General features: G+C 35.4%; 6 protein-coding genes, 1 long non-coding RNA gene, 1 other non-coding gene and 3 pseudogenes across 11 annotated transcripts; 5 read left to right on the top strand and 6 right to left on the bottom strand.

The window, feature by feature from the left end:
- Nucleotides 1-12,559: 12,559 nt before the first annotated feature.
- Nucleotides 12,560-17,509, bottom strand: LOC143565569 (long chain acyl-CoA synthetase 8-like; annotated as a pseudogene). Its single transcript, XR_013141096.1, has 11 exons — nt 16,963-17,509; nt 16,253-16,333; nt 15,992-16,144; nt 15,748-15,879; nt 15,070-15,243; nt 14,757-14,986; nt 13,816-13,933; nt 13,608-13,739; nt 13,381-13,515; nt 12,815-13,021; nt 12,560-12,721 (listed from the first exon to the last, which is right to left on the bottom strand). The product of XR_013141096.1 is annotated as a long chain acyl-CoA synthetase 8-like (transcript).
- A 6,562-nt stretch (nt 17,510-24,071) lies between these two features.
- On the bottom strand, nt 24,072-26,947 carry LOC143565568 (heterogeneous nuclear ribonucleoprotein 1-like). Of its 2 annotated transcripts, XR_013141095.1 has the most exons (7): nt 26,797-26,947; nt 26,669-26,709; nt 26,414-26,577; nt 25,512-25,611; nt 25,253-25,422; nt 24,253-25,047; nt 24,072-24,221 (listed from the first exon to the last, which is right to left on the bottom strand). XR_013141095.1 is itself a non-coding variant. In XM_077052509.1 (6 exons), the coding sequence occupies exons 1-6, from the start codon at nt 26,838-26,840 to the stop codon at nt 24,463-24,465; spliced, it is 1,104 nt and encodes a 367-aa protein (XP_076908624.1). In that variant the 5' UTR covers nt 26,841-26,947; the 3' UTR covers nt 24,216-24,462. The 2 variants fall into 2 exon arrangements, 1 of the variants encoding a protein (XP_076908624.1); XM_077052509.1 differs by having other exon boundaries at nt 24,216-25,047.
- A 3,479-nt stretch (nt 26,948-30,426) lies between these two features.
- LOC143565577 (uncharacterized) lies at nt 30,427-39,930 on the top strand. The gene is made up of 11 exons (XM_077052514.1): nt 30,427-30,693; nt 33,018-33,061; nt 33,704-33,806; nt 33,893-34,004; nt 34,092-34,378; nt 34,468-34,593; nt 35,463-35,856; nt 36,837-37,137; nt 37,232-37,393; nt 38,305-38,799; nt 39,656-39,930. The coding sequence occupies exons 1-11, from the start codon at nt 30,534-30,536 to the stop codon at nt 39,896-39,898; spliced, it is 2,427 nt and encodes an 808-aa protein (XP_076908629.1). The 5' UTR covers nt 30,427-30,533; the 3' UTR covers nt 39,899-39,930.
- Nucleotides 39,931-43,105: 3,175 nt separating this feature from the next.
- Nucleotides 43,106-43,208, bottom strand: LOC143565580 (U6 spliceosomal RNA). The gene has a single exon (XR_013141099.1). It is a non-coding gene; the product is annotated as a U6 spliceosomal RNA (small nuclear RNA).
- A 127-nt stretch (nt 43,209-43,335) lies between these two features.
- Nucleotides 43,336-45,997, top strand: LOC143565576 (U-box domain-containing protein 45-like). The gene is made up of 2 exons (XM_077052513.1): nt 43,336-43,675; nt 44,862-45,997. The coding sequence occupies exons 1-2, from the start codon at nt 43,353-43,355 to the stop codon at nt 45,619-45,621; spliced, it is 1,083 nt and encodes a 360-aa protein (XP_076908628.1). The 5' UTR covers nt 43,336-43,352; the 3' UTR covers nt 45,622-45,997.
- Nucleotides 45,998-46,162: 165 nt separating this feature from the next.
- On the bottom strand, nt 46,163-50,332 carry LOC143565574 (zinc finger protein CONSTANS-LIKE 9-like). 2 transcript variants are annotated; one of them, XM_077052512.1, is made up of 5 exons: nt 50,233-50,332; nt 49,024-49,613; nt 48,670-48,843; nt 46,954-47,264; nt 46,163-46,469 (listed from the first exon to the last, which is right to left on the bottom strand). In XM_077052512.1, the coding sequence occupies exons 2-5, from the start codon at nt 49,534-49,536 to the stop codon at nt 46,340-46,342; spliced, it is 1,128 nt and encodes a 375-aa protein (XP_076908627.1). In that variant the 5' UTR covers nt 49,537-49,613; nt 50,233-50,332; the 3' UTR covers nt 46,163-46,339. The 2 variants fall into 2 exon arrangements, with proteins under 2 accessions (XP_076908627.1, XP_076908626.1); XM_077052511.1 differs by having other exon boundaries at nt 46,172-46,469; nt 48,670-48,873; nt 49,003-49,613; nt 50,233-50,330.
- Nucleotides 50,333-62,006: 11,674 nt separating this feature from the next.
- On the bottom strand, nt 62,007-64,964 carry LOC143565579 (uncharacterized). The gene is made up of 6 exons (XM_077052515.1): nt 64,940-64,964; nt 63,790-64,028; nt 63,682-63,718; nt 63,466-63,584; nt 62,198-62,428; nt 62,007-62,141 (listed from the first exon to the last, which is right to left on the bottom strand). The coding sequence occupies exons 1-6, from the start codon at nt 64,962-64,964 to the stop codon at nt 62,007-62,009; spliced, it is 786 nt and encodes a 261-aa protein (XP_076908630.1).
- Nucleotides 64,965-71,979: 7,015 nt separating this feature from the next.
- On the bottom strand, nt 71,980-73,191 carry LOC143565567 (uncharacterized). The gene is made up of 3 exons (XR_013141094.1): nt 73,091-73,191; nt 72,902-72,983; nt 71,980-72,400 (listed from the first exon to the last, which is right to left on the bottom strand). It is a non-coding gene; the product is annotated as an uncharacterized LOC143565567 (long non-coding RNA).
- Nucleotides 73,192-74,821: 1,630 nt separating this feature from the next.
- LOC143565573 (protein transport protein sft2-like) lies at nt 74,822-78,824 on the top strand. The gene is made up of 4 exons (XM_077052510.1): nt 74,822-75,107; nt 77,218-77,485; nt 78,473-78,577; nt 78,660-78,824. Exons 1-4 carry the CDS (start codon nt 74,905-74,907, stop codon nt 78,768-78,770), a joined length of 687 nt encoding a protein of 228 aa, XP_076908625.1. The 5' UTR covers nt 74,822-74,904; the 3' UTR covers nt 78,771-78,824.
- A 601-nt stretch (nt 78,825-79,425) lies between these two features.
- On the top strand, nt 79,426-80,830 carry LOC143565572 (malonyl-coenzyme A:anthocyanin 3-O-glucoside-6''-O-malonyltransferase pseudogene; annotated as a pseudogene).
- Nucleotides 80,831-113,019: 32,189 nt separating this feature from the next.
- LOC143565566 (receptor-like protein 7) lies at nt 113,020-115,959 on the top strand (annotated as a pseudogene).
- The last annotated feature ends 28,220 nt before the right edge of the window (nt 115,960-144,179 follow it).

The following is a 144,179-nucleotide window of genomic DNA, read 5'->3' as shown; positions in this document are numbered from 1 at the left end:
TATGACCATGCGCGCGATATCTTCTGCACCTGCGGATGTGGGTGTCCTCAAGAACCCAACTGGCGCCTGGGTAACTAAGTTGACCGCTGAACCATCCCCCGCCAAGAACATTTGTGAGGAGGCGCTGGTGGGGGTTGGTATGAGCAGGAGGTGGGCAGATAGCGCGACTGAGCCCGTTATCCAAGTTGACGGCTTGCGTAAGTTAAACTCATTGTATTACTTCTGCGCGAACATAATTTGTTTTTCTGATATCATTTGACTTGTTTTTTGCAGTCAGCAAGGAGTATGTCCATGCCGCTTATGATGAGCACATGGAGGGTGACTCCGTCGCGCTGGGCGCTGGGGAGGTTGGCTTCCCCGATCGCTTCGATGACATGTTCATCCCTGTTGATCTGGGATTTATCTTCGACAGCGATGCGCCTGGTAAGCCTTTGTACTTATGCATTTTCCTTTATAATACCAAATTTTGCTAACACTTCTGTTGCGTGTATTGTAGATGCGCTCGAAAACTACGAGCTGGAGCTCGCGGAAGAGGAGGAGGAGGAGGCGCCCCAACTAAAGCGTAAAGCTAAGGGGAAAACTGGCGCGGGGGCCAGTAAGAAACAGAAGAAAGATGTTGCCCCTGTTGTTCAGGATCCTCCTACTCAGGCGGGGGGATTTGGGAAAACCCAGGAGTTTACCACCAAGGTTTCCTTGTCTTCCCTGCCTCAAAAAGTGGGCAGACCTCCTGTCCACCTGAGGTATGGTGCCACTACCTCCTCCCTTCGCGCGGCGGAAAAGGGAAGCGGTGTTGCGCCTTCGACAGGTATACTTTGCTTATCCTTTGCTTATCTTTTATGGTTCTATGAGCGCGATTCTTATAGAATTACTAATGAATCTTGTCTTACTCAAATGTTTGTAGAGCCGGCGACAGCGCAACAAGATGCCGAGGCTGCGCCGGAGGTCGCTTCGAAGTCCCCTGTTTTACCCTCAAAGAAGGGTAGAATGGACTTCATGGCGATGTTTGCTTCGCGAACGGAGTTGCGCCAAGGTACGTATTGCGCTCTTATTTTCTGACTTTCTTTTAGATCAAGTCATGAACCATTTCTTTTTGTTGATTTTTTCATAGAAGCCGTAGCTGGCGTACAAGCTGCTGGCGGCACTCCTGGCGCCGGTGCCAGCGCCGTTGGCTCTGCTCCTGCTCCTGCAAGCGATGAATCTCCCCTCATCGGGATTACTAAGGAGCAGGAGGCCGTTTTGCGCGCCGACCTGGCGGCGTCGAGACCTCCCTCACCTCCTCCTGCGCACAGCCCTCCTCGCGAGACCGATTTTGGCTCTAGGTCGCAGGAGAAAAGGCCTGTTTCCGAGGAGGATGAGGAGTTTGAAGTTGAAGACTCCGACCGCGGTCGCGCCAATCCTGCAGCGCCACGAGGCTTCGTGGCTGAGCCTTCTCGTGGGGCTGGCGCTGACTTTTCTGCTTCATCCCCGCAGGTATAGTTTCTTTTTTGCTCCGCTGCGCGGACTTCCATCTTAATGTTTTGATGACTTAGATAATTACTTTGTTTTTGCAGGAAGCCGATCACATTTACCGCCCGAGATGGAATATTACTGAAGACAGCACATTTCAGTCCATGGGTGTGTGTGCGGAATTCTGGGCTCATGCTGTGCCTCCATCTGAAAGGAGGTTCCAGGAGGACCGCGCTCGCGACGACTTGCTCAACGATCATATGTTTGCTGGGTCGGCTTTCTTTGCTGCCTCCCAAGAGCTTCGCCATGATTACGTAAAAGTACGTGATGCTCTTGCGGAAGCCAAGCAAGAGGCTAAGGTGTCTGCTTGGCATCTTTCTGATGCTCGAGAGAGAGCTGAGAAGCTCCAAGCAGAGCTCAGTGAGAACAGAGCAAGTGCCAACAGCGCCTTCGTGAAGCGCGGGCATGAGCTTCAGGCTGCGCGGGAGAAGCTACAAGCGGTGGAGGCGGACGCGGCCAAGTACGCGCGCAGAGCGCGCGACTTGGAGCTGGAGGCGGAGGCGCGTGACCAAGCTCTTGTCCAGTCTATAACTGAAAAATCATCACTGGAGAGTGAGGTTGCGCGCCTGAAGAAGGAGCTGGCAGCCGCGCAGGCCGATAAAGATGAAGCCTTGGCGACGGCAGCGTCTAGCCAGGAAGCACTTGATGCTGCGCGGGCGGAAAAAGAAGAAACCTTGGCGGCAGCAGCGTCCGACAAAGAGGAGCTGAAAAAGACTAAGGAAACTGTTGAGTTATTAAACTCTCAGGTTCCTGCCCTCGAGACGTCTGTTGCTGGCCTCGCGCAGGATCGCCAATGGCTAATCTCACAGGGCATGACTCGTTGCGCTTTCGCGATGAAATACTCAGACGAGTTTCAGGCCCTTGTGATGGACTGCAACGCTGCCGCGCGCTTGGTGGGTCGAGCTGAAGGGTTTACGGATGGCTATGAATATGGCATGTTGAAGAAGAACCCATCCGAGTACCCTTATCAGAGCGACGTTGCCTGCGCGGACATGGCCGCGATGGGGGAGAAGTATATGAATACTCCCATTCCCATCCTTGCGCAGGTATTTTAACCTTAATGAGATTACCTTGACTTATTTTCTAAGTCTTTTTGTACTCATATTTTTGCTTATGATTTGCAGATATCCGCGCTTGCTGACCAGCCCGACCTCGGCGCGCTAAAGAAATTACTTGACGAGTGCGAAGGGGCTGGTGGCGGCGATGATGGCGCGGGGACTGCTGCTCCTGCAAGCGGCTCTGGCGTGGCCAAAGGATCCGCTCCTGACACTGTTGTGATAGAAGACTCCATTCAAGATGAACAACTTGACTATGGTCAGTTTGGAGATGACGAGGAGCAGGCTGCGCCAGATGCCGAGGGCGATGATGAGGATGATGAAGAGGCTGATGTCAACGTGGAGACTTGAGAAGCCCTTCATGTTTTTTATTTTTATTTGTAGTTTGTATCTCATCTTGTAAACTTGTAAATTTCAATGCTTTGGAATGAAAAGTTATTTTTCCCTTCTTCGCATCTTGCGCATTCCCCATTCATCTCTTTATATCGCATGTTTGCTTGTTGAATATAAGATATGCTTGCACGTTGGAATAAGAACAAGGTTGTAAGGAATTTATTATACTTAACCCTTGTCATATTGTAAGTGATTTTGCCATATCCTGATTATGTTGACACGTGTGTTGGCGTTTTCATTATTCCTCTTTTGCGCGACGTTATCGCGCATGGAATTATGAGTTTTTTAGCCTTTACGTGTCAATATGTGTTACTCAGATATCCATTACAATTTCATGCGCGACCTCGACCTGAGACCTTAACAACTATGTTTTGGCATTCGCTTTGCCTTAGTTATGCTTAGGTATTTTTATGGTCAGTCTGCGCAGCATGTAGAATGGATGTTGTAAGTGATTTGAGCTAAGGCTCACATTATTGGGCTAAAGCCCTGAGCTAAGGCTCATATTATTGGGCTAAGGCCCTGACGTTTTAGAGTTAAGACTCATTAACGCGTTTGAGCTTTGAAGCTCGCGCATGTATGTTTTACTTCGTTTTATTTCGTTTTGATGTCAATACAATGTTGTCATATTGCTCAAAATTAATAAAGGGAAGTGTGAAACATGTATGCAAAAGGTAATAGAATTGGGCTAAGGCCCTGACGTTGTAGAGTTAAGACTCGTTAACGCGTTTGAGCTTGAAGCTCGCGCATGTATGTTTTACTTCGTTTTTATTTCGTTTTGATGTCAATACAATGTTGTCATATTGCTCAAAATTAATAAAGGGAAGTGTGAAATGTGACATCTGCGCGGCTAGCTTCATTGTTTCGAAGGACAAAATCATTTTTCTTGAAGTGGCATTCTTTCACGCGCTGGTTGTAATATTTTTCCAGCTTTTTCTTGTACTTGGCTTCACTGATGATAGCCGCCTCTCTGCGCCCTTCAAGTAAGTTGAGATCCAACCTCCTTTCGCGCTCGTTATCAATCTTGTTCATCATGAGCACTCTATGGGATGGGCATCCAATTTCTGCTGGAATCATTGCCTCCGTTCCATAGGTTAGGCTGAACGGGGATTCGCCATTGCTGGTTTTGCTTAATGTCCTGTGTGCCCACAGGACATTAGGTAGCTCTTAGACCCAAGAATGGGATTCTCCCTCCAACCTTTTCTTCAGCCCATTTAACAAACTTTGATTCGCGCGCTCCACTTGGCCATTCCCCTGAGGGTGGTATACCGAAGTGAAGATTTGGTTGATGCGCAATTCCTTGAGCCAGTTTGATAACTTCTTGTCAGTGAATTGTTTGCCATTATCGCTCACAATTTCCATGGGCAAGCCAAAACGGCATATGATGTGGCTCTAAATAAACTGCTTCATCGCTTCGGCTGTGATTTTTGCTAGTGGCTTGGCTTCAACCCATTTTGTAAAATAGTCTACTGCCACTACCAAAAATTTTACTCGCCCTTGCGCTTGCGGTAGGGAACCCACAATGTCGATTGCCCATTTGTGGAAAGGCCATGCGGAGGTCACCGGAATCAAGTTGTTCTTTGGCCGCATGGTGTTTGGCGCATAGCTCTGACATGCTTTGCATTTTTGGATCTCTTTTAGAGCGTCCAAGTACATGCCAGGCCAATAGTAACCTGCGCTCATTGCCTTGACAACCACCATGCGCGGGCCAGCATGTATTCCACAGATTCCTTCATGTATCTCTCTAATCACATAGCTTGCTTCCTCAGCATCTAGGCATTTCATGAGCGGTCCAAGATAAGAGCGTCGATATAATGTACCATCAAGCAGTTCATAGTTCTGTGACTTGTGTCTTATCTTCCTCGCCTGTGCGCGATCATCCGGTAGCTTTCCCTCCTTCAAGAATTCCATTATTGGAGTTATCCATGATGAAGGGGTTGTATGAGTTACAAGGACAGACTTTGCTACCACCGACGGGTTGCTCATTACTTCTACCCTTACATCTTTGCCAAAGTGATCGAAACTGGTTGATGCCATCTTGCTCAGCGCGTCAGCAGATTTGTTTTCACTGCGCGGAATATGAATGATTCTGAAGCTGTCAAATTGCTCGATGAGCTTTTTCGCCTGCTCTAGATACAGAGGCATGGTGTTCTCCTTGGCATCATAAAGGCCATTGACCTGTGCTGCTACCAAGTATGAATCAACATGGGCCTCTAGCTTTTTAACTCCGAATTTGTGCGCGATGCGCAGGCCAGCCAGCAGGGCTTCATACTCAGCCTCATTGTTGGTGCTCTTGAAGTCCAACCTGATGGCGTAAGTATATTCATGATTCTCTGGATCCACCAGCTTGAGACCTGCGCCTGACCCTTCGTTGTTTGAAGCTCCGTCAGTGAACAATCTCCAAACATTTTCTTCATCATTGGCTCGCGGAGGGTCTACCTCGCGCTGAGCCTCTTCAACTATTCCTTCGGGGACTTCTGCGATGAAATCAGCCAAGACTTGTCCCTTTATTGCTGGACGGGGCTTATAGGCGATCGTGTGCTCACCTAATTCCAGCGCCCACTTTGTCAGCCTTCCTGAGAGCGCGGGACGCCGCAAGAGTTGCTGGATGTTGTGACCAGTCAGAACTTCAATGGGATGACCATTGAAATATCTATGAAGCTTGCGCGACGCGTGTGTTAGTGATAAAACTAACTTTTCCATGATGGAGTAGCGCGTCTCAGGATCTGTCAGCACCCGACTCACATAGTATATTGGCGTTTGGATTCCCTTGCGATCCACCAATAATACTGCGCCGATAGCGCGCTCTCCTGCTGATAGGTACAACGTCAAAGTTTCACCAGGAAGTGGAGCTGTGAGCGCGGGCAGATTTATCAAACATTCTTTTATCTCACTGAAAACTTGCTCGGCCTCAGGAGTCCATTTGAACTGGCTTTTCTTTAAGCAGTTTCTCAATGTATTGACAAATGGGGTAGATTTGCTTGCATGGTTCGCTAGGAACCTGTTGATTGATACCAATCTACCATTCAGCTTCTGAACTTCTTTCATGGTGGATGGCGAGGGCATGTCAAGGATGGCCTCCACCTTCTCAGGGTTCACCTTGAAACCATCCTTGGTGACCATTACACCTAGAAATTTTCCCTCTAGTACGCCGAAAGTGCATTTGCTCGGATTGAGCTTCATGTTAACTTCCTTTAGGCGCCCAAGGGTTTCTTCGATGTGTTTGAGCATTTGCTTTTCCTCCCTGCTCTTGATCACCAAATCATCCACATAGACTTCTAGGTTTCTTCCGATTTGCTCGCTGAAAACGGCATCCATAAGTCTTTGGTAGGTGGCGCCCGCATTCTTCAAACCAAAGGGCATTTTTGTGTAACAAAAAACACCCTTGTCGGTTCTGAAGGCGGTATTGTCCTCATCTTGTGGTGCCATTTGAATCTGGTGATAGCCTTTGTAGGCATCCAGGAAACATTTTAGCTTGAATGGCGCCACGGAGTCCACCTTTGCATCGATGTTTGGGAGGGGGTAACAATCCTTTGGGCATGCTTTGTTGAGGTCCTTGAAGTCAATGCACATCCTCCACGACCCGTTACTTTTCTTTACCATCACAGGATTGGCTACCCATGTCTGGTATCGTATCGGGCGGATGATGTTTGCGCGCAATAGATCCTCAACTTGTTCATTCATGGCCCTCGCCTTTTCATCCCCCATGACTCTCTTCTTTTGAGCAATTGGCTCTACAGACTTGAAGGTGTTGAGAGAATGCTGCGCCAGGTCTCGCGGAACCCCAGTCATATCAGAGTGCTGCCACGCGAAGACCGACATATATGCTGTGAGCAACCTTTTCATTCTCAACCTCGTGTCGTCTGATATCGTTGCGCCAATTGTGATCTTCTGCTCTGGGAATTTTGGGTTGAGAATCCATTCCTCTGGCGCATTGTCTGCCATTGGAAGTTTCATTCTCCCCTCCCGCGGAGTACTTGTCACTGCGCACAAATGATCTCTGTATACAAAAGTTACACCTGTTGGTGTTGGGAACCCCAACGCGCCGTGCGCTGGCGACGGTATGGCGTTGAATTGGGCAATCGTTTCCCTACCCAAGATCATATTGTGGCAAGAAGTGGTGGGCAAGACCAGGAAGTTGACAACTTCGGCTCGCTTATGTTTGTCATCCCCCATAGTTAGCTCAAATTGTATTTGACCTAGGGGATGAATGATTTCATTTGAAACACCAGAGATTGGTGCATTCACAATTTCAAGCCTTGCTTGGTCTGCCGGATCCAGTTTTCTGAAACATTGCTCATACATGATGTCTGATTCGCTGCCAGTGTCCACCAGGACTTTTGACACTTCGTAATGAGCAATGTGTGTAGTGATGACAAGAGGACTGCTGATAGAAGGACCTCCCCTGATTCTTGGGAAGATTACTTGTTGCTCGCGCCAATCTCCTTGGATTTGCGTGCTTCTCTTTCTTGATGTTTGCCCTTGCCTTCCTCCCTCGGCTACACAGATTCTTTTGTACTTTTTGCTGGCAGAGGCTCCTTCTGGTTGTTCATTTTCTGGTCTTGAGTTTTTTACCATGTGAGCCAGCTTGCCTGATTTCACATCCTTTTCAATTGCATCCTTCAAGTGGTGGCATGCATCAGTGTTGTGTCCTGTGGACTTGTGAAACTCACAGTACTTGCCACTGTCTGATGGTCCCTTGTAGTGTAGTGGCTTGGGGCTTTTGAACTGGACATTCTCAGTGCTTAACACCTGTGAAGGCGTTTTAGTGAGGGGAGTCCATATTCTTGGCAGAGGTCTGTTAGGATCTCTGCCGCCTTCCCTCTTGTCACCCTCCCCGCGATTACGAACATCTTTTTGGGGCTGGGGTGAGCTTGGTTGCGCCTGCTTTTCTGCGGAAGAAAAACTGGTTGGTTGCAACCTGGACCATACAGAGTTCTGTTTGCCCCTTTTTTCTTTGCTGCGCGGTGACTCAGCTTGATGCGCTCTTTCTCTTGCCCTATCTTGGGCAATTTGTTTTTCATTTCTCGCGAAGACTCGCGATGCTTCCATTAGTTTGGCCCAAGTGGTGGGCATGCCATCTCTGCTTACGAGAGCTCGGCGGAGTTGATCACTGCGCGCGCCTTGTATAAAGGCCACGCGCAGGAGTTGCTCAGTTATACCTCCGATTGCCAGAGACTCCTGATTGAAACGTGTTATGTAGTCTTCAATCGTTTCATCATTCCTGCGCACGCAGTGCATGATGTCATCAGGGTCGCGCGTGTGTCTGCGCTGCTGTACGAAATGGGCTTGGAACTTTTCCAATAGTTCCTCGAACCCATCGATTTGCCCAGTCGGCAAGCTCTCGAACCAGGCACGCGCCGCGCCCGTGAGGCAGCGAGCAAACATGTGACACCATGTTGGCATCGTCCAGCTCTCTAGGTTTCCCGTGTTGTAAAAACCTTGCAAGAAATCGTCTGGATCTGTTGTGCCGTCATATTTGCCCAAACCACTTGGCATCTTGGTTTTGTGCTGGATGGGAGCCTTCGCGATGCGCTCAGTGAACTTTGAATGTTTCACCAAGATGGCTGGTCTATACGGTGTGGTTACGTCCACTTGCCCTCTAACTGGTGGGCTGTACGGCATGTGCAGATCCAGATCGGCTCTGGCTCCAGGCGCCATGTTCACAGGCGCGCGGAGCTGTGAGCCTCCTGCATGAGTATCTCGCGTCTTCCTCATGCTGTGCACTTCTTCATCACTGAACTCAGTGTGTGCAGTGTGAACAGAATGTCCTTCTTCCGGCGCGCGCGCCCTTTTTGTTCCATGGACAGTTTGCTTATCAAACGCTTGCCTTTGTGTTAAGTCGGCTAACTTTTTCTGTTTGACCATCTCATTATACTTGTCCATTAGACGCCGCTGCTCGTTTATGAGCCATTCTTTAGGGTCATTTGTTTCATCTTCTGGACCCATTGGTCCTTTTTGTTTCGCGCCGGCAAGATTTTGTAACGTGAGATCGTCTGGAGGAGTTTCAGTCTGGCCATGAGGAGTTGTGATGAAGGGACGGTTACTGGTGGTGCGCGTAGAATCACGCGGCACCCTCAGAAACTGTTGTCCCTCATTAACATCCTCACGTTCAATATCCTCCAGAACTTGATCAACGTTACGAACGCCAGAAACCATGGTGAAAATTTTTTTTATAGATCTGATGAGATCTTGTTGCCGTTGTAACAGTGGATGGCGCCAATGAAGAAACGTGGATCGACTCACTGGTAGACGATCTACTTTCCTCGGGTGTGATTATGCTTCTTCACCGATGGATCTCTGGGATCTGTGTTCTTCCACCTACAAAATGAACAACACCGTCAACTTACCCCTCAGAAAGGGACAGAGGGGTCCTCTTTGGGGTAACCCTCCGGTGTGAGAATAAGTATTTGTAGGAGAAGATAATGTTATGAGAGTAAGGAAATCTGGAGAGTATTGCTTAACAGCTGAATACTCTGTACTTGGATGTGATTGGATGTGATTGAGTGTGTTTGAATATGATTGAATCTCTCCTTGTGGAGTTGATGCTGTATTTATAGTGCTAGGGTTTCCACTAATTGGGCTCAGCCTTGTTGGCCTCCTCCAATTGCTCTGCGCCACGTGTCCTCTGGGACACCTGGTGCTTTCTCATTGGTTATAATCACGTGGTAGCACATGGGTTATGCTGAGTTGTCCACCTTTCATTTGGCAGCTGTCAACATCAGCATATTCTTATTCCTTAAAAAGATACCTTCTGGAAGGTTGTCTGACGTGCACAATCAAGGTTGCCCTAATCCTGATTTGGATAAGGGCGAGGTTGATTATGTGCATGTATGATATGCGCCTATCCTGAGGATGCGCGAGGTCTTCTGTTTATTCTCACGCGCAGATGTTTCATGCGCAGATGTGATATGCACAAGCATGTGATATGCGCCACGCGCGGATGCGCCACGCGCAGATGTGATGTGCGTGAGCATATGTGATGCGTGAGCATATGTGATGCCTGAGCATGTGATGCATGAGCATATGTGATGCATGAGCATGTGATGCATGCGCCATGCGCATAGGTTTTGGCTTTGTGCCTTCATAAAGTCTTGATTTCAAGCCTCTTGTCTATATCTTGTGGGTTGACCCGCCTCGCTCGGTGTTGAGGCGGGTACATACCTCTTCAGTTCTGTTGAGGCCATCACTTGCTGCTGCATCAAAGCAGGAATAATGCATTGTTGTTGTTGTAATAAAAATGTTTTTAGTAGAGAAGGTGAATGTAGCATAAATGTAACGAGCTTAAGCCTTAAGCTGTTGTATTATATAGTTATTGAATTTTTATTTATAAGTTATAATCATTAGCTAAAAACATGATACCACCAAAACATTATCTCATGACATGTAACTAACATCTAATGTTGTAATGAAGCTAGTAAGTCAATTATTATTTATATAAATATATATAAGTTTTATTAAATGTGTAAAATATATATTTATGTAAGTCTGTTTTTTTGTCTTTGTGGTTTGACCTAGAGGTTCACAAATCGGGTCTTTTAAGATATGGGTCTGGTTTTGGTTAACAAAATCAAGAACCGGGTAGGGTCAGGTCTAGTTACAGGTAGTTTCGAGGATTTGGCCGGTTTTTCACTGGTTTTTGGCCGGTTCGGGTAGAGGGGGAACTAGTTCCGTTTAGGTTCCAGGTTCGGATATGGCTTCTCTGAGGAACTAGAACCGGTCTCTACCCAACGATTCGGGTTGGGTGGGTCCAATTCTAATTCGGGTACACCGGGTTAGGTCCGGAACCGGTTTTTTTTTTCATCTCTAGTTTGATCATTTTAATTTGTTTGATATTGTAATCAGTTCAGTATTTGGTCATATCAGCCACTATGGTACCATTCCTAACACCATTATTTAAAAAAAAACAAGTTATATTTATAAATGTATGCAGGTAATATATTAATAAATAGTAAGCAGGCTTAAACCTGAACTTTTGGCATTAATGTTTGAAACTAGACAAGATCGAGCTTTTGACATAAAGCGTGAAACAAGACGAACTCATTGGTTATAATCACGTGGTAGCACATGGGTTATGCTGAGTTGTCCACCTTTCATTTGGCAGCTGTCAACATCAGCATATTCTTATTCCTTAAAAAGATACCTTCTGGAAGGTTGTCTGACGTGCACAATCAAGGTTGCCCTAATCCTGATTTGGATAAGGGCGAGGTTGATTATGTGCATGTATGATATGCGCCTATCCTGAGGATGCGCGAGGTCTTCTCTTTATTCTCACGCGCAGATGTTTCATGCGCAGATGTGATATGCACAAGCATGTGATATGCGCCACGCGCGGATGCGCCACGCGCAGATGTGATGTGCGTGAGCATATGTGATGCGTGAGCATATGTGATGCCTGAGCATGTGATGCATGAGCATATGTGATGCATGAGCATGTGATGCATGCGCCATGCGCATAGGTTTTGGCTTTGTGCCTTCATAAAGTCTTGATTTCAAGCCTCTTGTCTATATCTTGTGGGTTGACCCGCCTCGCTCGGTGTTGAGGCGGGTACATACCTCTTCAGTTCTGTTGAGGCCATCACTTGCTGCTGCATCAAAGCAGGAATAATGCATTGTTGTTGTTGTAATAAAAATGTTTTTAGTAGAGAAGGTGAATGTAGCATAAATGTAACGAGCTTAAGCCTTAAGCTGTTGTATTATATAGTTATTGAATTTTTATTTATAAGTTATAATCATTAGCTAAAAACATGATACCACCAAAACATTATCTCATGACATGTAACTAACATCTAATGTTGTAATGAAGCTAGTAAGTCAATTATTATTTATATAAATATATATAAGTTTTATTAAATGTGTAAAATATATATTTATGTAAGTCTGTTTTTTTGTCTTTGTGGTTTGACCTAGAGGTTCACAAATCGGGTCTTTTAAGATATGGGTCTGGTTTTGGTTAACAAAATCAAGAACCGGGTAGGGTCAGGTCTAGTTACAGGTAGTTTCGAGGATTTGGCCGGTTTTTCACTGGTTTTTGGCCGGTTCGGGTAGAGGGGGAACTAGTTCCGTTTAGGTTCCAGGTTCGGATATGGCTTCTCTGAGGAACTAGAACCGGTCTCTACCCAACGATTCGGGTTGGGTGGGTCCAATTCTAATTCGGGTACACCGGGTTAGGTCCGGAACCGGTTTTTTTTTTCATCTCTAGTTTGATCATTTTAATTTGTTTGATATTGTAATCAGTTCAGTATTTGGTCATATCAGCCACTATGGTACCATTCCTAACACCATTATTTAAAAAAAAACAAGTTATATTTATAAATGTATGCAGGTAATATATTAATAAATAGTAAGCAGGCTTAAACCTGAACTTTTGGCATTAATGTTTGAAACTAGACAAGATCGAGCTTTTGACATAAAGCGTGAAACAAGACGAACTTCATAGTTACAAGATGTAACATTTTGAGCATAGTTTTTAAAAGAATGAACTACTGATTAGCGCGTATGTAGACAAAATTATTAAAAAATATATATAAAAAGCAACAACAAATCATGCTCCTAACTTCGCAAAACAAAAAAAAATACAAAAAAACAAAAATGCGCATATTACGGGTTTACCCATATAACTTTTCCAAATCATCCTTAAACTTGGCCTTCAGTTGTTCCCTCTTCAACTTAAGAGCAGCCATTACTAATCCCGATTCAGGACACGGGTCCGCCATCAGCTTTATCTTCGCAGGAAGTTCAAACTTATCCAACTTTGCTTCTTTCCCTACCTGCATTATCGAAACACATGTTTAACATAACGAGGGGGTGATTACGAACACGTCGAAAACTTCAAGGGTTGAAAATGTAAATATTTAACGAACCTTGTTAAGAGATTGTTGAACTTCAGAAACAGTTTCTTTTTTATCACACAAATCAGCAAAATCATTATAAGGAATACCCGCGCTCTGGGCCCACTGCTCGAGAACTCCATGTGCAGGGACTACTAATGCAACACAGTAACTGTGGAAGGGGTCTGCGTGTAACATTACGCTTTCTACATACTTGCTCGATACAAGTGCTGCCTCAACCTGTAATAAAATTAATTACACGGATGGTTCCTGTGTTATGCAGTAATATTGGTATGCAATAATATTTTTTTAGTTTTAATGATTAAATAAATATGTAAATTACGAAACTACCCTCTTGTGTCTTGCACATGACCAGATTTAATGAGAAAACTTAACGGGGTTAGTGCCAAAGGACGTAACATGATATGGTTTTTAAGCAAACATGATGCTTTATGTCATTAAGTTTGTTAAAGTCAACCATTGAAAAAGCGTATAAACATAAAAGACGACGTTTGCTATTGTGTCTATTATTAGTTACACGGATGGTTCATGTGGTATGCAGTAATATTGGTTTTGGTCCCGAAGTTTAAAAAAATTACCTTTCCTAAGGAAATGTACTCTCCGTGTTGGAGTTTTACGATATCTTTTTTACGGTCGATAATTTCAAGGCATCCGTCAGGGTGAAACCTACCAATGTCTCCGGTGTAGAACCAACGCATACCGCTTTCATCAACCTGCAGCCAAAAAGTCAATGCGTTAAAAAAGTTAGAATTTAAAGTCAACATGAGCAATGTGAATGTGATGATGATGATCATGAAATACGAACCTTGTAAACCTCGTTTGTTTTTTGTTCGTTGTTGAAGTAACCAGCGGTTACACTGTGTCCGCCAACGACAACTTCGCCGCGTGGCATTGGTTTGTCTGATGTTAAGTAGCCACCTTCATCCCATGAAACAAGCTGCAATACAAATGATAAAAAAAAACATGATTATATAAAAACATATATTTAACTTTTTAATTATGATTTTTCGTACCTTAATATAGACACAAGGAAGAGGCGGACCGACACGACCAACAGAAGTATCATCCGCCTCAGAGAAAGCAGCTCCAGCACATGTTTCTGTCAACCCGTATCCTTGACCAATTGGAGCCCTTGAAAAAAATACAAAAATATAAATTTTTACTATCCAAAATGACTATAAACTATATCTTTTGGTATAATGTTAGTTGTGGTTTTAATGAATCATTAGCTTTGATTATGTTTTATTTTACCTAAGTTTTCAAACAAACAAATTCTATAAAACAACTTATAAAGTAAAGATACAAATCAACTATATACTAAGTACATACTATTAAGGCTTGTAAATGAATCGAACATTCAGTGAACCGTTCGACAGGGAGTTCGCTTGGTTTCGTTTATTTAACAAACAAACGAACATGAACACAGTTGTTTGTTCATTCAGTAGACAAACGAACATGAACACGTGTCTCATTCGTTCATTTATGTTTGTGAACATTTATTCTTTTAAACTTGTCAATGTTCATTCGTTTACGTTCATTTATGTTCGTTAGTTTACGTTTTTTAAAATTTCGTTAATATATTAATTCATTTAAGCTTTTTAGGTACCACTACTATTTAGTCTAGTTTTATAAACATTTTAGGCCCCATACATTTACTTTTAACTGGCTTTAACTAAGTTATGTTCGTTCATCCATGTTCAGTTATGCTCGTACATTTACGTTCGTAAACTGTTCATTTATACAGTTTGTAAAAGAACATTAATGAACATGAACGCATTCATTTTTTAATGAACAAACCCCGTTCGTTTAATTGTCCGTGTTAGATTGCTCGTTCGTTTGAAGTTAAACAAACAAACATGAAAACCCTTGTTTGTGTAAGTTTGGTTTGTTTACAGGCCTAACAATTACTATAAACAATCTAAAAATTGTCATTTGGCTTGAAAATAATCTTTACCCCATGCAGACATTAATAAATCTTTGTGAATCAGCAGCTAAAGGAGCACCACCACATAACATAAACCGAATATGTCCACCGAGTACAGACCGCACTTTCTTGAAAACAATTGCATCCCACAAAATCTTTTCTAACCCCCATGAACCTAACCAACTTCCATCAACTGCTAACAACCGTCTTTGATACGCAATGCTAAAAAGTTTAGTGGTCAAACCACCCTTTTCCTCAACCTACAAAAATTGGAATTATATAAAGTATAAAATAATAAGTTAACTTTGAGATATAAGTTGTTTTTAGCAACTGGTATACAGACCTTTTTTACTACTCCATCTCGAACGCGGTCCAAAATAGCTGGAACAGATGCTAATAAAGTTGGCTTTAATACAGAAGCATCTCCCTTGGTTCCTTTTTTTATTTTATTTGACGTGTCGGTTAAAGTCAATGCTGACCCGTAACCTATTGAAATACCTGCAGTCATCATCACTGTCTGCACAGCATCATGCATAAAAAAAGTAAGAAACATTTTTTTAATGCCGGTAGGTTAAATAAAAAATGCACACAACAGAAACAAACTTTGCATTTTTTGTTCTCCTGATTTTAGCAAGTAGCAGCCAACTTTTACGTTATTACGGATTTTAGCGAACCATGTAACATTTTTTTACAGATTATGTTGCATCTATTTTTTTTTCCATTTTAGTTTATATGTACATGTCATAAGTTTAATAAATAGGTAACCTTTTCAAGCTTTAAAAATTAACATATATCTGTTTTTTGGCCTTTTTCCACATAAGCAATTTTTTGCATATGTGGCAGACTGGCATCTGGCCCATGGCTGGCATGGTAAAACCAGTGCCACATCAGCAAACTACGTGTAAAATGAGATTGGTTGCTAAAATAGTTAATAAAAAGTTTTTTGCAAAAACCGAGAAAAATGTAAAAATTATATCTATTTTATGCAGTTTACACTATTAGAATATATGCATTATGTAACCTCGGCAGCCAGTTCAAATGTATGAGCCAATGGTAAGTATGCCAAGTAGACATCATTGGTCCCGATTTTTGGCACAACTGTCAAAACCGCAGCAGCCGTTGCAACTACATTCCCATGGGTCATCATCACCCCCTAGAGAGTCAACACAACAATATTATTGAAAAATTGAAAAATGATTAGTTGACCCGCGTATAATAACACAATCAGAAGCATAGTCTATAAGAGAATAAGAGAAAAATCAAACCTTTGGTAAACCTGTGCTGCCACTTGTATACATGATGACCGCAACATCTTCCTTGCTAGGTAGTCTTGTGTTAACTTTAGGCTTTAGGCTTGAACTAACTGTAGCCACATTCTTCATTAGCTTGGAATCACAGATCAAGGTTGATACTTTTGTCTGTAAATAAGTTGCATGAATAACTTTTAACAGTTAAAATGTAACCAGAAAAAAAATAAAAAAATAAACAAAAAGTAAAACAAATAATACTTTTTTCTGCACACACACCTCATTAAGAGAGTGAATCAGGGCATCATCACCTAAAGATGCATATATGGTCACAACGGTAATATTCTGCCTAAAGCATCCCTGAAATCATTATAGACTTGTAATAAGTTTTCAATACATCTAGGCTTGTAATCGAACTGAACGGTCAGTGAACCATGCGAAACGAAGTTCGTTTATTTACTAAACGAACGAACATGAACAAAAATTTTTGCACGTTTATTAAACAAACGAATATGAACAAATGTCTCGTCTTATATTTATGTTTGTGAACGGTCATTCATTTTAAGTATTTTTATGTTCGTTCGTTTACGTTCATTTATATTGGTAAGTTTTCGGTTGTTTAAGTTAGTTCTTTACATTTGGATATGTATTTAAATATTTTTTATAGGCCTAGTCTAGTTTTAATAATCTTTTAGGCCCAACATATTGTTGTTTACATTTACTTTTAATTAGTTTAGATCAGTTATGTTCGTTCATCTTTGTTCAGTTATGTTTGTTCATCCATGCATGTGAACGCTGAACCGTTCGCTTATACTATTAACGAACAAACATAGAAAAAACACAAGCACGTTCATTTTCTTAACGAACTAAAACGAACAAGAAAATCCGTTCGCATAAAAGTTCGTGTTCAATAGTTTGCTTGGTTAGTTTACAAGCCTAAATATCCCAAATATCAATGAAAAAATTTAATACAATAATGTATCATCTACCTCAAAAGCAATTAACCACTCTGCGCGCGTATCAGAAAAAATAGCGATCCGTGTATCAGGATCATGCCCAAGACGAACAAGTCCAGACGCAAAGTTGCACGCGCACTCAAAACACTTCTCCAAATGTTTCCCATTCATACTCACCAAGATGCAACTTCTCAAAGTTTCTTCCATCACTACCACTAACAAAGCTTCTTTCTATCAACTTTCGTGTACCAAGAAACCGATGCTGCGAATGTTTCTTACAAGACTGCTCAAACAATGCAGCCATGGTTGTAGCGCCGTCCCACGGGACATCAACTAACTTATCTGATCTAGCATTTTGCATAGCAAGGCCCGGTTCACCACTGGCTTCAACCGGAACACCTCGTTGTTTTACTTTCTTTTTCTTGTTTGAAAACATTGAAGAAAGAACTAGTGGTACTGCAATGGCTGCGAGGATTGCGAGTGCAGCGCCGTAAGTTTTGTCTTCTGTGAAGCTGGATAAGAAACTCTCAACCTCCATCTGTTTGTTTTTCTCTGAATCATCCATTTTGCGTAATCCAAATGTTTATAAATTATAATGGTGTTATCCTGTAAGGTTTCAGATAGATTAATATATGCAGATTTTAAATGATGATTCAGTTAACTGCTAATCATCTATTTTGAAATTTGAAAAAGAAATATAATACAAGAATCATGAATCAATTGCAATATTCAGACAATGATCTAATGGACTATGTATGCATGAAACCGAAAAAACCGAACCGAAACAAAAGTGAATTTCTAGATTTTCATATTTTTATTGTAAGCACCGAACTTACGGTTTGGTTTTGGTTTTGCATGTAATAATAACCGGAAAAACCAAATCAAATTTCTAGATTTTCATTTTTTTTTTAATTGTAAGTAATTTATAAGAATATAATAGATATGTAACTCAACTATTTTAGCCCAAATGTGTAACAGTTAGTTATTAATTAACAAAATGATTTAGGCCTAAATTTGTTATTTTGGACCAAAAAAAGGTTTTTCAGCCCAAAATTTTCAAGCTCGAATAGCCAAACCAAACCGAATTTGTAGTTTTATTTTCTTGATTTTTATTGTTTTAAGTAATTCATAAGAATTTAATACATAGTAGTCCAAATGCATAATAATCCATTAGTTATTTAGTATCAAATATTTTAGCCCAAAAGAAATTTTCTGGCCCAAAATTTTTAAGCTAAAACCAAGACCAAAAAGATACCGAATGGTTTTCAAAAATTCAAAAATCGAAATTAGCCCAAAACCGAACCATGCATACCCCTAGATTTAAACGGTGTGGGATCAACTAATATGGATCTCATATTCATCTACAATACATTTAGGTTTGTGATCACATCTATTACCTAATTATCAAACCTATAATATATTAATAATCACAAGGTAACATTTGCATGTGTAAACATTTGGCATTACGTTTAATAATAACAATAATAATAATAGTAATGATGATATAATAATATCAGTCAGTGATCATTACGTACAGAATATTAAAAATTTAAAACAAGATGGCGAGAATGAGAAAATTCGTGGGAGAATTAACGATAATTCATAACCGAAACTGGTCGAATTAATGAACAGATTACCTGCAAAAACAGAAGCAAATTGAATGAATATATGAACTTGATCTGTATAGAGAGAAAATAATAAGGTGGTATAAAACTATAAATAGAAGTGTAATATTATGAGTATGTGATCTGTTAGATAAAGTTTCACCAAACAAAAATAATATTATAAAGTGTCACGATATTGTCACGTAGGTAAGGAGTTCTTACTGGCTTTTATATAAAAAGAACTAGTTGTTATTCTCCGTATTACGGGGTTGTTTTACATTATTTGTTTCATAACTCGGTTTAAAAGCTATTTAGGTTTAGTGATACCCATGGCCCGCTTATTTTTTTTACTATAAAATTGTTTATTAGTTATAATAAAAAAGATACCAAATTTTAGTATATCCCTATTTTGTAGGATTTTCATACCAAATATTTGATGAGATTAATTTTTAATTTAATAATATGTTAGAACCCGTTTAAGGGCTATCTGGGTTTGGTGAGACTTATACCCATGAATTCGGGTCAAATGCATGATAAAGACAACACTTTGGGGGAGTGTATGAGTGGCTCAATGAAGGTTGACCGAGATCTTTGTGATCTCCGGCTCGGTCCTAAGGGCGTCCGGGTTTTACTACCAGTGGGTCTTCGAGCAGGTGGGTTCTCCCCGGAATGAAAATAACTTTGAGGCAGTTAAGGGCTCCGTACGACTGGGTTAGGCCAGCTGGCAGCGGTCTTTTACCATTGGGTCACCACGTACATTTATCTGTTTGTTGGCCATTCATATAAAAACAACAAAATTATTATTTAATCTTTTTTTTTTAATTGAGTGAGGTAAAGTGATAACAGGTTGGCCTCACACATTTGAACCCGAATAGCATGCCCTTTGTCGCCCCTTATGGTAGTTGCGTAATGGTGTATGGCGTCCTCTTTGACGCGCAATGGGTGTAAATTAAGTAAGTAATCTCAAACTCGAAGTCAACATATTTGGAACCTTACAAGTTACAATTAAAGCTCATGTTTTAGTCATTAGTAATTTTTTCTTTAATTTTATTGTTATGAAGAGGTTTGATAAACGCTTCTAAACACCTTATTGGGGCGGTTCAGCATCTTCTGTGGCACTTTAGTTAGTTTTTAGGGGTTGTTTTGCAAATATAAATCTTTTAGGGCGGTTTTTAGTAGTGGTTTGGTAAGCCGCCTCAAAATATAAACCATAATATAGTACAAGAATTTTGTTACTAATCGGTGTTTATCAGTTGAGTAACTAGTAATCTCAAGTATAACATGTTCAACTCGAGTTTTAACTTGTGCCTTATGTTTATATCTCTGAGGTTGTTCAAAACATATATTTCCATAATTTCTAGATGAATTATTCTAAATGTTTTGGCGTATTTAGATACACAATTTAACATTGATGAATTGAAACGGGGTGATGAATCTGACTGTAACACCCTAACTCGGAACGGGCTGACGTGTAACTGTTACAGATATCAAATCAACGCCACAATCCAAATACAACAAAAATCAATGCAGCCTATGTCATATTATTAAACCAAAATGAAATAAATTTTAAAAACTTGAACTTCATTATTCTCTCTCATCACTAATTTCCCCGAGTCCCGGATTACCTGAAAACAAAATAAGAAAAACAAAACAAGAAAATACGGCTGAGCCAAAAATTGCCCGGTAACGGAAAGAACAATAGTATAGGTGAGGACAGACGTAAGAAAATAAATATACGGACTTCAATTCAAACTCGAAACCAACATTTTTACCGAAACATATACTTAATAAAATTCGAAGGTATGATCCGACACTTGGCCAGAAAATAATCAAACGCATATGGAAGCATTTCAGAAACATATCATAACATATACACACATCAAACCACGTGACTGCACATATCAAAAACTCAAAGTCACGTGAAACGGAAGCACCCACGAACCAAAACAGAACAGACTGGTACACAGCTAGCTAGTCCATGCACCAATGAGACGGTGAGCGTGGCGTACACCCATTATTCCATCTCCACAAAACAAACGCAAACTCAGAGCTAAGAGCGATCTATCCGCCTCTAGGGGCCAAAGTGCTACGAAAGCACAAGCTAGAGACGCCGTGAACTTTTATTACGCACTGTCACGATAAGTGCATGTCATTGACGCCCATACGACATTTCAGACATGCTCGGTGACAGAGTACAAAAGCTAATTACATATAACGAAACATATTTAAAACCGGAACATGCAATAAAGAGTACAAAATAAATAATGTATTGCATGCTACGAAAATATATTATGTAAATAACTAAACTCAAAATATAACTGACGCGTAACGAAAAATCTGTACTACAAAGTAACGGAATAGAGTTAATACTATAAGTAACCGAAAACGGAAACCGTAACGGGATATAATTTATACTATGAGTGACAGAAACCAGAAATCGTACCTTAGTTGTTAAACAAATCGACTCGTCTCCAACAATTATGAGGACCTATGGTTTATTTATGGATCAATTAATTTTGGTGAAACTAAACTTACTTATGCGACACGTTGAGTTATTGACCTTCCGACGACAAGGCTTTAGAGTTGGAACTTTTATGTAATGTACTAATTGATATTTCATTAAATATTTTTTGTTGAGTTATGACTTCCGGTAAACCATTTAGTGACCACAATTACTTTTCATAATATTAATAAAATAATGATGACATTTTTGTACCATAAAACTAATAGCGATACCAAGTAGATTTGGTTAGTTAAACTTGTAAACAATCCGTAGCTGCTCAAAACTCTATGTGAGACAAATAAATTTTTATATATAAAAGTAAAAAGTACATGTACTAATTATTACATAATATAATAAACAAAATAATAATGCACTCTCTGATCTTCATGCAAAATTCATATATAATTATTACAAACATGGGGTGCTCATTTGACTTTCGTAAACGTGAGTGTGGAAACTATGTTCTCAACATATATTTTCTAGTTCTTAGTTCGTCGGAATGAAATAACGTAATCAAACAATTGTTCACCAAATAGGCTAAAACAAATTACCTCAATGGTCGGATCGAAAGAACGAAAACGGAGACAACGGAGGTGATGCGCGTTGCGTTAAAAGATGATGACTGTATCGGTTTCTTTAAACAGTTGCGTTTGAAAGCGAGGGCTCAAACGGTGTTAGGCTGTTCAAGCAGCCGAAGCAAATTAATAACTGTTCGGATCGGTGTTCTATAGAGCGAAATCGAAGAAGTAAAAATATATAATGTTTCCCGTATACGTGTTTGGAGTCGATTCGGGACGACAGTGGCGGTACACGTTGCGTGATGGTGGTGGCGAAATCGTCGGAATTTGAACTGAAAGTTTTGAAAACTATATTCAATACTAAGATGTACAAGTAGGATAAAATGAAAATCAAAAGTGGGTTTGTTTAATTACCCGTGTCGCAAACAGAAACAACTAGATTGCAAGGAGGGAAGTGATGGTATACTGTCGGTTGTGATGGTTGGCGGTAGTTGTGTCGCTGGCTGCCAAAGTATAGCAGGGGCGGAGTCGGTTCACGCAGAGGTGTGAGGGCCGATGGTAAGGTTTGATGAAGTATATTGTTGCTTTGGAGTTATCCCATTGAGCATGATATGGCAAAGTTTGAATGAGTTGATCGCAAGCTGAGAGTTCGGAGGTTCAAAAGATTTGAACAATATATATGTGATTATATCAAAAGAACATATCTTTTATAAGCTTGTTTCTTTTCTTTTTTTTTTACGAAAGCATTCACGTGTTATGCGGATTCTAATTTATCTTAATCTTAAACATCATTTATTTATTTTTTTTATTTTTTTTAGCAAAATATTTGTGTTATTATACTGACAAACCAATCGCACTGTTTGTTCCTCATCGGCACCGGCTTGAACAATGTACAACTCTCTCTTTCTCTCTCCTTTCTACAAATGCAACATTCTCGTTCTTTACTCTCTTTCCCGCTCACAACCACCCAAATGGGCGTCCATCGCCTACAAATGCACTTCCACCGCAATGCATCATCCCAAAAAGTCATTGCCACCTCAGAATCAGATGTCATGCTAAATGCATTGCATTGTAGAAAGTGTATCAATGACTTTCATCAAATAAACACGGTTTCATCATTTAAAGCAGTCGTTCATAATGATGTGAAATGAAAGTTATGCCTTGTGTTATGGTATGTAAAGCAGTGGTTTCATCATTATATAAAATTTTGTTCTATGAAAATCAGTTATCTTTCAATGAGAAATTAAAAAATCTGAACACGCCTCCAATCTCACTCACGTCCGGTCTTTTCACCTCATTAAAAGCACCTCGTTCATTCCCTTCATAAAACCCATTTTTTGGCATATCATAACACCGCTCATCTATCCTCTCCACACCAGACGCAGACCCACCCACTCTTTACGTGAGCTAAATATTGCACTCTTAACAACGCCAAAAACACGATTGTTTACTAAACAAACATTTTTTTAATGTAGAAGTATTATCTTTTACATTTGCTCTACATTAATTCTGAAAAAAAAAAAACTTTATGATTCAGGTTCTTTTAGTGTAGCATATATTGTGAATTAGAACAATTTTGCATGTAATATGAAATTCTAAATCAAATACAAATGCATCATACTTTTGTTAGTTTAAATTACCATACATTTGATAACAGTCTTTACAACATGCTGAAGTGAATCTTTACATATTTCATAAACATCCCAAGAAACACATCTTTCAAGATTACTTTCGGTATTTAAAATTCCGATGATGATTTCTAGTATAACGTACAACCTTAGGTTGATAGACCTACGTGATCTCAAGTAGCTCATGAGTGGGTATCATATGATGGAAATCAAATACTCCCTAAACTTAGCAGTTTCAATAAACTTCCTACTCCATTACAATAGTCAGCGTTCGTGAAATATAAATCACCTAAACTAAAGGGTCAAGCTAAAAGACCAAAATGGAACAGCCTTTATACACATAACGTATCATTCTAGAACTTCATGTATCTACCGACAGATAAGAGTCAAATTACACTTTTAGAAAATTAAATTTTCATTTGACCTTCCAAATGTTTTCTATCAATTTTCATGCTGGAAAGTATTCATGAAATAGTAAAAAGACAACTTATGTTCAATATGTACTAATCCAAAGTTCAAAATCATCTTTAATATAAACTTGATATAAAGCTACAATGAACAAAAAAATCTATAAAACAGTGGCACTCAAAATGGAATTTCAAAGAACGAAATAGAATTGAAAAAAAAGGTTGCATAAAATTCGTCACGAAATGTGGAGAAACTTGAAAAATAAAATTACAAAGTATGAACATGCGTTGCACTGACACGAAAAGTTTACTCACACACGCGTATATGTACTAACACACACATATATGCATATATAATTGCACTACAATACCAGCATATATATACTAGTATGCATACATAATTACACTACAATACCAAAAACTAACTACACTTATATATGATTAATAGACTTGTATAAACAAGTATACAACCAACTGAATGCAAACATACTTATAATATTATTACTAACAGATAAATCATGATCAAAAGTAAGCTAACTAGGATGAAGAATCCTACATCGAGTACCTGTAGACGCCACCTACACGAAGACGTTAATGTCGACTTTAACAAACATAGATATCGTTAATGTCGACTTTAACAAACATAGATATCGACTAAAAGACGGAACCTAAATCCAACAATTATCCTTAAACATAAATCCTAAAACACAAAGTACAAATTATAACACAAGTTGTTCTAAAGTCTCACAAAAAACACGCTAACTAGCTAAATGCAAATGCAACTCGGATCTTCTAGTTTCTTCTAGATTCTTGATATGCTGTAAGGGCTCTTAATGCCTATTCGATTCTCTTGATCCAACGGTCACTAAGTGTCTACCTGCCATAAGGATGGTAACGACTACCACCGCTATAACCTGCCCTACTACCATACGGCCCACCCGCTCCGTAACCCGAACCCACACCCAGCTCATACCCACCGCCGCCGCCACCTGGCCCACCATAACCACCATAGCCGCCACTATCACCGCCTCGCCCGTACCCGCCTAACCCACCCGCTCCATACCCTCCACTATATCCCCCAGCATACCCACCACCACCACCGCCATACGAACTAAACCGACTAGAGTACCCACTGAGTGGCGGCTCACCACCCCTATAACCGCCATACTCACCGCCATATTCACCACCGTAACGGCCCCCAAAATCACTTCCACCGGGCCCGTACGGACCGTAATCACCAAACCTACTCGGTGGTCCTCCGTAAGACCTATAAGGCGGAGGACCATACCCTCCACCACCACCACCGCTACCGTAACCACCGCCATACGAATCATCAAACCCGTCATAACCACCACCGCCGCCACCACCGCCGGCATATCCTCGACCCTTAGGTTCCCTACTGTATGAGCTAATTCCTGACTGCGAAGACTTCTTTGGTTCAGCCTTCTTGATCTCAACCTACACCAAATAAACACGTTAACCTGTTTCTTCTCTATAAACTTAAAACAACTTCATTTACCCATAAAACTTTTATAACACCTTTGACCAAAATTTGACCAAATTTTACATTTACAGTTTTACATGAAAAATAATAATAATTATAATAATAATAACGTAAGTATCCTACATCCGTTCCACACGTGCCCTTTAAAATAAAACTTACCTGTGTACCATTCATGTCAATCATATTCCCATTAACAAGAATGTCATCAACCGATTGCTCACTTTCAAACACGATAAATCCAAACCCTCGAGGGCGTTTTGTCACATGATCTCTAATAATTTCATGCTCGGACACCTGTCCATACTTTGAAAAGAACTCTTTGAACTCCTCTAAACAAAGCAAACAAAACAATCATAAGCACCAATACAATCATAAATTATTAACATTTTAAATAAATCAAGTACACTTGCATGCAAACCTTCGGTTACTACAGCCGGAATCCCACCAACGAATATCTTCTTAGTTTTGAAATCTTTGGACCCGGTAGAGCCTTTGGGGATAGTTCTCTTGAGTTCAACCTGTCAGATATTTAACAACAAAATAATTAAAAAAATCTTGTTTTTTTCAAATTTCAGTTACTTGTACTTAAAACATTCAAATAAAACAACTAAGCATTCAAATAACCAAATAACCTAAATAGAATCAAACCATTCAAATAAATTAATTTTGACATTAAAATAATACAAAGTCATAATTTTTTTCGAGTTCTTTAACTTTCTTGAAACATTCAAATAGAACATATTTGCTAATCAAACACACAATCAATAACCTATTATAAACCTATCCATTCAAATAAACTAACTTTCTATAATAAAGTTGTTATCTTTAAAGCAATATCACATAAATGTGTGCAAACAAGTCAGACCCACAGACCCGGACCCAAACCCGTTTATTGGTATACTTAAAACCAAGAAACCAACCCTATTGTAAATAACCGGGTCCAATCAGTTCGAGTTGGGTCTAACCCTGTTTATGTAAAGAAAAAATAGTCAGTCCCGACCCAGACCCAGACACGTTTAATGGTATTCTCAGGAACTGGGACCCGACCCGATTGAACATAAATAACCGGGTCTGATCGGTTCGAGTCTCGCGAGTCTTACCCTGTTTATGTAAAAAGGAAAATGTTCAAACACGCAAGACCCAACCCAGACCTGGAACTGTTTAATGGTATTCTTAGAACCCGGAAACTGACCCTATCATAAATAACCGGGTCTGATCAGTTCAGGTCTCGCGGGTCTTCCGCGGTTTACGCCCACCCCTAATATTATCACATCACAAACAACATAAAAACAATACACACAATTACTACACCAAACTCACCTGTTTCCCATCAATCACATGAGTCTCCTTAATAATAGTATCCACAACCGAAGGATCCGCATAAGTAATAAACCCGAACCCCCTCGGCCGACCCGTCAACCGATCTTTCATAATAACCGAGTCCGTAATTGATCCGTACTTCCCAAAGTACTCAACAAACGTAGCTACACACATACACCCACAAACATCAATTACAATCATACAAGTACAAATTCAATCAAATTAATAATAAGGTTAGGGTTTTTATCTACTAACTGATCTGGGTTTCCTTCGATAAGCCTCCGATGAAAATCTTGCTGCGGAAAAAATAAAAATTGTTAAGATTTGGGTAATTAGGGTTAGGGTTTGGGTAATAATAATAATAATATGTGAAATTGACATACCCGGGACTGGCGCCATCGCCGAAATCGGATCGCTTGGAAGTCATTGAAGTGAATTGAATTGAATGATTTAGGTGAAAAATTGGATTTAGGGTTTCGAATGTGTGTGTGAATTTGATGGTTTGAGAATTGTGTGGGTGGGTGGGTCTTATAGGAATGCGGCTAGAGTTTTGTGGTGGAAAATATTAATATTAAGGGTTAGGACTTTTACTTTTACTTGGGGATAAAGTTAAGTTACATGTATAGATGTTACGGTAATGTTTGGTATACATAAATAACAGTCGGAGTATAAAAGAATATAAAGATGTAGAAAGGTAATGTTTTTATAACTGGATTGGATAGTGAACCGAACGTGCTATTGATTCACCGGTTTAACCGGTCGAAAAAATTTCACCTTCAAAATGGTGGTTTAAGGTTGAAAAGTTTTAAGTAAAAATAATAAATTTTTCCTTGGTCCGATTCTCGGGTCAGACCGTTGGCCGGTTCAAACCAACTGCTTTTTAGGAGCGGGCAATTTATATAGAACCGAACCAGTTAAGTCACCGAATCCCAGTCAGTCCGGCATAACATGTCTGGTCTCAAAAACATTGTATAAAGGATTATGGTGGGAGGATGGATTAAATGTGTTTGATTAAGTCCATTGAATGGAATTGCATATTAGAGAATGAATCTTGTTTCTTATAAACGCATCAAAACGTCGCGATTCTCATGTTTTGCTTTCTTTTTAATCCATTATCTCTTTCACCATATTTTCTTTTTCAATTCATTTAGTTACAATTGTAATAAAACAAATTCAATAACAAAAATGGTTATTTGGTTAGTGCAACCGAAATAAAAAACAAAATTCAAGTTCGATTATAAGTTCGGTTTTGAACTACCTCAATTTAATTTGATGAGTTTTTTGTCTAGATAAAAATAATTTCAAACTATAAAGTGAACATGTGAACACCCCTTGACTAATCCACCTATTTAACTATACTAGTGCAAGTTTAAAGTTACCCGTGATTTTGGTAAGTTAGCAAAGCAATTTATAATGAAATTGTTATAAGGTTGTGTAGTATGGTGATGTGGAAAGTATCGTGAAATTATGTGGCATTGAAACACACCATGAAATGTAGTGCCTCGCACCCATAAAGTGTGGATATATAATTATCCACAAGGAGGAGGTGAAGAAATTACGCGAGGTCTATGTGTCACTTTCCACATGACCGCGTCCTATAGTCTAAGGGGTTCTCAATCGGGCAGAGGCCACATGGTTAAGACAAACCAATGACTTTGCATGTTACCAAGGCAAAAGTCTTTGGTTATCCTACTAGCAAAATATTAAAAGCTATGTGAGAGGAGTGTGAGTTTATGGGAGAGAAATGGTGTAGTTTATAATTTTCGAGAAAGAAATGGTGTAGTCTATAATGATGCTCCAAAACTTTCATATTTAACAACTAACAAAATAATTGTCATTAAACGAAATAAAATAACAAATCGAGCCGATACCTGTACCTAAATGTGTTGATGTGTGTTCCTTTGTCTAAATTATTTACCCAAAAGTAGCATACACATAAGAGACAACAACAAATGTCTTAACAGACGTCTTACTTGAAGGAAAGCGATAAAATGGTTCAAATGTTGACCAAAAAGCATTTTTATGCATATAAGCTATCAAATCGTTTTATTTGGATTGTAAAAAAGCAAGAATATAATTATATTTAACACATTTATTATTTACAAAATATGGGTCACCCAGCTCAACACTATATATATTGACTCGTTATCCAACCTAATCAAGAAACAAAAATTTTCCTACACAATTTGGGGACCCACGGCTACCATACCAATATACCGATAAGACATCCACCAAAAACATGCTCATCAATAGGGATGAGTATTTTGTCCCAAATACCCGTATTTGTACTCGTACCGTACTCGTACACGTACCGATTTAGCCTATTCGGTACAGGTATTGGTACTCATTTTTGTTGAATTTTGGTACGGGTACAGGTACGGGTACATTTGGTATTTTGTACCTGTTTGGATTATATAAGGGTTTAATTGAGATTCTTCATATTTAATATATAAAAAATACATTCTCCAACCATGTTATTATTAAACAAGTACCAAATGTTTCTTCAAAATTAAATGATATAACATCCGAACCAACAAACAAATCACTTAAAATTAGCGACCGAGTTAGGGTTCTTCAATACTATCTTATCATTAAATTGATGGCCAATTTGGTACATGTACTAATTTGGTACCCGTCACGTACCTGTGCAAGTACCGACACCCGGACTAATTCAGGTTGTTTGTTACTTGTACCGGTACCGGTTTCAAGATCGTCGAAAATTTGGAAATAAAAAAGTAAAGTGGTACAAAAACGGGTATTGTACCAAAATACCCGTACCAATACTCGTACCTGTACCATACCGAAAAATTCGGTACGAGTATTGGTACGTGTTTTTATTGAAATTGGTACGAGTACAAACGGGTACAAGTACGGGTACGGGTACTGTCCCACGCTCATCCCTTACTCAAACTGTTATCACCCAGCCTAGTCGAGCTCAAACCAGTATCTAAAGAGTTAATTAATTAATTCTCATTAAAGCTCTTCTTTGTGGAACAAAAAAAAAAACGCTATGAGGCCCGGTCATCAAGTGATAACACCGTCATACCACAACAACTTAGTAATCATGATGGCGCTCAACCCTTTTGTCCCCTCCAACGCTATGTCAATACCGACGCCATCCCCTCTTGATGGATTGGGTTCACTCCAAACTCTCCAATCGTATCTAAACACACACACATTTATTTACTTTTTAGTTTTTTTTTCAATTATTTTAAATATTAGTTAAACCAAGTTAACATGTAACAAATTAGTTAATTTAAAACTCCAATGCCTACGTGACAGCGACTTGACGCGATACACGTGAGCCTAATAAATGAATTAGTCATCATCATCATCATGATCATCGTACTCAGTATATCTCACCAATAGCAAAGTTATGTTAGAGTGTGAGGAGAGTAAGATGTAAACAACCTTACCTCAACCCTTTAGGAATATAGAGACTGCTTCCGGTGAGACCTCCAACTCGATAGTAGTGTTGCATCATGCCTTGGACAAAAGGCACATAACACTCAACAATCGGGACACCATCGATTGGTGCATGTACCCTTGTCTTTCGGTTATCAACGCCATTACATGATGCCAGATTAACATTCCGTTATTTTCACGACAGTAGTAAAATAACGTCAAAATTAGTGCAATTTCATTTTTGCCTACCCAAAAGTTCACACATATATATGTTATATGCACGCACCGTAAGCAAGACGAAAATAAACGAAGAAGCAAGTCTTTGCAAAAACCATAAACATAAACAAAGGTCTAACTTACATAACACTTAATAAAATAATAATAACTTAGGAACCAAACATACACTTATACAAAACACACACACATACATACATTATACATAAATTAGTTTCCCCTCCCTTTCTCTTTCTTTCTTTCTTTCTTTCTTTCTCTCTCTCTCTAATTCCAAAACCCCAAACTCCTCCTTCAGATCACCACATTCATTCATCTCAACAATCTCTCTATATCAATAATAATAATATTATTAATAATAATCATTATGTTCTGCATCTAAATCTATACAGTACAATACATAATCATGCGTTACATCATCATTAACTGATTAATTACTCTTATTATTATTATTACCTTCCATATACGAAGAAGAATAAGAAGAATGAGTGGAGCTAGGGTTTCAATACCGAGCAATGTACGGAAGACGATCCAGAACATAAAGGAGATCACAGGCAATAATCATACTGAAGATGACATTTACGCAATGCTTAAGGACTGTTCCATGGATCCTAACGAGACTGTTCAGAAGCTATTACTGCAAGGTAATAATAAAAATAATATTATTAATACTAATAATAATACTCTGTTTCTTCGATCTGGTTTCATTTTGGGGGTTTAGGTTTCTGAGTGTAGATTTTAGGTTAAGTTGTTTGAATTTGGATGTTGAGTTGATTGATTAGGGTTTATGTGTGTGCTAAGATGGTTATGTGAAAAGATGAGTTTGTTTAAACTTTTAGACCTGTAATTGTGATCCTTACATAGTGGAAGTTAAGTGATTTGTTTTGTAATTGTGTTTCTTTAGGTAAAAAATTTTGATTTTGGGGATTTTAGTCAAGTTTTTTTTATTTTTAAATTTTAATTTTTTTTATTTTGGTTGTTGATTGGATTGATTAGGGTTTATGTGTTGGTTAAGATAGTGTTAATTCGTGTTGAATGCGCTTGAATTACGTGGTGGAAGTTCAATGATTTGGTTGTTGAATTTGATTGTTTGATCTATTGCAAGGTAATACTAATAATAATAATAATCATACTTATTCTGTTTGTGTTGTTGAATTTGATTGTTTGATCTGTGTTGTGTTGGTGTTGATTTGTGGGTTTTAGGTCAAGTTATTTGATTTTGGTTGATTCTGTTAGTGTTAATTTGATTGATTAGGGTTTATCAGTTTATGTGTATTTCAAACTTTTTAACCTGTTATGATCTGTAGTGTTAATTCGGTTTAAAGGTGCCTTAATTATGTAGTGGACGTTTAATGATTTGGTTTATAATTGTGTTTTTTAGGTCAAAGTTTTTTGATTTTGGAGATTTTAGGTCAAGTTTTTATTATTGTTGTTGTTATTATTATTATTATTATTTTTGGTTGTTGATTGGATTGATTAGGGTTTATGTGTTTTTCAAACTTTGAAACTTGTTATGATCTGTGGTGTTAATTTGGGTTGAAGGCGATTCAGTTACATAGTGGATGTTTAATGACTTGGTGTGTGATTGTGTTTTTTAGGTCAAGTTTTATGATTTTGTTTGTTATTTTGAGTCTTACTGTGCTAATTAGATTGATTAGGGTTTATGAGTTTTTCAAACTTGTTATGATCTGTAGTGTTAATTCGGGTTGAAGGAGCTTTAGTTACGTAGTGGAAGTTCAATGATTTGGTGTGTGATTGTGGTTTTTAGGTCAAGTTTTATGATTTTGTTTGTTATTTTGAGTCTTACTGTGCTAATTAGATTGATTACGATTTATGCGTTGTTCAAACTTGTTATGATGTATAAATTCGGTTTGAAGGCGCCTTAATTACGTAGTGGAAGCTCAATGATTTGTTTTCTTAATCGTGTTGTTTAGGTAAAGATAAGTTGATTTTGGGGATTTTAGGTCAAGTTGTTTTTTTTTGGTGGTTGATTGAATTTATTAGGGTTTATGTGTTTTTCAAGCTTTTAGAGTTGTTGTGATGTATAGTGTTGATTCGGGTTGAAGGCACTTTAATTACGTAATGGATGTTTAATGATTCGGTTTGTAATTGTGTTTTTAAGGTCAAGTTTTTTTTTTTTTTTTAAATTTGATTTATTAGGGTTTATGTGCTGGTTACAATGCTTGTTTAAAAAGCTGAATTTGTTCAAATTTTCAATTTTGTTGTGATCCTTGGTGTAAATCTGGTTTGAAGGCGCTTGAATTACATAGTGGAAGTTTAATGATTTGGTTTGAAAATCGTGTTTTTCCGGACTTTTTAGGTTAAGTCTTTTGATTTTGTTTGTCAATTGGATTGATTAGGGTTTATTGCTTATGTAAAAAGCTGAATCTGTTCAGATGTTTAAGCTTGTTCTGATCCTTGGTGTAAATTCGGTTGAAAGGCGTGTTAGTTACATAGTGGAAGTTTAATGATTTGGTTTGTGATTGTGTTTTTTTGGTCAAAGTTTTTGATTTCGGGTGTTAATTAGATTGATTAGGGTTTATGTGTGATGGTTAAAATGCTGAAAAGCTGAATTTGTTTAAACTTCAAACTTTTAGACTTGTAATGATCAATAGTGTAAATTCGGTTTGAAGGCGCTTGAGTTAAGTAGTGGAATTTCAGTGATTTGTTTTGTAATTATGTTTTTTAGGTCAAGTTTTTTATTTTTGGTTGTTTTTTTACTCATACTGTGGTAAATGGATTGATTAGAGTTTATGTGTTGCTTTTAATGCTTATCTAAAAATCTGAATCTGTTTAAACTTTTAAACTTGTTATGATCCTTGGTATTAGAATGATTTGAAGGGGCTAGAATTAGACAGTGAGAGTTCACTGGTTATAACCTAGTTTCTCACTTTGTAATAGGTATCAGGGTTAATGAACGGGTATAGTTTTTAAATTATTATAACAAGTTTAAATCTTTGTGTCACAGATCCTTTTCACGAGGTTAAGAGGAAGCGTGATCGCAAGAAAGAGGTAAAGTTTCTATTTTTTGTGTAATATTAGAAGTTTTTGTCTTCACTTTGATATGCTTTCATAGCAATGTTGCACTAGTATTCCATACCGACATTTAGTTCGACATACTTCTATGGTGATCTGTACTCGGCTCTGATATATATTACAAGTGATGTTGCATAATTACTATCTGGTTAGATCGATGTTGTGCAAAGGTAACATATTTTGCAAATAAATGATGCATTACTAATGTAGGTAATTTGTTGTAAAAAGGAAAATATAGTTACAAAGTCGGTGAATAATGTTACATGTAAAGGAGGTAAAGTTTTTACTTTTTGTGTAATTTTAGAAGTATTTTATTTTGATATGATAACATGTAAATGGAGGTAAGTAAGATTCTTTGTGAATAAATGATACATGATTATTGTGGGTAATTTGTTGTAAAAATTGCAATTTAGTTGCTAAATCATCAATCAAGCTGGAGATAGTAATTTATTATTATACATGAATGCTGTAGATAATTGGTTTGATGGATATATATACATAGAGGGATGTTCGTTACATAATCAATTTTAAGTAGAGAACTGCTTTAAAGTGTATATTTGTCTAATTTTACTGTAATCTTTTGAAGTTCATATAATTAACCTACTATGTTTTTTGCAGACTCCGAATAAAGAATCTACAGAGCCCAAATGGAGACCTGGGATGCAGGGTAGGGGGAATAGGGGTGGCAGGTTGAACTACCCATCTCGTCGCGCTTCTAATGGTAATTTATTGTATTATTATAGCAATTTTTATCCTTTCTTCTTATATATTGCATAATAACAATCTCTGATATCTTTATTCATCCAGATGGCAGGGCATCACATTCTGCAAAGGAAAATGGAATGAGTAAAGGTGCAGATAATGGTCCAAAACAGTCAACTCATCAGGGTCAAAAGAATAAAGAGGCAGCTGTTAAAAGGTAGTTAATTCACCAGATTTTCTTTGGTTTTAATTATTAATAAGTGTCATATGGTTCACAATTTAAATTCTGAAAAAATATTTGCAGTTATTCTCGTCCTGTACCTGATGAAAACAAATCTGAAGTGGTTCCCGTTGTTGAGGCAAGTAAGGGCCCTGCTGTTGGCGGGAGTGTACGTGGGCCCTTCAATGACACATCAGCTTCTAAGACACCATCACCTTCAGAAGGGTTATATTTGTCTGCTAAAGATCCTATTTTGATTCCTTCACAAGATTCACGACTCCCCGTGGGTACAATCAAACGTGAGGTTGGGAGTCAACAAACTTCGGTTGACCAAATTCATGAGACTCCCCTTGAGATTGTATCAATTGCATGTGAGCATCGTTTTCTTATTTGGTTGCATTATTTTTATGTAGTTTTTGTTTTAAATTTGCATATAATATTGATTTAATCACCATTGCAGCTAGTTCCGAGGTTGGAAACTCTTCCATGCAAGCCAAGGCTTCGTCATCTCATGTCCCATTTACCGTGTCCCGGCCTTCTTCAAATTATAATAATAGACCACAACAAGCAATTGGGCCTCAGAAAGGTATCAATCTCAAATAACATTCATGTACTCGGTTAAATATAAAAAAATTTGTTTTTTTTAATCTTTTGAAGTTGTAACTAAATAAAACTCTAATATTTTGAAAAGTTAATAACTTCAGAAAATGGAAAATAAATGTAGTTTGCTAGAATCTTTATGGATTTCTATTATGAACTTAAGTAGAACTTCAATAACATATTATTCACCACACGTGCTTGTTTAGTTAAAAGAAAGAATCAATGTTAGTTAAATCTATTTTGATTTAGTTGTCAAACAGTAATTAGAGCATTTAATTGGTGTATATATTTAAAGACGTCAACGGATGGATTACTATGCTCTTCACTCTTATGTGATTTTCTCATTATGATATAATATTGTTCAAACCTCTCAGTTATAACAAGAATTTTTTATTTGATCTTAACATCCAAATGTAATATTTTCTTTATCCCAAATTAAATGAAATGCCTGACTGAAGTCTGGACACACTGCAACATCATGGGACAAAACATCCTCAGTAGAGCATCATGGGCCAAAATAAATGTTATCAATACCTTTTGTGATGATTGTTTACCTAATAAGTTAAATGAAACATGGTACATAAAGTTTATTTATTGTCTTTCATCATTTCTCAGAATAATTTATTTTTACAGACAGTTAAGTTTGCTATATTTTGTAGTGATTGCCTAGTTTCTCTTACGCAAGACCATTTTAGATAAAAACTTAGAATGACCGAATGTAAAATTTTAATTGCGAACATGCTATTTTACTTTCCACAAAGCTATGAATTTTACAATACAAAACCTAAAATTCCAAAACTATGTGATTTTTTAACTACTGCAATTTCATGGTCCACTAACGTTCACTTTCTACAGTTGGTCCAAGTATGGAATGGAAACCAAAACCAACAAATTCAGCTCTTGCTCACGGAACCGGGTCAACCGAGTCAACTAAGATGCCTGTTGTTCAAGTTGAAAGTCAAACTCCAAACCCATTTGCAGTCCGTGATCTTGATTTAAAGGACGCGACCCACGGGCTCGAGAAGAAGCTAGAGGAATCATGCATTTCAGATAATCCACATGTTATTATTCCAAATCATCTTCATGTTCCTGAAGCTGAAAAACTCGGGTTCTACTTTGGAAGCTTTGATGCCAGTTTCAGTCTTAATCCAATCTCCTCAAATGGGCCTGGGCTCGAGCCCGAGCCAGTGAGTGACAAGAGTTCTGAGGCTTCTGAGGTGGTTGATGAAAGTATAGGCGAGCAGCTCAGGTTTGTGTTATATTTCTGTTAAATTGAGTGATTTGTGCCCATTTAGATGTTTGGTGGGTGTTTAGATGTGTGTTGTGTGTTTTGTAGGGGTGTAAGAGCCAAGCCACACACAAGCTACTTGATATTGGCTCGTTTAAAGCTCGAATCGAGTCAAGCTTAAACGAGATTGAGCCTAAAAATAATCTTGTTTAATAAACAGGCCCAAGTCTGAATTGCACTTATTGAGCTTGAGTAGGCTCGCGAGTCTAAACGAGTCTACTATTTATATATTTTTATTTAATGTATCACTATGTATAAAATTATGATACAAATAACTAAATAATATATATTATTTTATTATAAAAAATTAATAATTATAAGTATATATAAAGGTAACTCTAAATATATATATATATATATATAGATAAACTAATAATTAATCATTGTGTTGAGCCTGAGTCGAGGACGAGCCTGAAAAACTATTCACAAGCCGAGTACGAGTTTTAGAAATAGCTTGAAACGAGCTAAGCTTGAGCTCTCATGAGCTAAACAAGCTGAGCTCTTGATTGGTCAAGCTCCAGCTCGGCTTGTTTTGTTTACAACCCTAGTGTTTAAAAAGAAGGTGATATTAAATAACTAAAATCAGATAATCAGTTGAGTTTGAAGTCTTAACATCTATTTTACAAATCCGGGATTATTTAAGGAATTAGTTGATGTAAATATATAATGGCTAAACAGGAGTAAAACTCTTACAAATTAGGTTTAAAGAAGGGGTAAACAGGTAGTTGTAAATTTGTTGTTATCTTTAGATTTTAAGTTGATTACCCAAGTTTAATTATTTGACCCCCCTAAAAAGTAAAATCTAAATAATCACATACTCAGTAGCAGAACTGGCCTATCCAAGGATTAAAAACTAATTAAAGATACATCAATTACAAAACGCGCATCCAAGCATCAACTAATATTCTCTCACACCATCTAATAAATTATTTCTGGTTTAGAAATCAAAATGATGCTTTGGCAAGTGTGGAGAATGAAGATCATCCCGAGCGTCCATTATCATCCAATAACATACCCGAGAATCTATCCACCGAAGGCGACACATCATCAATTCCGGGCCCCGATCAGCATGAATCCAAACAAGAGCCATCACTCCCAACAGCAAGTCATCAATACCCAATTCTTCAGACATCTCCCAACTTTAGTTTTGGCTTCATTCCACCAATGATTGGGACCCACGTCACATCTTTTGAACCCAACGAGTCTCATAATCATGATGGTTCTCAAGTCCCAAACTTTGTAGTAAGTCTTTGTATAAAAGTGTAAAAGTTATATATTCGGCTTTGGCCATTTTATATTGCGATTAAAATTTTTATGCATTTTTTTTAATTTTCAGGTTCAGCAACCGTTTGACCCAGCAAGCTATTATGCTCAATTTTATCGCTCGGGTGCTGACGTGGATGGCCGCGTTTCGCCCTTTCCTTCAACCGGGGTTCCAAACAAGTTTAATGCAAATATTCCCGTGTTATCCCCACAGGCTTCTCATTCTTCTCAAGAGGTTTGTGTTTCTTAAGGTCTTATTTCTTTACTAATGGGTGGGCTAGACGAGTTAGGTAGGTAACAAACCAAAATGGGTTCGGGTTAGAAGACAAAATTTTGACACTTTTTAGCATTTTCAATTTTTGGCAAATCATTTGTTGAATGTGATTTTACTGAAAATGTATAGATTATTATACAGTAATAAGCTAAGTCTATTCAATAAAGTGATTTATTGTGTAAGAGTCAAATGGGTTCAGGACATAATGGGAAATTTTCACTGTGAATACTTCCCCCACCCCTAATTTTTAAAACTTTTCTCATAACTACAATAACAAGTTTTTCTAATAAAGTGATTAATCGCGTAACTAGTCAAAACAGGCTGGGGTCAGAATGGGAATTTTTGACTCGGAGCATTATTTAATTACTTTCTTTACCTAAATATTAATTCTCTTTTACAAGTAATTAAATTTGATTTTCGAAAGTATATAATGTTAAAAAGTAATATACTTTTTTGGATAGAGAGATTTACTATGTAGCGAGTCAAAGCGAGTGGCCGAGTGCGGGTGACGGTGGGAAACTTTGATGGGTAGTACTTTAAGAAGATTTTTAGTTTTCTAACAAAGATGTGTGCTAAATGTGATTGCAAAAGATATGTAATATTAGTTAATATGATAACTTTTTGAATTATCTGATTTATTGTGTAACGTCAGTAGGGAGTTTTGACCAAGAACATTTTTACAAATTTGTTTTTTTTAATGTTATTTGTGTTTAATTTGAGTACAGAAAGTATTTTGTTAAAGTAATAATATAAGTCTTTGAATAAAGTGATTTAGGACTGTCAAACCTATTTGACCCGTTTGACTTTATCTATGTGACACTGTAAATAATTAAACATAACCCGACTCATAATCTTTGAATTTCAAACTGCAGGTTGGGAATTCACTAATGTTATCTGGTGCTGGTCCAACACCAACCACCACCACACAAACTGGCGGATTCATGCAAACCTCCATACCCGTGACCCAACAACCACTACCCGTTTTCAGACAACCACCAGGGGTTCATTTACCGCATTACCCTCCAAATTACATCCCATACGCCCCATATTTCTCCCCATTTTATGTACCTCCACCAGCCATTCACCAATTTTTAAGCAACAACGCATTCCCTCAACAACCCCAACCCGGTAGCATGTATCCGGGCCCACCAGTACCTAGCCCTAAATACCCACTTCCACAATACAAAACGGATGGCAATACTGGAAACCAGGTTAATATTGGTATGCCCGGAAGCTATGGAACGTACGGTTTAAACCCAGCTGGGTATAATTCTGGTTCGGCTGCTACAGCTGGTAATTCAACCTCTGATGAAGATCTCGGTGGGAACCAGTTTAAGGAAAGTAATGTCTACATTACCGGACAGCAGGTTAGTTTCATTTGTTCTAGTTAATAATAAGTTAAAATTAGAGGTGTGCATGGATCGGTTTGAGTTGGTTTTTGGGCTCGAACCTAACATTTTGAAAAACATTTGATTTCGGTTTGCAGTTTTGCATAATGCTTTCGGTTTGGTTTTGGTTTTACCTCTAGGCTTGAAATATTTGAGCCGAAAAAGGCCCAAAATAATGAATTTGGGCATGAAACTTTGGGCCCGATTTTTTTTTTGTTAATTAATGTTTAATTGATTATTAAAAATTTAGATCTTAAATTTTTGGGCTGCACTGTTTATTAATTTTTGGTTTCTTTGGTTCGGTTTGGTGTTTTCAGTCTTTGGTTGACAGCAAAACCGAAGCTGAAGCAAAAAAACATAAAAAAAGGAACCTTTAGTTTTTTATGTGGTTCGTTTTTTTTTGGTTACAAGGAATGTTCATGTTTGTTTATTTAACTTTAATGGAACAAACAACTGAACACGGACGGACATACGAACAAGGTTTTTTTGTTCGTGCTTGTTCGTTAAGAAAATTAACGTATTCATGTTGATTTATGTTTGTTTTTTGTATAAACGAATGGTTCACGAACTTAATTTAACAAACACCAACTAAAAGTAAACGTGGACATCAATGTGTTGCACCAAATGATTAATGAAACTCAACTAAATTGTAATGGATGCACCATGATTAATGAAACTCAACTAAATTGTAATGGATGATATTTTAATTTCTTAAAACTTAAAAGACTAAACTGTAATGTGTCTAAAAAATTAAATTAATATTTAAATGAACAGAACTTAAACAAATATAAACCAGCGAAAATAGCATGTTTGTTAATCCTGTGTTTATTTGCAGAGTGAAGGTTCGGGTGTATGGATGGCTGCACCGGGCCGAGACATGTCTGGTGTGCAGGCTAATTCTTTCTATAATATTCCTCAAGGCGGTCACGGGACCTTTGCCAGTATTTACCACCACTCGGCTCAACCAGTAACCACCAGCGCGGTTCACCCACTTCTCCAACAGTCCCAAACACTGGCTGGACCGGGCGTTGACATGACGGGACCCACATCTCAAATCAACTGGCCTAATAACTACTAAAGGATCACAAACAAATGAAGCCAGCTAAATATCAGGAATTAAACAACCACCAGTTTTAACAAAAGGTATGAATTTGAGAAGAAAATTAGTTATAATGATGATTAAAGGTGATACATAACTGGCTGGATTCGCGTGTAAATCATTTGTAGGAGGCTGGGATTTTCGATATATTTATCGTTTTTGAGGATATATGTAAAAAAAGAATTTGATGAAATCCTCTTGTAACCGTTAAATGACCAATTTTTAAAAGTTAGTTGGGCCGGTTTACAGATTCTTTCCTTTTGGTGTTGCTTGTAAAGTGAACTATGAAAGCAAGAAAGGATGTATTTGAGCTGTTGTGATTGGTATCGGGTATTATTTAAAATCGAGTTCTTTTATCTTTTAATATTAGTGGTTTAAAAGAGTCGAGTCGAGCTCAAGCTTGAGCTCGTCCTAAGAAATATTGACTATTGACTCGTTTTGTGACCATGTCTAAAGTTCGAGCTTGTTAGATTGTTATTCTTATGTAGAGTTAGTTATGCATGTGTGCGAATATACTTCTAAATGTCTAGAAAGGAACCATAAACATTGATTACATAATACATTTAGTCTTTTTTGTATAATTTTTAATGAGTATAGTAGTGCTATATTTTGTTTAAAAAATGTATTTTAGTTAAAAGTTTATTAAATTGAGTTTGTTTGAACATTATGTATTTATATTTACACATGGTTTTGAGATGTTAAGATTTTTATAAGATTTTTCAAGTGATGTTTTATAACTGTGCATCAATTTACACATGGTCTTTTACAACTATGTACCAATTTACAAATGATGTTCTACAATTTGACAACAATTTACACATCACGTCTTACACACGTTGGTTTACACGTGTTTTATGCACAAATGTAAATTCATACATGGTGTTTCATATCCGTGGTGCTAATTTACGCATTGTGTTTTAAAATATATGTTAATTGTGTTATTGATTTATTTTGCTTAATGTTTATATATTATAATTTTCATTAGTTCTCCGTGTAAATACACGGGTCTCAAACTAGTACAACCATAAACAACATTATGTTTTATTAACTCGTTTAGATTTACAAGTCTAATGAAGCTCGGCATATCAAACTCGGGCACAAACTCGTTTATAAAATAACATTTGATTTAGAATTTAGCTCTACCAAATTCCGGCTTTTAAGAAGTTGATTTCGAGTATCCTCCAAAGTAACTCCATTGGTTTCACTACAAAACAACAAACATAAAACAAATGTAACATTATTATTATTGTAACAATAAATCACAATGAAGTTGTTTGTTACTTAAAAGTTTAAAGTACATATGCATGTGTTGTCTTTATCTTAAATGGCTTTATGTTGCTTGTTTAGATTCTTTAACATGATTCCTTCCTTACTTCCTAACCTAAATATTGACCACTGGTCCCACCATTATCTCATTTTCCTCTTGTGGATTTGTGTCTAAATTCTAAAATAGTATTATATTCAATATTTTATTATTATATCATTTTAAAAAGACTATTATTATATGCCTATTTTAAAATTCAAACACTTCATGTTAAGAAAGGTATATATACCTGTACTTGTTGTATTTTAGTGTTTGTAATATATTTTAGGAAAATTGGATATTAATAATCCCAACTATCAACTATTGGCCAATAATAATCCCAACTAACAATGTGACCGGTAACAATTCTAACTATTAGTTTTGTTACTAATAACAATCCCAGTTAAATAAAACAGTTAACTCCATTAATTATTGATGGCATGGCGCGTGACGTGGTGATTACTTGGCGGGTGAGGTGTACTTTTTCTTTTTATTTTAAATCTTAAATATACAGATCAATTTCTGATATCCTCTCAAAGAAAATTAAGCTAGTTCGTTTCTACAACCAGCTTTTCTAATCGTTCTGTATCTTTCAATCATCTCAAAGAAAATTAGCCCGATAATTTGTATTTATATTTTTCAACTCGTCCAAAAGTTTCAGGCTCGACCCAGTTTGAACAATAACCACCTTGTTTAACAGTCACATGCCACGTCACGCGCCATGTCATCAATAATTAACGGAGTTAACAGTTTTATTTAATTGGGATTGTTATTGGTAACAAAACTGATAGTTGGGATTATTACCAGTCACATTTTTAGTTGGGATTATTATTGGTCAATAGTTGATAGTTGGGATTATTAATATCCAATTTTCCTATATTTTATTATAATTAGTCTGTTATTTTATTGTCATTTTATACATGTTTTTTAAATCATTTAATATTAATTTAATTAATTACATAAACTATTATTAAACTTATGAAGAAAATCAAGATGCCATATTTAATATTCAATAATGAAATTATTTGATAAAATATCTTTTTTATTTCTTAACACCCCATTCCATTTGAAGTGATAGCAGATCACCGCGAAACACAAGTTGCGACTTACCTGATCACGTTGATTCACAGTTTATTAGCGTGATCCCGTAACGTGATCAAATGGTTAAGAAAAAGGAATATTCTACATATTTTAAACACTTCATATCAAGCCATATGTATAACCGAAATTGTTGTATTCTAATGCTTGTAGTATACTGCCCTTGCATGCTCTTGTCATTTTATGCATGTTTTTAATCATTTAATAATAACACAGCAAATTATTATACTGTAAGTTATCTTTTAACTGAAATAAATCAGGATATATACCATATTCTATCTAAAATAAACTAGCAAGATAACACTGAGCGTAAAAATTTTCGATTTGGATATACTCGCTATTGTAAACGAAAGGAAAAACAAATCGTAATATAATAAAAAAAGGTATTGAAACATGTTCGTTTCATTTTATTTTATTTGAAAATCCAAACCAGCAATACCGAACGTGCATGTTGCAACTCTATAGAAAATAAACCCCCAAAAAATATAGCATTTTCGGTTAATTGATTAGCCAATAAGCTTTACCTCAACTGTCATTAGAGAGAAAGTGAAGACTTATGCCAAGAGACTGCAAGGTCTCAGATTTGAATCCGATCCCAACCAGCTTTTACCACAATGTGCCTTCGAGCTGCAGGTTTTCCATGGAACAAGAGCTGCTTGGCTTGACTACCCAATGCTGTCTGCGATCGCGGGCACATAAATTTGCCTTTTACCATTAAGTTATCCCAGGTAACCCAAGCTTTATTGATTAAAAAAACCTGTAAATGTCTCTTTTTAATATATTAATTTTTTTTTGACCATTTCTTGTTTGGTGCGTGTAATCCTAGTGCAGAAGCCATCCTAATCTTCTCAGTCTCTTCCAGATTTATATATTAATTAAGTAATAAAAAATATATAAATATTTTTTAAACTTTATTATTATTATTATTATTATTATAAGTATAATTATTATTATTATTATGATGATGTGTGTGTATGTATGTATTCAGTTACAATAACAGCAGCTGAAACATTCATTCAGTAACTAACAGCCATGGTAGAAGAACAGAGTGATGAGCCAAGGCCGTTACAATTCAGTTACAACAACAACCATAACAATAATAACAATAAACAAACGCTAATCGATCAAATCTCCGGCAACTTAATCCACGCCGGAGACATGAACACCAAAATCCACGCCGCTAGAGACATTCGAAGCTTAATTCGTAATAATAATAATAATAATAATAACATTCGCGCCAAATTCGGTGAAGCAGGTGTTATTCAGCCGCTAGTTCTCATGCTCTGTTCCAGAAACCATGACGCTCGTCAGGCTTCGTTGCTCGCGGTCCTTAATCTCGCTTCCAGAAACCAACGGTTAGTGTTTCGGTTTTTGATTTTGGTTACATTATGAATGCGAATTGTTGTGTTTATCCGTACGAATAAGATGTAATCGTTTCTAATGCTGTGAATTGTTATTGAGAGCTTAAATTGTTTATCCGTACCAATAGGATGTTATCGTTTCTAATGTGTGATAGTTTAGTGTTTAGTGATGATAATTAGGGTTTCAGGGAAGCTAAATTGAATGAAGCCTTGTGGCTATGGTCAGTGATGTGTTGTAGAACGAGCTAGGCATTAGTCGAGTGGTGAGTTATTGGCTAGCGATTAATTGGACCGGGATTTTATATGGATATTTTCAAAATTATATGTATACAAAAGTTTTATATATAATTTTTCAAACTTATTAATCAGATTGGATTAATAAGTATAATTTTTTAATTACTTCAAAGATTTTCACCAATTTTGACCAATTATAACAGATTTTCACCAATTTTGACAGACTTTTACCGAATTTGACCAAATTGGACATATTTTGACCGATTTTGAACGGTTTGCCCTTTGGGTTGATTTGGATCGTCTTTGACCAACTACCGATTTGTTGGTTCGATTTGGTGAAATCGAATTGGTAGCATACTGATTACAATACTGGGAATGGTCATGAAAGATTACAAGTTTCATCAAGCTATTGTTGCAAAATTAGGTGAAAACAACCATCACTAATTTGTCATGTAGTTTAGCCCATTTCTTGCATGAGTTAAAAAACAAGTTATACTTCAAAATTCAAATACCCTGAGATCACACATATTGACTCTCAGATTATTTGTCTAGATTTAGGTTTATCATATCAACCCATGCTAAAATTAGTCAACAACATGAGTAATTTTGAAGCTTTGTCTCTCCGATTACTAGTTCAGATCTAGGTTTGTTATACAGATGTTTAAATTAGTAAACAAACATTTGTAGCTAGATCAAAAATGAGTATGTTGAGATCATTTACAGATCTGATAATATAGATACTGCATCTTCAAGCTAGTGTTTAACTTGCAGCTTTGTCTTTGCTTTTATATTGACACTATCTTTAACTTGAATGACACATCAAAGAACTTAAATCTGTTAGCTACTTAGCTTAATTATCTGTTGCCTGTGAAATTTGTTTGCATTGATCATAATCTATTAGCTTAATCATCTGTCTAACAAGTTCAACATCCACATTAACTTCCAGAAACAAAGAACAAATAGTGACATGTGGCGCGATCCCTTCACTCGTTGACCTTCTCAACTCACATAACAACACCACCTTCAGAGAGTTAGCCACTGCTGCAATTTTGACTTTGTCAACAGCCCAATCCAACAAACAAACCATAATAAGCTCGGGTGTCATACCGTTGCTAGTTCAAATCCTCAGTTGTGGGACCGTTCAAGGACGCGTTGATGCTGTAACCGCACTTTACAACCTAACAACCTCAAATTCAAAACAACAACCAACCATAACACCTGATGCAAAAGCAATCCCGCCTCTCATTAACCTCCTTAAAGAATGCAAAAAATCCTCAAAATTTGCTGAAAAATCAACTTTTTTAATCAAGATTGTTTTAGAAACCGAAGAAGGAAGATCAACGATAGCAAAAACGGTAGATGGGATATTAACATTAGTGGAAACGGTTGAAGATGGATCTTTAATTAGCACTGAACATGCAGTTAGTTCGTTACTTACATTGTGTTCAAGCTGTAGAAGTAAATACAGGGAGCTTATATTAAACCAAGGTGCTATTCCTGGCTTGTTACGGTTAACCGCGTATGGAACCGATCATGGTCGGGATATGGCTAGGACCCTGCTGGACTTACTTAGGGACTCGCCTCCCGAAAAGAAACCAGGCTCAATGGCTGTTGAGAAGATGGTTTATGATATTGCGGTTAAGGTTGATGGTTCAAAAAAAGCTGCAAACTGTTTATTGCAAGATTTGGCTCAGAAACCGACTTGAATACTTGATTAAAACGGCCCGTTTTCAGTTAAGCTCAAGCTTACCCGTTGACCAACTCGACTGACTCGTGTTTTGCTACTACTAGATGTAAGTATGCAGATGAGTAACTTGATTATTACTAATGTTTAGCATGACTTCAATGATGATTTAAGCTTTATACATGAGGAATATGAGAACTGTATGGATCTAAAGTGCACTAAAAGCAAAAAGAAAGGGTGTTTTTTGTAAATATTTAAACTTGGAGGACCAAAGTGTAAATTTTAAAGAGTTTGTTTATTGGTGCACTAAGATTCATATGGTTTTCTTATGAATAAGAGTAATTTGTTATTTGAATGCTCAAAACTATCCATTGTAATAAGTTTTGAATGATAATTATACAGGTGAAAATTACGATCGATTTAAAGATAAATGATTAGACTTAAGCGTTATAATTTACGTGTTAATCGCAATATTGAAAGCCAGCTAAGTTCATATAAACATATAACTTATAATTCAACATTACTTTTTACCTTGTTGGAACATAAATATAACTGGTTTCATTTTTATTTTAATTGTTTATAAATTATTTGTCATTGCTTACAATTTATTCATCCATTTCCCAACCCCTACAAAATTTTTGGCAACAATTAATTTGTCTTATTCAACAATATAACTTCTCTCCAAATTTATAATCCAAAGTACTAAAATTTCTAGATTTTTGGTGTTACACATTTTAAACCTAAAAGCTTCGGGTTTGACTCAACGGGTCGTAATCATAAGCGTCACCCGCCTTCACAAACCGCCCTTTCACACGCTTTCTTACATCTGCACGTTCCTTTCGTGTAGCATATCTTACTCTCTTGTCAAATCTATACATCATAAAGAAAACGACTCGACCCGTTAGTAAGTATTGGGGTGAAAAGCAAGGGTGTCAATGTTTGACACGAAACAAAAACACTTGACGAACTGAACACGTCGCGGGTTTGAGTTTAGTATAAGCGGGTTCGGGTCGAACCCGCAATCACGTTTAGCTAAATGGGTCGGGTTTGCGGGCTGACCCATTTAACCCACTTATTTTATATTTAGTGTTTTTAAATGTGTTTTATGTTATAAATTTTATTGGTTGGGTATTTCATGCCAATTTTTAAAACTTTATTAACAGATTGACATATGACTTTCGGGTTCAACCGGCGAATACTCGTGTCGTGTTCGAGTTCATAAATCTTGACACATTTTTGGGTTCGGGGCATGTTCGGGTTCGTGTCGGGTTGGAGCCACCAACCCGCAAACACGGCCCATTTAGCACTCTTAGTGAAAAGTTGCACATCCGGTTAGAGCAGTAAAAATACTTACTTTCTCATTTTCTTTTTTTCCTTGTAACGTTGGACCGCATCACTTCTGCTACCAGAAGGGCTGGCTAGATCATGGGCCAGGCCTGGGCCCGAGTTGTACCATGGAGGCTCACCTGAGAGGAACATTGAGGAAGCCCCACAGTCTTGATAATCGTTAGCAGTGCTTTCCCCTGTGAGACTTGAGAACGAGATATTCGAGTGCTGCCTTGCATAACCATGGTTAGGTTCGGTTTTGCAGCTCATTAATGAGTCGGCTGATGCTGCATTACTGCATGCGGGTTGTGCTTGATTTGCATGTCCTGTTGAAGATTCCTAATCACAAAAAAAGTAAATACACAAAATTATAAATTTTTTGAACTGCAAAAGAAAATGAGGGCAACAAATAGGAATGAATACAAACGAGTCAAGCTTGAACTTGATCATAAAAAAAACAAACTTGATATGCATAACTAGTCGAGCTTGAGCTTATTAGGGCTCGTGTCCGAGCTCTTGTTAAGGTTATTGGGTCTTATGTAATATACGTGTATATATAGTGGAGGGTTATACGGAGAAGACATTCTTTTTGCGAGAACAAAAAGAACAATATAAAACCATTCATTTTTTTCAATTTAAAAAATTTTAAAAATACAAGGAAATGGTGTAATGCAGTGTTTATTAAACTTTTAGCATTCTAAAAAAATATGTAAACAAAAGTTGTTTCTATACTGAACCCATACGGGTGTAAATCTTTATATTTTCTACACCTAACCTACCCATTCGGTTCTTCATATACATAACATAGACATTTGTATGTAAGAAGTACAAGTTATAAGAAATGTGCACCATTGATAGAAACAAATAAACGATTTAAGTTTGTTTTTTTGTTATCACAATAATTTAGTATTTTGTAATGAACTTCTCCCGTATATGCAAATATGTATATGGATTGGAAGTCTTGGGAGCTTGATAGTGATGTCATTATTTTGTTCTAATAAGTAATTTTATAATGTTATAGACCATTACAATTTTGGTCTCAGGCCCAGCCCTAGGCCCATTGAGCCTATTGGTTGCACTTCAGTCCTAAGACTCTACTTACAGTTAGGCCTGGTCCAAAGCCCAGTTACAGGCCCAATGTCTACCTCTAGAGGCCTCATCTCTTGGGCCTGGTACATTGTTTTTTTTTCTTTCTTTTTTTCATATAATATATGTAACCTAGTATTTGTTGTTAGTTGTATTATTTTTACATGTAAATGGAAATTTGTATATTTTTTATGCCTTATAAAAGAACTATGATATGGTTTTTAACTTTTTATATACAAAATATTTACAAAATTAAATTGTAATATCTTGATTTAATAAGACATTTTTGTGACTATAATGTGATAAAACATACAAATTGACAATATATATTTCAATACTTCAAACGAAAAATTCGGATAAAACATACATTTGGAACCACTGAGCCCAAAGGGTCTTATTTGGGCTTTATTCACCTCTATATGCGCATACCCAACGACCATGTCTGTCTACCGAGCTCAAAGATGGCCCAACATGAACCCGACAGGGTGACCCGTGACAATTAAGCACACTACTTTTAATTTGAATACAATAGTTTAGCCAAAACATGCAACACATTGACAGATTAACTATACTGTGACATGTAAATAAACTTATTACTTATTGATAAATTTATTCATATCGACGATATATTTATGAAAAATGGTAAGTGACATAATACCTTTCCGACATACGAAGATTCAGCACCACCAAACAAACTATCAATCCCGTCTTTCGCAAAAAGATGTTTGGGATCATTATGCCCTACACCAAAGAGCTCTTCATAATTCTCGATGCTCAAGTCGACTTCATCCATACTAAAGTCAGCATAGAACCCGTCATCACCAACAACGGGCTCAGGGTCTTTTGTCCCCGAATGTGATACCTACATACAAACAACACAAGTTTACATAAAGCTATGTAAATAATCATAGGGGGGTGAGTTTTAATAACCAGAATAAAACAATCTTGGATTTGTTAACTAAATTAACATAAACCGATTAGTGTTACTTACCTTCGATGCAGAAGAACATACGGGCCCAACTTGTTGAACTATTTGTGGCCTAGTATCGACATGAACACTCGTGGGACCCGTCCAAATGTTTGAATTATTTCCACTTGCAAGTAAATCTTGATTGTTATTGTTATTATTATTGTTATCAGCAATGCTCATTGAGCCCATTTCTTGTTCACAAGCAGACCCGTTAACAAAGCCCGAATCTGAACCCGACATAAACAACCAAATGGAAGAAAGTTCTTCAGCTGAAGGACAACCCGAATAGCAATTTAACGTCTGTTTAGTATGCTTTGTCGACCCGTTATGACCGACCCAATCACAATTTTGACAAAGTGAGACTTTTTCTTCTATACATCTAACCAATGCAGGCTGTGAATTGCACCTATCACACACGAGTGCTCTTGAATGTCTTTTAGATAACGCGTTTGCAGAATGAACAACGCGATCACACGATAAACATAAATACGCTGCATCCGATCTACAATACACCATTGATCTTGCATCCCCACAATGATCACAATGGTAACCCATTCTTTATACTAAATATCGCCCCAAAACGAGATTTTTTATACCCCTTTTCGCTCAATGTTCGATTTCCTACACGAAACCTGCAATAAGTGAGAAACTTAATCAAGAAAATGGAATTTCGGTCCTTTTTGACCCGAAAAGGGATACACTTTATTGATTCAGAATATGTTCTAAGGTACAAAAAAGATTGCAGGATTCGATGGACACATCGGACGATCGAATATAGTATATTTGCCAGTAATGATTAAAGAGAGTATCTTTTATTCTTTTAACATGATTGGTATCTTCATGTGTAGAATGTTAGAGCAAAGTTATAAAAGGTTTCTTTAGCTTGTTAAAACCCTAACAAATACATGTATATATTGTGTATATATATATACATATACACACACATACATAACATATATATAAATCATACTGAATGAGTGAATTATGCTAAAAAAAACTTGAAATCAATGGCAGCAAAAGCTTCATAAGTGCAAAAAGTCAAACAAAAAGTCAAACTTGAAACACAAAGATCAACACACAACAATCAAGAAAATCTACAAGAACAGCTAAAATTTCAACAAAGATTCAAACTTTATGCAAAACAAAGACTAAACTTAAATCAATGAATCAAACCCATAACTTACAGATCAAGAAAAACAAAAAGAAACCCATTTTTAATAATAAAGAAGGATCAAAACCCAGAAAGCTTACTACTTTACTAGTTTCTTGAATACCCAAATGAAGTGCATGTGATTTAGACTATTTAGTTGCAAGATTTTGCAAAAAACTGATAAAGTTTCAAACTTTCTGGGCTTCCTGTGTTGGTTGGTTCTGGATTTGTTGTTAACTGTTGGTGTGTGTTAGATTGGATATCTGACAACACAAAATTTGCTAAAAATAAATTGGCAAAAAGTGTATAGAGAGAGAGAAGAAGAAGAGAGGAGAACTATGGGTGGGTTGGAATGGTGGGCCCATGTCGTTTTCATGATATTTGAAAAATTAGCTTTTATGTGTTTTTAGAGGAGCATTTTGGATATTTTACCTCTTTAAAAAGCCATAAGCACTTTTAAGAAGTAATCTCAAACATGCTTTAAATCTTTGGGTCAATTGCAAATTTAGTCCTTTCTCATATGGGAGTACTATGTTTTTAGTCTGTAAGTTATGCTATGTGTAGTGGATGAGCTATAAAATGGGGCGTATTGCGTCATGTGACGTTGAGTCAGCAAAGAGTGAGTTTTTGTTTTTGGGGTGTAATAATGTTGTAGCCCAATACACACACACACACATATATATATATATACACCACACACAATCAATTATAATAATAATAAAATCAAAAGGGAAGCAAGCGATAAATAGATGCCCCCCCCCCATATTGCCCGGGGGTGTTCTCGCCCATCATCGTCGGATTTCGTCCAAATTTGCCGCTCACTACGGGTGCCCTTATAATCTATTTAACTGAAAAACATTGATATCATAAAAGTTACGAGACCTCATCAAAACCATGTGAATCAGTGAGATTAGGTGAGTCGCAACTCTTGCTGAGTAGGTGATATTTTTGAGGTTATCGAAGATTTGAAAAAAAAAACGATGGAAGCAAAATTCGAACATGCATATGATATCCGCTATGGAGAATTTGATGATTCTCATTGCACCACCTTTTAAAGGTTTTGGTCATAAAACCTTGGTTATAATGGTTTGTGAAATTGGTGTAACTGGTAAATGAAATCAAAGGTAGATTGGATTGTATCGGGAATGGTTATGCATATTATGATTCTCCATCTATAGTGTGATTAAAGTAATTCTTTGTTCTTTATGATTTATATTTGTCGGTTTGTATTTTTTTTAATTTTTAATGAAACAATATTGTTTTTTAGTAAAAGATGAAATTTACATAATTGTCATAGAAATTTTGGTCCATTTGAATAAACTTAATTAAGCTAACATCAATATATTGATATGATATGAAACAATATTGTTTTTTAGTAAAAGATGAAATTTACATAATTGTCATAGAAATTTTGGTCCATTTGAATAAACTTAATTAAGCTAACATCAATATATTGATATGATATTATGTGCTTGGGTTATTGAATCCACTTTTGGTTGTAGACGCATAGGATATAGAATTCCACCTTTTTCTCAAACCCGGTGGCTTGGTTGATTGAAACTCCTTTAGGCTCATTTGGCATAATTATTCTAGCGGTCGTAAGTCCTGCATCCACCATGTATTACTAGAACTAGGAATTGAGTTAACTCGGAAGACCAACCCAATCAAGACGAAAAAAAGAAAGAAAGAATAGCAACTCTTTTCATTGTTCTAATAAGACAAGCTTTTTGTTTGATTTTATACTATTGTACACCCTACTTGGTTACATGCTTAAATTTTCACATAATTAATTTTTTCTACACGTCTGCTAATATGTAAATCTCTTAATGATATACGTCAAAAATGTTTTACACGTGTTCAAGATAATGAAATATGTGAAATCATATGTTTGTTTAAAGTTGAAAATGATGTGAATTAAACCTATCATTATTAGATGTGACTAAATGATTAAACCTATCATTGTTATAGGTTATTATAGGTTGAAGTGACTTTCAAAAATGCGAAATCAAAAATCATGGTTTGATAGAAATCACTAATATAGAAAACACCTTCTTTAACTTATGGACTAAAATGTAACATTGTTTATGTGGAAGGACCACTAATGAATTTAATATTTTTGTATGAGTGCTGAAAATCTATCTGCTAAAATATACAATTAAGATTTAAGAATCTTATCCTTTGTATATTTCACTTTTATATATATTGATAAAATGAATAAAAATCTTTTCTTTTTGGTGCCTTTTGGACCCACCATCTTGTAAAGTTCTTTCCTTTAAGATTATTCAATTATAGTTAAGTGGGGCCCACTTGTTTTAAAAATTATTTATATGATTGACACATTTATTTTATTTCCATTTTTGTAGAAAATTGAAGTTGGTTTGTTGTCATTATAAGTTTTTCGTCATAATTCGGCATTGCTCTAGAGAAAAATCCAACGAGTAGGTTCTAAGGTTTACAACAAATATTAAAAATATATTATGTACTCAAATATTATTATTTATTAATAAATATTTTCATCAAACATTTTGATTTTTATATTCACATTTATTTCTTTTACTTGTCTTCCAAGTTATTAAATAATTAAGTTTGTTTTACTTTTCCTCCAAGTTATTAATTAAAGCTTTGGAACAATGAGAGTTTATCAAATTGATAAATGTAATAATAGAACTAATTGTTTAAATATTTAAATATCTAAAGGGTAAACTCGTAAACTCATAAGGCTTTCGCATGCGTACGATTTGAATATGTCAAGCCAACTTGGAATTAATGTGCATATCTTCATCATATATTTAAGCAAAATGTTGTTTTCATGATTCCGACCCTGACCATGTGCCCTTCACATCGTATGACAGCATCCTTACTCTTGCTCCAAGGTTTACCCCTAATGCCATTGATATTTACTACTCTACATTGTTCAGTTTCAAACCAATTAGACCGAAAACCGAACCAAAACTGCAACTGTTTAAAATGGAAACATGATTTCCATTGAGTTTTGCGGTTTAGAATGAATAACAATAATGATTATTTAAGTTTTGTCATTTAACTCAATTTAGTTATAATTTTGCCCAGTCATATTAAAGCCCAACCCAACTAATCCAATGTTAAATTTTAATTTTTCGGTTTGGTTTTAAACTGCCATCAAACTGAAAACTGAACTAACTAATGAACATGTTAACAATATTACGCTCTATCTCTGTAAGTATAGTATAAAAGTAAAACTCTAAAAGCTTGTTTCATGCATTGGTATCATTGTTCATTTTTTTTAAATCGTTTTATTAAAGTATATGCATCAATCAAAATTTTAAACAAATAAGAATTACCTTAATTTATTTCGAATTATAGTAGCCACGTTATCATGACTATATGTGACGTGTATTAATTTGTATTTAGTAGTTATAGTTACTTAAAAGATTATAATATAAATATGTTAGTTTAGTGGATTACAAAATGTATATTTGAATACAATTAATTGGATTTTAATTAAATATAAAATGTCTAGCATGTAAGTCTTGCTATTTTAAAGTTTTAATTAAGATACGTAGTTGAAATATTATGTCCCTATTTAATGTGGTGATAAACCCTTGAAAGTTGAAAGTGTGTTATGATTCTTATTCGTAAAATCACAAATGGATCAAAAAAAAGGTAAAAAAGAAAAAACGAAAGGAGAAGTGAGAAAAACAAAAAACAGAGCTATCAAATTTTAAACTTACAGTTTTACATGTAGCATGCGAAGGGTCTTTCCAACTCTTATAATCACTTTTACGTCATTTATGGTCGCTCACCCAAAACACACTTAGACCGTCCATTATGAGCTAACTAGCAACACCATCTAGCCATCTACGTATGCTAACACTCCAGATATCACGGCGCTCCAAACAAGTAGGGCGTCAAATGGGAGCCACCATCCTTGTTTCCCTTTTCTTTTAACACCGAAGATTACGAAAATTTAGGTGGGGCCCACCTTCAAAATCATCAATCCATTTTTTTAACTTTTTTTTTCTTTTTATTTAATTTAAGTTTTAGCGACTTCATAGCGTATTATCGTATTAAGATAAAAACTATTACGAAAAACTACTTCAAACGCGTCAATTTATTCACTTTCGGCTTGAGAGCTCAAAACAAACATAGTTTCTTAATTTCCATGTGACGTAGAACAAGGTAAAAGAAATAAAATATTATTTTTATGAACTCATAATTGAAAGATGAAACACATTCTTTGATAGAAGAATTAATAATATTATTTTATAAGTTGAAATAATCATTAAGTCAAAAGCCGGTGTGCCGGTGTATCCATATTTGACAACTATTACCAAATTCTCAAAGTTAAAATTGGAAAGTGTGAATCAAATTAGACATTCACACGTTTTGGAATTATACATAAATAATCAAATGACATTAATAAAATCGATACTTAATTTTATAAGAAAAAAGCTACTAAAAGATAAAGAAATTACAACTCGAGCCATTTGAAAGCTATTAAGTTTTACTTTTCGTTTTCAACTACTTTATAGGGTAACCTGTCAAAGGTGATTAGTGTTCAATGCTAATAACTTTTAATTCTCTCGGCCATTCACATTTTCTTATAATTAGAGTTCTTTACTTTCACTGTCCACGTACGTGGTGCAAAAATTTCCCAACTTTGCCAACACTTAATCCAATTTCTCGTATATTGATGAAGATTCTTTGCCATGTCATTCCCAATCGGATGTCATAGTTTGTTTGGTGCTTCGTTGTATCCTCATTGTGACCCACGAAACGACGTGCATATGAAATGCTAGTCATGTTGTCAAGTGTCTTCGACATGGTCCTTTTTGAACCACCTGTTTGTTGAAGCATTTCGTGAACCATCACACATTTCATCTATGTCGAAAAATGTTCTATACGGATATTAGTTTGAAAGCTTGCCCATGATCATCATGGTATTTTTTAGTGCCTCATTTTTGGATGTTAAAATCATTTCCTCCACTTTCACAGTCGTTGTACATATTGTTGTAAATACTAAATACCGCAGAACTTGGTCATCCTAGTCTGTATTTCTTGGTATTTTGAACTCAGCGTATCAACGGAGTGATACACTACACGATTCACATGTTATTTAAATTAACACAAAATCAAATAAAATCAATAACATTATAGTTAGGTAAACCACTCATACTTTATATCTTATGGTCTCATAACTTCAAACATATCATAAGTTGACTTATTTTTTCTTCAATATACAACTCTACAAATACAAATACAAAAACGAAACAGATACGAATAAGTGAAACGATATTTAAAAGTTATGCGATAGATCCCGGATCATGAGAATCTAATCCTCATATCTTTACATGACAATGCAAACTAAGATTACTATCAAGTTGAATAAACAATTAGTAAGAGTGTAGAAAGCAAAGATGATTACCAAATATCATTAGCTAACTAAACACTTATTCAATTGGCCAAAAACTCTCATTTGTTACTAGCAGATAAGTTAACAAACCCACCAGGCCACTAGTAACACATTCAACACACTGAATTGACTAAATCAAAGGTAACAAAATCCGGTTTTTTTTGTTCCAAAAGTTAACATAACAAGATTTAATGTTTTAAATCCGGGTCGGGTTGAAGCGGGTCGGTTCGTTGATTATGTTGTTGGTTAGTATTTGGGTTCATAACTGAACTTACTAGAGTTGCAGCCCAACTCAAGGTTTTGGGCCTAGCCTTATAACTCTAAAGAATAATGTCATTGTCTAGCATTTCTTGAAGATTGTATAGGGACGAGCATTTGGTATCGAATACCAGTACCATTATTCATACCGTACCTGTAGATTCAGTAACGGTTCAGTGCTTATATTATATAGAGATGAACATTTTATAACGAGTACCGGTACTATCCTAATAGACTCGGTACAATATTCAACACCCACTTTTCTTGAAATTATGATTCAAAGAAAATTACTTTTTCACTTTTTTTAAATTATTTTAATAATTTTTAAATTTAAATAATTAATGCATTTGGTCATCATCATCATCATCATCGTACTCAGTATATCCACCAATAGCAAAGCTATAGTAGGGTCTGAGGAGGGTAAGATGTAGACAGCCTTACCTCTACCCCATAGGGATAGAGAGGCTGCTTCCGGTGAGACCCTCGGCTCGATAGTAGTTTTGCATCAAGCCTTGGACATAAGACACATAACACTCAACCATCGGGACACCGACCGATTGGTGCATGTACCATTGTCTTTCGGCTATCAACGCCACCACATGATGCCTGATTAACCTTCCGCCGCTTTTAACGTTATTTTCACGATATTGGTAAAATAACGTCAAAATTAGTGCAATTTCGCTTTTGCCCACCCGAGGGTTCACACATATATACATTATATGCGTGCACCGCAAGCAGGGCGTAATTAATGCATTTGGTATGATTATAAAAACTAGATAATTACAATATTGAGAAAATCATCATCTAAATTCGCAACTAGGACTGTCCTACTAACCCGTGCCTCGTAACTCACTCATAATTAGATCGGTTATAACCCACTCGGTAATTCAGCTCAAGCTACTTGGCTCGCATAAACTTTCAAGTCGAGTTGTGCTTAAGGTAGCTTGCTCATTGGCTCGCTTGGATACATTTGTATCCTTGTTTTTTCATATATTGCTAGTGTGTATTGTATATTTTGAGACCTAAACTATTTTAGATTATTGGTAACTTAAAGTTTTTTTATATAAAAACATAACAAAAAAAAAAAGACCATGAGTCGACTAAGCTCGGCTCGTATTCACATAAGATCGAGCCCGAGTTGATGTAGCAAGGCTCAGCTCAAGGAGATTTAGTCCACCAAACACCATCATATAAGTTGCAACATTATAGCAAGGTCCAAAGACTACTTAATAATTAATATCATACATAACCAAAAATACATTTTGGCACAAAAGCTACTTATATAGTTATAGTGTCATTTGCCACTACATAGTGAAAATAGTTACAGCAGATACACAAAATACTACGAGTTAAACCGACAAATCAAACCTGTCAGTTCGAAACCGTAGCTGAAGTAGTTCAAGCTTGGCTACTAACAAAACACATGTTGACTGCATATTAAGCAGTTAAAGCTACAAAAGTTTCCTACTTATAGCAAAATCACAAAATATTACGAGTTAGAGCGACATATTAAACCTGTTTGTTTGAAACCGAAGCTGAAGTAGTTAAACCTTTAGAAGTGACCGGCTCAACCGACTTTAACAACTCTAGAGGAGCATCAGCACAAGCAGCCAGTTTTTCCAAATAAGGAAAACTCGCCTCTTCAAACTCGCGTGTAGCCCGAACAAGCTCGTTTTTCGCATTAGGATCATAACAAGAAATACTCTCCATCGGCACGCCTGCTTTAGAAAAATGGTAACCGGCCTTCAAACCCTGTTGAAATCCCACCTCTGACGCTCGAGTGTTAACCTCACCAACCGGCTGCAGTAGCTCATCACTCGCCCGAAGCTTGTTTAACACGTGTTTGAACCCTTCGCCTATCAACCACCTTCGGTCACCCTCGAGCTGAAGTATCTGCTTTCTAAGCGACTCGTTGGTTGACGTCAGGACCGCCCTCTCGGATGTCCAAATGGCGTTTTTAGCAGATAAACGTTCGTCCCTGGCTTTTAAACTAATGTTCAGCTCTTGAAGTTCTTGTGCACGTTGGTTAACGTTTGAATGTTGTTTCTCGTATGAGATTAATGTTGTCTTTAATAAAGCGATTTCTGTCTCTAAATCCCGGTTATGAGCATCTGCAGAGGCTAGTTTATCCTTGAACGATTCGATGTCTTTTTTCTGTTGCTTAACCGTGTTTTCAGAAACAACCAACGCGTGGTTGATCTTCAAACTAAGACAAAACAAATTTTGTGGAAGATGTGAAGCAATGTTCATGTAACTCTAAGTCGGTCATTGCCTCTGCACGCTTTGTTTCCTCAGGGTGACGATCAAGCAGACCTTGGATGAAGGCCTCGCACGCCTTTGGGTCGTTCATCCACTCATCTTGACTCGACCATTGAAACGGGTCAGGGTTCGGTGAATCACTTGAAGCTTCAGGTATTTTCTTATCTTTTTTAGCAGTCGAGTCGTCTGCAGCCTTCTCTGATGGACCATCTGTTTTAACCGGTAAATCAGTGACTGCTGAACCATCAACTTCCGTGCTTGCAGTATGTATAACGGGCCTTGTAGCCGGTTCTGTGCTTGCAGTATTAATACCTGTAACGGGCCTAGTAGCCGGTTCTGTGCTTGCAGTATTAATACCTGTAACGGGCCTTGTAGCCGGTTCTGTGCTTGCAGTATTAATACCTGTAACGGGCCTTGTAGCCGGTTCCTCAACTTGGGGAGCAGCTTTTCGTTTTAGGTGATCGGTTTTTGGAGGTTCGTTCTTAGACGAAGACTGTGTGGTTTTTTCTTTGTTCTCGGAACCAGAAGATGCTGCAAAGTTTCACATCTGACCAGATAGGCGTCTGAATAAACCGGAGAAGGCCCTGTTCTGTGAGTAAACAAAGCATTAGTATTTACACGGGTTGCTGGTCAAACCCAACACGAGCCCGAATGGAAAATGAGTTTAGTGGGTTGACATGAACACGACCTGCTTAACCCAGATATTTTATTTCTTTTATGTTGGCATACTAATACTTTAATGTTACAAATTCCAACCTCATTTTGAAGCAGAAAATGAAGGTATAAAAGTTGAAAATCACAAAACATACAAGGTTCGGTTCGGTTCGGTTCATTAGAATCCTAGTATATCCTCTATCTCTATACTTACACTAAAAGCTATTATCTTTTCTCTATCATTATTAATTAAATAACATTTTTTTATACTTTTATTATTACCTTTTCTCATTCATTCACTCACAACCACTTTCAAAAAGTATTAAAAAATTATAAAGCGTGAACAGCGTTGCTCCAAATTTGCTCGTTAACAATAATGTTTTCTCTCTTCTCAACTCACAACTACTCCATAAAATATAGAGAACACTCAAATATGATCCGTATCAATCAGATTCACTTAACCATAACCGAACTGTTTTGTCACCCCTAAAAACCCAATGCTTAGAGCATTCACATCCTAACTACTAATTTGTGTGAGTGGTGTTTTTATAATTTAGGGAGTTGTTTAGTGTGTTGTGAGTAGATAAGCGAAAAAATGATGTGATTTCTCTGTATATTTGAAAAACTACTGTTCACCCCCCATATCTTTTTAATATATGCCGAAAGTGGTTGTGAGTCAACAAGAGAAACAGGGTAATGATAAAGGTATAAAAAATATTATTTAGTTGAAAATGAGAGAGAAAATGTGATTTTTAGTGTAATTTTGGATTTAAAGATGGTGGAGGGTAGGGGTGCAAACAATAGCGAAGGACTCTTAGGGCCAGGGGTGGCCCCGACCCCCCCCCCCCCCCTGTTTTTTTACGTGGCAGTGTAAATTTACTAGTTTTCGTCTGAAATTTTTTATACGTAGTGTAAGTTTAGCCGTTTTCGACCGAAATTCTATATACGTAGTGTAAAATTTAGCCGTTTTCGGCTGAAACTTTGTATACGTAGTGTAAAATTTAGTTGTTTTCGCCCGAAATTTTTTATACGTAAATTTAGCCGTTTTCGACCGAAATTTTATATACGTAGTGTAAAATTTAGCCGTTTTAGCCCAAATTTTTCTATACGTAGTGTAAATTTAGCCGTTTTCGGCCGAAAATTTAAGTTCGCCCCCCCTTTGTTTGTGAAATTTTGTATATATTTTGAGTCCGCCCCCCGTTGTCTTAGCCCAAGCTTCGCCACTGGGTGCAAACGAGCCAAGCCGAGCCCGAGCTCGACTCGTTTAACTTACATAGAGCTCGGCTCGTTTACTATATATTAATTAATTTTAATATATATATTATTTATATTATATAATGCATAATAATATATATTATATAGTTATTTTTAGTTAATTTTTTTTATAAAAGTATGTATATTAATTTTAATTATATATAGTAAAAAATTAGCGAGCCGGCTCGAGCTCGATAAGTGAAGCTCGGACTTGGGCTCGTTTATTAAACAAGCTTACCTTTAGGCTCGAGCTCGGGCTCGGCTCGATCGAGCCTTTTCACAGACCAATCTCGAGTAGCTTGGCTCATTTGCACCCTAATGAAGGGGATGGGAATGCTCTTAGATCTTTATTTTATTCTTTAAACTTTGACATAAAATACTCGATTAGTTTAAGTTTTAACATTAACAAAAAAAAATAAAATAATAATATATTAACTTTTTTAAAAATAAGTGGGTTAACCACATAACCAACCACCTTGGTTGAAGAACACAACCCGTTTAGCTAAACGTGTTACGGGTTAGAATGGATCGGGTTTCGGGTTAAATATGTAAAAGTAAGCAGGAATATTAATATTAATATTTAGTTTTACCATTGTTGGAGTTAACAGATGCAGAAGCAGATGATGGAGGATTATTAGGGTTTAATAATGGAGTTTGAGGGTGGTCGTTAAGGTTAACGTTAACATTGTTAACAGAACTAACTCGCTGTCGCTTGTTGTCGGACGACATTGTTTTGTTGGATCGAGTATGATGGATTTGATTTCAGGGAGAATCTTTGTTTATGAGATGGTGATGATGATGTGATTGGTTGACACCTGTCAAACTAATATTGGTTTTGTTATAATAATAATAAAGTAAAAGTAGTGACTTGTCGCAGTATAGAATTTGAATTGTGTCAGTTTACGTTGACTGGTTTTAATTTTTGTTTGTGATGTCTTGTATAGCTTTATACGAGAGTATATGTCTATACAAGTCGTATATGCATACATACCACTAATATAAACACAATTTAATTTTTATTTAATTAATTAAAAATTGTAAAAAATATAGTCGTTTGATAATGGAGAGAATGGTAAAAAACAAGTTAATTGATGATGGTGTAAAATGATGTTGACAAAAACTTACACAAGTCATGTATATTAGTGAAGGTGAAATTTTTGAAAAAAATGAACAAGAATGAGATATTATTGCTTATACAGGGTGTATAGGGATGCAAGTTGTACAAGACTAATTCCGTTTGGAATTCTATCAATTATTCGTCTATCAAAAAAATGAGTGAATTTAGCTAATTTTCTCATCCATGTAGTCAATAATGTTCCATAAAAAGCATCTATGTAACCCATTTTGTTAGAAAAAAATTCTCTTAGGACCCATATTAACAAATGAATTAATAAAGTAAAAATTTTGAAAAAGAAGGCATATAGTTCATCCATGAAGAACTATACGAAACGTATAGAGCCTATACGAGGTAAATAGGTTCACGAAGAATTATATGAGACATCAAGGCCTATACGACTTGTATAGGTCTATACGAGTTGTATAGCTGCAAAAAGTTGTCTCCCTATTACCTCCGTACATTTATCAATTACGCATGGTCTATACGACTCATACAGATGTATGCGACTTACAAAAAGAATTTAAATAGAATCATATTGTCTCCGTATTACCTCCGTAATTGAACAAACCACGGGTCCACTTCTGGTGATCATCAACAGTACTAAAATGACACTTAACTCTTAATGTTAAGACAAACAAATTTAAATAAATAAATCTTTTTGCTTACATTTTCGTGACAATCAACCGTACTTTCTTTAAGATCAGAAAGTATAAGATCATCAACATTTTAGTACCCGCTTCGTCGACTCATACACAACCAAATTAAACAGAATCATATTGTAACCTTGTTCTTATATCAATTGCATGTAAACAAGCAACAAACAACAATATCATCACTCCCTTTAAATCCCGGCCACATGATGCCATATAACCTAAACTATTATCCCACAATATCTTCATAACATGCATTAAAGCAAACAATTACACATGTCGAAACCATTGTCAGAGCCGAAGCTGCTTCAATGGCGGACCCATATCTGGTTTCCTCTTCCTTGGACACTTCCATTTTCCCGTCACACTCGAATTCTCATCAAGAACATTTGTCACATCTCCTAGTGTCACCCTTTCATCACTTCTCTTCTTGTGGTTATTATTATTAGCAGATGAAAAAACATATTTTTCTTGATCCACACCTTTGACTTCTCATACTTTTCTTTCTTGCTTTTCATTGATACAAAACCATTCTCATCTTCTTCAACCTTTTTGCTTCCATTCTCTAATGAACTCACATTGACGTCTTCATTAGGTAAATCGGTAAACTTTTTGTGCTTTTTTGTTGAACTGTTATCGCATTCAAAGGTTTGCTTGCAAACCAAGTCATCAGTTGGAGTGACACACAAGTTTTCATCTTTTACAAACTCCATCTTCAAAGACACATTATATGCATATTTGATTATTAATGTTAGAGTTAAGTGTCATTTTGGTACCTGTGGTTTGTTAAATTACGCAACTTTAGTATCAATTTTGAATTTTTTGCAAATGGCTACCTCACTTTTATAAAACATGCAATTTTAGTATTTTTTCTAACCCCGTCTAATTATAACCATTAAGTCAAGGGTAATTTAGTAATTTATATTTTTTTTTTCTTTTCACATAAGTTAATAACATTATGACGCATCTTTTCAATACAATAGATCTGAACTTTTGAAAGGCATCATTTCTATAAAACAAAAATGAATCACCCACCGCCATAGTCACCGGTATCCGATGTAGGTCTACGGCGGAGAACCAGCCCCAAATTAACCACACCGGTCATCGATTTACGCTACACTATTCAAATCAACAAAAACCGCACACAAACACATCAATTTAGATAATCGATTTTTCAGATAATTGGCGGCAGTGGTGGCCAGAGCTTTCAGATCGGCGGCGGACACCGTCGACGAAGCGACGTTCTGGTCAGGTGCGACGATAGTTGGTTGCCGATTTCCGATATGTTATTTGTTGAAGGAGGAGCCACCAAAGAATGAAATCGACGAAGCTACTGGTCCAATTCCGATGTCAAACAGTCAATTGACGGTGGCGACGGCTTGCTGGACGTCGTAGGACCGTCACAAGAAGGTAGAGGGATGTGGCCGGAAAGACGATTCAATGGTTGTTGGAAGCCAAAGATTAAGTTAATGGTCCAAAATGTTTTTGATATAAAAAGGAGGAAAATCTTTAAAAAAATGAAAATAAATAAATAAAATAACAAAATTACCCTTGACTTAACGGACAAAATTAAACGAAGTTAGAAAAAAGTACTAAAATTGTATGTTTTATAAAAGTGAGGTAGCCATTTGCAAAAAATTCAAAAATTGGTACTAAATTCACGTAATTGAACAAACCACGGGTACTAAAATGACACTTAACTCTTAACGTTAAGACAAACAAATTTAAATAAATAAATATTTTTGCTTACATTTTCGTGACAATCAACCGTACTTTCTTTAAGATCAGAAAGTATAAGATCATCAACAGTATCCACTTCTGGTGATTCATATACATAGCTTGAAAACCAATTCTCAATGCCAGCAGGTTCTGTTTACAGTATTAAAGAGTATAAAACACATATCTTTATTAATTTCAAACATATTAAAATTATAAAACTTCATACATACAAAGGATGTATGCATACCGGGAGTGAGCAAAGGAGAGTCTTGAGATTCCAAAACCTAAGAAGGATTAATGAAAGTTACAAAACAATCTGAAAATTATATGAAAGACTTAAAATCAAGAATCTTACATGTTTTTGACACTTGTTATCTTCTTCGGATTGGTTGCGTTTGATCAACAAGCTTTCATTTTTCTCGTTTGTGACGAATACCTTTAAATTTTCTGTTGAATTCGTTGTGTTTCCAGTGCTACATTCGTTGTTATTATCTTGGCTTTCTTGGTGCTCAGAAAAGCCAAAATTATCATTCGTTTCGAGCACAAATGATTCGTATTCGTAACTTGAAAACCAGTTCTTGATATGAGGAAGTTCTGATATAACAAATAAAACTATCAGATGTTACATTTTTTCTAGTCTTGTAAAAATCAGAATTAGTCGACGATTAGTTGCTAATCGGCGTTATTGATTAATTTTTTGCTAATCGGCCAACGGTCAAACTTGGCCAAATCAATCAAAAAACGCCCAAATCGGTAAAAAAGCGTACCTTTTTTTTAATTTTTTTGAAAATCAATCAAACCAAGGTTTTCTCATCAATTTGTTATATTCCGTTTAATTTTTATGTTTGAAGTATTTATGTGAACATTTATATGTATTTTTTCGAAATTAAATAATATACTATATGTGTAATTTTGAAAATTTACATAGAGCCCACTGCCCAACTAGCAGAGTTGCAGCTAGTGAGTTCTACAACACTACAACACTGATACTTTTCAATAGCGATGAGCAAATGATGCTGAGCACCGCTACCGAAAACATGCATTTCGGTACCGGTACCAAGTTTTTAAGAAAATCAAGATTGGTACCTGTCGATACCACTAACCAGTACCGGTATTTACTGAATTTCTGCCTACGGTACTGGTACCAAACCAAGCATTGTCAATATTGTTACTTGTTACCGGTACTAACTCTCTAAAAAATAGGGATCGGGAAATCTAGGATTGGTACCGGTCATTACCACTTAACAGTATTGGTATTTACTAAATTTTTGCCTACGTTATTGATACCAAACCAAGCATTGTCAGTACTGTTACCGGTACCAATTCTCTAAGAAAATGGGGATCGGGAAAATCGGGATTGGTACCATTCGTTACACACTTACACTTACCAGTACCAGTATTTATGGAATTTTTGCGTACGGTACCAGTACCGAACCAAGCATTTTAGGTACTCAGCGTTGCAAATATCCCAACTAGACGCCGATTAATCACTAATCGCTACCCACCAACTTGTAGCCGATTAATCCCCATTTTTTCAAAATCTGTCAAAACTGAAAATTTTAATATGTGTATTTAAAAATTTACATATAAATTTCAGTCCAATTAATCCTGATTAATTGATAGTCCCTACCCCACCGCCTGACTAGTTCCTAGCGATTTTTACAACACTAACGATATTGTTACCAATACCAAGTCTCTAAAGAAAATCGGGATCGGGAAATTCGGGATCTATTTAGACGTTTAGCTATTTAATCAAGTTATAAAAAAAAAAGAACCAGTCCACATACCTGATATATCCAAATCTGCTGGCGAATCGCTGCGAATCATCGTGACCGATGTTGTTATACTGTGTATGTGGTTAATTTCTATCTTGATCTACAGTATCTGAAAAACGGATACATATAGTAAACCCTAACAATGACAGTAAATGAATCAAATCGAAACATATATAATTTGATTGGAACCACAGAGGAATTTAAGCTGGTAACAAATCAGTGCATCATTGCGGTTGGTTCATTTAACTGCAGAGTAAATGTAAATAATATTTTATTATTTGTTGATTAGAGATTTGATTTACCTTACGGTGGAGCAGACGACTGTGGAGGTTGAAATTGGTGAAATGAAAATTAAGGAGGAAAGTGGAATTTTAGAGATGGGTTTAGCGGGAAATTTCAAAATACTTCCAAATATTCAAAACAAAAACATAAAAAGGAAAGGACATGGTTTAAGTGAGTATAATTTAAACTAGTGATTTCTGCATACGTTTTGCGCGGCGAATGATTATTTATGTAGATTTGGTTGGCATTTGTTACGTTTGTTTTTGGTACCAGAACTAAACCCAATAAGTATATTAGTCAAATTAACATATAAAGATAATTAAAATACTTAATACAATGTTTTTTCGGTCGATAATATTTGGTCGTTGTTGGACGGTAGGGTTGTTCACGGGTCGAGCTAGGGTGGTTTTGAGCTCGTGCTCAAAATTAAATGAGGCAGCCCAGCTAGGCTCGAGCTCGATTTTGAAGTTAAATGAGCCGAAGATCGAGCCAACGAGCTGATCATGACCAAAATGAACCAACTCAGCACATGTTTCAAATCAAGTTTTTTTAACTGGTTTTATTCGAGCTTTTTTCGAGCAAGGCATGAGTCCGAGCTTCGAGTCGCGAGCTTTTTGAAATGCCCTATTGGACGGATGACATGAATTCGAACGGTATGGGTTCGTTCTTCACATTGATTAAACCACAACGTCGGTAAAACCATAGCGTTGTCAGTATAACACAAGTGTTGGTAAGACTTGAGCCTTGAAACCTGTGCTTTGGTAAAGCACACACGTAGTTGGTAAAACATGAGCATTATGGCGACGAGTCGACGCGAATTCCATATGCATCGGTTACGTTTGTCACGATATAAACAATATTTAAAAATAAGTGAAACAGAATTCACATGTTTTGCTAAATAAAGAAGGAAAAAAATTAATTGGACAACCAAGAGGAACAACAGGAACCTTGTTGTCTTCCTTATGTATATAATTAAGATTTAATTACATGGTGCATTGTATTTTTGGTCACTAACCATTAGAAGTTAGACGTATATAGATTACTACTGACAAATACTTTAAACACGACGAAAAGTACAAAATAAACGTATATAGATGACTCTTGACAAATAATTCGAACATGACGAAAAGTACAAGATAAACGAACCAGCAAAATCATATCCGATAGTCACAAATCTGCTTAAATTGTCGGTTCACGATTTGTAAGGTATAACAAACATATTTGTTTATCACTTTCATCTATATTTTTTCAGGAGATAATCAAAACGTGTATTAGTGAACCCGTATCAAACACGTATTCTCATACCTTAGTGGCTTAGTCGAAAGCTAACTATTTTCTAATTACATTGTTCAATTCGGTTGCAACCATTGATACTTTTGAAGTTCTCATCGAAGACACTGGCGTGAATCTTGTTTACGTTTATGGCTGACGTAAGATTTCGTAATTCGTAACACGAGAATATTTACTCTTTTTATTTTCTGCGTAAGATTTCGAATCGTTACAATCAACATTTTGTGGCCTTGTTAAAAGTATACGCCTTTATGTTGTTTAAGTGCCATTTATATCAATAGTTATTTGTTAGTAAACTAGAATATTGACCCGCGTGCTTTGCGGCGCGAACCAAGGAAAACCCGCCCGACCCAAAGCCAATTCGGCCAAAACCCAAGTTTGCCTGAACAAAAATAACACTTTTGTGAGTGCACCATTCGACCTTGGCATACGTCGATTTGACCCGCGTGTTGTGGTACCCAGGCGTAGGGCATGGTAAGTGACAAAGAATAAAATCATAAACATGATATATATAACGTGGAAAATTAGACAAAACCATTGAACCACACACGGGCGTTTCAGTGTTATAACTCACAAAATTCAAACCGAAATGTTAAACGAAAATTGTAAAAAAAAGTATTAAGGGCCAAAGATGAATATGTAAAAGAGTTAGGGTTAAAAATGAAAAATGTTTTGTAACAGAGTTGTACAAGATTAAAAGTATAAGGTTAAAAGTGAAAATTAAAATTAAAATAAAAAAACTTTTTATGCACAACGTACAAGTTGTGATGCATAAGAAAGTTGATAATTGTATATATATATATAATTGGTCTAATATAAAACCCAAGTATGCTTGGAGTACTCAAACTCTAATTATAATGAAATTAACATTTAAGAAATTTATATACATGTCAAATATCAAAAGTTATAGTAACAACTATAACAAAATACGTGAATATCAATATCGATCAAAATGACACATTATCAAATACCAAAGTGTTTCAAAAGTTGACATTCATTTTCTAATGCGCTGAACTATTCATCTCCCACTTGATTGAATTAATCCAAGTAATCACCAAGTAGCTCCGTGTTTACCACCTAGATCCAAAAAATCGTTGAGTAGCTTCAACTTGACTGCCTGGATCCGACTTTCGAGTCTGAGTAATATAAGCTTAGTTAGAGAAAAATTGCCTCAAACGGGTGCCGAGTAGCGTGTAACTGCCGAGTACTCTATCGATTTGACCGAAATTTACAACACTGAACCAAACTAAAATTTTAATGTCCTTATGATATTACACAAAATGATAATAATGTTACACCGAATTTTATACTATCTTTCAATCTGGTTAAGGTATTTCCACTTCATAATATAACACAAAATGATAATAATGCAAATTATTATAAACATAAACAAAATTAAAAATTCTGCTTGTTTTTCAATGCCTAATTATTTTACCACAAGTATCTATCAAATGTGCAACAGCATCAATCTTGTACTGTGTAACTTTTACAGTCAAGAGCTGGTTTTGTGCCACAAGTTTATATAGCGGCTGTATTAACTTACTGTCTGGTAACACTTAAACCAGTCAGCTCGGCCAGCCGCAACTTTAAAATAAAACATAACTAATTTCACATTTATATAAATCAATTCTAAAGCTGCAATTAAACAGTCTAAAGCCGTTTATCTCAAAAAAAATTACAGTAATGCTGCAATTAAACAATATATGCACATAAATAGATACAGATTAGATTTCGGCCGTGAAGATAAAGATTCGCCGGAGACGTGTGGAGGCAGGATTTAGGGTTAGGATGAATCGGTTGTAATGGCGAATAGGCTTTTGATTATGTAATTAGATGAGAATTTGAAGCCCTATAAACATGCTATGGGCCTCATAAAGCCCAAGCCTGGCCCGTGGATATTGCTATATTTCTTTAATTTTAAAAAATTAACATACTACGTGATTATCGGTTATGATCGGTAAAAAGTCGAGTCATATGAGCTCGAGTCATGTGTAGACCAAATTAAGAGTCGAGTCAGATGAACTTGAGTCATGTGTAAGACCAAATTATGGTTAGAACGAGTCGATACAAAAATGGTTAAATTAGTACGATTCGTGTCGGTACGCTTTTGAGTCGAAAGGGGTCAGGTCAGAACATATTTCAGATTAAAACAGTGCATGTTCAAAAAGGGATTCATATCAAAATATGTTGGTTTAAAAAAATATCTATTTGAAAATTACTGTATATTTCAGTTTTGTTTCTTGATTTTCGACATCATTTACAAGCTTACTGCTTTTCCATGAATTACACGTCTACATTTAGGTTATGTATGTACTGTCATAAGATGAATCATGTACCGACACTGATTATGTGGTTGATGTTAAGTTGTGCGCCCATTCGACCGCACCACGCGGGCACCCGGATAGTTTTATTAAAAGCTTCTGCTACTCTGCAAAATACCTAAATATTTAAAAGCTACAGCTAACAGCTACCAGCCCAGCCTTCAGCTAACAGCATAGGGTATGTTTGGCAAAGAGCTTTAAGCTACAAGTTTTTAAGAAAAATCTCATATTTATTGAAAAGTCTTGTTTGGTTAGAGTAGCTTGAAGCTTTTAGGTTAAGAGAAAAACTTGAAGCTAAAAGCTCCAACTACTAGCGTTTAGAAAAAGCTACAAGCTTTTAGTATTTCAAATATTACAATGTTGGTACTTGAACTTCCATAATCTTTTGTTAATTCATATGATAATTACATATTTAACCCATATTCAAGACTAACTACCCCCCATGACTTTTTAAAATACCATACTTTTTTCGCACGTTAATATTTTTTTTTTTAAAAATGCATCATAAAAATGAGCATTTTATTCACTTTAATTTGAGTATCATATTGTTATACTTCTTTAACTTTAAAAATTAACATATTTTGGGAATATTGGTTAGCATCGAAACAAGTCGAGTCAGGCAAGCCCGGGTTATGTGTGAGACCAAATTAGGGTCGGAACGAGTCGATGCAAAAAGGGCTAATTTAGTTTGGTTCATGTTGGTACGGTTTTGAATCGAAAGGGTCAAGTCAGAATAGGTTTCGGATTAGAACGGTGCACCGCGCGACCACCCAACTAGTTTTATGAAAAGCTTCGGATACTCTACCAAACACCTAAATATTTCTAAAAAGCTACAGCTAACAGCTCCAGTTTCTAGCCACCAGCTTTCAGCTACCAGCTAGTTTTGCCAAACATACCCATAGTATATAACTAGTTTACAATAAATTGAGATCAATAATAACAATCATGGGATTCTTCTACCAGCTAGTTTTGCCAAACATACTCATAGTATATAACTAGTTTACTAAGTAATTATTGTATGTTTGTAAAGCTACAACATGTTTTTGCAAAGTGTCCCTAAAAAGCATTTAACATTAACACACATACCCAAATCCATGTAGACGTATTATGTTGTAAATATAAATCAAGGGCATTTCACTCACTGTCATAGTGCTATGGTTATCCCTTGTAAGAGCATTATCATTTCTCCCATAGAATCTGTAACGTAAATAAATGGTTTAAACCAAGTTTCAAATATTACGGTCTCGATAGTAGCATATATTAGAAAATATTATAGATCAATCTAAAACCTCACCCACCACTGCGACAACTGTTGTCACCTGGGGTTCCTAAATGGAACCCGACAACAGTCAAAATGACCAGAGACGGATTCAGAAATTTTTACTAGTGTGGGCGCAAACTGGATCGAGTAATGGGTCGGGTCAAGAGAACAACTGAACAGGGTCGTCCAACTATTTTTTAGACCCAAAGTGGAATGAACTTTCGAACAAATGAGAGGGTAAATTAGTCTTTTTACACCCCACCATTTAAAAGTTAAATATTAAAGTTGCGTTTTGGACCCACCTTTAACTATTATACAACATTACCAAGCACCACAGTGTTATTGCTGCCTTCAGTGACAGAACCGGAATTTTTATTTGAAGGACCACAGTATACTTTTTATTTAATATGTTTCACAAATTATTGAAATTAATTCATAATAATTGGATGGTCACTGATTATCCTTTCAAAATTTGTTTTTATATAATGATAATAATATTTTTGAGAAACTAAAATGCATATCTGATCAAATAATATAATTGTTATAAAATTACAACGTAAAACATAAAAAAGAGAAAGTTCATACCCAAATGTTATTTTTATTTAAAACGACGACTTTCTTGTATTTAGGGTATCGCATTCTTTAAATTTAGAGAGGTCCAATGTCTCACTCTAACCAAACTATGTTGTGTTAATTAGACTCATATTGGCTTTAGAGTTATCCATACCCAAATATTGTTAAGATATTAAACAAACTATCCATAAAATGGCAGGTAACACTAGCTAGATACTCAGTCTTGAATAAGAAATAGGTAAGTATAATATGAAATTATTTAAATTAGTTGAATAAGCTTTAGAAAATAAACATTATAATAAAGTAACAGTGAACATTATAATTAAATAATTATTGAAGGTGCCTTGATCCCTGTAATTAATATAAAATAATAATATTGAGCATGTTCATCTTCCCCTTCTAACCGCTCTGGTTTTCAAGCCGCCGCCGCCGAAGGTCAATACATTAATGTAAATCCGCTGATGACGTTAGCAACGGTGGGCACCACTAGCAGCCGGACGATAGGCACTGACTTATGGTTGAGTCATTATATACTTAAGCGTACATGTAAACGCGGCATTCCGGCAGTCGGATGGTGTGCGCTTACAAAAAAATTGCAGAAATGCATAATAAATTGAATTGATTCCCTAATTATAAGTTCACGGTGTGATGATATATATGTGATGATGAATTGAATCAGTTTAAGTAAATGGAATAAGAATTTTATATAGTTATTGTACCTGGAGGTTGGAATAAATGGCGAAGAACATCAAAAAAAAGTTACTGATAATGATAATATGAAGATTTGATCATGTTTGTGTGAATCTTTTGAGCTCACACCAATATCAACAAAAGATTCCATCCACAGAAGGTACACACATCCAATTCCAAGCTATATAATCCACCAGTTCACTGAAAAATATTCGGGTTCCGTTTTTGTTCTAAGACCGCAAAACCGATTTCAGTTAAGACCGACACCCGACCCGCCTTAAAAGGTCCGGTTTTATTTTTTTGCAGTTTCGTTTATCAGGTCGGGTAATCAGCTTTGCACAGCCCTACTTACATAGCAGAGACTGAATAAAACCTACAAAGTGATATACAGATACATGAAAAATTGTATGTCATAATCTTGTCTTGCAACCATTTTTCCAAAGTGTAACAATAAAGTCCTTCCACCATGGTCGTTAGAGAGTAATCCATGTTTAAAAAAGATATTTGTTTGAAAAAATGGTTTATTTGTCTAAAAAAATGGTTTATTTGTCTAATTATAATCACCATGTATACCAAAACTACACATGGCTGTAATATTTTTGCTTTTATCGATGTCCGAAACTTGTATATCAAAGTGACATCAAGTTAAAAAGAAAAAAAAATTAAAGCGAGTTCAATACAAAATACTCAAAACCAATGTTTTGATCAGTATCAAAACTAACCCATAATCAATATGTATACTTTTTTCTTCTTGTAATTTGGCCCGTTTGCAAACTGTTGACCCACACACCAAGTTAAAAGCTTATCGGTAATCAAACTTTAAATGCAAATTCCGTTGCTTTTAAACTACCAAAATTGTTCTTGTTGGTAATCCTTTTGTTTTAATCGGCACCCGAAACTTGAAAAAGTGACCTGCTACTAAAAATATTTTTCGAAGCGACCTATTTCCAAGTTAAATTACCAGTGTCCAATGGTTTGATCTGTATCAAAAGTAACCCAGAATACAAAAAAATACCAAAAAAGTTAAGTTGGCCCGTTTTCAAATTGTTGACTTGTCACCTCATCAAAAGCTTTCATGTAACCAAAAGTTTAAACCCGAAACCTAGTTGGTGTTTGCTAAAGATGTGGGCTTTATTTGGATTTTTAATGCGATTTACTCAAAAATCAAATATTTTCTTTACAAAACTATTAATGTAACCAAGTTCTTAAATAAACACAGATTGTTACTACGCAAGCATAATAAGTGAGTTTATCAATCGAACCTGAGAAACATACCTCAATCTATTTTGCTTGTTGTATTGGTGCATAACAGCATTAAAATCTTGCACTTACAACATGTCTCCTGCCTTCACTTATTCTCAAATCAAAAATGAAATAAGCAGCCCATGAGTTAAAGATTAATACTATTTTAGCATGACAAAAATTACAATTCATTGATGAATCAATAAATTTGAATATACTAACCGCTAAAGGTTCTTGTGCACCAATTAATTCCACATAAACAACCCCGAGTTGTCGCTGAACCTCCACTGAAATTGCAGTCAAAACTGGGCCATGAATTAAAGTAAAACAAATTCAAACAGATCATGGAAATTTTTCATAAATTTAGAAAAGCACGGGCATCAAATCATCTTAGGCATCAACCGTCAAGCGACGCGTAGTCCAAATCCTGACCTGGCTGTTATTAACATCATTCGATGAATGAATCTGACAACAAAATTGAATCAGATAAACCAATCACCAAAAGAATATCAGATACATAAAAGTGATCTTTTTATTTTTTTTCAACAAAATTGAATCAGAGAAGAATTGTTTATATTCCAAGTTACTAAACTTTATACATAGAGTACAACATAGTTGCATCACCAACCCCCAAAATTGTAATATATATAATAAATACTTGAAATAAACCAATAGCATTCCTAATTTGTTCTCTACCTGTGTCCCAATCCCTATCATCAACTTTAGAATTTAGAGAATATACAAAGATCTTATAAAGATGACGGAGATAGGGCTGTTCAAAAAGCTCGTGACTCGGTCTTGGCTCGACTTGATCCGTTAGCTCGTTGATTAAACCTAAATTTTAATATCTATATGTAATAATATAATACCAAGAAATAAAAAAATAAGAATTATACATATATTATGTCACTCGATACCTAAAACGTTATAAAATAATAACGAAAATAAAACATATAAATTTATAAATTTTCTAATTTATAAATTTTATATACTATATATGTTAAAATTATATTTTTTTGTATTTTATATATCAAAATTTTAAAATAAAAAATAAATAAATAAAAAATAATTTTTTTTTAAAAAAAATTAAATGAGCTCGAGCTCGGCTCGAACTTTAAACGAGCCGAGCTCGAGCTCGATTTTTCAGCTCGATAAAGAAAACGAGCCAGCTCGATTAAGTTCGAGCTCGAGCTCGAGCACACTCTAGCTCGACTCGACTCGGCTCGTTTACAGCCCTAGATGGAGAGCACATGCCATTAAAAACCTAGTACTACTGCCTATCTCTTATTATTAAATATTTGATGTTACGTGTCGACTTCTGCTGAAGTGTAGATTCTAATTTATCATCTCTCTCTCTAATCAAACAATAATGAACTTATTGAATTTACAAAAGTTGCAACGAATTGCTATAACACAAGAGTTTACATAGAAGACCTGTTTTTTCAGCGGCTTAATGCGCTAATTTTATTTGCTATTCACGGCTCATATATTAGTTTTTATAAGATGTTAAGAAATTAATGATATATTATTATTAAAATAAATACTTTTAATTTTTTTATATAATTTTCTAATACAACGACCAACAAATAGAGAATTGTCTAGGTATTATGTATGAGGTGACCCAATGACAAAAGACCACCGTAAATTGGCCCAACTTAGCTATACGGAGCCCTTAAGCGCCTTCATATTATCTCGAGTTCCGAGGAAAACTCACCCGCCCGAAGGACCACCGATGGTAAAACGACTCCCTTTGGATCGAACCGAAGATCAAAAACATCCCAATATTTCTTCATTAGGCCACCCTTGCTCTTCCCAAAATGTTATAAATGTAAATTAAACTTGAGTCTTCGTTAAAAAACCCGAGCCTTCCTAGTTCCTACTACAACACCACATTAATACCTTCTATAGTCCGATCAGATCCGAACCTATCCGAATTCAGCAAATTATGAAACTGGACTGAAACCCCAACTCTCCTACCGTCAATAAACCAACCAGTAACTAACAAACTAACTACACACAAACACATAAACCCAAGTATGCACAAAACGGCTCAAGCGTGGTTCACCGGCGGTCCGAGCCAGAATAACCACGGTTCATCTCAACCGCCTTCACTTCTCGCCGACTGGAACGCTTACGCCGCATCTTCACAATCACAAGATCTAGACTCGTCCGGTCTCGGTTTCGATATCGAAGCCGCTGTGCGATCAGCTAACGATAAGGTTTCCGGCACGTTTAATGTGTAATTGAGTCGGTTAGGTTATTCAATTGTGTATATTATGATCTGCATTTTGTTATGTGTTTGAATCTGTAATGTTATAGTTTATTATAAAACCCTAGGATTGATAATTGATGTGTAGTTAGTTAATTATGGTTTATGAAATAGGTAATTATGCGTAAACGAAATATGAATTCTTCCGGTCTCGGTTTCGACTTTCGATATCGAAGCTGCTGCGAGATCAGCTAACGATAAGGTTTCCGGCACATTTAATGTGTAAGTAAGTCGGTTATTCAATTGTGTATATTATGATCTGCGATTTGTTATGTGTTTGAATTTGTAATGTTATGGTTTATTGTGAAACCCTAGGATTGATAATTGATGTGCAGTTAGTTAATTATGGTTTATGGAATAGAAAATTATGCGTAAACGATATATTAATTCGTCCGGTCTCGGTTTCGATCTCGAATCTGCTGTGTGATCAGCTAACGGCACGTTTAATGTGTAAGCTGCTGTTTGATTTTGTATATTATGATTTGCATTTTGTCACGTGATTGAATCTGTGATGTTATGGTTTGAAATGTAGTAGTTTAAGTTAGGATGAATTTGAAACCTTAGGATTGATAGTTGATGTGTAATTAAAGGTGAACGTACGTTCACAAACACAATTGAATGAACAGAGGTTTTGTTCATGATCGTTTGTTTAACTAATCGAACGAAATTTCATATTTGTTCATTTATTAAACGGATGGACATAAACGAACTATCTGCTGAACGTTTGGTTCGTTTACAGCCCTAGAATTATGTATAAGCACAATATATTTCATTAATTTTGGTAATGTTATGGTTTTAAACCTGATTGTTTAATTTAAGCTGAGTTTTGAAACCCTAGTATTGATAATTGATGTGTAGTTAGTTAATTTTGGTTCGTTAAGTAGAAAATTATGCATAAACACTATATATTTCATTAGTTCTGGTAATATTATGGTTTTTAACCTAGTAGTTTAATGTAGGCTGAGTTTTGAAAGCTTAGGATTGATAATTGATGTGTATTTAGCTAGTTTTGGTTTATGGAATAGAAGATTATGCATAAACACAATGTATTTCGTTAGTTTTGGTAATATTATGGTTTTAAACTTAATAGGTTAATTTAGGATGAGTTATCAAACCTTAGGATTGATAATTGATATGTATTTCGGTAATTTTGGTTCATAAAATAGAAGATTATGCATAGACACAATATATTTCATTAATTTTTGGTAATGTAATGGTTTATCCTGTCCTGGTAATTTAGGTAGAGTCAACAGAATGGAGTTTCTTGTCTGTAAATCAAGAAAGCACATCTCCTTCTCTGCCATTGGTTATCAAACCCTAGAATTGATAATTGATGTGTATATTGTTAGTTTTGGTTCATGAAGTAGAGAAATATGCATAAACAAACTATGAATTCATAGAAATCTTCATCTTCTTAGGGTTTAGGGAATTCTTGTGAACTGTCAATCGGAAGATTGTATAGTTTGACTAAAAAAGTTAAGGATCACACGCTGTAAATGGGCCGAACGATTTTTTTATTTTAGTTAACGTTTGTTTGTTTATGGTTGCTCATTAATGGTTTTTAATTTTTTTTTAGTGATTTTTCTAATCTTTTCATATAAATTTAAGCAAAATTATTAACTATAATACAAAAATATACATGAGTAATTGAGTATAATGTGATTAATTTATATGTAAAATTAACATATGAATGTTAAAAAACACCAACACAAAACTTGGTAGCCGTACCGATCTGTTGACACTGACCATTTTTGGTTAGCCAAATCAAGTAAACATTGTTTGTGTTCATCTGTGTTTGCGAACAGTTCACGAACAGGTACATTTTATCAATGAACAGACACGGACAAGACATTTCGTTTGGTTAGATGTTCGTGAACCGTTCGTTTGTCCGATATAAGCTTAACGGACAAACATGAACAAGGCCTTGTCAGTTCGGTTCGTGTACAGCCCTTGTAACACTTAATTTGTCTAATAACTATATCTTTTCATTTTGAATTTCAGACATCTTTTACAAAAACCATTATTCTCATGGTTGAATGTACAAGTTGTATCTTATATTATATTTTTCTTAATTTTATAGAGTTTCAAAGGGAGTGAGGGATATACCTGGAAACTTTCAATCTGCAACAAGCAATGTGCCAACTGGAAAATCTCTTGTGACATTTGGAATGCTTCTTGCTGTTGGTGTGTTTCTCGTGTTCATTGCTGTCACTGTGTTTCTACCAGTCATGGTGATTGTGCCTCAGAAGTTTGCCATATGTTTCACTATCGGTTGTGCCCTCATAATTGCTTCATTTTTTGCACTCAAAGGATATAGAACTCAGTTTGCCCATATGACATCTAAAGAGGTAATTTACGCATCTTCCATATTATTAAAGCCATACCGGTAGTGATTCTTAGTTACAAACCAAACGCCCCCATGTACGTTGTTCACCTCATACCACTAGAAGTTATAATATTGGCCAGTTAGTTTTACAGGAAATGGGCCACATGGTCAGAATGGGTCGATTGCAGTCCAAAATGTGTCTTAAATACACTTAACCAAAGATTATGATTGACATGATATAATTTTAATCTTATTTGGGCTCAAACCGAACCGAAAACTGCAATTTTGGTTATTGAGTTTTTTAAAACCGTTCGGTTTTATAGGTTTCTGTTTGGGTTCGGTTTCGGTTTTGCAATTTGGGGTTGAAAAAAAATGGCCCACAGCTATAAATTCGGGCCTAATTTCTTTTTGTTAGTTATTAATGATTTCTTTATATTCAATTCGTCTAAAATATTCGGGTTATTAAATTCTTATAAATTACTTAAGTTTCAAAATAAAAAAAATGAAAATTCATAAATTTGGTTCAGCATGGTCATATGGGTTTGAAATTTTTGGGTCGAACGAGAACAATGAATTTGAATCTAAATCTTTTTGTTAGTTGATTCTTAAGTGATTGTTATTCAGTTGGGTTAGACTATCTATTACTTGTATTTCAAAATTAAAATTAAGATCCATAAATTTGATTCGGTTTGGTTTCTTCAGTTTTAATTGTTTGGGTTTGGTTATTTTGGTTACGAATTACAAACCAAATTCCGCATTTACATGATTTACTTCTTATCACTAGAAGTTATAATATTGGCCCGTTATAGCTTAATATGAAATGTGCCACATGGTCATAATGGGCCGATAGCCACCCAAAGTGTTTTTTTAATACATATACTTTTTAAATCTTATTTGACACATTAGTTTTTAGGTAAAACATTGTAATTTTGTACAAAAAGTGTTTTGGATCAACCCAACCCGCTAATATATTATTGTCACCTAAGATGTTTATCTATTCTTTTTTCAGAGACTTCCAATTACATTGGGCTTTATTGGCAGCATGGTGGGCACCATTTATGTTTCAATGGTGCTTCACAGTTATCTTCTTTCTGTATTCTTTTATATGTTACAGGTAATAACTCATAAAAGTCATAACCTTTATTCTATGCACAGAGTTTTCTAGACCAATTCGATAATATTTACAATTCTGCCAGGTCATCTCATTGTCATACTACGCAATTTCCTACTTTCCCGGAGGATCGGCTGGCGTGAAATTCTTCACCTCTGCTATCACTTCTTCGATTCTGAGATGCTTTGGGAGGTGACGTTGGGTACCACCTGATGTTTATAAGTTTTAAACGCCCCGTTCTGTTTTACTTGTGATGTTTAAATGAAACTTTAATTCTTTTGATATGTTCCGTTACCTACTTACTGTGCACAGATAGATGTTAGATTGTAGCCGGATTTAAATCTGACCCATTAATGAGTAATGACAAAACCGGCGGGTCCGGTTGGGCTGGGCTTGGCTGGGCTGGGCTGGGTGTGGCTGCACAGGTAAAAATCACAGGCCTCTTCAAAGGGTAGAGGTAATAAAACTGTTTCGAGTATTTTTAAAGGGTAGTTTACTTCTACAAGTTCTAGGCTCGTTTAACTTCAAGCTTGAGCTCAAACCCACCTTGGCTTAACTCGTGAACAACCCAAGGCCTGTTTGACCAAACAAAGTGAAAGACCGAACAAAACGATCTAGATATGGTTTTTTATTTCAAAGTTAAGAATCAAACCAAAAGTGGATGGTAAGTTCATACAACATTAGAACAGATATTTAATTTTAGACACCAATGCTATCACGTTTTGTTAAAGAAAAAGAAAATATCTACATAAAATGATAAAGGATAATTAGTTGGAGTATTTTGTCATCTTCCCAATTCCCACCATGGTAACTTAATTATTAACACTAGTCAGTAGTCACCACTTGTTGGGATGTCAACAATATTCAAAAAAAATATGAATGATATGGATTTCCATCCTACCATGACTCTTCTTGAACAGTCCCAAGTATCACCACCGCCGGCCACCGTAGGCCAGAATTCGCTGCCACTAACTTTCTTTGACATTGGATGGTTAAATACGTTTGATCCGATACACCCACTCTTGTTTTATGAGCTTCCAATCACTAAAACTCAGTTCACTGAAACCATTGTGCCCAATCTTAAACAATCTTTATCTGTTACCCTACAACATTTTTTCCCATTTGTTGGTAAACTCACCATATTCCCTAATGGTGATAAAAACCCGGAAATCCGTTGTGATGAAGGTGATTCTGTAGTGGCTACATTTACAGAATGTAATCTTGACTTCAATGATCTCATCGGGAATCATCCTCGTGAATGTGACAAGTTTTATAATCTTATACCGATATTGGGACGCACTGTTAAACTGTCTGGTTACATTACAATCTCAGTCTTTGCGGTTCAAGTGACGCTTTTTCCCAATTGTGGTATTTCTATCGGAATGACAATGCATCATAGCCTTTGTGATGCTAGCACCGGGTTTTGTTTCCTAAAGGCGTGGACGCTGATTGCTCATTCCGGTGGTTCGGATGAGCTATTTTTGGCTAATGGAACTTTGCCGGTCTATGATAGATTGGTCAAGTTTCCGAAACTAGATGAAAGTTATCTAAAGTATGCCAAAGTTGAAACCTTTAACGAAGAGTACAAACTTCGAAGACTTTCTGGACCAACTGATAATGTTCGAGCCACGTTTGTTCCGGCTCGAACCACTATCAATGGGTTGAAAAAACTGGTTTCAACTCAACTTCCAACGTTAGCACATGTATCATCTTTTACCGTAGTATGTGCGTACATTTGGAGCTGTGTAGCAAAATCATACGAAGATGAGCTATATCTATTTGGATTCAGGGTTGATTGTATGTCACGACTGGATCCACCTATCCCGTCTGCTTACTTTGGAAACTGCGTCATGCCGTGTGAGAATTTCGCAAGAACATCTGTTTTAAAAGGAAAGGAAGGTTTCTTGACGGCTGCTAAATTGATCGGAGAGAATCTACCCAAGATGTTAACCGATAAAGATGGAGTCGTGAAAGATTTAGGGCCTATTGAGAATCTGTTTCGTGATGGGGGGCCAACGAGGTTAATGGGAGTCGCGGGAACAACGAAGTTGAAGTTTTATGACTTAGATTTTGGATTCGGGAAGCCCATAAAGCACGAACAATATCGATCGATTATAATGGATCGATATCTATTAGTGCCCGCAGAGAATGCAACGAAGATTTGGAGATTGGAGTGTGCCTTTCAGCTACTGAGATGGATATTTTTGTTGGTATCTTCCATTCTGGTCTAAAATCATACATTAGCTAGATTCATCACATTGTTATTTTGTTGTCTTGTTGAATGGTTGGTTCACTCCCAAAAATAATTGGTTTTGTCATATTTTACATTGTTTCTATGTGTTTGCAATGTCTGAATATATTTTATGCATCGACTTTATATTTATATAACATTAAAGATGACAAATGAATCCAAAGCCGACTGATTGACCCGCAAAAGACAGAGAAACGAAAAGATTGAAACATTGGGACGAGTAATTAATGTGATAGATATTCAGTGTAACACCCTTGGTAAACACAACATCGTCCCACTCTTAGGCTATCCCACATCGGCCGTGGACAAGAGAGATCACTGGTTCATAAGTATTGTCCTGGTTCTTCAATCACCAACGCGTTTTGGGCAACCAAAAACAAATCCGTGAGCTCTTCGTGGGCAGAGCGGACAATATTGGTGGTGCGAGGGGCCGGATGTTATAGTTGGTATCAAATCCACTCTTGTGCCGTTCGGGATGTTGGGACACGCCTCATCGAGGACGATGAGTCCAAGGGGGGTTGTCTGTAACACCCTTGGCAACCACAACATCGTCCCGCTCTTAGGTTATCCCACATCGGACGTGGACAAGAGAGATCACTGGTTCATAAGTAATGTCCTGCCTCTTCAATCACCAACGCGTTTTGGGCAACCAAAAACAAATCCGTGAGCTCTTCGTGGGCAGAGCGGACAATATTGGTGGTGCGAGGGGCCGGATGTTACAGTACTGTGACATTCAACAATTTCGAGTCTCGTTTGTATTCGTTTTTGTATTCGTTTATCATGTAAACCGGCCCATTTTGTAAACCAAAGCTTATGATATAATCAAAATGATGGATTTTATGTTACAATATTGTTTTACACTTGTTGGGTCTTGAAAACATTCTTTTTGGTCCTTAAAACTCCTTAAAATGACTTAAACCAAACTTTGGGGACTATTATTGTCATTTACCAAAAACTTGTTTGACCATTTCAACCATCACATGCATCTTTACCCTATTTGTATGAACCATACTCTTACCATTATAAAAGTAAGGCTCCATACACCATTTTGGTTGTTCATCTTCTCCAAAATCTCTCTCAAATCCAAGTATTCATCTTCAACATTTTGTTATTTTGATTTCTTAAGGTCAACTAACTATAGTCTTTCATTTTAACATGTTCATCTAATATTATTAACACTTGAATATGGTGGTACAACATATATATAATACACACCCCTTGTTTCCTTTATTTGTTACTTCACCGACTCCGGTTGGTTAAGTTTCGAATGTCATAAGGCAAGGCTTCATGGAGGACTTCGTGTTCTTGATATATATATACACACACATAACTTATTATACATATCACTTATGACTAACTTCTAACCCTTTTAGTTTGTTCATCTTATTTACAAGTTCCATGGTGTGGGTTTGTATAAGACTAACCTCGGTTTAACGAAACTAGTCCAAACCGGAAACCGAACTTTTGTTTACTAGTTTTGTTAAAATAGTTGTTTAAACATGTTTATTGCTAGATTTGAGTTTCAAAAATAATTTTTACAAGTTCTTTGATATTAAGCATATGGAATCCATCTATGAACTCGTTGGGAGATGGAAACCGAACTAAACCAAAACTTTTGCTTAAAAGACTTGTAGTTAACTTTTTAGTTGTAAAATTTAAGTTTTCTTCATCTATAAACCAATATACAAGTTCTATGATATTTGGCATGTAGAAACCATCTATGAACTATTTGTGAGATGGAGACCGAACCAAACCGAACTATACCGACTTTTACTCGCTTAAGACACACAAGTGTGTTTTTAGCTATCAAGACTTGTATATTTCTTTAAAAATAGTTTACAAACTGATTTTAATTATTTTCTTAAGTACTTGGACTTGTAGGATCCAACTTGATCTCATCACATAGTTTGGACCGACAAAACCGAACACTCGCTTAACGTGCGTTGTTAGTTCTAAACAATAGATCTACATACTTGGTTAAGTGTTAGTATATTTTAATGAGTTATCTCATAACAATTAATATGTTGGAAAGTTGACTTTGGGTTTGACCATTTGTCAAGACCTGAATCGACAACCCGAACACTCGTTAAAAACCCGTTTTAGTATCTTTGTCCCAAAGGAACTTGCATTTTAGCATTTTTCCCACCTTATTACTTAACATTGGTTAAGTAAATATTAAGGTTAGATACTTTAACCCGGTTTCGAGCAAACTTACATTTTTAAAGGATTTTTATTATAAATTCTTAAATAGTTACATTTTAAACCTTGAACTTTAATTGTTTACATTTTGCAACAATTATTTTATTTAAAGATCTTCAAGACAACCATTCTAAATCCAAGACCTTATTGTCATTTAGGCCTTGCTCGTTAAACTTCATCCATCCGGTTATTCATCTTTTACCGATCAAGTTTTATACTTGAACGTGAGTAACTTCATACCCCGTTTTCTATCTTTTGTTTTGGGTTGACATTTCATACTTATTCAAATCAAATGCTTTATACTTGAGTCTTAAACCACAAACGTTGTTGTATACTTTACTTGAATAATTGCTCGATTTGGTGTTCTATGCTTATATGCCTATGTGTTTATCGCTTTCGGTTGGTGGAATCTATAAATCCTAGACTACTTGGCATCCCCTTGTAGCAAGGTGTCGTTAACGTAATGCAATTAACGATATTCTAAAATCCTAGACTACTTGGCAATCCCTTGTAGCTAGGTGGCGCTAACGTAATTCTATTAGCGATTGTCAATTTATCCAAGTTTATAGCTATTATTTATGGTTTTGTATACTAGTTTTGTGGCTTTTCATATTATATATCTATTGTTAAAACTTATGAATTGCTCACCAACCTTTGTGTTGACAACTTTATTTTATGAAATGTTACAGGTTTGCATCTAGGTTGATTATGGAGTTCGGTGAAGAAAATGACACAAATACCGTTAAGATATTAGCAAAAATGAACAATATTTGATTTGCTATATTTTGTTGTATTTGACTTATGAATATTTGGTTATGTGACATTTTCGATATTATGAAATGAAATGAGTTTGTTAAATATTGTCGCTTTAAATAGTGTCATGCGCTTATGGACAATCGTTACACCTCGGCATGTTCCGCCGCCTTTGATCGGAGTGTGACATTCAGTATATACACGTGACCGGATATGAGATTAGTTTTAAATTTTTGTGAGTGAGGGATGTTGGATAAGTTTAATTAATTAGAGAAGTAATAGAACGATTGGGGATATTTTCATTGAATAATCAAAAGCCTTAAATAGGCCCTTAAATAGGCAAACATACAACGTAAACAAAAGACTTAACAATAAACAAATTATCCTATCAAACAGAAAATAAACGTTTTATTCTTCAACAACCTCCAACGGTATTAAATTAAACAACCATTGGTTTGAATTAATTCCAACAAGGGACGAGTAAATAATAGATGATATTTGGTCCAACAATTAAGAACATACATACTCGTTTACTTAAATTATAACCACACACAATTTCTCTTTATGATTTTTTACTTTGTTATTGGGTAATAAAATAATCTACTAATTAAATCGATAATTTTTTATTTTTATGTTTCAAATTTTTCTTGGATAATAAAAATATGTTCAAGTTAAAATAGTAAGAAATTTATTTGAAAGGTCAACCGGTAATCTTTAGCAAACTAACTTATATATATATATATGGGTGAGATTAAGAGAGAACCCATCTTAAAGAGAGAACTAGAGAACTCCTATTTACCATTGATTTTTCATGAATAATGTGTGAACAATAAGGGAAGGAAAAAAAGAAAAAAAAGAGAGTGTTTTTAATGAAGAAGGGTAAATTTGAAATATGCATAAAAAATACAATTTGTCTTTCTTCTCCTCGTTCACTCATCATGCATGCCCAAAATCTAGGGTTTTTACATTCCTCCAATTGATCACTTGTTTCATCCAATTGACTACGAATTCAAGCAGAATAACAAAGAACATTATCAGGTAAGTAATCATATTAGTCAATTTCACACATTATCAACATCAATTAGGCGTATTACAATGAAATCGTGTTCAACCATCTACGTTTTTGTTTTTCTGGTTAATTGAAGAGCAATAGTGTTAAGTAGTCACATAATTAGTTTTGATTAGGCTTCTATTGCATTGATTCTGAATAATTTGTGTATGTAGCGTTGACTAGGCATATTATGAGTGTTGGTTAGGCGTACACACTACCGAGTTTGAATGATTTGTATGTGCGGTATCGATTAGGCATACTATAAGGCTATCATGTTTGACGTGCTCTGTTTTTTTTCTTTTTGTGTATAATCGCTGAAGAACATTAATTTAAAATTAAAGCAATGAACAATGAGCATAGAGATTAGTTCGTGTATTTTACATGATTTTTCAAGTATTACATATGTGTATTGTTGATGCAAAACACCTATATGCAATGCTGATATATTGCGTATACGCAGTGCTGCTGTATTGAGTATACACCGTGCTAATGTGTTAGATTTTTGCATATATAAATGGCACATTTTACTGCATATTCATGTTATATTCGTGTATGTAGCGTTGAAAGCAGTAATTGCTTTTGCTTTTTTATGTTTAATCAAATAATAGAGTGTTGACGAGGATTAATTTGTAAACTGAATATAGATGAAAACTATGAATGAGGCGCTTATTGATATCAATTTGTGTGTTTTACATGATTAGTCTAATATTTTACTTATGCAATACATAGGCGTTGTGTTTTGCTCAATGTTGTAAAAATAGGTCTACAAGGCCGAGTACTTTCCGAGTGCTCGCTAAAAGGTATGGCGCCGAGGGAAGTTTCTTTAACTTCGCCTAGTTACTTAAAGTTGTTCAAAGGTGGTCAACATTAACCAGAAATACATCTAATATGTTAACTTGGGCCGTTTTAACTTAAAAATACAACATAATTCGTATTTCTATAGTATTAAAGAACGAATATTATTTTTTAATTAATTATTAACAATTTTTAGAATAATTTAGTATTTAAAAATGTATCCTTCTTATTTATATTGACATTCACTTAGTTTTTATAAATATTAGTAAACTTATGATATTTGAAATATATATATATTTCATGTCCGAGTACTTCCCGAGTACTCTCTCCAAGGGGGTCGGCCGCATAGGGGCCGCCTAGCGACTTCTGCAACATTGGTTTTGCTACACGGTTTTTAGTTATATTGCATACGTGTAGCATTAAACATAGTAAGGTTAGCGGATTTGAACCTGTTTGTTTATACTTCATATTTTAAGTTATAGTGCATATATGTATTATAGCTGAGATGGATGTTATTGTTCAGCTTGTTGCATATATTTAGCTACGATGCATATATGTAGTACATAACGTGACACGTATAGGAATTTGAACTGAAACGGGCCAAAATATATCAATATGAAATGAAACGGGTCAAACTATAGCAACACAATTTGTAATGGTTAAGATTTCTTAGTGATGTTGATGTTAATGAAGGATAGTGACAAACGAAAATTAGATGTTTTTTTGTAATGAATTTGGACCTATTATGTATGGTAATTAGATGTTCATTTTATTTCAACTAGATGTTTGTTTTCACATAATTTTGTGGTGCAATCCGATATACATTTTGGCATTCATTTTGCTGTAATTTGATGTGTAATTTGGTTGCTGCTTGGTGTGTATTTTGGCTGATTATAGATGCACATGCTAGTGCGCATATTGGCCTTCAATTTCCTACATTATAGTAACGAATTTTTGCAGCTTTTAGATGTACATGTTAGTGTGTATTTTGGCTTCATTTTTGCATTCATTTTCCTGCAATCTAATGTGTAATTTGGCAACTTTTAGATGCATATTTTTGTTGTACTTTGGCAGCATTTTGACTGCACATTTGCATTCATTTTCCTGCAATATGATGTGCAATTTTGATGGCATTTGGCATCAAATTTCCAACATTTTTAAGTGCGTATTTTGGCAGCAACGTATCCCAATATATAAAAACCATCACTTCAACTTATTGCATCAAAAATTGAATTGCAGTACTTTAATACCAAATTAGTACATCAACATATAAGACCTTTATAGACTGTCAAACAAAAAAAGACTTTTACAATTTAGGTCAATTTGGACAAGAAATACAAGCCAAAGTACAAACAATATCTCAATAAAAAACCACCAACAATGTGAAATTAAAGCAGTATTCAACTAGTGAATCTGGCATATGATGTCACACAAACCTTAAGCTAGAAAGCTTAGATGCAAGAGGAGATTGACCACTTCGAGTTATAGCATAAAAGGTGCAAGCTGCATTAAAATGTACTTTTAGTAAACTTATGAAAATATGAAGAAACCATTAGAGAGTATTAGACATGGCTGACATAGTGGCATGGAATTTAATCTACTTAAAATATGAAGAAAAAACTATATACACTACTAGAAAAAACACCTTTAACGACACGCAATGCGTGTCATAAAAGGGTACATATGACATGCAAATGCATGTCGTTGATAGCCCAGTCATAAAATGGTAATGACAGGCAACCGCGTGTCATATCTTATGACACGCATTTATGATGTAAATTTACGACATATATTTATGACGCCCATTTATGACAAAGATTTACGACGAACATTTATGCATGTCATGATTTATGTATTTTAAAAAAAATAAATAAATATACATATATACGTATATTTATAATCTCTCTCTCTCTCTCTTTATATATACACACACACACACTTAAAGGTATTAAGTTGGTATTTCATAGGTCCTACCGGGAGTCGAACCAAGGTCACTGGATTAAATCCAGAGTGCTAACCACTACACCATAGAACCAGATATAGCACCTTTACACTGCACTTGAATAGTAAATAGATTATAGTAGCAGATACATACCTGATCAGCACTCATTTTATGCCTCTGAATGCGCCTATATTCATTTTCTTTATCATGTCAGCGTTAAAAGTAGATTGTTTCGCTCTTTTGTAGAAACCTTTCAGCCAATTTCTTCTTGGTGAGTCTTCTGTCACCACTAATCACTCCATCGAGCCCGTGAAGCAAAATAATTAATATAATGACATGAAAACTTGAAAATAGAATAATGTAGACATGAAACCTGTACCTGAATTAGAGTGGCAGACTAGCAGCCCTATGTTCCCTTATATGTAAAATCTTTCTCTAGTTGTGAAACCATGTATGTATGCTTGCAAGAGTAAAACATAGAGGTAATTTTGTGTAATCATTCCTCAATAGCAACCCACAAATTTACTTCTATATCAAAATGGCAGAAGCATCTCTTCGTTTGGCAGCATAGGTAACTCTAGCAAGATAGCCTGCAAAAATATCATTCAAAATAATGAATTGTAAACCAATATCGAAAGAATAATAGGTTTTTAGAATGACTACAAAAACAATAATGAAATATAAACTTAATTTGAAGGAGAGAACCTCTGCAACATGCTTGGAAAGAAATTGCAGCTGCTCGTTTCAATTTGAATTCCTATGGCCACAATTTGTATCATACCTGCCATCCATATCAAGCAGCTAACTCGAGAGTTCGGAAGACGTTGAAGGCGAATCTCTTCTTTTTTGTGAGCCTAGGACTGTTCAAAAGTCACTAAAAGGTTCCCATCACAGTGGCCCGTTCAAAAAGTAAAATTGTTATAAAGCGTTGAAGCTAGTGCATCAGCAATGTTATAAAGCGTTGAAGCTAGTGCATTACCGAGTTCATGTCAACGGTTCACGTCAGACCCGAATCTATGTAAAAATGCATAGATGATTAAAAGTTTAGATAAACATTAACAGATGATTAATGAGAACAAGAACTTGAACTCAATTATAGCTTGTAAAAATATTAATCATTAATGTATATGTTTACATCACGGTTGTTTACATTAACAGATATGTTATTCATCATTAATATAAAACTATTGATAACGAAGAACATAAAACTATAGCACACTATATTCTTTGTGGGTGTCAAACATAAGATTTCTAACTTAAATATGAAAAAAGAAACACAACTTTTTAATCAAACGGACAAACTAAATTGAACTTGAAATTAAGCAATTTCAGAATTAGGTTTCACACCAAGAACACGTATTAACAACAGTATTCTATTCCTTTTCAATAATATTATCAAAAATCCAAAATCATATCATACGATCAAAGCTATCAATTTAACAATTTTCGTTATCAATTTTCTGATTTTGAATCTGAATATGAATAGTCCATTACCATTAGCCTGCATATTAACAGAAACAATTAGCGATACAGGCCGCCGAAATCGAACTCAAACAGCATCAATCTACCACCACACACCAGATCGGGGCTAGAAAACTACTTCGCATATACACCAGATCTGGTGGCCTCAAGCTAACGCGAGTAGAATCGATTAATGATAGTTTCCGGAGATATCACGAATTCCGATCTCGTTCCCCATAGCATCCTCTTCTCCTCGGATATTATATTGAGAGATGGAGGCATCCTTGACCTTGAGACCTTGAGCATCGAAGGTGAGATGGAGATTTCAAAAGCCCTAACTTATGAACACCAGCGGCTGGGGTTATTTAGAAAACATAAAGGTATAAGACGACACGCATATTGTTATGTTGTACCAGGTTTTTTATAGTTTTAAATTCATGACATCTAACACATGACACACGAAAATAAGGGTCATAAATTTTTAAAATTATGACATTTTCTTAACGACACACATTTGCATGTCATAAATTAACGCGTGCCATTGTGAGCTTGTCATTAAAGGTCTTTTTTCTACTAGTGATACTGACAAATGGATTGAGTTTATCCACAACCATCTCTAAAAATTGGTATATGTCAATCATTGAATGACTTCTTCATAAATTAGGATACATATGCTCATCGTCTCCAATAAGCCTCACAAAAACCTGTGTATAAAGAGGTAATTTAAGTATCTAACCATTTATTCACCAAGTAAGAGTGATCAAGAAACTAAAAGTCCAGCTATACATACCATTAACTTAATCATATAGTCAAGAACTAAGCTTGATGCAGCTAAATAAGAAATTTACTTACCTCTTTTATTGAAGTGATTCCTATCAAATCAACGAGATACTAGAGAACACATATGTTAATCTCATATATATAAATCACGTGTAACATTGTATTGCATATATGTAGGGTACAAAATAAGATGTTATCTTGTTTAACACCATAAAATTTCAAGATATTACAAGTAGAATTGCTAGAACTTGAATCAATACTAGCATAGGATCTCGATTGGCTATTTTGATCAAATATATCATATGTAGGTTTATATTACATATATTTAGTACATATTATTATATAACATATATGCATTATATAATTAAGATGTTACATTATTGATCAATGCTAGCAGACTGCAATAGAATTCAATTAGATTTACTAGTATTTGAATAAATATCAATAGATGAACTCGGTGAGGGCACTTCGATAAAACAAATTATTTCACAGAATAACACTTATTTCTCATATAGAAGCGCCTAAATATTGATTTAAAAGTTAATTTTGCTAGTAAAACTTTCAGATGAAACAACACCTAATCAATTTAACAGTAAAACCATTGAAATACCTTCCATTACCAGGTTTAAAGATTGAAATCAAAGCTAGAGAGTCAATCTTCAACGATTGTATATACGTAACGTAACACCTAATCAATTTAACAGTAAAATGATTGAAATACCTTTAATTACCAAGTTTAAAGATTGAAATCAAAGCTAGAGAGCCAATCTTTAATGATTGTATATACATAACGATGCGCATAGAATTGATCTTCAATAGGTATCGTTGATTAGGGTTCGAAATCGACATTTAGGGTTCACGTATGTGTTGGACTCGGTTTGCCCAAGAGACATATTAAATTGATGTGGCTAGTACGTTATGATCCAAGTCGGGTCATACTCAATAACAAGCTAGACAAACACTGATAATATTCGTTCATATATGATGTGATCATAACAAATGAATATTAACACTTGAGTTATTTGGAAAGGGGTTTCTAAATAAAATGTACTTGTGTAATAAACAAATCATATGGATGATTTATGTTTTATGAAAGAACATTACATAGTGTTATTTAAGTTGGTTAAATAACAATATGTGAATAATAATAACCAAGCATGTCTCTTAACATATAATAGGTTTTATAAGTTATAAACTTATAAAAGTATATATGTATGGATATATATATATATATATGTTTAAAGTTTTATCAAAGAAAAAAAATAATAACTCTTTCAAATGTAATATTATTATATGTTTGAGTGGAGACATGCAAGGTGAGTGGAGACATGCAATGGTTATTATTGGTGGAGAGAAAGATGCCTTTAAATAAAACCAAGTCTTTCTCTTTCATTTTTCATAACACACATAATTTCCAAGTAAACTTTTCTCTCTTCCTCTCTTGGGTATTTTCATCCAACATAAGAAAAGAAGAAGAAAATTTCAAGTGAAAATCCTAGCTAGAAGTGGTGTGTTGTTGAAGCTTGGGGTATGCTAGCTTGAGGAGCTTCCATATTCAAGTTCTTACCTTTCAATCATCATCTCTTTCACCCGGTTTTGTCATATTGAAAGGTAGTAGTAACATGCATGGACTTATAGTGACATGCATGTATTTGATAGTGTGTAATTCGTATTTGGATCCGGGTTTGGGTTTTGCATGTTTAAAATTGATTTTATACATATCATATTAACAAGATTTAAAACTTTTATATCCGCTGCGTTTTTGGTAAAATAGGGATTTTATCACTTTGGTAATCTTGTTAAAACTCAACAATGGCATCAAGAGCCGCTTATACGAATGCATGCTTCATTAGGCCCAAAATTTTTCGGGTTTATGGTGGGTTTCACCATTTAGCCGAAACTTTTTATCCATGGTTTTTCAAGGTTATACTTTACATGCATGTGGTTATCTTGAAAAACCAAGTCATTTGGATGATTGTTTAGTTTGTTTGGACAAAACCCGAAACTTTCGATTTGCTTAAGCTTTGGCCGAAAGTTTTAAGGCAAAAGGGGAACCATTTTGGTCTTGTATTATTGCATATTTGGATGTGTAATAGATGTTCATAACCTAGCCATGGCCTTGTGTTTGGTTGAATGATTGTGTTGGTTGTTTGTTCATTCGATTTGGTTGTAATATTTATTTGGGTTTGTAATCTATTTATTCATTCATATGGCTTGTAATAATAAGCAGATTAGATGTATTTCTTTTACTAGAAAAATGTATTAAGATATATTTTGTAAAAGAAGATGCATGGATGGAAGCCCAAATAAAATGATGAAGACCACAACACCGGGAGTAAACACTTGGAGCATATGGATGCGGAATCAAGTGGGAGTTCACCGACACAAGTGCATGTTCTTTTGGGTCCCTTAGGAGAGACTTTTTGACACACTTGTCTTCGGTCAACAAGTGTGGTCAATATTAGGAGGCTATGGTTATGAACTTGTGGTTGTGTATATTTTATGCTTGCATGGTTGATTTACTTATTATTTGCAATATGGTTTGCTTAACAACTTAAAATCAACTAGCATAAAATTGGTTCCTTAGAAATCGTTAGGTAATAAAAATTGGTTTTATTAATAACTAATGATTTTATAATAAAAATGGGTTTTATTAACTGGAACTTTGAAAATGGTTTTTTCAACTAAGTACCATACATTTGAATGCATGCAAATGAAAGGTACAATAAATAGTTTTCCAATCTAGAATTTAGAAAACTAAAATCCCTTTTTAAAAACAAGTTAAACACCATCCTTTTATATGACACTTAAGTCACTTGTAGACTTGAAAGTGAGTTAGGATCACCTAAGCACTTTTAAGAAAACTTGTGATCTTAAGGTGATTTTACAAGTACTTTTGGCATTAGGATCACCTAACCACTTGTATGAGTAAACTCACACGTGTGTATAAGTAGGACGACTTGATTTGAAACCATGACTATAGGATCACCTTAACATGGCGTTCAAAGGTGTTGATGGGATTTAACATACCAACTAAACATATGATGTTTAACCGATCCCATAAAACTAGAAGTTGCAAAGGGTTGCAATTGTCAAACGTTGACTACCTTGTTAATTCGAATAGTAGGATAAAGGTCACCTAACTACTATTTGAATGAAACGTTGGTTTCTAGATTTTAATCAATAATTGTCTTGGAGACATTTAAAGGGTATTAAAGATTAAAATTTTATTAATATCGAAAATACTAATTTGAACTTTGTTAAAATTCTTTTAGATGGCCGCAAACAACGCACCGAACGCAATTATCCCACACGTGCATAATCTATCACTAAGATCCATTCTGGATAAGGATCGTCTAAACTTTAACAACTTCATGGATTGGTATCGAAACTTTAGAATTGTTCTCAAGCAAGAAAAGAAGTCTTATATTTTAGACGATCCTATTCCTGATGAACCCGATGTCAATAACTTGGATGCCTATGCGGATTGGTTAAAATACACCGAGGATTCGGTGCAAGTTTTCTTGCCTCATGTTGGGAACAATGATTCCCGAGATCCAAAAGGATTTCGAGAATCATGGGGCGTATGACATGAAAACCCAACTTAAGGAAATGTTCCTTACTCAAGCTCGGGTTGAGCGAGTCGAAACGGTTCGAGCGCTTCATGCATGTCATATGGAAGAAACCCAATCTGTTTCATCTTATGTACTTAAGATGAAGAGCCACATTGATCGGCTTGAACGGCTTAATTGTCCCGTCTCAAAAGAGTTAGCCACGGATTTAATCCTAAATGGCTTAACTAAAAGGTTTGAGACATTCGTCATGAACTACAACATGAATGGATGGGACAAAAGCATTGGTGGGCTTCACGCAATGCTTAAGACAGCCGAGGCCGGCATGGGTAAAAAGGTTTTACCCGTTCTTGCGATCAATGAGGGTGGCTTAAAGAAAAGGCATCACCCGGAACCAAAAGCAAATGTTGTCGTTGGTAAGGGGCAAGTCAAGAAGGGGTTCACGGGAAAGGCAAAGGCGGAGCCAAAGCCAAAGAAGCTAAAGGTTAGCGCTGAGGATCCGTGCTTTGGTTGTGGTGAGATAGGTCATTGGATGAGAAACTGTCCGACCTATCTCAAGGAGTTGAAAGCTAAGAGGGATGCAGGGCAAACCTCGGGTACAACTTTCGTGATTCACATTGATCTTAATATGATTTCTTCTAACACATGGGTATTGGATACCGGATATGGAACTCACATATGCAATTCATTGCAGGGGTTCAAAAGAAGAAATGAGGTGAAGAAAGGAGATATAAGTCTCTTCATGGGCAATGGAGCAAAGGTTGACGTCCAAGCCCGAGGAGATTATGTTTTAAAGCTTCCAAATGGTTTGGAAATTGTTTTGAAAAACATTTTATATTCCTCTAGTTTGACTAGGAATATTATCTCTGTTTCTGTATTAAGACAATCTGGTTATGACTTTAAGTTTGTTGATAATGGTATTTATGTTTTCTTGGATAATGTCTTTTATTTTAAAGCGATGCCGTTTTATGGCATTTATGAATTAATTCATGATGACTCACACATTGATAACTCGTTGTACCAAGCTAACACCAAAAGACTCAAAATGGATTTGAGTAATACTTTTCTTTGGCTTTGTCGTCTTGGTCACATAAACAAGAATCGTATTCATACACTTCGAAAGAATGGTCTATTGAAATCAAATGTTGATTCATTTGATGAATGTGAATCTTGTTTATTGGGAAAGATGACCAAAGAACCCTTTAATGGAACAAATGAAAGGGCGAAAGACTTATTAGGTATCATAAATTCGGATGTATGTGGACCTTTTAGGACAATGACAAGAAATGGTGAAAGATACTTCATTACCTTTACCGACGATTATAGTCGCTATGGGTATGTGTTCTTGTTAAGACACAAAAATAAGGCCTTTGAAATGTTCAAAGTCTTCCAAAATGAAGTACAAAATCAACTCAACAAAACAATCAAAGTACTACGTTCCAATAGAGGAGGTGAATACCTCAATGATGTGTTTCTAGAACATCTTAGGAGTTGTGGGATTGTCTCACAACTTACTCCACCTGGAACACCACAACATAATGGTGTGTCCGAAAGGAGGAATCGAACTTTATTGGACATGGTTCGATCCATGATGGCTAGATGCTCATTACCTCTATCATTTTGGGGTTTCACTGTGATCTCTGCTGCCCGTATTTTAAATATGGCACCAACCAAGAAAGTGGATAGGATACCTTTTGAAATATGGCATGGAAAGGCTCCAAAATTTTCATATTTAAAGGTATAGGGTTGTGAGGCTTATGTTAAGATCTACACCCATGACAAACTTGAATGTCGATCCACTAAGTGTATATTTGTAGGATATCCCACGGATTCGATGGGATATTATTTCTATAATCCAAGCGAGCATAAAGTGTTTATAGCTCGAAAGGCTAAGTTCTTGGAAAGAAGGTTCCTTATGGAAGGAACTGATAGAACTGTAGAACTCGAAGAGGATCGAGAACTACAAGCCGATACACGTTTGGTTAACACTAGCAATCAACAAGAGGTTGTTGAGGATGATCAAATGGTTGATCAAAACACACAAAACATTCGCAAATCTGGTAGAGTTAGCACCCCACCTGAGAGATATGGATTTTTCATGGATGGATGCTATGTGGTTGATTCGGATGAACCCACCACATACCGAGATGCAATGTCGCAATCTGATTGTGACAAATGGCTAGAAGCCATGAATGTTGAGATGCAATCCATGCATGACAATCAAGTATGGGACTTGGTTGCTCCACCTCTAAATTCTAAGCTGGTTGGAAGTAAGTGGGTTTTCAAGAAGAAAACTGATATGCATGGAAACTTGGATACTTATAAAGCTAGACTTGTAGCAAAGGGTTTCACTCAAACTCAAGGGGTTGATTATGATGAAACTTTCTCGCCCGTGGCGGTGCTAAAGTCTATAAGGATATTGTTTGCCATAGCCGCATATTATGACTATGAGATATGGCAAATGGATGTCAAAACTACTTTTCTAAATGGGCATCTTAATGAAGATGTTTATATGGTTCAGCCTGAAGGTTTTGTTGATCCACAACATCCTAACAAAGTATGCAAGTTGAAGAAATCAATCTATGGATTGAAACAAGCATCCAGAAGTTGGAATCACCGTTTTGATGATGAAGTTAAGAAATTTGGATTCATCAAAAACGCTGATGAAGTTTGTGTGTATAAGAAAGCTAGTGGGAGCATCATAACCTTTCTGGTATTATATGTCGATGACATATTACTGTTTGAAAATGACATTCCAACCTTGGAAGGTGTGAAAGCCTGGCTTGGAAGCTGTTTTTCCATAAAGGATCTTGGTGAAGCCGCCTATATTCTGGGAATAAGAATCTATAGGGATAGATCAAGGCGGTTGATAGGTTTGAATCAAAGTGCATACATTGACAAGATCTTGAAAAGGTTCAAGATGGAAAACTCTAAGAAAGGTTTGGTACCTATTCAAAGAGGAACGATGTTGAGTGCTTCTTAATGTCCAAGCTCAAAGGATGAGCAAGACAAAATGAGTGGTATCCCATATGCATCTGCTATAGGATCCATCATGTATGCCATGATTTGCACTAGACTGGATGTGTCATGTGCCTTGAGCATGACAAGTCGATACCAACAAAATCCGGGAACTAGCCATTGGATGGCTGTTAAGAGCATATTGAAATACCTTAGAAGGACTAAGGATATGTTTCTAATATATGGCTCTGGTGAGGAGGAACTCGTTGTAAAGGGTTACACTGATGCGAGTTTCCAAACTGATCGAGATGATTCTCGATCACAATCGGGATACGTTTTCGTTCTCAATGGTGGTGCTGTCTCATGGAAGAGTGCAAAACAAGACGTGGTAGCTTTATCCACCACTGAATCTGAATACATCGCCGCCTCCCTGGCAGCTCAAGAAGCTGCATGGATTAGAAAGTTCATTGCCGATCTAGGAGTGGTTCGTACCATTCAGGACCCTCTAGAGATCTTTTGTGACAACGAGGGTGCGATTGCTCAAATCAAGGAACCCCGCGCACATCAAAATATTAGGCACATTGAGCGGAGATTCAACTACATAAGGGATGAAGTTGAAAAGGGAAAGATATGTATTCGCAAAGTTCACACTGATCAAAACATTGCGGACCCACTCACGAAACTCCTTGAAAGGCCGAAGCATGAGAGTCATACTTGCGCCTTAGGACTTCGATATTCTAGTGATTGGATTTGATCAAAATTTGTATTTGGATATTGGAACAATTTTATTTTAACTCAATCATATGGTTTTGGTTATGGTCATGTTCTTTAGTTATGTTCCATTTTAGTATGTTTAAATCCGTGAATAATTTGAATTATTCTAAACGTCCGTAGTCGTTCATATTTGTGGGAACAAATGTGAAAGTAAGACTATTATGAACTTGGATTGGTAGATATTCATGAGGTATGAATATAGCAAAGGGTTGCTGCCAAGGTTCATAGATATTTATGGGATAAATATTGGACCCACCCGCTCTCAATTTTACTGCATGGAATCCTTGGGATTTGTGATCATAAGTAAATTTGAGTAAAGGCGAACTTCATAGTATCCTCCGACCTGAGATACATATTGGGTCTTGATATTCATCGACTATTATGCTTTGACTTAGTTCTTCGCTGCTCTGAAATATGTCGGTAAGCTCAAGTATAGTACAAGGTGATAGTGAGAGACGTATGTAGTCAATATGCGATTTGTCCCTCTTATTCGTTGAGAGTTAAATGTCTAAGGCCTGACAAGTTAAATCAACAGAGAATGATCACTCTGTGTCTCTGGATTTAACATGACATTTGTGGCAAAAGGATAAATGATAGTTTCACCTAAATCATTTTCAAGTATGGGATTTGAAAGGGATGATGTTATTGAATGGCACTTCGTCATACGTATTAGGGGTAGTAAACCGTAGTTAGGCGGTATTTGCTACTTGCATCAATCTTCTATGTATCTTGTGCAAATGGGAGATTGTTGGACTCGGTCTGCCCAAGAGACATATTAAATTGATGTGGCTAGTACGTTATGATCCAAGTAGGGTCATACCCAATAACAAGCTAGACAAACACTGATAATATTCGTTCATATATGATGTGATCATAACAAATGAATATTAACACTTGAGTTATTTGGAAAGGGGTTTCTAAATAAAATGTACTTGTGTAATAAACAAATCATATGGATGATTTATGTTTTATGAAAGAACATTACATAGTGTTATTTAAGTTGGTTAAATAACAATATGTGAATAATAATAACCAAGCATGTCTCTTAACATATAATAGGTTTTATAAGTTATAAGTTATAAACTTATAAAAGTATATATGTATGGATATATATATATATATATGTTTAAAGTTTTATCAAAGAAAAAAAAATAATAACTCTTTCAAATGTAATATTATTATATGTTTGAGTGGAGACATGCAAGGTGAGTGGAGACATGCAATGGTTATTATTGGTGGAGAGAAAGATGCCTTTAAATAAAACCAAGTCTTTCTCTTTAATTTTTCATAGCACACATAATTTCCAAGTAAACTTTTCTCTCTTCCTCTCTTGGGTATTTTCATCCAACATAAGAAAAGAAGAAGAAAATTTCAAGTGAAAATCCTAGCTAGAAGTGGTGTGTTGTTGAAGCTTGGGGTATGCTAGCTTGAGGAGCTTCCATATTCAAGTTCTTACCTTTCAATCATCATCTCTTTCACCCGGTTTTGTCATATTGAAAGGTAGTAGTAACATGCATGGACTTATAGTGACATGCATGTATTTGATAGTGTGTAATTCGTATTTGGATCCGGGTTTGGGTTTTGCATGTTTAAAATTGATTTTATACATATCATATTAACAAGATTTAAAACTTTTATATCCGCTGCGTTTTTGGTAAAATAGGGATTTTATCACTTTGGTAATCTTGTTAAAACTCAACAATGGCATCAAGAGCCGCTTATACGAATGCATGCTTCATTAGGCCCAAAATTTTTCGGGTTTATGGTGGGTTTCACCATTTAGCCGAAACTTTTTATCCATGGTTTTTCAAGGTTATACTTTACATGCATGTGGTTATCTTGAAAAACCAAGTCATTTGGATGATTGTTTAGTTTGTTTGGACAAAACCCGAAACTTTCGATTTGCTTAAGCTTTGGCCGAAAGTTTTAAGGCAAAAGGGGAACCATTTTGGTCTTGTATTATTGCATATTTGGATGTGTAATAGATGTTCATAACCTAGCCATGGCCTTGTGTTTGGTTGAATGATTGTGTTGGTTGTTTGTTCATTCGATTTGGTTGTAATATTTATTTGGGTTTGTAATCTATTTATTCATTCATATGGCTTGTAATAATAAGCAGATTAGATGTATTTCTTTTACTAGAAAAATGTATTAAGATATATTTTGTAAAAGAAGATGCATGGATGGAAGCCCAAATAAAATGATGAAGACCACAACACCGGGAGTAAACACTTGGAGCATATGGATGCGGAATCAAGTGGGAGTTCACCGACACAAGTGCATGTTCTTTTGGGTCCCTTAGGAGAGACTTTTTGACACACTTGTCTTCGGTCAACAAGTGTGGTCAATATTAGGAGGCTATGGTTATGAACTTGTGGTTGTGTATATTTTATGCTTGCATGGTTGATTTACTTATTATTTGCAATATGGTTTGCTTAACAACTTAAAATCAACTAGCATAAAATTGGTTCCTTAGAAATCGTTAGGTAATAAAAATTGGTTTTATTAATAACTAATGATTTTATAATAAAAATGGGTTTTATTAACTGGAACTTTGAAAATGGTTTTTTCAACTAAGTACCATACATTTGAATGCATGCAAATGAGAGGTACAATAAATAGTTTTCCAATCTAGAATTTAGAAAACTAAAATCCCTTTTTAAAAACAAGTTAAACACCATCCTTTTATATGACACTTAAGTCACTTGTAGACTTGAAAGTGAGTTAGGATCACCTAAGCACTTTTAAGAAAACTTGTGATCTTAAGGTGATTTTACAAGTACTTTTGGCATTAGGATCACCTAACCACTTGTATGAGTAAACTCACACGTGTGTATAAGTAGGACGACTTGATTTGAAACCATGACTATAGGATCACCTTAACATGGCGTTCAAAGGTGTTGATGGGATTTAACATACCAACTAAACATATGATGTTTAACCGATCCCATAAAACTAGAAGTTGCAAAGGGTTGCAATTGTCAAACGTTGACTACCTTGTTAATTCGAATAGTAGGATAAAGGTCACCTAACTACTATTTGAATGAAACGTTGGTTTCTAGATTTTAATCAATAATTGTCTTGGAGACATTTAAAGGGTATTAAAGATTAAAATTTTATTAATATCGAAAATACTAATTTGAACTTTGTTAAAATTCTTTTAGATGGCCGCAAACAACGCACCGAACGCAATTATCCCACACGTGCATAATCTATCACTAAGATCCATTCTGGATAAGGATCGTCTAAACTTTAACAACTTCATGGATTGGTATCGAAACTTTAGAATTGTTCTCAAGCAAGAAAAGAAGTCTTATATTTTAGACGATCCTATTCCTGATGAACCCGATGTCAATAACTTGGATGCCTATGCGGATTGGTTAAAATACACCGAGGATTCGGTGCAAGTTTTCTTGCCTCATGTTGGGAACAATGATTCCCGAGATCCAAAAGGATTTCGAGAATCATGGGGCGTATGACATGAAAACCCAACTTAAGGAAATGTTCCTTACTCAAGCTCGGGTTGAGCGAGTCGAAACGGTTCGAGCGCTTCATGCATGTCATATGGAAGAAACCCAATCTGTTTCATCTTATGTACTTAAGATGAAGAGCCACATTGATCGGCTTGAACGGCTTAATTGTCCCGTCTCAAAAGAGTTAGCCACGGATTTAATCCTAAATGGCTTAACTAAAAGGTTTGAGACATTCGTCATGAACTACAACATGAATGGATGGGACAAAAGCATTGGTGGGCTTCACGCAATGCTTAAGACAGCCGAGGCCGGCATGGGTAAAAAGGTTTTACCCGTTCTTGCGATCAATGAGGGTGGCTTAAAGAAAAGGCATCACCCGGAACCAAAAGCAAATGTTGTCGTTGGTAAGGGGCAAGTCAAGAAGGGGTTCACGGGAAAGGCAAAGGCGGAGCCAAAGCCAAAGAAGCTAAAGGTTAGCGCTGAGGATCCGTGCTTTGGTTGTGGTGAGATAGGTCATTGGATGAGAAACTGTCCGACCTATCTCAAGGAGTTGAAAGCTAAGAGGGATGCAGGGCAAACCTCGGGTACAACTTTCGTGATTCACATTGATCTTAATATGATTTCTTCTAACACATGGGTATTGGATACCGGATATGGAACTCACATATGCAATTCATTGCAGGGGTTCAAAAGAAGAAATGAGGTGAAGAAAGGAGATATAAGTCTCTTCATGGGCAATGGAGCAAAGGTTGACGTCCAAGCCCGAGGAGATTATGTTTTAAAGCTTCCAAATGGTTTGGAAATTGTTTTGAAAAACATTTTATATTCCTCTAGTTTGACTAGGAATATTATCTCTGTTTCTGTATTAAGACAATCTGGTTATGACTTTAAGTTTGTTGATAATGGTATTTATGTTTTCTTGGATAATGTCTTTTATTTTAAAGCGATGCCGTTTTATGGCATTTATGAATTAATTCATGATGACTCACACATTGATAACTCGTTGTACCAAGCTAACACCAAAAGACTCAAAATGGATTTGAGTAATACTTTTCTTTGGCTTTGTCGTCTTGGTCACATAAACAAGAATCGTATTCATACACTTCGAAAGAATGGTCTATTGAAATCAAATGTTGATTCATTTGATGAATGTGAATCTTGTTTATTGGGAAAGATGACCAAAGAACCCTTTAATGGAACAAATGAAAGGGCGAAAGACTTATTAGGTATCATAAATTCGGATGTATGTGGACCTTTTAGGACAATGACAAGAAATGGTGAAAGATACTTCATTACCTTTACCGACGATTATAGTCGCTATGGGTATGTGTTCTTGTTAAGACACAAAAATAAGGCCTTTGAAATGTTCAAAGTCTTCCAAAATGAAGTACAAAATCAACTCAACAAAACAATCAAAGTACTACGTTCCAATAGAGGAGGTGAATACCTCAATGATGTGTTTCTAGAACATCTTAGGAGTTGTGGGATTGTCTCACAACTTACTCCACCTGGAACACCACAACATAATGGTGTGTCCGAAAGGAGGAATCGAACTTTATTGGACATGGTTCGATCCATGATGGCTAGATGCTCATTACCTCTATCATTTTGGGGTTTCACTGTGATCTCTGCTGCCCGTATTTTAAATATGGCACCAACCAAGAAAGTGGATAGGATACCTTTTGAAATATGGCATGGAAAGGCTCCAAAATTTTCATATTTAAAGGTATAGGGTTGTGAGGCTTATGTTAAGATCTACACCCATGACAAACTTGAATGTCGATCCACTAAGTGTATATTTGTAGGATATCCCACGGATTCGATGGGATATTATTTCTATAATCCAAGCGAGCATAAAGTGTTTATAGCTCGAAAGGCTAAGTTCTTGGAAAGAAGGTTCCTTATGGAAGGAACTGATAGAACTGTAGAACTCGAAGAGGATCGAGAACTACAAGCCGATACACGTTTGGTTAACACTAGCAATCAACAAGAGGTTGTTGAGGATGATCAAATGGTTGATCAAAACACACAAAACATTCGCAAATCTGGTAGAGTTAGCACCCCACCTGAGAGATATGGATTTTTCATGGATGGATGCTATGTGGTTGATTCGGATGAACCCACCACATACCGAGATGCAATGTCGCAATCTGATTGTGACAAATGGCTAGAAGCCATGAATGTTGAGATGCAATCCATGCATGACAATCAAGTATGGGACTTGGTTGCTCCACCTCTAAATTCTAAGCTGGTTGGAAGTAAGTGGGTTTTCAAGAAGAAAACTGATATGCATGGAAACTTGGATACTTATAAAGCTAGACTTGTAGCAAAGGGTTTCACTCAAACTCAAGGGGTTGATTATGATGAAACTTTCTCGCCCGTGGCGGTGCTAAAGTCTATAAGGATATTGTTTGCCATAGCCGCATATTATGACTATGAGATATGGCAAATGGATGTCAAAACTACTTTTCTAAATGGGCATCTTAATGAAGATGTTTATATGGTTCAGCCTGAAGGTTTTGTTGATCCACAACATCCTAACAAAGTATGCAAGTTGAAGAAATCAATCTATGGATTGAAACAAGCATCCAGAAGTTGGAATCACCGTTTTGATGATGAAGTTAAGAAATTTGGATTCATCAAAAACGCTGATGAAGTTTGTGTGTATAAGAAAGCTAGTGGGAGCATCATAACCTTTCTGGTATTATATGTCGATGACATATTACTGTTTGAAAATGACATTCCAACCTTGGAAGGTGTGAAAGCCTGGCTTGGAAGCTGTTTTTCCATAAAGGATCTTGGTGAAGCCGCCTATATTCTGGGAATAAGAATCTATAGGGATAGATCAAGGCGGTTGATAGGTTTGAATCAAAGTGCATACATTGACAAGATCTTGAAAAGGTTCAAGATGGAAAACTCTAAGAAAGGTTTGGTACCTATTCAAAGAGGAACGATGTTGAGTGCTTCTTAATGTCCAAGCTCAAAGGATGAGCAAGACAAAATGAGTGGTATCCCATATGCATCTGCTATAGGATCCATCATGTATGCCATGATTTGCACTAGACTGGATGTGTCATGTGCCTTGAGCATGACAAGTCGATACCAACAAAATCCGGGAACTAGCCATTGGATGGCTGTTAAGAGCATATTGAAATACCTTAGAAGGACTAAGGATATGTTTCTAATATATGGCTCTGGTGAGGAGGAACTCGTTGTAAAGGGTTACACTGATGCGAGTTTCCAAACTGATCGAGATGATTCTCGATCACAATCGGGATACGTTTTCGTTCTCAATGGTGGTGCTGTCTCATGGAAGAGTGCAAAACAAGACGTGGTAGCTTTATCCACCACTGAATCTGAATACATCGCCGCCTCCCTGGCAGCTCAAGAAGCTGCATGGATTAGAAAGTTCATTGCCGATCTAGGAGTGGTTCGTACCATTCAGGACCCTCTAGAGATCTTTTGTGACAACGAGGGTGCGATTGCTCAAATCAAGGAACCCCGCGCACATCAAAATATTAGGCACATTGAGCGGAGATTCAACTACATAAGGGATGAAGTTGAAAAGGGAAAGATATGTATTCGCAAAGTTCACACTGATCAAAACATTGCGGACCCACTCACGAAACTCCTTGAAAGGCCGAAGCATGAGAGTCATACTTGCGCCTTAGGACTTCGATATTCTAGTGATTGGATTTGATCAAAATTTGTATTTGGATATTGGAACAATTTTATTTTAACTCAATCATATGGTTTTGGTTATGGTCATGTTCTTTAGTTATGTTCCATTTTAGTATGTTTAAATCCGTGAATAATTTGAATTATTCTAAACGTCCGTAGTCGTTCATATTTGTGGGAACAAATGTGAAAGTAAGACTATTATGAACTTGGATTGGTAGATATTCATGAGGTATGAATATAGCAAAGGGTTGCTGCCAAGGTTCATAGATATTTATGGGATAAATATTGGACCCACCCGCTCTCAATTTTACTGCATGGAATCCTTGGGATTTGTGATCATAAGTAAATTTGAGTAAAGGCGAACTTCATAGTATCCTCCGACCTGAGATACATATTGGGTCTTGATATTCATCGACTATTATGCTTTGACTTAGTTCTTCGCTGCTCTGAAATATGTCGGTAAGCTCAAGTATAGTACAAGGTGATAGTGAGAGACGTATGTAGTCAATATGCGATTTGTCCCTCTTATTCGTTGAGAGTTAAATGTCTAAGGCCTGACAAGTTAAATCAACAGAGAATGATCACTCTGTGTCTCTGGATTTAACATGACATTTGTGGCAAAAGGATAAATGATAGTTTCACCTAAATCATTTTCAAGTATGGGATTTGAAAGGGATGATGTTATTGAATGGCACTTCGTCATACGTATTAGGGGTAGTAAACCGTAGTTAGGCGGTATTTGCTACTTGCATCAATCTTCTATGTATCTTGTGCAAATGGGAGATTGTTGGACTCGGTCTGCCCAAGAGACATATTAAATTGATGTGGCTAGTACGTTATGATCCAAGTAGGGTCATACCCAATAACAAGCTAGACAAACACTGATAATATTCGTTCATATATGATGTGATCATAACAAATGAATATTAACACTTGAGTTATTTGGAAAGGGGTTTCTAAATAAAATGTACTTGTGTAATAAACAAATCATATGGATGATTTATGTTTTATGAAAGAACATTACATAGTGTTATTTAAGTTGGTTAAATAACAATATGTGAATAATAATAACCAAGCATGTCTCTTAACATATAATAGGTTTTATAAGTTATAAGTTATAAACTTATAAAAGTATATATGTATGGATATATATATATATATATGTTTAAAGTTTTATCAAAGAAAAAAAAATAATAACTCTTTCAAATGTAATATTATTATATGTTTGAGTGGAGACATGCAAGGTGAGTGGAGACATGCAATGGTTATTATTGGTGGAGAGAAAGATGCCTTTAAATAAAACCAAGTCTTTCTCTTTAATTTTTCATAGCACACATAATTTCCAAGTAAACTTTTCTCTCTTCCTCTCTTGGGTATTTTCATCCAACATAAGAAAAGAAGAAAATTTCAAGTGAAAATCGTAGCTAGAAGTGGTGTGTTGTTGAAGCTTGGGGTATGCTAGCTTGAGGAGCTTCCATATTCAAGTTCTTACCTTTCAATCATCATCTCTTTCACCCGGTTTTGTCATATTGAAAGGTAGTAGTAACATGCATGGACTTATAGTGACATGCATGTATTTGATAGCGTGTAATTCGTATTTGGATCCGGGTTTGGGTTTTGCATGTTTAAAATTGGTTTTATACATATCATATTAACAAGATTTAAAATTTTTATATCCGCTGCGTTTTTTGGTAAAATAGGGATTTTATCACTTTGATAATCTTGTTAAAACCCAACAGCTCAATCATCATACGCCTTGCTTCATCTTCCTGCTGATGGAAAACACCAATTTCATCAACAGTTTCATTCAGTTGTTCTATCACAATTGCATCCGAGGAACTGAGAAAAACAAACATCGACACAAGGGTAATAAAGTAAATTCTAATAGTGAACATAATAGCACGGTAAAGAAGCCAATCTTTGCTGTAAACAAATATAGCAAGCCCTAATTAACTGACAAATTCTTAAAACAGTTCAAACCCAAACGCTAGGTCTATAATAACTTTCAACCAATTATTGTAAGCCACTCGCAGAGCATAACATATGAGATCCACAATGACTGCTACAATTGAACTTCGATTCAGGGAAAAGAAAGAATCCGAAAAATATGAGAATCATACGTGTAATTGACGTTTTTAGGTTCTGAATCTAGGGTTTTACAAAAAAAAAGGCTTAATCTAGACTAAAGGAAGGATCACAATCAGTGAAAACAACAATTTAATTTACCTGGCAAAGAAAAGAGAATCCTAAAACCAAATCTGATTAAACTGATACAACCTTAATAGGAGATTGAAACAACGATTGAATAAAGAGAAGACTGACAAACAAACCTAATATGCATCCGCCTAGATCGAAGAAGAACTAAGTGAATCTTAATGGACAACCCTATGTTCAGATTGATTGCAGGAGAAGAGATGCCATTTGTTATCTGGGATAAAGAGGGAAGATAGAATTTTAGGGTTTCAGACCCGTGAAGAAGGTATGCTATAATCTAGTATGTTATAATCCGTTTAAAGAAAAACGGGTAGCGCCTAACCCGGTTTGATCTAAAACGGGCTAAATCAATGAGAGCTCTTCATTTACAAATCAAGCAATATGGTGGCTCTAAATGGGGTGGGGAACAATGTGAGAATGACACATAGGATTTTATGGTAGACAATTATATAGATAGTTAGATATTTACAAAATCATATATAGATGCAAACACAAATCAAACTAAAAAAATTCTATCAAAGATGTTTAGTATTATTAAAACTAGCAAAAGAAATAAAAAGGACATCACTTGTGCAGCCTCGGTTAGGCCGGGTCAGTGACTGCAAAAGCACCATCAACCGTCAATATTACACACATGCGTTCCGGTTTTCATCATCTGAAATATAACTTTCGATCTTGGGGTTAACTTGAACATTAAATAGAGAATTCTCAACAGTTAAACCTGCAAAAGCTATTCTTGCATCATTTGTGACCGTTTTTTCTTCGGTAGCAAGTTTTGGTTGCAATTACCCATTTTTCTAGTAGTAGGAGCAACTCAAACTATGTTCTCATGCATGCACCAGTAGTGTTAATTTCTTTGTTTGATTAATTAAATTATTTCCCAATTCTAGGTAATGTGTCTTATTATTAGAAGAGTTGGTAGTTTCCTTAATTTGATTAGCCTATAAATGGTTTGTTTGATTAGAATTCAAGGTAACGAAAATACAAAAAAATGGAAGCAATGTGTCGTTCACTTCTCTGATATCTCGGGAGTGTTTGGTTACTACATAAGGCAGAATCTTGAGATTGACCATCTTAAATCGGTCTTTAACACTTTAATAAACTAGTTTTATCCCGGAATATTAGGTTGGGTTTCCTCGAACATGCTGGAAAACAAAATTTGAAATGACATTTCCAAAGGAAAGTAAGAGTATTAAATAAAAGTTAATTGTGTTACATCACAATACTGACATGAAGCCTCATTTTATGTTTATGCAGACAAAATTCTGTTACAATTACACAAATTACGAATCAAATTACTTATAATAAGCTGGTTTGATCTCTCGTTGTATCAGTTGATGAATCTCACATGATCGTGCAAGAGGGATCGTTGTTATAGGGGCCTTCGTATACATGATACGGCACACTGTAGTTATAATGGTGAGTATAAATTGGTGGCAACACGGGCGCTTGTGTCTGACCCGCGGCAGCACTGGCAGGAGCAGCAGGTTTCTTCTCCTCTACCGAACCAACACTAACGAGCTCAGCGTAACCTACACTTTTCCTTAACAACGTTGTTAATTCAACTGAGTCGATTTTCTCACCGGTCAATGCAATCTGATCTTTATCTGAACCAACGAAAGACACCGATTCCACACCTGTTTAGCCATTCACAAATCATGTCTAGTTAATTTTTCGGAATATTTAAATCTCACCTTAAGTAAAGGAATAATAAGTAATATGTTTTGAACATCTTACCCGAGACACCAACAACGATCTTCAGAGCCTTACGGCTCTTCTTCTCGTTGTTCACCGCCATCTTCACAACAATCTTTTGCTGCATAAGCAATCAATTGTACAAATTGAGGTCAAGAATGTTATGACCAAATTGAATAACTAAACAAGTTTCTACCTTGGCCATTTCTATGAAACTTGATGATGATCTGATGCTAACAATTTAGTGTTTTGGATTGACTCGCTCTCTCGTGTTATGAGGACTTGGAGAAGGTGTTAAAAGAATGAGCAAGAATGTTAAGAATCTCCTGTATTTATAGATGAATACATGGCGTGGAGGCTATTCAATTGGAAAGCCTTAACCAACGCGTAACAAATATAAAATTGCATATTCAACTTTATAAAAAGCTCAAGCATATAATTAATATACTTTGTATCCCCTTTTGGGTTCTTTGTTATTAACCCACGACTCGCATCAACTTTACAAAGAAGTTTGGGAGACCTTTCTTTTCTAGCGTCTTTTCCTTATATAAATTAATAACCAAATCTCAATATTGCTGTGATTTTTGAAAATTTTTGAACAAAAGCTTCAACTGCTCTACCTGACCTCCTAAGGTTAGAGTTTATTCTCATGTGCATAATGTTGTCAACAGGTTGCTGTGATGGTTTAGGAGGAAATGGCTGACTCTGACAACTCCCATCAATGTTGTTAACTGGTTGCGGTAAATTTGAGGAAATGGCTGACCACACCCATCAATATCGTCAACTAGCTGCTGTAATGTTTGAGGAGGAAATGGCTGACGACGCCCATCAATGTTGTTAACTGGTAGCGGTAAAGTTTGAGGAGGAAATGGCTGATCACACCCATCAATGTTGTTAAGTGATTGCTGATAAGATGTAGACATAAACCTCACTGGTGTAGCAATCTCAACATCTCTTGTCGAGTTTGGGAAGTGTTCTGGTCCATTGGGTAAATTACCTGCCGATACTCTTCGTCTTCTTTTTGGAGGTTCTTCATCGAGTTGGTTTTGTTCTTGTTTCCGTCTGTACTGAACTTGTCTGGATCGTTTATTGTTATCAGTTAGGATCATCTCCGGCGCCTTCTTGTAAACTTCGCACAACACACAATCGCTTAGCTACAAAAACAAATAAGAAAAGTTGATCATGCTAGAATCATATGATGGACATGTTAAGAAATTACACATATGAAACACACGTATCCAATGGGGAGATTGGGATCATTGGTGGTATACTCATGCATTAGCCATGACGACTTTTTCCCCTTGTCATCATAATAAGCTAAACTTCTTTTACTTCCAACCGCTTCTCTCGCATTATTATAAACCGTTGTATATCTCTGTGATGCTTTCCAAGATCCAAAGTTCTTGGTTTTTCTGTTAGGTAAGTCCCCTCTTGGACATTTTCTATCTCTAGATGTCAGAAAGTACCACTTGTTTTCGTGCGATAGGTATCGTTCTGTCATCAAGATAACATACAAATTAATTGTGTTATAAGAAAAAAAAAGCACGAAACAAGAAACGATCAAGATTAATTATACTCTCATTTAAGATGTACATGTGTTCATGAGAAGTTGTTACTAACCAGACAGTTGTTGGGGATGGTGGTCATAAAGATTGACCTCGTGTAACCGGCACTTAGGGTGGTTTCCAGTTTGTATCTTCTTTTTCAAATAGTGGACGATGAGATCGTAGTCCGTCGGACAAAAGCAATAGCCAGGTTCCAGACTATCGGCATAATCAGGCTCTCCTTGGCTACTTGATCGAATGATTTGTTGTTCGCCGTTCATTTAGATTGATCTGGATGACAAAAATTTTGATGAGACTTAGAATGAATAAGGGGAAAAGGTTATACAAGTAGTGTCATGAAAAAATTAATTTTTAATTATTGGATTTCGTTATTCACGGCCAAAGTCTCGCTTATTGTTGTTCAAAGGCTTTTGGGTAATAAAAGATTAGTCGGTGTTTGTATTTTAAATATTTAAATGTTATATATTAAGCAAGGAAGTAGTAATATGTGCAAATTTATTTGTATAGTTTATTATTACTTTTTATTAGATTTGAACATTCTGTTCCTGTATATCTGGAGATATCCTTTTTCTAACAAGATTCAAATTAGATTCTAACTAATTTTAAAATGGATATATGTTAAAAAAAACATTAATCATGTTCTATTTAAAATAAATAGACAAAATGTATACGTTTGTGAACAAAAAATCAAAAATGCATACAAACATATACAAAACTAGAGAAAATTATCAAAACACTAGTTTCCATGAACTTCCACGGAATTCAAATTCACTGCTAATAAATGTGTCACTAATACCTTGTTGTCGCCACTAATGCTTTGCCAGAGATTTTGTTAAAACTTTATGACATTCTCATTATGGAGATGGATTTTTACGTTTCTTGAGCATTCATAACTCATCCCCTATCTTCAAATCAAACATTATACTAAAATCACTATCTTCTCTCTCTCCATTTTAATTAAATAATACTTTGTTATATACTCAACTCACGGCCACTTTAAAAAAATATTAAAAAATTATAAAGGATGAACAGTATCCTTTTAAATATAAAAAAGAATCACTACATTTTCTCTATTATTTACTTACAACACCATACACCTCTCCCTACATTATAAAAATCTTCTTCACAAAATTTGATGGATTAAATGTGAATGCTCTTACGCAACAAAACACGATTAATTTCTACATGAGTTTTAACATGTAAAAGAAACAAAACACTATTAATTTCTCATTGAAATGGATATTACAATATACAAAATTTCTAAAAACACGAGATGTACGTGTCACCAGAGCTCTGGCTAAACAAACACTATACAAAATTTATCCATAAATTTACAAGATATATAAGCTTCTGGTTGTCGACTCTAGTGGATGGCAGCTGAAGATGTTGATTGTGGTTGACGGTGGTAGTTGACACTTTGAGTTGCAAGGAGGACGTATTACAGGTGGTAATGGCGGGTTACAGTTGCAGGTGGCGAAGCTTCAAAGGTCTGTGACGTCAAAGAAGCTGTGGAATTTTCTGATGGCGGTCGACGAAGGATTTCAACTGTGGTATGTGAAGATGGGGATTTCAACGACCTTCAGCCACTGGATGTTATTCTTATGAAGTGCCAGGAATTGTGGGCACACAGATCAGGAGCTTTAGCGACAACCACAAGCATTAGTGGCAACGCTAGACAACTTCGCCGCTAAAACTCTGATTTGTTGTAGTGAAAATCGTTTAAAATAAATGGGGGCGGTCCTTACAATCTTCAAAAAATAGCGGTCCTCACTATCTTGAACCTTATAAACGATCGGTCCTCACAATCTTTTAAAATAACCGGGCATCCTCGCAATCTTGAACCCAAAATATTTATTAAAAGTAAGTAAGTAAAAAAAAACTGAAATAGTACAACAGTATTAAACTATACAATTTGTAATATTAACAAATAATACAACAATAAGTGACCAGTGACGCCTTTTATTGGCGCCGGTAATGTTTTGGCAACCATCGCGTCGATCGTTTTGTTCTTGTTCACTAAATTAAAACTTTAACGCAACTTACCTATTAATTATATTCTTGGCACCAACACAACTAACTAAGTTTCCTATTAAAGTTTAGCTAATCCTTAATGAATCCCTAAGTTACCATCTTAGTTACTCAAGTTGAAAAGTTTGTTTCAAAAGTGCATAGTTAAACAAACCCTCTAAGTTACTATTCAATCTTCGTCAAGCAAAAAGCACAAATTCATTAAATTATTGATTGTAAAACTATTGAGTCAACAAAATTTCACTACTGAGAAATCAAATATCTGTTATTGAGTGCTCGAAGAACAAACATCCAATGCTCCAGATCTTAATTCTCACCACCCAAACATGAACCGAAACCCAAAAAATGTCCTAGACCTGAAATTAAGCTGAAAAAAGATACCCAACGTCATATTATATTAGTTATTGTCTTATTTTATATTTGGAAGTTGGAACCTAACACAATAAAACATTATTATCAAAAAAATATTACAATATATAGAACTCCAGAGTTGAAAAAATGTTATAAATCCTGTGATTCCTTAAAACTCACGTTAACTACTTTAGGTTTTCCATATTATATAAGCGTTTGTATCAGGTTTTGAAGTCACATATTTGGTGATAGTGTCGGAAAAGATGTTAGGTTTGTTCATAGCTGATTAATGTAATTAAATAAGTACATAATTTGATACGTCGTCTAATATATGTATAGCAAACTAAATTTATTCATAACAAAAGGTATGACCATCAATCAATTAGGCAAGTAATACCAGTAAATGTATTTGAAATTGATGATGTGGCATAGTCTTCCTAGCATTTCCCCAATTCAAGCTATACGTAAAAAATATCCATATTGTGTTCTAGTGTCATGGATTTTTGAATCAGATCATGGGAGTTTGCTATCGTCTCACTCATGAGTGATTTGTTTCCGTGTGTTTTTCTTTTCGAGTTTTGTACTTACTTTTAGGGGGTTACTTTTCTGGATTGGCTTGTACTATTGTCTCATCGTATCTTTATAACCACAACTAAATTAAATACAACATATAATTACAATTATAACAAAATAATCTTCAACAAAGTAAGTGAATGATCATTCACAATCAATTACTAGCCCACCACTACTTTCATCACATTTTCTCCGTCGCTCATTTCTTATCTTGTAACGATTGAGTGTTTAATATACAATATACTCTCTCTATATAAACAAAACTGTACTTTTACAAATAATCAAGTTATCAAATTAAACCTAGCTACTTCTTCATGGCTTTCAGTTTCATGCAAATCATCTCCTTTGTATACTTATTAGTCATTAGCCCATGTATTGGTTCATTATTAAGCCATCACAAAGAGTGTCCAGCTTTATTTGAATTTAAGCAAAGCTTTCTACGTCAACCTTATGCTTCATTTGATGCTGGAAGGTTTCAAAAGCTTGACTCTTGGAGGAAGATCACAAGCAACACATCAGATCATGATTCTACTTGTTGCTTGTGAGCTGGTGTAGTGTGTAGCAATAAGGGCCATGTGATTGGGCCCGATTTGAGCCAAAGCTCTCTCCGTGGACCTATCAAGTCCAATAGTTCACTCTTCAGCCTTGTTCATCTTCAAATGCTTAGTCTCTCGATGAACGACTTTGTTGAGTCGCAAATTCCGTCGGAGATAGCTCGTCTTATGAAACTAAGAAGCCTGGATCTATCTAACTCGAGATTCAGTGGTCAAATCCCGATTAAAATCACGCACTTAATGCAGTTAACTTTGTTGGATCTGTCATGGAATCCGCTAAAGCTTCCAAGTCCTAGTTTTGAGGTTTTGCTTCAAAACTTGACTAGACTCGAAACACTACATCTCTCAGGTGTTGACATCAATTCATTCTTACCTCCTTTCTTGTCTAACTTTTCTTCTTTCAGGTCAATTGATCTTCAAGGTTGTCGGCTTCGAGATTTGTTTCCGTCAAAAATATTTCATTTACCCAATCTCAAATATCTTGATATGAGCGAAAACCCAAACCTCACTGGTTCATTACCTGAATTTCAAAACAACACCTTACTTGAGCATTTGGATATGGGAGCCACAAGTTTTGTTGGGAGTATACCACAATCCATAAGCAAACTAAACCATTTGGTATACTTGTCCCTTTATGCATGCTATTTCTCTGGATGCATCCCACGTTCTCTCTCTAACATGACCCGGCTGACTCTCTTGATACTTGGTGAAGATGAGCTCATGGGCTTAGTTCCTACATTGCCAAGACGTCTTTCAAACCCTGTTGGTTTGGAAGTTTGTGAAAAGGGGCGCATACATGAATGGTTATGCCGACTGACAAACCTTGAAGTGTTGAGTCTAGTTTATGTCAACATATATGATGAAATTCTGCCCTCTCTTTCGAATCTTACCAAACTTAGTGCTGTTACAATGCGGCAAAATTCTATCTATGGTCATATCCCATCTTCTTTATGAACCTTACCAAATTAACTATCATAGACATAAGAAGAAATCAACTACAAGGAGAAATTTCAAGCTCGTTTTCCAATTTCAAATGTCTCGAATGGCTTACCCTAGAAGATAACAGTTTTAGCGGCAGACTGGACCTTGGTACGCTCTTAGGACTCACCAAACTCAGAGTTTTGTTGTTAGGTGATAACAAAGTATCATTAGTCGACACCAACTACACCAATCTGACCGTGTTACCAGAATTGATTTATCTAGGACTCTCATCATGCCAACTTGAGAGAATTTCCAATCTTTTTGCACTCCCAAAAAAAATTGGCAATCTTAACTCTTAGCAACAACAACATTACCGGCCTTGTCCCAGAGTGGATTTTGAATAATACCAAAGAAACATTACAGATTCTTGATCTTTCAAACAACTTAATCACTGGATTTCATAGGCAACCCCATTTTCTCCCATGGGTTCGTTTGGAAGAATTCAAGATCTCGTATAATCAGCTACAAGGAAGAATTCCAGTTCCACCGCTAACCACGGTTATTTACGATGTCTCAAACAATAAACTAATCGGTGAAATACCACCACTGATATGTGAAATGAAATCCCTTCAAGTGTTAGATTTGTCTTCTAACAACATGACTGGAATGCTTCCTCCATGTTTAGGCAACTTTGCCAGTTTGTTGTAAGTTTTGGATTTAAAAAGAAATAACTTCCATGGGCCAATGATGAATGCCTTTACTCAAAGAAGTCTGGTGAAGAAAATTGATTTGAGTGAAAATCAATTTACAGGTCAACTGTCAAAATCATTGACTAATTGCACCAAATTAGAATTTCTCGATGTTGGAGGTAACTCTTTCAAAGACATCTTTCCATTTTGGTTGGGAACTCTTGCTAAACTACAAGTTCTCATTTTACAATCCAATAAGTTTTTTGGTGTGATTCAAGGTCCGGCTACAATTGGCTCACCATTCCTCAAGTTACGCATCATAGACATTTCCAACAATGGTTTTAGTGGACAACTGCAACAAAAGTTATTTCAAACATGGAATGCAATGAAATCGTTTAATGTTAGAAAATCCTCTGTTATGGAAATATATCTGCATATTGACCCAAAGTCGAATTCTCTAGTGAGGTACTCGATGACGCTAACAAACAAAGGTGTCAAGATGGAGTACTCTAGTATTTTAAACATCTTCACACTTATTGATCTCTCTAGTAACAATTTTGAAGGGTTGATCCCAGAATCACTGTATTATCTACATGGGATTCAATCCATTAATCTTTCAAATAACCATCTTACAGGTCGTATCCTCCCATCATTGGGGAACTTAAAGAATCTTGAATCTTTGGATCTCTCCCAAAACGAGCTAGCAGGGGAAATTCCTCACGAATTGTCACAACTTGGTTTCCTTGAAGTGTTTAATGTGTCATTCAATCATCTTCATGGGGTCATACCTCAAGGGAAACAACTAAGTACATTTGAGAACAACTCCTATATGGGTAATCCCGAGTTGTGTGGAACACCTTTATCTAAGAAATGCAAAATTTCAAGGACACTAACACTTCCACCGAAGAACATTGAGTGCGGGTCATTCTTCCTAGGTGATAAAACTAATTGGGTGATCATATTCTTAGGATTTGGAAGTGGTTTTGTAATTGGAATTGTTTTGGGGAACTTACTTTATGGTAAGTATGGTGATTGGGTCATTGAATCATCCAGAATGAGGAAGCACAAATGGGTAAAGCCAATAAGAAACACAAGGAGAAACTAACAACATCCACAATTGAGGTTTGATGGTCCTTTGTAGGTATGAGATTTTTTCCTGAATACCCGTACCCCTACTTGTACATGTACCTGTACCCGTACGTGTGTATTAGGTACGGGTACAGGTACCCAAATTTACTGATTATAGGTACGGGTACTTTCGGGTACATGTACCGGTACAAGTACGGGTATTACGGGTACTGTACCTGTTTATATTATGTAGGGGCTTTTATTAGGTTTCCAACACTCATGACTTAACTTTCAAGTGGGATTTTCAAAACATAATATATATTAGTTGAATAAGTTCATTCTCAATCTATATGTGTATATTTATATATTGTGTATTCGTATATTTTTACTTCATGTATGTGTAATTGTGAATATCATTAAATAACATGTATTAACTTTCTCTCTTGTTTTTCTATAGATATTGAGGAAACAATAAACAAAAAAAGGAAAAAGCGAAAATGGAAAGATGACTAGCGAAGATTAAACGAATGCTAACTTTCTTTGTATAAGTTAATTTTGGTTTAAACATTTTGATAAAAAAAAAATTTGATACTTTGCATATTTTTGTATTCATTACTAATTTTTGAATGAATTTTACATTATGGTTGATTTGTTTAATTTTTAGTTTTGATATTACGTTTTGGTTGCGGTATTACGGTTATGGTTGTGGTTTTACGGTTTTGGTATTATAGATAATTGATTGTTGGTACCGTACAATTACTGATACCTAGTTTAGTGGAGATTTAAAAAAACAAGAACAAAGGGGTATCAAAGCGAGTACTATACCCAAAGTACATGCACTGGTACCGTACCCATACCATATAATTCGGGTATGGGTACCAAGATTTATTAAGTACTTGTACTTTCAGGTGCTGGTACGGGTATAGGTTCAGTCCCGATCTCATCCCTAATCCTTTGTAGATATTTGGTGAGTTTGTCTGTAAGTTTATATTATATACACGCATATGTCTATTAACAATGCATCAAATGTATTTATTTGTTATAAAGCATTTTAACTAATTAGTTTTCTGTTTATAAGTTTGACAAAAATTGTCAATTATATAATGAAAAGCTAGGGTTTTAAAATTGATCGTTGAGTCAAGGTTACGCATTGATTTAAATTTAATGGATCATACATTTAATTTGGGTTTATTAGATTTTAATAATCCTTAATGAATAGAATTGACCGATAATAATTCTTATTCATTTATCATCACGGTGATCCCAAATTTTAAAAAAGTTGGCCCCAATGCCCCCCCCCCTCTTAAAAATGATTTAATGACATTATATTTTTTCCGAATTTCAAACTAATGCTTAGACCTTTTGATTGAAAAAAGAATACGAGTCGATTGATGTATAACTTAGCTTGAAACGGTGATCCAAACGACTTGATTTTTGTTAATTGAAGTATTGTTTCATCGTTTTGGAGCACTGTTTTGTCGTTTCGAAACATTGTTTCGTCATTTTGGTGATTTGAAAAGTACATATTTAATACACTAGTTAGTCATCAAAATGCTTCAATCTCAAAATAATTACTCCCTCTATCCCATTAGAAGTGTCATGGTTTGAAAAACACAAAGTTTAATGTAGATTAAATGATTACTGTTTTTTGCTTACCAAATGACAGCAATGTCCTTGGAAATTGGGTCCATCAATATTGTTTATTAATGTTGGTTGTGTGTGTTTAAGGGTAAACTTGCAAATTGGCTAATGAATTTTGAAAGTGGACATTTATAATGGGACAAATAAAAAAGAAATATTGACAATTTTAATGGGATGGAGGGAGTAACACATAACATACTATTTCCAAACTATAAAAATCGATCTAAGATCAGTTAATGCAAACGGAAATCCTAGTTAATATATAAGAATTAAGATGGAAATAAACAGTACAACAAACTAGTTGAGATTTACAATGTGGCTAGTATTCAGACTCGGGAGAAATTTTTATAGGCATCCCTTTGGAAAGAAACGGTAGCGGATCCATAGGAATAGGCTCATCGGGTATATCACCAACCAGTTATATCGTGTTACAACATAATGCATAATCACAATAATATTAAGCTTTGGTAGCCTGCACATGACAGCCTTGGCCCTCCACCAAATGGTATAAAAGCATAAGCTTGGACTGGATCCGCAAATCTACTCGGTCGAAACTTATCGGATCTAGAAAATATTTTTCATCATAATGTGTTCCGTATGTCGTCCAAATCATGAGATTGCTCATCTAAAGAAATTAAGAAGCCTTGAACTATCTCATTCGGCTTCACCTGACAAATCCCGATTGAAATCCCCCACTTGATGCAGTTGACTTTGTTAGATCTATCATGGAATCCATTAAAGCTTCAAAGCCCTTGCTTTGAGGATTTACTGCAAAAGTTGACTAGTCTTGAAGAACTGCATCTCTTAGGTGTAGGCATTGACAAGAGTTCATTCATGCCTCCTTTCATGCCTAAGTTTTCTTCTTTGAAGTCAATTGATCTACAAGGTTAATTGTCGGCTTTCTTTTTTAATCCAATACATGTAGTATATTAATCACTCATCATCAATAAGTACAAGGGACGTAGTGTAATTAGTTAAAAGTATGTTTAAGTATGTAAAGTCTCAGGGTTAGAGGGTCAATATGTAAAGTTTGTAACTTGCAAAACACGTGTATGTTGTTTTGTGGTTCTTGAAAGGTTGCAACCCTAATCATCATGTCTTTTGGTGATCTATAAATATATAGGGGCTAGATCAGAACGCTTAAATCATTCAATCTAAGTTCAAGTTATCAATAAAGATTGTTGTTCATATCTTATTGTTCATCATATTTCTTTATCAATTCAATATCAACGATCAAGTTTTGGCCAATACAGACAACAAATTGGTTAAGTTGCCTAAACAAAGAAGTGAGTTATTTCATGTTAGAGAGCGAACATGGGATGCAGCCGGAGAAATAACATTGCTAATTCTGGCAAATGACCTCAAAGAAATTTGAGCTTGGTAAATGAAAATTTGTTTATGGATATTGATCTACAACGGGTATAACGACAATGAAGGTATGGTGGTCCAAAAGTATAAAACTAACAGAGCTTCCTAACCTATTAAGATCAAAGAAAACATGACTGCTTAGTCTCACCGCAGGAAGGGATCTCCTGCGATCAACCTCTGGAGTGAGAATCGGTTATTTGATACAACATGTTATAAGAGGGTAAGTATGAAGATAGAGTAGAGAGAGATAGGATAAGTGTGAATGAATGTTACCGTTAGGTGAAGTCCTCTTCTTTTAGGCATTCGGAAGCTTCTTTGGGGAAGCATAAGCTTCTTAAAAGGAAATGGTCAACTCCTCTTTTAAAACATGCAGACAACTAATACCATTTTAGAGTAAGTTGTTTTCTGCTTTTGCCCTGCCACATCGACATCTATGATTTATGGCAGGATTCAGCTTTATGTCACAACAGAGGTGACTTTTATGAGGTTTACTGTAGCGAGGAGCTTCCCTGGTTAATCTAGAAGTTTTGGTGAGGAAGCTTCGAGCTTCTTTGTCTAACAACTTGTGATTGCTGCTTCTTAACTTCTAGGTTTCCTTGGCCTATGGGTGAGTAAGGGTATCCACGTCATCAATCTTGAATCCGACAACCTTGTAGATCAATTAACCTCAAAGAAAAAAAGTTGTTGTGGTTAGCAAATCTCTTGCTAATCCATACATATGCATTGGGAAAGTGTTAAGTGGATACTTAAATACAGGGAATGTTGGCCTAAGTTTTGGAAAGTCAAAGGAGGCGGTGTTCTCCTTGTTTATAATGATGCAAACTTTGCTAAAGACTAGGAGATAAGAGGGTCTATAGCAGGGTATACATTTAAGGTTCTTGGTACTGTTGTAGGAGGGAAATCCACTTTGATATTAATCCTAGATTCATGAAAACAACACAAATGACAGCATGACGTCGGGAACAAGTTTTCCAACTTTAGAAAATGGTTAAAATTGTTGATTTAGTTAACGGGTCAAAATAGCCATTTTGGCAAATGGGCCAAAATTCCCAGTTGAGCTCAAGCCGAGCCAAACCTTTGGTTTGTTTAAGCTACTACACTAACTCAAGCCAAGCTTAGGCTATTTAATGTTTTTTTTTCCTCAAAATATATAAAAATAATTACAAATGTATATAAATTAATTAGTAAATAATCAACAAGCCGAACCCGGGGCTGAAAAAAACTGAGCAGAGCTAGAGATTTAGAAAAAGAGCTCGAAACGAGCTAAGTTTGAGATCTAGCCCTCACAAGTCAAAACAAGCCGAGCTTGTGCTCGGCTCAACTCGTTTACTTAAATGTAACACATCACAAGTTGATACAATGGCTAATCACAAATTACATAAATATGGTATTCAAAATTACAAAACCATGTTAATCTTTCTGATATACCTAGTAAAAGTAAATAAATATATTTTTATTTAATAACCTATAGAGACAAAGAGAGATGAAGGTTATGTTTTGGATTACAATGTCTAACTTGATACCAGCATCAAACGAAAAAGCCTATCTTCAAAAATGCCAAATTGCCCTTGTTAAAGTCCGTAAAATTCTCTCTATACTTTCGATATGTTAATATTTGCATATTATAACAACAATACCCACGTAATCTGCTACTTCATATAATATTGACCTGTAAACAAACAGTAACTAAACTGACCCATTGGCCCGTTAGCAGGACAATTTTCCAAACTTGTGACACGGATCAGCAAACCAAACGATCCCTAAATCAATTCATTCCACGGGTTAGCTACATTCTTTTGTATAAAATTTCTCTTATATAATTTATGTTTCTTGGTTACATAATTGTGTAACATGCAATTATATGAATTTACAGTTGTGGGAGCGGCTTAATTTATAGTTTCAGGTATATTAAAGTATAAGAAAATACGTTTTTTTTCAATAATTCCCGAAATACCCCTGGTTCCCAACTCAGCAATTTTGAACATATTATAAATATCAAAGTCAAATGCACATTCTTGACTTTTAAAGTCAACCAGAAAGATTATAAATTTCAGCCATATTATTGGTAGTGTGATCAACAAAATAGAAATTCTGCAACACATGACACATTCTTGACATGTCATCAAAACGTTGGGTTAGCCTTGCAACAATTTTTTCGTGGGCGAATATGTCAAGTGGTGTATTCTACTTCATGACTTGGTACTATCTCTACAAAAACTCCATAAGGAACAACATATGTGATTTTTACAGTTCCTGATATAAACAACAGCACAAAATCCAACATGAATCAAACTTAATAAAAAAGAGCTACTTTAAATATCACCAACAACCGGAACCATGTCAAGTTGCTAATAATAGGTTTAGTTTTTTCCAAGCTTGCCATATCTTTTGATGTTATTTTAACCCGAAAAAGTCCAAGACACATGCGAGGCAACAATTACAAAAGAGCATAAAGACTTATTTTGACACAAAGACTCGGACTTAATTTCTCCCATAATCCATCCAACAATATCCCAGCTCATTGCACCAAATTTCTCCCATAATTCTTTTTAAGGTTATTTTTTTAGTTTTCAACTGCTCATCTGCTTTTATGGTCATTTTTTTTCTTGAAGCTATGGTTTTGTTCAGTTTCCTCACCCCCATATATACTATTATATTAAATAACTAGTTTTTCTAACTTTACAAATTGTGTCATTTGAGTGTCAACATTATGATTATAGCATATTAATATAGCGTTTTAAGTCATGTTGAACGAAGTTGTATTAAAATCAAATGTAACACAAATGTGTGTCAAAAAAAAATGTGTGTGAAGCAAATATGGCACACACAAAGTGACATTAAAAACTTAAATTTACATGAGACAAATTCTAAATGCCACTATAAATGTTGTCAAGGAAATATGGCATACGCAAAGTGCCATTAATGATACCTGAATTTCAACGTCACAAATATAAAAAAAATGCCACTAAAAGTGTGTGCAAGACAAATATGGCATACATAAACTGCCATTAAAAAACTTAATTTACATGAGACAAATTCTAAATGCCACTACAAATATTGTCAAGGAATATGCAAAGTGCCATTAATACCTAAATTTCAATGCCACAAATACAAAATGCCACTAAAAGTGTGTGCTAGACAAAATGGCATACATAAACTGCCATTAAAACTAAATATAGTGGCACAAATGCTAAGTGCCACTAAAATTGTGTGTCAAGAAAATGTGGCATACGCAAAGTGCCATTAAAACATAAAATAGTGACACATAAGCTAAATGTTATTAAAAACGTGTGCCACTAAATGACATTTTATTTGTAGTGTACCTACTACATATATAGGCTCAATATATAGATCTCACACTGGCAATTAAGAAAGCTATATGGTTAAAAGGGTTTGTGATTGAGCTTGGAATCAAAGAGGCTGAAGCCGTTGCTTTGTGTGACAATCAAGGTGCAATTATGTTGTCTAAGAACCAAGTATATATTACATAAGGAACACACAGCACATTAACGTCAAATTTCGTTTTATTAAAGAGTTAATTCAATAAAAGCCTGATAGAGTGGAAGATGTAAATACTCTTGACAATGTTGCTGACATGTTAACAAAGGCAGCTGTACAATGTACACAATTTTTGATGTGTTTGGATTTGCTAAATATTGGTTGATTTCGATTAAGGTGGAAATTGTTATGTAACTAAGATCAAAAGGGGTCAACAGGAGAGCAAAATCGAAGTATAAACTTCAAAATTGAGTTTAAGAGTGTCAAGATAACCGACTAACACAATTATATTTTACGCAAAAACCCTTTCACAGCAAACAAATACATAAATGACTCTAAACTAGACTCTATAACGAATCAAAATTCCGTAACGAACTTGAGCATACAACTAATGCCAACAATTGGTATTCTTCGTGTGTGTTTTACCAAGTATAAAAGAAATATCTCATACGCCAAGTTTAACGCATATAGAGATATTTTAAACCTATATGCAAATAAGAACGAATTTGGATGAAAGTTACAAATCTGGACAACCATATTCCAGCTAGCGTTTTGATACGTCAGTGTCACATAGCTAAAAATGTTGTTAACAAAATACATATAATGGCTTCAACCATCCAATATAATTATAAATAAATTATTTATGCATTATTAATTATTTAATGAATTTAAGAAATTAATTCAAGAAATTGGATAATAGTAACATATGATTGGCTCTCAAAAGAAAACAAGATGGAGAGCGATCCTATCATGGAGAAAGCGCTGGCGGAAAAAAACAAAGGTTATGCTAGGGACACTGATGCAACGGTATAAACAAAATGAAGATCGAAACACGTTGATTCGGTGAATACCCGTGACGAACTTCGAAACTCCCAAATCCCACCCAAAGGTTCTAGGAAAATGAAGAGAAAATTGATAATTATTATAATTCAAGTCTAATCTTTCATCTTACATCAACATAATATAAATAGAGTCTCAAATACGAAATGGGCCTAAAACGGGCCAAGGGCCAAACACAAACCCAAAAATGAAAACATAAAAAGTGCTGAAAAAACAATAAAATGCCCATAACTTTATTTAGAAGGGCCAAACCGCCGTAGGCTGAAACGAAGCTTCGTGGGCCAAGTTATGCCCGTTTTCGTGGTCCACCTTTGGAGACACGATCATGGGCCTCCAAATATAACATGGCTTGTTCGTCAATACTTGGGCCTTCATCAGACACCCCCGGCCTATACGCTCTGTATAGGGCTATACAAGGGACTGTGTGCCCTGTATAGGGCTATACGGGGCATATATGGGGTCATATACGCCCTATGGGTTTTTTTAGCGAAAAGGGGCGATGTCCCTAGAAAATCCCAAAAACAAAGGATGTTTAAATGGCCCAACGAACTAACGACTAAAAGTAATTGAGTTGGATGACCCATGAGCATTACAAGGCATTTTAACTATACCAAATAATTAACGAATTATCAATGCAAGAGAGTTAGACGGCCCATAAGCATTACATGATATTTTAACTGTCCCAAGTAAATAACGAATCAACGAGACAAAAAAATGAGTAGTTGGAGTATCCCGTGAATCACCACGTATGATTAACTCCAACGGAAACATAATGTTTAAAATAAGTTGAGAAATGGATAGTAGGGTGCCCATAAGTTCCATGGATTTTTCACCCGACTACCATTTAAATAACATAACACAATAATCGAAAATTACCGAATTTAGCCACGAACCACCGTGAATTCGATTTAAAAAAATTTGCAACCGCTAATGCGGCTACGTTTGACAGCCTAGAGTGTCGGTCGTATGATAGTTGTGTCCCGCTTTGGCCTATAAGATCGAGTACTGTGTCCAGGTTATCCTCAGGTAAGAAATAACATCTACCTTGGGTTCTCAGAACCGGTTTGCCAAGGACCGACTCACAGTTCTCTCCCCCGTACAGTTACTAAATGACTTGTCACACAACCTAGCCCTAAGGTGAGAGAGTAAAAACAACACTAGGGAATTTTTAAGGAATTTTTCAAAAATAAAGGCCAATCTACTTGATTTATATTAATTAAGAAAAAATATTTTGAGGTTGTAACGTCCTACTTTTGATAATAATAAATAAAAGAATTTCGTTTATTTAATAGTGTGTTATCCTATAGTTATGATAGATAAAAATAACAAAGTATGGGCTTGAACAATAAAAGATGGGATAAGGGATGGTATTATGTCCATAGGCTTAAGGGTATATAAACTCCCTTAAACCTCCCTAAAACCCTAAAACCCTCATTTCCATCTTCTAGTCTCCATACACACTCCAAAACACACACAAACACTCTCATCATTTCGGACCTAGATCCGAGTTGAAGAAAGGTTGAGATTCTGTTCAACATCATTAAACAAGATAAAACGTCCAGATTCACGTGTTAATCTAAGCCGAAGCAAAACCCAACCAAAAAGGTACGATTTAGATCAAAAGTTACATTTTTAAGGTTGGTTTGCCCCAAGATTTAATACTAAGGCAAATCGGGCATTTTTATACAAGAAAAAACTTGAACGTAAATGAGATGTTGGAATGAAACGGGTGATACGAATGACGTTTGGGCCAAGTTAAAGGACGAAAAGGAACCCGTTATAGCTCATAACCCATTTTATCGTTTAAACGGGCAAAATGAGTCTAAGGGAAGGTCGGAAGTGATAAGAATGGAAACCATATATGAATCGGGTCCTTAAAGAAATCCGATTCAATGGAATCTGATCGAATCGAATGGGCAATAAAAGTAATTGAATCGAATGGGCCATAAAAGTAATCGAATTGAATAGAAAGTAATCGAATCAAAGGGCAAAAAAATAATCGAATTTCATGGGAAAAGTAATCGAATCGAATGGGTAATACGATTCAATTAGAATTTCCATTTGATTAGAATTTCCTTTTGATTAGAATTTCCATTCGATTAGAACTTCCATTCGATTAGAAATTGTCATTCGATTAGAATCATGAATCGATTAGATTGGTTCAAACTTCAATTTTTCTGAAGAACTTTTTAGTAAAGAACAGTTAATAAAAATAAATTTTTTTCAAGATGACCTAGCAGCTCGACCCAGCCATGGGCTCTGCCCCTTGGACCCTGCTAGGGGCTGCTGTCCCTAGACCCCGCTGCCAGGGGCGCTACCCCGGACCCCGTAGCTAGGGGTTACAATAACATAGAAATATGATTTGGATAGGGCTAGTTAATTGATACTTGTAGTTGTTATACAGTTAACAACGCCCAGTTAAGGAAATAAGTTACCATTAACTCTGAAGGGAATCGGACCCTGGTGAGTTTCTAGCCCATTTCCTTGTTATGTTTTCGGGGCTATGTGCATACTCTATGTGATAGTTAATACACTTACCTTGAGTGGTAAGTGTATGCCTTATGAATGTTATGTGTATGTGTAAGGACAAGTGTAAGGATGAATTTATATAATTGTATGAACGTATGGTTGTAAGAGTAAGAAGGGAACAGACCCTAATAATATCTGCGAATGTAAGGAACACACCCTAATAATATATGCGAATGTAGGGAATAGACCCTAATATTATATGTGAAGGTTATGGGACGAAATGCTCTTTAAAACATATAAATAATTATGTAAGAATGAAAGTATGAAAGTATGACATATGTATCTTCGGATATATATATATATGTGTGTGTGTGTGTGTGTGTAAGTATGTTATCATATTGTATATTGCATGATTAACTAGAACTCACTCATCGTAGCTGGTTTTTAGTATGCACGCAGGTGAATAGGCTAAGGCAATTCGCTTGAATGAAGACACATGGCATTGGACTGAAGAGTCTGCCATATTGAGAAGAATGTTATGTTGTTATATTTAATTATGTTTCTATTTTGAAAGACAAATTTGAGTGATGTTAAGACAATATTTGAAAGGTTATGTAATATATGGTTGACTTATTATATTCCACGAAAGTATTTATTAACTCTGATATTTAGAACTGTGCTTATGAGTAAATCCAACATCAAAGTAGGGCACCGGGACCGGAGCCTCACAAAGGTTGAGACATAGCCTCGGAGTTGTGTGTGTGTGCATGATAATAATAAACAACAATTAAATAATTAACAAGGAAAGCTGTAGACAAATAATTTGAACTCATAAGGCAATCAAATAAGCACGTATGAGGCTCCTAAGCATATTACTAAGGTTATCTTAAACCTTCGGCTTTGATACCAATCTGTCACTCCCAAACCTAAGTCCAAAATTTCGGGGCGCGAACTGATTGTTCACAGCTCTCAAAGTACTATCATGTAATATTTAAAACTGACAATATCTATTAAATCCAATTAAATAATCCAAATAATTTAAATACAAATTCTTAAAATAAAAAATAGTAAGAATACAATTTCTAAATTAAGATAAGGCTTGATTAATTCTTCTAGCATAAATCATCCCTAAGTTCTTCATCAAATATTGCAATCAATTCAGTCTGAAACCTGCATATGCGTATAAAATAGATATATTTTGTTAACCCTAGGTTGAGTGAGTAAAACACCAGTTAGTTCAGTATAATATAATATGAGAAAAATGAGCAAACTGTCCATATGAGATATACAATCAAGCCAACGAGCAAAATAGTAAGTGTTGGTAAAATCATCGCCTTGCGAAGTGGGATTTGGCTACTACGACGGTCGTATGATCATACTAATATGTGAATATGATGGACCTCTCCGAATGTGTTCAAATAAACAAGTAAAAAAACGCAATTAACTGATAGCACACAAGGTTAATAGTTGCTAATGTGAATACTAATAGTATGTAAATAATATAAATACGCATATGTCCACAAAATATTAGAAAACATGTAAAATGAGGGGGGTGATTACTCACCTTATCAAATGAGCGAAGGTATGAATGTGATAAGAAAAATAATAACTACGTGTCACGCTCGCCGAGAATTAGCAAAGACACCTCCTAATCAAGAGTAACTTAAGAATATTTTAAAGAGCCGCCAAGATTCCGAGCTTGATGATAAGTCGAGAAATTGTCATTCTTGTTAGGGCTTGGTTGGGGAAAAACGTGAATTTTAGTATTGACATGGACCAAATGGAATATTAATAGTGATTGATCATATTAGAATGAGAATTATCAACAATGTTGTGGAAACGTATTGTTGGTGTTCATCCACTAAGATCTGTGAATTACTCGTTAAGTGAGTGTGCAACATACCCTATTTTAAGCAACTCTTGAGTGGTTATTACATGAGTGATATAAAGAGTTGTGTGGGTTAATACTTGGTAATTCAAGGTTAATCCTTTACAACTCAACTAACCTTAATTGATATTTTAGGTATAATACAATGGTAATTTTTACTAAAGCATAAAGGACAATTCACTTAGTAATTTAAAGGATTGTCTCATCTTTAAAGTGAGGTAACTTATCCTTATCAAAAGCCACTTGCTTACATAAAATGGTGTTTTAGTAAAAGGGATCAAGAGTTATCTCTTTCTTTAATTACCATGGAATAACATGACTAACGATGTTTTTCTCACATTTAATCACCATAGCAAGCTCACATCACATGTTTACTAATCAGTTGTTAAACCAAGTTAAGAGGAGTTTTAACAAAGATGATACATTTTTATTTTTGATCTTCTTTATATCTACAAATATATAAAACCAAAAATATTGACTTTTAATTTACGTTTCTTTAAAACTAAAACCAAAACCAAAATGATTTTTACTTCCAATTAAATAAATATACTAATTTAGTAGTAAAATTTTATAAGTGTGTCCGTGGATCGATACTTGGTTATTACCTATACGTTACTACATATACGATAGGTACACTTGCCTATTTGTGTGTGGTTTAGTTAAGAAAATAATCATTTTTAAAATTTAAAATTCAAATTGTGTAAACAAACCTTTAAAAAATATTAACATTTTTTTCATACTACACCCACCACGCAGTAGTATATACCTCACCACTCACACCAGTGAGGTGTCCAACATAACGTCTTACATAGAAGTGGTCACGCATGTGACAGCCTTGGAAAGCGGCCCCTCCTTTTTTGTTCACGTGTGACCTAAGCCTAGTGACCACTGTCACTCTCGTCATTCTCCCTCTCATTTCCATATTGGAAATGATCATTGCCAACGGTCGGATTTTTTTATTTAAATATTATATTATAGATACATACATATAACATTTCTACCAAAACAAACCCATTTCAACTATTCTTAAACCGTTATACAATCCAGTTTCAACCAAAACAACAAAATTTCAACCGAAAATGACAAAATGAATTATTCTTCTTCGTCCACGATACAGATTTTTTTATTCTGCAATGGAGTTTACGGCCGAACACATTTTATTTGGTGATGAGCAAATATCGTCTCCACTCACAAGAAAAGCTCGGTTGAATCGAGATCGTAAAGGTGCTCACGATCTTTTGGTATGGTAGGTGACCACTTTGTCGAAAATGCAACTTTCACAAGCGAAGATTTTAGGAGGTGTTTCCGAGTGAGTGAACGATTATATTGAGTAAACGATTATATATAAGAATAGTCGACAATACAGTGAGAATGGATCCGTGCTTGAGTTACGTGCATATGCAAGCGGGAGAAGAGGTTTTACTCCTCTACAAAAGTGCACTGTAACGATCCGATATATGGCATACGGCACGGTTCATGATGCGTGAGCGATAGTGTTTGTAAGTTTACCACAAATATTATTAAGTTATATAGCAAGAAATAGTTATGTAGCCCTACTTAGAAGCAATAAAATTATATGAATTCCATGAAACAAAACATGGATTTCTCGAAATGCTTGGTAGTATTGATTGTATGCATTGGGGTAGACAAATTGCCCCCATTGCTTTGTGTTGTTAGTACATGCAAGGTGATCATGCACACCATACTATATTTTTACAAGCAGTCGCGTCACAATATTTATGGATTTGGCATGCCTTCGTTGGTGTTGCCTGTATAAATACTGATTTAACGGTCCTCCATCACTTAGGGTTTTACAATAATATCATAGAGTGTTCGATGTTGGATTCAAGACTTCAAGTTTCAGGAATCGAACACAAGCACAACTATTATCTTGGTGACATGATATATCCATCGTGGTCCATATTTCTGAAATCCTTCACGTGTCCACAAGAATGATAAACGAAAGAAATTTAATGGTCACCAAAAATAATTAGTTGGATGATGTATGCAATATGTATTTTGCATGACATGATTATTGAAACCGAGGGACGTGCGATTTGTGAATACAACAGGGATGAAGACAACGTCCAGTACAACCGGTAGACGAAACACAAAGAGAGTACAAGCGATTTGCTTTGAAAAATGAAGATATGCATGACGCGCAACGCTCGTACTTGGTTGAACGTATACAGTCTCTATCGTCTCCTTCCAACAATGAAGGCTACATTTTTTTAGTTTTAGTTTATTTCATAATTTTATTTTGAATGTTTAAGTTTTAATATAATTATTAATGTTTAAATGTTATATATATATATATATAAACAGAATCAAATACATTTTATTCTTAACATGAAAACAGTGAGAACCATTTTTTTGTTATTATTAGGTTTATTTTTATAGGTGTTTGTTGTTATTTTTTGTTCGTATTTACTAATTTTCGATTCTGAGACGTTATAAGTATTTGTTGATTTATATTTTGTTGTTACTATTAGATTTTTTATTTTGTTGTTATAAGTATTTGTTGTTATTAGTTTGTTCTTGATTTTGATTATTTTGTTATAATTTTTAGGTTTTTTCTTTGTTATTACAAATCATTGTTTATGTATATTGGTATTGTTTCTTACGTTTTCATTTTTTTATAAGTTGATATTATTTTCTACGTTCTCATGTTAAGATTAACATGTACATGAACATTCCCATATATATATATATATATATATATATTGTATTAAATAAATAAATAAATAGAAAATGAAGAATGATGGAGAGTAGAATAAGGAAATGGTGTATACCCCTAAATTGGAGTGTGATGTTAAACAATGGAAAAAACTGATATAATACAGATATGACGAATGAGGAGAATAGTGCAATCTATTTTTGAAAGGTTTTCCTCAGCCTCTATTTGAAAATGAAGTGCCAGGAGGCCCCAGGATAACCCACCTCCCACGTACCTTTGCTTATTTGAAATGAAGTGCGAGGAGGGCCCGGGACTAGAGGTGGTCAAAAAAACCGGTCCGGGAACCGGTTTGCCGGTTTAAACCGGAAACCGGTTTTTAAGAAAACCGGTTTTTTAAAAACCGGTTTGACCGGTTTACAAACCGCCGGTGCGTATTTCGGTTACACTTTTTAGAGCCAAAACCGGTTAATGAACCGGTTATAAAAAAAACCGGTTTTTTTTAATAACCGGTTATAAAAAAACCAGTTAACCGGTTTTTTTTTAAACCGGTTTTTGACCGTTGTGGAAAAACCGGTTAACCGGTTTTTCCATAACCGGTTAACCGGTTAAAAACCGGTTTTTTTCCGTTGTATAACGGCTATATAGCCGTTTTTTTGACCGTTTTTTTTTTTACCATTTTACCCCCACAAACATCTATATATAGTTTAGGTTGGGTATTGGTTAGATCACACTCGATTATACAACTCCAAACGCTCTAAACGTTTATTTCATACGCGATTATTTTGTTATCTCACGCTCAATTATACCACATTACCACTCCATACGCTCTTATTTCGTAGTCGATTATCATGGCCTCCCAAAGTGCTGCTTCATCCGTCAACATGGGTGCCTCGAACACGGGAGAAATGGTCGTTCGGGTCATCCCCACGAAACGAAACCAAGATGTTTGGCAACATTTCGACCTATGCGAAATGTCTAACGGTAGCCAAAAAGCTCGATTCAAACATTGTTTGAAGTTTTATGGCAAAGATGCAAACTCCACTTTAAAAGCGCATGTACAAAGGCCCTTTTGCAAGGCCTTGAAGGACGAATCGGGAAGTAGTTCGCAGCCGGAGATGACGAATCAAGGAACGGTGTTTACGTACGACCTTGAAGCGGTACGTCAACAGTTTTCAAACTTTGTGATTCAACAAACACTTCCTTTCAACCACTTCGACAACCCTCAATTCACGGAGATGATGCAAAAGTATGTTCAACCACGCTACCAACACGTAAGTCGTTCGACCCTTAGAAGAGATTGTCTTAAAGCATGGAAAAACGCTAAATCCGAACTAATTTCATACTTTTCAAACTTACAAACTGGTGTAAACTTAACAACGGATGTGTGGTCGGTACCTAATGGTTCGCCCGACTCATACATTTGTGTGACGGCTCATTGGGTTGACCCCGAGTCGTGGCAAATGATGAAACGAACCGTTGCGTTTCAATTGTTTGATTACCCGCACACGGGTAGAAATATTTTTAAACTCTTGGATAAAGTCATTCGACAATACAAGATTGAAAATAAAATCTTTTCAATTTCGTTTGATAACGCGTCCAACAATACGGCCGCGGTTGGCCATTTAAAATTAAAGTATAAACCTATTTGTGATGGAGCGTTTTTTCATAGCCGATGCATTGCACATATTATCAACTTGGCCGTGCAAGATGGGTTAAACGTGATCGAAACGCAAACAAACAATTTTAAAAGAATGTTACGAGATGTTTTTAGCAACAATAAAACATTTTCAAGATACAAAAAATTTTGTGTAGAAGCTAATTGTCAGTGGTTGGGGCCAAATTGGGATTGTCCAACAAGATGGAACTCGACTTGTGATATGTTTGAGAAAGCCATCCAACAAAAAGAATCATTAATTGCGTTTCATCAAATTTTGTCAAGTAGGGGTAAATGTGCACCGTACGATCCTAGAAACTGGTTATTGATTGAGATCGTTACGGAGGTCCTTCAAATTTTTAAATCTTGCACAACTAGTTTATCCGGGGTTTACTATCCAACAAGCCCCATTGCTTTACCAAAAATTGTTGTCATGTGCACAAAGTTGAGTGAACTTCATTGTAGGGGTGCACCTTATTTTGATATGGGTGTAAAAATGAAAGAAAAATTTAGAAAATATTTTCAAGAACTACCCGCTGTTTTGACATGTGCTGTTGCGTTAAACCCTTGCATCAATGTTGGTGGTGTTGAAGCTTTAATAGAAAAAATTTGTGATGAGCTAGAGTTAAACGACGATCAAAACCCCTATTATAACCAAACTTTAAAGAATGCTTTCAACACCACCTTGTCAAACATGTATGATGTTTACCTTACAAAATACGGGTCGTCTTCCCAAATTCATGACTCGTTAAGAGCTGTTGCCCAATCCCAATCCCAAACCGACCTTGAAATGGGGATGTACTACATGATTTGGGAAGACGCCGGTAAACGTCAAAAGGTAAACACCCCAAGCAGTGAACTTGGAAGGTATGGTGGTACCAACTTTGTGAAACACATGACTCCGGATGAATTTAGAAGTCTTGATTTGCTGGCTTGGTGGAGAGGTAAGGAGGATGAGTTTCCGATCCTCGCCGCCATGGCCAAAGATTTACTAACGGTTCAATCTTCCACGGTAGCTTCGGAGTCTGCTTTTTCTGTTTCTGGCAGGGTTATATCGATTAGGAGGACTCGACTCACTCCACCAGCTGTAGAGATGTCGATTTGCTACAAGGATTACTTGGACTCTTTAGATAGGGCACAACATCAACGCTCACTCGAGGGGGAAATGGACTATGAGGCGGGCTTGTATGAAGATGAGGTCAATCAAGGACACACTCAACCAATGACCGATGAAGAAGCCGCGTACGACGATTACCTAAGGAATAGCTCAGGATCGGGTAGCGAAGAAAATTAGTTAAAGAAACAGCAAACATGGAGGCAAATAATGAGTAAGAAACAGCAAGTTGTTAATGTAATCGTGTCTAAGCATTCTTTAATGTTTGTATTTTTGAGTTACGAATATGCGATAACGATTTAATGTTTGTATTTTTAATGTAAAAGCTATAAATGAAAGTTATGTGTTTTTAATCTTCCAAGCAAAGAACCCTAACAACGAAAGCAAAGAATGGAGTCAGTCCGTTTTGCCTTGTAGTTACCGGTTTGCCTTGTAGTTACCGGTTTGTTTATACTGTGAAAAAATAATGGTTATTTAAAAAAAAAAAAAAAAAAAACCGGTTATTAAAAAACCGGTTAATAAAAAAACCGGTTTATTAACCGGTTCTAACCGGTTTCAGATACAAAAACCGGTTATTAACCGGTCCGGTTATTAACCGAACCGGTTTTTTTCCGGCAAAAAAAAACCGGTCCGGTTAATAACCGAACCGGTTTTTTTAAAAAAACCGATTTGTGCACCTCTACCCGGAACAATCCACCTCCCGCGTACCTTGACTTAACCATTATTATTGAACCAAAAAAATATAGTAGTAGTATATTTTTGTCAGTCTTCTCACATGTGACAAGATATCATTTATAGAAGCAACTTTTTCTTTTTACCGTTTGACGACAAATTAACTCTACTCCCTAATTTTAAATCTGAAATCTCACCGATATCAAACCTATAAATAGAGTGTGGGGATGGTGGAATGTAGTCACATCGTACCTCTATTCAATGAAATAGAAAGATGGTTTACAGAGAGGCCCTCAGCTTTAAAATCATATGTATAAGGGAATATAAGATCGAGGAAATCAAAGTTCAAATATAATTAATAATAGCACTAATAATAATAATACATAAATAAATAGAAAAAATAAGAGTAAAATACAAAAAAAAAACTAAAATACATAATATATGAAAAGAAAATAAGGATAATGACGTGTGACCAAAAATAAGGTAAAAATAAGCTCCTAAGATATTACTTTCTCCCTAAAAGTTCTTAATCTTAATTCAACGTCTCCAAGAATTCATATCCTCAATGATGTCCTCAAAAAAGTTTAGGTATAGCAAATCATACGAAATCCTCTCATCCCAAGTCAATTTATACCAAATTTATATTACTCCTTGCTTGAGATTAAACTAAAGAATGACATCCTGTCTAAAAGGTTTGCACTTCTACAATGTAAGCCACTATGACAATGACATTAATGCAACTTTTTTTTAACGACCAATAAAGAAAGTATATTAACGACTAGCAAGGAGCTAGAAAAGATACAAGCACCAAACAACAAGAGAGTCAACCACTAACACGAATACCCAAATACAAAAATTACACTTTAAAACGATACCAATCCTTCAAAGTTATACTCCTTATTTTTCCTCTATTTTTAACCTAAAAAAAACCCATGAATTTTATTAATGCAACTTATATGTTGGTAGGGTCCCAAGTCACGTTCAAATTAGTCAGGTGTTGCAACTCTGGTTCTAAACCAGAAATAGTTGGAGCTAGTCCACTTGATTACTTTGTAACAATATTGACCTGACCCGTGAGACCATATTACCCTCAGTAATCTATATTCATGAGTGATTCACTGATTGGAAAATAAAAGGTAACAATGAGATATCAATTTATGTACAAGTCGTTAAAGGATAAACATGCTAATTATTAAAGCTGCTCACAGTTCAACACCGTACTTATTTTTATCCGGACCGGACGGGGTCTATTCATGTCCGTCCGTTAAGCTTTTGACGGATAAACGAACAATTTACAAACATTCTACCGAACGAATATTCATGTCTGTGTCCATTCATTAAGAAATTGAGTTTGCCTGTGTCCGTCCATGAATATTGTAAACGGACAATAATTGACAACAAACACTAATGGACATTTATGGGCAAACAAATATGTGAACATTAATGGACAGCGGACACTAATGGACAAACATAGACGGTTATAAATTAATTCCAAACATAAATCCAAACAACTTCAATTACAAATTTGAATCATTACCATTCCATTATCTTATTTGGTTACCATGTAATCATGCAGAAATGAAATTAATCATCACTTTATTTATTTTATTTAAATAGTAAACTACACACATATATGCTATTTCATCAACTAATAAATGAAATAACATAACAATAATATTATAATATAAATAAAATTATAATTATAATTATAATATAATAATAACAGTTATATTATAATAGAAAAGTAATATCGATTACAAAATAATAATTATAATAATGATAATAATTATATTGTAATTAGGGCTGACAATTTATACACGAGACACGAATACACGACACATACCTACACGACTTTAACAGGTAAGGTCTTAACATGTTTCGTGTGCTAAACACGTAGACACGAAATTACCTATTAATCTTTGTGTCTAAACATGTATAATACATGTTTACCTGTTAGGTACATGTTAATACCCGGTTATTTTTAAAATTATATATATATATATATATACACACACACACACAAATAAAATATATAGTTATATTATATCCCATTATCCCTAACCCTAAATTCATTCTTACAACCATCCATGCCCAGCCGTCGCCTCTCATCATTCATCCCACCCAACACCCGTCGCCGACCATCCCACCTGTCGCCGACCTTCCTCCAGTCGCCGGACATCTCCTGTCGTCGGCCTTCTTCCAGTAGCCGGCCATCACCCGTCTCCGCCGTTAGTTCCGTCCATCATTCCATCTTCAGCCGACCATAAATACTAAATTCATCTTCAGCCATCATTCCATATTCAACTCACATTATCGTGTATTATCGTGTATACCAGGTAGTGATAGGTTCGTGTTCGTGTTTGGGTTACAGATACACGATAAGTTTTCATGTCTTGTACATGTATACACATTTCGTGTTCGTGTCTTATTGTGTATGTGTCTTATCGTGTACGGGTATACACGATATGCCAGCCCTAATTGTAGTAGAAAAATAATATTGATAATAAAATAATGACTATAATATTAGTTGTTATTTTTATTATTATTTTTGTTGTTGTTATAGATGACTTTTTTTTCATTCCATTCCTTGAAGTAATGAAAAACAATAATCTTCTCTTAAGGAATGAAAAAATTTATAAATTGAAGGAATTACATTTCTTTGGAATGATTCATTTCACTAACTCATGATAACCAAGCATGCTTAATTTCATTCATTTGGAATGATCCATTTCATTCCAACCTTCACTCCTTTATAACAAACACTACCTTAATATTTTAACATATAGTGGATCACTAAAAGAGACATCAAACATATGTAGTAATACAATAGTGTAATTAATAACACTAGAAATTCCATAATTAAATTAAAATACTGGATAGATCTAAACACTTACAATACCGGACGGGCATTGTCGGACGTAATCAAACGAACGTTACAGGACGTTCACGAACATTATCGAACGGACTTGTCCCTTGTTCGTGTTCGTCCGTTAAGCTTACCGAACGAAAGTCTTTTGTCCATGTCCAGTTTGTTTATAAACAGACGAACATAAACGAACTTCTTGCCGAACGGATGACCGAACGTCCGGTTCGCTTATAGTCAATGCTAATTTTTTCATGGCGCCACAACGCATTAGTCTTAGTCTTTTACTTTTATATTAAAACCGCAATGCAACGTTTGAAACTTCTAGACTTTTGCGGTTTATTACGCCGTTGTGGGATAATTATTTACTATCAAATACCAAAAAATAAGTATTTAACTATATACATTTCAACAATAATTAAGATACATACATAATAGCATAATAGCAATTGAGATAGTAGTCTATTGATAAAGACAAAGCTTTTAAATACGTGATGGGAAATCTAGCATTCAAGTTCCATAAACTAAAACGATTGTAAAGAAATTTACCGTTATATAAAAAAGAATAACATCCATCGCAACAAACTAATCCACTAAATAGAACCGAGTCAACTCAATATTTCAAAAGCACTCAATTTCTGCTTTTATACTCCACCAATGGCTTACAAATCAAAGTTTTACCACTCAGGGCATCTCTAATAGGCTGTGTTGAATATCATGTGGAGTTGGTTTAAATTTCAAACACTTAGAACCCACCATTGGAGGTGGTTGTGAGTATTGCAACGCATTGGAAATACAGAACGGTGTTTGAAGCTTTTTCACATAGGACCCAATAAATCACGTTAATAATGGAGATGGGTATCAAATTCAAATGGTTATTTTTTTAAAATAAAAGTTATTAAATTATTTAATTTTTAACCAAATCTACTTTAACAAAATTTGTATGTTTTATAATTTTCATTTTAGGTGTTTTTGCTAAAACTGTTGTATGTTTTAAAATTATTTTTAAGGCATGTATATATCTAGTAATTGTTTCTTTACTTTATCAATTTTTAGATCTTTTATTATTTAATTTATATATAGATTAGATTAAAGGAATTAGTAGATGATGAGTTGGATGGTGAGCTGACGGTTTGAAACAAGGACGGATAATGGCGATTGGAGGATAAAAAAAAGGTTTTTGGAGGTTGGTTTGAAATCTGATGTGTCATGCTGAGTTGGCAGTTTGAAACAAGAACAAGAGTTACCATTGGAGATGCTCTTATATTTGTGATATCAAACCAACGAAGATCTGGAGATTGGCGCGTGCCTTTTGGCTAGTGAGATGGATGTTTTCGTTCGTAACTTCAAATCTGGTCTCGAATCATACATCCAGTTTCATTACATTATTTATGTAACAACTCAAATTATTAGTTTACAATATATATACATACCCGACTCGTTTTCGTTTCCAGGTAATTTAATCAATAAAATAATTAAAAACTATTTATATTATATTATTTCTCTTTTTCTTTATCTATTATTACATTATTGAATGAAATACAAATTTAACCCAAAACTTAAGTTTTAACCTTTAATGTATCCACACCTATAGTTTATGGACCAATTTACAAAATATTCAAAATATTAAATTATAATCTTTAAACCAAACCCATGCCCAAACCCGTATCCATATCCTAATCGTGACCCGAATTTTTGCATGTTCCTTAATCTACGGATTTTAACCAAAATTGATTCTTGTGAATAGTTTATATGATAATAACCGTCTTAATCCCAATATAATTAGGTAATAGAATCATATACTGATTGTGTTTACGAATTTAACGAAACCTTCTATACCCGATTTGTAAATAACTATCTCGACTAAATCATAATCCAATTAAACTTGTCTGCATCGGCTCCTTAACCATGTGACGTAAACCCCTAACCTTAATTGCACTCAGGTTCGTCTTCACCTTCTGTTCAGATCCCATCGTATTGTCGTCGTTGTGTGATCGTAAACCCTAACATTAATTAAACGAACATTGAACGGATTGATCAATTGAATTTTCTAGGGTTCATATGGAATTTGGGGATAAATCAGGAACTTTTTATTATATATTTTTTTCATAAGTTTACCAACTAACACATCAGCACAGATGATCTGGGGTGTGTGTGTTCAATCCTTGTACCGGCCAGTGGCGCGGGTTCAAGCTCCTATGGACGCGGTTTTTGCTATTTTTATGTTTTTAAGGGTTTTAATAATTTAATGGTTTATATATTCATTATAATTAGTTTTAAATATAAAATAAACATTATTTTATTTAAACCAACATCATTAAGTTACGCCTCTTTTCGATCAAAATCTCGTTAAAAGCTTTCGTTTATATACATGTATGTATTATAAGTATACGTTAATTATAAACCAGTGACGGAGCCAGGAATTTTTTCCTATGGGTTCGGAATTTCCGGTGTTCAATTTTTTTCCATCGTCAAAGTTTTCAGGACCGGATAGGCCACGTCCATCATTTGGCCAAATAAATAAAATGCAATATCACAACAATAACTAAAGTACATTGTAAACATTAAATAAATACAAAGTCAAATTAAATAAAAATGTTTACATATTATAATAGTTCCACACGCGTGTTCATGTATTGAAAACAAATCATATAATCTTCAACCGCGACAATGAGAAAGAACTTATTTTAAATATAAAAATGCAAGCACTGTTCATATTAACGCTACACATACGATTAGTTAGGATAATTTTTTTAAAATGATGATGGAGGATATCAAAATTAAAGGAGTATATTCTTAAGGATAAAAATAGGGGGCGACGAGAGGAATTTGATTGGTCGAGTTTGTGTAATTGTACATTTATAAAAATTGAAGTTTGGTGTTGTACGTTCCTCCGTTTCAAGCTTCTTGTTAGGCGTTGGAGTTTTTTAAAATACTTTAGCCGTTTAAAATAATAAAAATAACTATAGATCAATGATGACGATCATTAAACAAAATACGATGCTACATATATTATTATAATTAAAACAATATTTGTCTGGAATATATTTTGTGAGCGCAAAGAAATTGACAAGACTTCTCCTCATACCATCTTCTTCTCCATGAATGCCCTAAAATTAAAGGGCATGTACTCAAAGCTTAAAAAAACGACTTCGTTGTCTCTCTCTAAAATTCAAGTTTTTGTTTTTTCACCTGCGAACGGAGAAATGTTTCCAGAGATTTCGTGACACTGGGTTCGTTGGCCGAAAAAGAATGGGTTCGTTCGTTAAATCGTGCCTATAAGTTATATATGAAACCGAAAATGGACTGGGTTCGGCCGAACCCGGTGACTTGAGTGTGGCTCCGCCACTGTTATAAACAACACTATATTATTAACTGACACTTTTAATTCATGTATTCCTTGTCGTTGACCCGTCTTTACAAACTTGTTATGTATATATGTATATATATGTAGTAATTTTTAAACGAAAATATAACAAACACTTTTAAAGCGTTAGATATATTTTATCATTAAAACTTCGTTAACGATTCAAATGCATATTTACTTAGATATTATTATTATAATTAGTCATTTAGAAACGTTTATGTTATACTCCCTCCGTCCCATTTTAAATGTCCATTTTTTCATTTTTGGATGCCCCAATTTAAATGTTATTTCTACACATATAAATTCAATTTTCCAATTGTGCCCTTACTATTACATATGCTAGATGTTTCATTTTTTGTTGTCCCAATTTAATTGACATAATAACTTAAAGGACATTATTGTCATTTTACAGCTCATAAAATAAAATGATCAAACATTTCTTAATTTGTGTGTTTTGGGTCCCATGACATTTAAAATGGGACGAAGGGAGTAATTATTTATTTAACGTATTTATATATTTATACCATATTTACTCAAATATTATATCTCTATTTGTATTTAATCCAATCATTTAATTATATTTATATATTTAATTATTTATTTAAATATTATAATTATAATTACATTTGATATTAAATTTATTTATTAAATTGTTTAATTATTTATTCTATCAAGTATAGTTGATGGTATTTTGTAATTAATAAAAGTAATCATTCCTTCAAGCAACTGATAACAATAATATTAGTTTTGCAGAATAATAACAATGAAAATCCATCGATCAATTCATAAACATTCTAATCACAAACATAACTCAAATCTTATTGAAACCCTAACTTGTTATACGTGTTATATCGTTTACAATTAATTTATATTATTATCATTATTAACTAGGGATCATTGACGGTATCTCCCAAACGGTTTTACTTTCTCACATCACTCATTGGTCTTTTGTTCATACTCTAAGGTGAGTAATCAATCCCCTATTTTACTTAATTATTTTCAATGTTTCGAGGACTTATGCGTACCAATTATCAAATTATACATTTTATATCATACTCTCAAATACAAACTGTTATATTTGTGTTGTGTATCAGTTGAATGACTACTTGCTATTTGTTATTTGTTCATGTGTTTATTTATCGCATTCGGAGAGGTCCATCATTTATCATTATTGTCACTTCATGTCGTAGTGGTCGGCGTTCGATCGCATGATAATGGTTTCACCGACAAATCAATATGGTAACAAACACCCGATTCACTTGGCAACGGTTTAACCCGCTCATCATTATTTGTTAACAATGTTACCTGCTATGGTTTGTGTATCTTCACATATAACAATTTTGCTCTTTATTAATATATTAATATATTGTATTCAAAACTGGTGATTTTATCGCTCAACCTCGTGTTGAGAAAACTATATTTTGTACGCATTTGTAAGTTATCAGGTTGGTTGTTTATCAAGATGAAGATCACTTAGAGAAGGCTTTTAGGATATAAAACTTATACAATAAAAATTAATCTTGTAATTTCTTTATACTTGATATACTCAAATGTAAATTGTTTATTTAAATAAATTAATTAGATATTGTCATGTATGAATTGTATGGTAGTACCTTGTGAGCTGTGAATAATCAATTCGCGTCCTGACATTTTCGCCTTAGGTTGGGGTGTGGCAATTTATGGTTGTTGTCTTGTTGAATATTTGGTTTACTTCCCTAAGTATAATCAGGATCTTTCTTGGTTTTCGGCTTAAGTGCTTATGTTAATGAAGATGAAGACGAGTAGTATTTATGTAATTTTTTTTATTTACTTTTAGTTTTGGTGTGGTTTATTTATTTCTTTTTTTTTGTTTAGTTTTATTAAAAAAATAATAATAATTAAGTAATGATTACATGATCACAGTTTTATCGCTACACTAATTTTACAAAACTGGAACACCACATGTCAGAATATCCCATATATGTTTAGTTACCACTATGTGTGTTCTAAGATAGAAAGAAGACATTTAAATAAAGATGACCTTAGAGGAATTAAATTTTGCAATTTAGATCAATATTTGCATGAGTTGTTAGCCAACCTTAGTTAGCGTAGCTCATTTCAATAACATGTAACGGTATAAAAATGTTAAAAAAATAAATATATATAAATATAAAAAATGTATTGATGTCAATTATTAAAGCTAACATATTTTGTAACATTTCAATAACATATACCGGTATAAACATCTTCATCAACATACTCCACCAACCTTCATCTTCATATCTGAAGTGAGGTTGAAAGGACATTCTCAACCTCCATATCTGAAGTGAAGTACCAGAACCATCCACCTCCTGTGTACCTTGACTTGGCTATTGTTGTACAAAACAAATTAATGCATTATTATCGTCTTCTCACGTCACTCATCTTTTGGGATTCAAAAAGATATTGATGTCAATTATTAAGCCATTTTCTAGAGACACTATAGGGGTTTATAGAAAACCTTCACCAATTTTATTTTATTATGTTTTTTAGTTTAATTTTTTTTATCTTTTTTCCTTTTTCTTTTTATGTTTTAATTTTGTTTTCTTTCTTTTCTTGTTTTTATATAATAATTTTGTTTAAAAAGATGTGTTTTTATAACAGAAAATTTTTCAAAACAATAAACACATATATACACAAAACCAAAACATTATTATATACAAAACATCGAGTTTGTACAAAACATATACAAACTATAAAAACGGCGGGTCGTTGATGTCGGGGTCGTAAACGTCGCATCGTGAACATCAACGTGGTCGTCGGTCCTGCGTCTGACGTCCGATCCCTTATCGTTGTTGTCCACGTCGTCGCCCCGTCTACGTCTAATGCCCGACGTTCTCGCCTCGTGGTTAAAAGTAGGTGGCGGTGGTACCTCGTACCTATCACCACGTTGAGCGATGCCGAGGTAAATGACGACCCAACTAATCTGACGCTGCACCTGTAGCATCGATCGCTGCATCTCCAACCCCTATAATAATAATAAAATTATAATAATAAAAACAGTAATACTAATAAAAATATAAATTAAATAATAATAACAATAATAGATATTATATATTATAAATAATAATAATAATAATAATATAGCCACTTCTAACAAAAAGGAGGGTTAAAGGGACCCTATAGGACGCTTTAACCCTCATTTTTGTTAGAAGGGGCCCTATGATATTAATATTATTATAATTTCTAATATCTATTATTATTATTATTATTTTTATTATTACTATTATTATTTAATATAATTATTATTATTATACAAACAAACATCCACTCGTTTTACAACTTTTTATAAAATATGTCAATCTATATACAGAAATATGTACTATTGTATTACAATTTTCTATACAGTACTATGTCAATCTATATACAATTGTGCAGCGGGTCTGTGCCAAGTTTGCCTTATGTTTGAATACCTGTTTAGGTGGTCTTCGAAAACATTTTCCCATTCTAGTGCATATGGTTATACGTATCTTGTCCAGTTACTTACTGGCCACAACATTGGCAAATCTCCTTCCAATTTTACATGGATCTAAGGATTACCTCCAAACTTGATAATGGCTATAACCGGAATGGTCGGTAATGACCTGAAGCTGTAAATGTTGGTACCCAACTAGTATATCGTCACCCTCTATCGACCTTGACACCTACCACTGCTCATGCTCAATCTCCACCTCATCCTCCATCTTTAATAATTAAATAATAATAATAATAATAATTAAATTATAGTAATAATCTTAACAATAATACTAATGACAATAATTAAACAATAATAATTATAGATATTATAAATAATAATATCCAACCCCTTCTAACAAAAAGGAGGGTTAAAAGGGACCCTATAGGCTGCATATAAAAAGAAGGGTTAAAAGGGACCCTATAGGCTGCATACCCTATAGGCTGCATATTATGCAGCCTATAGGGTCCCTTTTAACCCTCCTTTTTGTTAGAATGGGCCCTATAGGGCTGGATATTAATATTATTACCATTATTTATAATATCTATTATTATTATTATTATTATTATTATTATTATTATTATTTAATAGGCGCGGGCTATGGGGTACGATATGACAACCTAGGACTGTCAAAATCAGTCATAGGTTGTCAGTCGTACCCAATAAGCCGTGTATAACACTATACGCGGCCTATCAGGTACACCATATAAAACAAACGCCCCTTAATATGTGGC

The sequence above is a fragment of the Bidens hawaiensis genome, unplaced genomic scaffold (assembly GCF_021521415.1).
Source record: "Bidens hawaiensis isolate Kalapana, Puna unplaced genomic scaffold, B.hawaiensis_p1.1 tig00022444_1, whole genome shotgun sequence".
Classification (NCBI taxonomy): domain Eukaryota; kingdom Viridiplantae; phylum Streptophyta; class Magnoliopsida; order Asterales; family Asteraceae; genus Bidens; species Bidens hawaiensis.
Note: the sequence above shows the minus strand (reverse complement) of the source record. Positions and strands in the feature narration are given on the sequence as shown.

Excerpts from the sequence above, each read along its gene's own strand:
- LOC143565568 (XM_077052509.1), bottom strand. The coding sequence starts at position 26,840 with ATGACTTCCAAGCGATCCGATTTCGGCGATGGCGCCAGTCCCGG. Across the intron at positions 25,423-25,511 it reads TCCGGCTGTAGTAACCGAAG|AGGAGTTCAAAGAGTTCTTT; the intron begins GTTTGCATGCAA and ends TGCTTTGTTTAG. Across the intron at positions 25,048-25,252 it reads TTGACATGAATGGTACACAG|GTTGAGATCAAGAAGGCTGA; the intron begins GTAAGTTTTATT and ends TATTTGGTGTAG.
- LOC143565577 (XM_077052514.1), top strand. The coding sequence starts at position 30,534 with ATGAGTGGAGCTAGGGTTTCAATACCGAGCAATGTACGGAAGACGATC. Across the intron at positions 34,005-34,091 it reads AAAGAGGCAGCTGTTAAAAG|TTATTCTCGTCCTGTACCTG; the intron begins GTAGTTAATTCA and ends AAATATTTGCAG. Across the intron at positions 38,800-39,655 it reads TCTACATTACCGGACAGCAG|AGTGAAGGTTCGGGTGTATG; the intron begins GTTAGTTTCATT and ends GTTTATTTGCAG.
- LOC143565576 (XM_077052513.1), top strand. The coding sequence starts at position 43,353 with ATGGTAGAAGAACAGAGTGATGAGCCAAGGCCGTTACAATTCAGTTAC. Across the intron at positions 43,676-44,861 it reads CTCGCTTCCAGAAACCAACG|AAACAAAGAACAAATAGTGA; the intron begins GTTAGTGTTTCG and ends ATTAACTTCCAG.
- LOC143565574 (XM_077052511.1), bottom strand. The coding sequence starts at position 49,536 with ATGGGTTACCATTGTGATCATTGTGGGGATGCAAGATCAATGGTGTAT. Across the intron at positions 48,874-49,002 it reads TATGTTCTTCTGCATCGAAG|GTATCACATTCGGGGACAAA; the intron begins GTAAGTAACACT and ends GTTTGTATGTAG. Across the intron at positions 46,470-46,953 it reads GAAAAAAAGAAAATGAGAAA|ATTTGACAAGAGAGTAAGAT; the intron begins GTAAGTATTTTT and ends TATGATGTATAG.
- LOC143565579 (XM_077052515.1), bottom strand. The coding sequence starts at position 64,964 with ATGGGGATTAATCGGCTACAAGTTG. Across the intron at positions 63,719-63,789 it reads ATAACAAGTGTCAAAAACAT|GTTTTGGAATCTCAAGACTC; the intron begins GTAAGATTCTTG and ends AATCCTTCTTAG. Across the intron at positions 62,142-62,197 it reads AAAAGTATGAGAAGTCAAAG|AGAAGTGATGAAAGGGTGAC; the intron begins GTGTGGATCAAG and ends AACCACAAGAAG.
- LOC143565573 (XM_077052510.1), top strand. The coding sequence starts at position 74,905 with ATGCACAAAACGGCTCAAGCGTGGTTCACCGGCGGTCCGAGCCAGAAT. Across the intron at positions 77,486-78,472 it reads CCCATATGACATCTAAAGAG|AGACTTCCAATTACATTGGG; the intron begins GTAATTTACGCA and ends TTCTTTTTTCAG. Across the intron at positions 78,578-78,659 it reads TATTCTTTTATATGTTACAG|GTCATCTCATTGTCATACTA; the intron begins GTAATAACTCAT and ends CAATTCTGCCAG.